Genomic DNA, 127,919 nt, shown 5'->3' with positions numbered 1-127,919 from the left:
GATGAATTGAAATTCCTAGAGAACTTCCTGAAGGAGTTTCCGAAGTTGATAGTGATTAACGGTTCGGTTTTGAAGCAATCGCGAACATAACTGGCACATACAAAGTTGTCTAGTTGTTTAGAATGGATCACTAAAATCACTAAAACTGGAATGAACAGATAGGAATGAACAGATAGCGCCACCGGAGCCTGATGTGTTAGACGTACCCCGACTGTTGTCACTGTGTTACAGTCCATATACGATGGCGCTTTTGTTTTGATGCAACTAGTAGCGGAAACGTTTGGTTCAATGACCGATTATTAGAAGTTGTATGGAATGAGCTCACCTATTTTTCTGAAATACAGTAGACGTTCGGTCGGTGCAAATGGTTTAACTGCAATGCTTTTTAACTGCAAGTCCGGTAAGTGCAACAAATTTGCAGTTATCGCACCGCCAAATGTCAAAATGGTGCGCTAAGTTAGCCCAAATGACCAGTCGGATGAAGTTCACGTTTATTTAACGTCAGTTGATGATTTGTTGGGGCTGCAAAACGGTGAGTCGATAAGGAGAGCGTCCAATATAGCTCTGGTCCTCACAAGTTCCTACCTCATGCTTCCACGGGTCAAGCGATGACAAAGACCGCCAGCTAAGAGTTGTGTGCTTAGCTGGTAGTGCAGCCTGGGCACTGTTGTCCTTCTGACTTCAGCTAGATTGAGGAGGTACGATTCGAGCGTTTGTTCACCAAGGAGGTGCGGCTCAAACAGCGTCTGTTCTGGCATCCAGCGGCTGAGTAAGAAACGCTGCACCACGCCCAGCTAGATCCAAGGTGGTAGCCCCATCAGCGTGGTCGTCCCAGTGTTGGTTGGGACGTTAAACAGACCTGGCACGATGGCCCTCCGGCGAGACAGGAGTGTTGGCGTAGGCCCAATAAGCCACCCGTAAAAATCCCCATTGCGAATAACATAGGAGAAAATACGACTCGATACAATCGGCAAAGACCCACGCGACGAAATAAGGACTACGATTGGAAACTTGGAACATGGAATTGCAAGTCACTAGGTTTCGCAGGATGTGACAGGATAATCTACGACGAACTACATCCCCGCAACTTCGACATCGTGGCGTTGCAGGAACTTTGTTGGACTGGACAGAAAGTGTGGAAAAGCGGGCATCGAGCGGCTACCTTCTACCAAAGCTGTGGCACCACCAATGAACTGGGAACAGGTTTTATAGTGTTGGGCAAGATGCGACAACGTGTGATCGGGTGGCAGCCGATCAACGCAAGGATGTGCATGTTGAGAGTTAAGAGCCGTTTCTTCAACTACAGCATCATCAACGTCCACTGCCCACACGAAGGGAGACCTGATGACGAGAAAGAAGCGTTCTACGCGCAGTTAGAGCAAACATACGATGGTTGCTCGCCGCGTGACGTGAAAATCGTTGTCGGCGACATGAACGCGCAGGTAGGAAGGGAGGAAATGTACAGACCGGTAATCGGGCGAAACAGCCTGCACGCCGTATCGAATGATAACGGCCAGCGATGCGTAAACTTTGCAGCCTCCCGTGGTATGGTAGTCCGAAGCACCTTCTTCCCCCGCAAAGATATCCACAAAGCCACCTGGAGATCACCCGACCACCAAACAGAAAACCAAATCGACCACGTTCTAATCGACGGTAAATTCTTCTCAGATATAACCAACGTCCGCACATACCGCAGTGCGAATATAGATTCGGATCACTACTTAGTAGCTGTATGCATGCGCTCAAAACTTTCGACAGTTATCACCACGCGTCGAAGTCGAACGCCGCGGCTCAACATCGAGCAACTTCGTAACGTAGAAGTAGCTCAAGACTACGCGCAGCATGTAGCAGTGGCCCTACCAACGGAAGAGCAGCTTGGCGCAGCTACACTTGAAGATGGTTGGAGGGACATTTGATCTGCCATAGGTAGTACCTCGGCTACAGCACTAGGCTTCGCGACTCCGAATCACAGAAACGACTGGTACGACGGCGAATGTGAACAGTTGAAAAACGAGAAGAATGCAGCATGGGCGAGAATGCTGCAACACCGTACGAGAGCGAATGAGGCACGTTACAAACAGGCGCGGAACAGGCAGAACTCAGTCTTCCGGATGAAGAAGCGCCAGCAGGAAGAACGAGATCGCGAAGCGATGGAAGAGCTGTACCGCGCTAAGGACACACGAAAGTTCTACGAGAAGCTGAACCGCTCGCGCAGAGGCTTTGTGCCACAAGCCGACATGTGCCGAGATAATCACGGGAATATTCTCACGAGCGAGCGTGAGGTGGTCGAGAGGTGGCGGCAGCATTACGATGAGCACCTCAATGGCGACGTTGCAAGTACCGAAGGTGGCGTGGTAACAGATCTAGGAGTATGTGCACAGGACGAAAGACTTCCGGCCCCTGACCTTCAAGAGATTGAGGAGGAGGTTGGCCGGTTGAAAAACAACAAAGCCGCTGGAGCAGATCAACTACCAAGCGAGCTTCTAAAATACGGTGGAGAAGCACTGGTGAGAGCACTACACTGGGTCATTACCAAGATTTGGGAGGAGGAAGTATTACCGGAGGAATGGATGGAAGGTATCGTGTGTCCCATCTACAAAAAGGGCGGCAGCATTACGATGAGTACTTCAATGGCGATGTTGCAAGTACCGAAGGTGGCGTGGTAACAAATCTAGGAGTATGTGCACAGGACGAAAGACTTCCGGCCCCTGTCCTTCAAGAGATTGAGGAGGAGGTTGGCCGATTGAAAAACAACAAAGCCGCTGGAGCACATCAACTACCAAGCGAGCCTCTAACATACGGCTCTAGCACTCTAGCACTAGTGAGAGCACTACACTGGGTCATTACCAAGATTTGGGAGGAGGAACTATTACCGGAGCAATGGATGGAAGGTATCGTGTGTCCCATCTACAAAAAGGGCGACAAGTTGGATTACGGGAACTACAGCGCGATCACACTACTGAGCGTTGCCTACAAGATACTCTCTCAAATTTTATGCCGCCGTCTATCGCCGATTGCAAGAAAGTTCGTGGGGAAATATCAGGCTGGATTCATGGGTGAACGCGCTACAACGGACCAGATGTTCGCCATCCGCCAGGTGTTGCAGAAATGCCGCGAATACAACGTGCCCACACATCACTTGTTCATCGATTTCATATCGGCGTATGATACAATCGATCGAGAACAGCTATGGCAGATTATGCACGAATACGGATTCCCGGATAAACTGATACGGTTGATCAAGGCGACGATGGATCGAGTGATGTGCGTAGTTCGAGTATCAGGGACACTCTCGAGTCCCTTCGAATCTCGCAGAGGGTTACGGCAAGGTGATGGTCTTTCGTGCTTGCTGTTCAACATTGCTTTGGAGGGTGTAATTAGAAGAGCGTGGATAAACACGAGTGGGACGATTCTCACGAAGTCCGTTCAGCTGCTTGGTTTCGCCGATGATATTGATATTATTGCTCGTAAATTTGAGACGATGGCGGAAACGTACATCCGACTAAAGAGTGAAGCCAGGCGAATCGGATTAGTCATTAATGTGTCGAAGACAAAGTACATGATGGCAAAGGGCTCCAGGGAGGAATCACCGCGCCCGCCACCCCGAATTCATATCGACGGTAATGAAATCGAGGCGGTTGAAGAATTCGTGTACTTGGGCTCACTGGTGACCGACGACAACGACACCAGCAGAGAAATTCAGAGGCGCATTGTGGCAGGAAATCGTGCCTACTTTGGACTCCGCAGAACTCTACGATCGAATAAAGTTCGCCGTAACACGAAGTTAACCATCTACAAAACGTTGATTAGACCGGTCGTCCTCTATGGGCACGAAACATGGACCCTACGTGCAGAGGACCAACGCGCCCTTGGAGTTTTCGAACGGAAGGTGTTGCGTACCATCTACGGCGGAGTGCAGATGGAAGACGGGACTTGGAGAAGGCGAATGAACCACGAGCTGCATCAGCTGCTGAGAGAACCAACCATCGTCCATACCGCGAAAATCGGGAGGCTACGGTGGGCGGGTCACGTCATCAGGATGTCGGATAGCAACCCGACTAAAATGGTTCTCGAGAGTCATCCGACCGGTACAAGAAGACGTGGTGCGCAGCGAGCTAGGTGGGTCGACCAAGTGGAGGACGATCTGCGGACCCTACGCAGAGTGCGGAACTGGAGGCAAACTGCCATGGACCGAGTGGAATGGAGGCGGCTACTATGTACAGCAGAGGCCACCCCGGCCTTAGCCTGACCGGTAAAGGTAAGTATGATGATTTGTTGACAATGTCAGGCGTTGCAGTTATCGGATTTTCGTTCGCTAAGTGAAACGTAAACATGTTGCAGTTATCGAACGTCTACTGTAATTACTTGGACATCATTACTGGTTGACTCGAGACAGGCTTGGTGGGCTAGTGGCTACCCTGATAAAAATTTCCAATAAAATCACCATAAACTACCATTGAATAATGATAAATTTGACTATTCAACAACAAATTATATTGTGTACGTATTTTCCTGCTGAAAATGGTGTATTGGAACTACAATACGTGTACAATAAAATCAATGGCACTAGAGATTTCAATAATAAAAACACCATAAGTTGAATGGTAGTTGACTTGATTTTTTTTCCAGAAAATTTGGATTTTTTTATGGTAAAGATACATAACAACCCCCATTTTCTATTGTTAAAGTGACATTTACAATACATGCTATGGTGGAAAACCATAAGATCTGTTGTTACTCTATCGTTTTAAACAATTGAATTAATGGTAAGTACCATTCAATTCAGCGTGTTGTAACAATCCATTCTGTTGTATCTCTATGATCTTTTTTATCAGGGTACCGCTTCTGATTCGTATACAGAATATCCTGGGTCCCTGGCCCGTCCCTTTCCTCCTACTTTATATCTTTCTACAGTAGACGTTCGGTCGGTGCAAACGGTTTAACTGCAATGCTTTTAAACTGCAAGTCCGGTAAGTGCAACAATTTTGCAGTTATCGCACCGTCATCCGTCAAAATGGTGCACCATGTTAGCCCAAATGAACAGTCGGATGAAGTTCGCGTTCATTCTACGTCAGTTGATGGTTTGTTGACACTGTCAGGCGTTGCAGTTATCGGATTTTCGTTCGCTAAGTGAAACGTTAACATGTTGCAGTTATCGAACGTCTACAGTAGACGTTCGGTCGGTGCAAACGGTTTAACTGCAATGCTTTTTAACTGCAAGTCCGGTAAGTGCAACAAATTTGCAGTTATCGCACCGCTATCCGTCAAAACGGTGCGCCAAGTTAGCCCAAATGAACAGTCGAATGAATTTTGCGTTCATTTAACGTCAATTGATGGGTTGTTGACGTCTATCTGACGTTGCAGTTATCGAATTTTGTTCGCTAAGTGAAACGTAAACATGTTGCAGTTATCGAACGTCTACTGTACTGTATATACAGTAGACGTTCGATAACTGCAACATGTTTACGTTTCAGTTAGCCAACAAATTTCGATAACTGCAACGTCTGATAGGCGTCAACAACCCATCAATTGACAATAAATGAACGAAAAATTCATTCGATTGTTCATTTTGGCGCAACGTTTTGACGGATAGCGGTGCGATAACTGCAAATTTGTTGCACTTACCGGACTTGCAATTAAAAAGCATTACAGTTAAACTATTTGCACCGACCGAACGTCCACTGTACTTTCTCCTCCTCTCTACATATACAACTCATGTACAGTAGACGTTCGGTCGGTGCAAATGGTTTAACTGCAATGCTTTTTAACTGTAAGTCCGGTAAGTGCAACAAATTTGCAGTTATCGCACCGCTATCAGTCAAAACAGTGCGCCAAGTTAGCCCAAATGAACAGTCGAATGAATTTTACGTTCATTTACCGTCAATTGATGGATTGTTGACGGCTTTTTAACGTTGCAGTTATCGAATTTTGTTTGCTAAGTGGAACGTAAACATGTTGCAGTTATCGAATTTTGTTTGCTAAGTGGAACGTAAACATGTTGCAGTTATCGAACGTCTACTGTATATTCATAGCCATCGCTAGAACAGAAACGGGTTGAAAAATCCGTTTCCCTTCCTTCCAACGTTCACAGCACAGTGTCAATCTATCATATAACGCCTACGAGTTATGCAATCAAGCGAACTGTGCCGCATTACCTCCAGGGTAGTAATAAACACACTAACCTTCCGCCTTACGCCTGGCATCCACGCACCAATGTGTGAACCCGGTGCCAACAATATCCCACCAACACTCTGACATCCGCATGAATTTGTGCTAACGCAGAGGTATATTCGGTACATATATTACTGTGGATACAAATTATTGCAATCATCACTTCCTTCCTCTTCCCCACATTGACCTGCAACCTGACGTGGCAGGCGCCATTGTCGCCTAAAAAATAGAATATCACCAGTCATACACTGAAGATGCGTGCTAGTCCCCGGCATATACCTATCTCACTGGTTCCTTGTGTGAGTGTAGGTGGTCTGGTGATACTGGAGTAGCATCCATGAGTGGTCAATCAAGCTCAAGCTCATTATTTGCTTCCGCACACTCCCATGAAAGAAAAAATCTGCATCAGAAGAAGGCATTTTTGACGATATTATAAAGTGTGTAGAATGCTATACTAGACTAGCGGTAACGAATTCCGTGATTATCGCTGTTACATGCATAAAGGCGATTCGCTACCAGCACTCAATTCATTGCATATGCCTGTAAAACGAACCTATTCTAAGCTTGAGAAAGTTCTTTCGCTTCTATTACTAAGCAAGTTAAGTCAATGTTTAAATAATAGTTTATTTTTTATTTTAATTTTTTAATAATTATTACATATAGAAGATTTTTCATATCTTAAATAATTTATTATAATTATTTATCTGTGTGTTGTTTTTTTTTGCATTAATTATTAATAGTTAATTAATAATATTTTTAATTTTTTAAATGTATTTTTCCATTATCGACATTCATGTGTGTATTCTCTTTTCACCATCCATTCGTGCTTGCTTGCTGCTCTACTTATTTGCTCTTCTCCTTCAACTACCGCCTTTCGCAACAACGCTCTTTTGCTTTTTACTCTTGTGTTTCTGTGGCTACTGCTTCTTCTTCAACGCCTTCCGCCTCTTGCACTCACACTTGCTTATCTTGCTCTCGCTCTCTCTCTCATCGTCGCTTTTTTCTCTTCTTTTTTCGCGCTTTTACATCCGCTCTCACACAGTATGACACACAACCATACGCCCACCGCACACGCGCCTAAATGTTACTCAACGGCACACTCACACACGATCGATTTCCTATATTCATCAACTACTACTGAACTCTGTTTTACTGCGTGTGTGTGTGTGCTCTGTTTTTTCTAGGGTTCTTTTTATTTTTGTGTATGCGTTTCGCATGTTTTCGTTATTGGATTTGACTTCTCACTCTCTTTTTTCTCTATCTCTCTCTCTCTCTGTCAAGCAGCAGCGTTTGCGTGTGTGTGTGAGTGTCGTCATCCTTCTCGCCTCTTCGTTATCTCTTTATTGATTATTTGAATTTAACCACTAAACTTGATATTTCAACTGCTAATAATAAGCTTGGTATGTTTCCTTTCTTTAATGTCTGGATGAATATTTTTTTAAGATTTTCTTTGTTTTTCTTATTACGCTTTTTTCGTTTCCAGTTTCCTGGCTTGCAACTCACCACGAGTTTGTGAGTTTCGCCTCGTGCTTGTTTAGTAGTTTTTTCTTCTGTTTCTAGATTTTGAGCGCAATCTCCTATCAATGGATTTGTGTGTACGAATGTATGTGTGTGTGTGGATTATTTGCGAATGTGTTTGCATGTAGATGTGTGTTTGTTCGAGTGAATGTGTGTGTGAAGGGAGATGTGAAATCGCGAAAAAAGCGTTGACTTCAAGTTTCATCACGTTGGTTTGCTTTTATCGTCTGTTTACTTGTTTTCATTTCCTTAAGAAGTTAAGAAGAGATTACATCGCTTTTGTTTATTCAACCTATGCTTTTGACGATTTTTTGTTTTCTATTGATAGAGTTTACTATGTGTGTTTTAAGAGAAAAGAAAACACCGCTTTTTTGTTTTTTCTTAGTTCTCTCTTCCTGCGAGATATTACTTTTTTATCTAATTCTCAAGGATGTGTTAAGCTTCACCACACGTACACATATATAATCGCACTCGTTCTATCGCCTTCACACGCTCGCAGACACGCACACTACTAGCAAGATTTGAGTACCTCTCACTCACACGTAAGAAACGCACGCAGTTATATTTGGTTTCCCTATCAAGTTATTAAAAAAGAATTCCAATAAAATGCCGCTAGAGCCTTTTGGCGTTTTCTCTTCTGTCTCTCTTTCAACCTCTCTCTTTTTCACCCGTCAAAGGAAACAAAAGAGAATTCATTTTCGGCGCTTCGCAAGCTGAATGTGTTTGTGAGTGTTTAGTAATGCTCGTTCAACACGTTTGCATTTCCTCTCCCTCTCGTATTTCGAGAGAGAGGAATGTTACTTCCATTATTATTTTTAACTCAACCGGTTCCATCCCTAAACGATGAAATCCGATCTGCAAAAAAGTTCTCTCTCGCTCTCTCTCCAACTCTCATTCACTTCCTCCTAACCTCAGCTTCAATATGAGTGTTTTTATTGTTTTCCTTTTTTGCTCAGTAATTGTAATTCGTAATAATTCATAATGATAAAACAAACACTAATCGATATATGTACAAAAATAATAACGAAAGAAAGTTTCGATTTCTTTTCGCACGCGCATCTCACGCTTCCACATTATAACAGTGGGCGCCATTTTGTTGATTTGCTTCCTCTCTTTCGTTTTTTGATCGCGCGTGTGCATTGCTCTTTCTTCATCCCTGGCGGATTTTCGCTCTTTTTCTCTGAAACTTGTGTTGCTTTCTTTCGTTTCAATGGAATCAACAAACAACAAAACTTCCTATTCTCTCTTATTCACTCTCTCTGTGTCTCTTTCGTTCCCGAAAATGTACATGCACCTTTGTCTCTCTTATTACTCTTGTCAACTTTTTTTTTGCTTTTTTCTTTGTTTCTTCTTTTCTTTTCCTTTTATCCATGTTTGCTGTGGGGCTTTTTTCCACAATTTTGTTCGTTCGCTTCCACGCGATGCGTATGCTTCCAATCAAACGCAAACAAACAGTGATGTTACTAATGTTGAGTGAACCGCGACATCAATCGGTAATAAAGCTGAATTTGCGGAAAAAGAAGACTGTCGTCGTGTGGGTGGTTGAAATGATTGCAGATCGAAATTTCGGGCGGACACTTCAAGAGACATGAATGAAACCTTGTGTCATACAAAAGTGGTAAGGACGTGGCCGGTGTTGAATGGGCACACGCTCATCTTTCGAGCCACTAAACTAGCGATTCGATAAAAGTCTCCTATCGGGTCGAAGCAAATGTTTATGGTGATTGTGCTATGCCATTTTGGATCAGTGAAACACCTGTATGAAGGGCCAAAATGGTTGGAAAGCTCTATCACTTACGCGAAACATTTTGAATCAGTCGAGTTTTATAATATGAAATGGCTGTTTTAAATAACTATGAGATTTCCGTCTCGATAGGTAACATGAATTAAAAAAAAAACAACGTGGCATTTGGACGATCTCAGTTTCATTTGAGTTTTTGTGATTACAATGGACAACCCGCTTGGCTCACACCCACAGTTGATCAGCAGGAGTAAATCCATTTTATTTTGTATGGTGAAAAGCATCTAAACTTGAATTACTTGAAAGAGAAAGCTTTTACTGAAAAAATATTTGGTAGGCTTAATAGTAGTCACCATTGTGCACAACCACTACCAAATATTTTTTCGAATAATGTATTCCACTTCGATAAATTTGCCTTTAGATGCTATTCGCCATACAATATTTTTGCGATTTACTTTTAGCGATTTTTCGCGCATAGAAGCTAGCGATGCGGAGAGTAGGAAAACAGCCAATGCACATTGGTCCAGCAGAGTGTCATTTTGGTAAAAAATCGATAACTTTTTTTTGTGATGAGATATCAATGAGGTGTCTTCGGCAACTTTTTTATGCATTTCAAGATGCATCTTATGTAGGGGTCGTCCATATTTTAAGTTCATTTTTGCGAAATTTAAGACATGAAACTTTTTTCTGGTGCATTTTTTGAGGACAAAATTTTCTACAAAAATATAGCCCAAAGTATGCCAAAAAACTTTGCTGAACAAACTTATATTTAATTTTTCCATTTTCATTGAGTTTGGGAGCGGTTTTCATGGACGTCCCCTTAAAACCAGTTTTTGGCCCATAACTTTTTTGGGTGCGATTTTCAAAGCCTACTATGTTCTAGACAAATGTTTATGGGATGATTTTACAACTTTTTTTCGAAGACGACCATAAGCTATTTCGTCACTGCTGTGAGTTATGCGCATTTTTCGCTTGAAATATTGCTATTTTGTGATGCGTGTATCTCAAAATGGCGCAAACATTTTTTAAATCTTTAAAGGTGACACTATTCTACTAGTATTCAACTACATTTTAACGGGTTAAAACCTTGGGGATAATCTAATTTACCCATAATGAGATGCACTTGAAAAATGTGATTTTGCTGTGTTTGCAAGTGAAATTTCCTTGTCATAATGTAATGGCAACATTGCATGGCATGCTTTGATTACATTTAATGGCTAATACTATTCAACACATTGCAACAACATGAAAATACTTTATTATGGTGTTCAAATAACCAATTTCACCTCTATATTTACAAATCACAGGGGCAAAACAACATGAAAATGCCTTAATATGGCGTTCAAAAAATCAATCTTACATTAATATTCACAAATCACAGGAACAAAACTAGGCACCGTTTGAATACCCATGCAAATGCTTTAGTGTGACTCAATCGAAGTAGTCGCTCCTTTTATAGAAAAGGAATGAAACTCAAATGTCAGGAGAAGATTCAAACGTTGTCGACGGTTCATGCAGGATATACCAGTAAAATCGCAGTTCAAATCCGTTAACCTAGTGAAAACAAATCATTGATCGATTAAGGAAAGAAGTTTCCGGTATTGTTCAACAGAAATTTGAAGAACAACATGGATTCCCGTAAGTAGATTTTATTTTATTTGTTTTTCTCTTAACATTAGGAAAGGATAGTTTCAAAATGACTTCTCTTATCTGTTTTTTATTACAGATACATTTTTGTTCAAAGAACTAGCAAAACTTTTAATGCATGGAAAATCGAGGCAAGATATAATTAGATATATTGTTAAAAAAATGTCTCCTTGTGAAGTAAACGTTAGTCTGGTGAAAAGCAAAATTTCAAAATTTATATAGAAATTCAAAGAACTGTGGAAGAAAGCAACAGGCATCAATCAAGGTTCGAAAGTGCACATAAAAATTGGTTGAATGGCAAAATAGTTTTCTATACACCGAAAACGCCGAAAACTCCGAGAGGGCGCCCTAGAAAACCATTTACTGAAGCAAGCAAGAGGACAAGAAAAAATCACGTTCGAGAACTGTGCAAGCGGCATTCTGCGGATGAAATAATGCTCGCAGCTGCATCTAGTGTTCAATCAGCAGGTATGATTGGAATATAGTTTATCTCTGTAAAATACATACATGCAAATTACTTCTTTTAATATAGGAGTGGAGAATGTTAAACAAGTTATTGAAACTGTTGCGAAAATTTCGAGTTTTGCTGTTGATACAGATGTACCAAAACCTCGAAATTATATGCCGTACTCACCTGAAGAGGCTCTTGCATTTATATGCAGAAACGATTTTTCGAAGGCGCAATATAGTGATATTCGTCTTAGTACCCTAACAAATGGTGTCGATATGTATCCTCCGTATTATAAGATAATTGAAACTAAGAAGGAGTGTTATCCATCAGGTGAATTTAATAGTCAAAACTTATAAAATATTGAATTCTATATATTTTTTCAATGTTACAGAAATATCGATATCACCATCCGCTGCGGTAGTCCCATTGCAAAATTTAATTGATCATATAACAAAACGATTATTGAGCGTGAGCAGCGTTATAGCTCAACATGCTGAAACCCTTGCTTCCTCTACTGCCGTTCAGCTGCTGTATAAATGGGGCTGTGACGGAAGTGGTAATCATTCAAGGTATAAGCAAACTTTCCTGGACATACAAGAGAACGATGAAATACGGGAATACAGCGATGCAAATATTTTCATGTTTTCGTTGGTTCCTCTCCGGCTGATGGCTAGGAAAATTGAAACAGATTCGGAAGAAATTATCTGGGATAATACGCTGCCATCGTCAATATCTCTTTGCCGCCCAATAAAACTTCTATTTGCCAAGGAATCCACAGAACTAACGAAAAAGGAGGTCGAATTGATGAATAATCAAATCAGAAATCTGAATCCAACTCTTTGTCAGCTGGGAGACGTGAACGTTTCGGTCAAGCCAGTGATGATATTTTCAATGGTGGATACCAAAGTTGTGAACGACGTGACCGACACGTATTCACAGGCTTGTTATGTATGTGGACGATCTGGAAAGCGCCTTAATGACGCCAGGTCCAATGTTGATTCCGATGATCCAACAAAGTACAAGTTTGGTATGTCACCTTTACACGCTTACATGCGCAGTATGGAGTTGCTGCTGAAAATATCATTCAGGTATATATTTTATAACTACTACGCAAAACAGTTTGATAAATTTTCTAATTTCGATTTTAGGTTAGTTATGGAAAAACCAACCTGGCGCGTAAGCAAACAGAACACGAAAGTGAAAGAACGCGAGACAGAAATCTTAACGCAACTTAAGGAAGAACTAGGTTTGCGTATCAACGAGCCGAGGCCTGGAGGTGGCAACTCGAATGATGGAAACACGTCGCGCAAGTTTTTTCAAAACTGGGAGCTTGTTGCGAGGATAACAGGCCTTGATGATAATCTCTTGCAGCGTTTTTATACTATTTTGTGCGTCATCAACAGCAAAAGGGCTGCAAATATAGAAGCATTCCAAAAATATGCGGATGAAACGCACAAATTGTATGTACAACTTTATAAGTGGTATCCATTGTCACCAACCGTACATAAAATACTAGTGCATGGTGCTACTATTATGAAGCACCTGATTTTGCCGATTGGAATGTGCAGTGAAGAAGCACAGGAAACGCGCAACAAATGCCTGCGGAAGTATAGAGAGCGGCATGCGAGGAAGTTCAGTCGCATTGTTAATATTGAAGATGTGTTCAACCGTTTAATGTTAACCTCAGACCCTGTGATTTCTCTTTCAAACAGAGCACCGAAAGCAGAAAACGTAACGTATCCGGAAAGCGTAAAAAGCCTGCTGGTGGAGTAATAGAGCGATAGAAAAGAAATAGAACAATGTTCCAAATAGTAATACTGTAAATAATAAGATAATTAGACAGTAAGGTTATTAATTTAGATTTTTCATTAAGATAATATGAAATAAAACCAATAAGATGAATTAGGTTAATGTTAGTGATAACCTTTAATGAATCTTCACATTTATGCTTGAGAAAACATAAAGGAGTGCATCCAAGAATTTAGAACAGGGATGCAATAGAACATGATGATTTTAGGAGTTTTCGCCTCTATGATTTGTGATTCTTAAGTAAAGAGTCGTCTTTTTAGGAATCTATAATAGAGCGATTTGATGCTGTAGTGATTTGCTGAGTAGTAAGCTATACCATGTCATCAAAGCATGCCATGAAATGCTTCAATTGCATGGTTAAATAGAAATTTCTATTTAAAAGCTTCCAAAACCACTTTTTTTCAAGTGCATCTCATTATGGGTAAATTAGATTATCCCCAAGGTTTTAACCCGTTAAAATGTAGTTGAATACTAGTAGAATAGTGTCACCTTTAAAGATTTAAAAAATGTTTGCGCCATTTTGAGATACACGCATCACAAAATAGCAATATTTCAAGCGAAAAATGCGCATAACTCACAGCAGTGACGAAATAGCTTATGGTCGTCTTCGAGAAAAAGTTGTAAAATCATCCCATAAACATTTGTCTAGAACATAGTAGGCTTTGAAAATCGCACCCAAAAAAGTTATGGGCCAAAAACTGGTTTTAAGGGGACGTCCATAAAAACCACTCCCAAACTCAATGAAAATGGAAAAATTAAATATAAGTTTGTTCAGCAAAGTTTTTTGGCATACTTTGGGCTATATTTTTGTAGAAAATTTTGTCCTCAAAAAATGCACCAGAAAAAAGTTTCATGTCTTAAATTTCGCAAAAATGAACTTAAAATATGGACGACCCCTACATAAGATGCATCTTAAAATGCATAAAAAAGTTGCCGAAGACACTCCATTGATATTTTATCACAAAAAAAAGTTATTGATTTTTTACCAAAATGACACTCTCCTGGACCAATGTGCAATGTAGTTAATTCATTGCTGAATCACAATCACATTGTCTAAAGACATATGACCAAATTCCTGAAAAGAGCATCTCATGTTGAAAACAAAAGATATCGCCAAAAATGTACTATTCTATCATCGGCCATTTGTAATTCGACCAAGTATTGAATAGGACATTCATCTTCTGCTATTTTGGAGATTCTGCCTTTTGGAATTCCTCTTAAAGGCCGCAGCCCTGAAAAGGGCATCTCCCAAATAAGCAATTTCCGTATAAGCTTTCGTTTATTCGTCATTCGACAACATGTCATTCGGCCAAATGCCTTTCGTATTTGGGACATTCACCAATGGACCTCAAATATCACAAAACATGGAACGGTCTCACCAATCTGACTGGATGCAAGGGTCTAATATAGGTCGAGACTGACACTCACTGACGGTCTAAGTATGACAGAGCTTCAATCAGCGGACCAATTGGAAACTTTAAATCCGACGACCAACAACGATTGCCTATACTTGATGTTTTTGACATAGTCAACCTAGCCATGTGTGTCCAGCACTGGGTATTGGTCGATAAGACCGAAATCTTTAAGGTCGAAATCGTCCTTAAGCCTGCTAGATCTGCGATGTAAATTTGTACGTATTCGGTCCACTAAAAACAGTTCCAGTCCAATGATTTTGCTGCTAGCTTTTTCACATCAAACCCAGTTCCACCAAAACACAAGAGGTGCCATACCATTTGGTCGAACTTACGATAAGTCGAAAACTCATTTTATTTTGCTCAGTAAATACAAAATGTACAGAATATCTATATTTCTCTCCAAGCCAAAATAACAAAACATTCGATCTGCTTTCGTTTGCGTCCCATTCCGTTTTTTCGATTCGGAACGAAAAAAAAAGTTAAATAATCTTAAAAGAAAAAACAATCTGAAATTAAATCTCCTTAGAAACAACAACTGAACTCATCCAGTCCGAACATCATGCGCTAACTTTATCCTGTTCCGGGATATTGACGCCACCACCGCGCGCGTCTGCCTCCCAACAAAATCGATCGATTGCTTCTTTTTCCTCCTCTTTGTTTCAACATGCAAGCACAGCGAGCTTCCCTCTTTGTTTATCTTTGTCCAGATTCTGCTTGACTGACGCGCACACAGATTAGTATTTGATTCTGCAGTTTCCGAGTTTTGTTTTGTTACACATGATCTACTAGTTTTGTATGTGTATGTGTGTGTGTGTGTGTATTTTCGTAGCCTGCTTTCGCTATTGTGTGTATGTATTGGAACATCATTCATGAACGAGATTTGTTTGGTTTTTCGTATTTTTATACAGCGAACATTGACTTTTTTTTGTATGTGTTTTGAGGGATAAGTTTCCACACGCGCACGCACACACCGGTGAATGCGCAGGTATTTGTGAGGGGACCATCTATTGTTTTGTTTTGATATCACGCAGTTTTTAAGGGGGATTTCTTCTGCTAAGCACATCACATTTGCTTGTTTTTTTTTGTTATACTTACGTAGTACGAACATCTCAGATTGACCTTGTCTAAACGGAGTAGGCTTTGGGCACCCTGGGCGGGTGTCGCGGCCTACTTGGATGATTTGGATGACGTTGGCGGCGAAACGTTGTTGTTGTTGTTGTTGCTGATGATACTATTGATGAGTCTATGGTTATTGTTACTATTGGTCAGATTACCACAGGCAGCAGTAAACGTTGCTATCGCATTCGTCGTCACCGTCGTTGCGATCGTCGTCGTCGTTGCCGTCATCGGAGGAGCGATAGCCGTCGCAATCGTCACATTGTTGGCAACAGCGGCAAGCACAGTGCTGCCAACATTGTTGACGACAATGTGGCTATTGTTGTTGTTGTTGTTATTGTGGTTATTGTTAGCCCCAGCAGCGCTTTTCAACAAACTGCTGTTGAAAAACAGCTAAGACGAACTGGACTGGTTCATGTTGCCAAACATCCCCGTGGAAAAGGACGTCTGTTGTCCGGCCTGGTTGCCACCGCCGCCGGCCGATCCACCGGATCCGCCGCCACCGCCACCGGCACCACTGCCGGCACCGGCCTGGCCACTGACACCGCTGTTGCCACTGCCGTGCTGATTGCTGGAGGCGGCCGCCGCCGCCGATCGGTTGTGCTTGGAAACCGGCGGCTGCAGGTATTCGTGCTTGGCCAGCGCGAACACGTCCATCCGGTCCTCCTTGCGGTAGGCCAGGCAGCCCCGGATGAAGCTCTGGAATAGAAAGGAGAAAGAAAAAAAGACGAGAAGAACGTTAGCAGAAGAAACTAATAAGAGCTGCATGTGTTCGAGCAATGTCGCCAGTGTTTCACCTAGAAGCCAGTTACTTAAGTGTAGAATTTAGCTATAAGTTAAAATACACATTAATAAAAACAAAAAAAAAGAAGCCAGTTCAGGTTCGCCGGAAAACCATGTTCAAACATCTGTCATAGCTAATTTGTAGGACCCTGCAATGCTTTTCTTAACTGCATGTCCGGTAAGTACACTGAAAGGCGGCTTGCAGTAATGACAAGCATAAAAATGTTTTTAAATTTATCATGGCAAAGCATGATCATCGACCCACCAACGCTTCTAGTGTGCGATTTGTCTCTTCTCACATCAACCGGTTCGATAGCCGAGTGGTAGCGTGCGAGCCTGGTGATGTCAAGGTTCTTGGTTCGAATCCGGTTGCCAATAGAAACTTTTTTTTAATTGAAAATCGAGTCCATGAAAACATAATTCTGTTGAATTGAAACGAAACTCAGTCTGCACAAATTTAGTGGCGTTGTGTATTTAAATTGACCCTCAGAATAGTAATTTTTACCGCAAGCCACCGTTCAGGGTAGGTACAATACATTTTAAATTACAGTAGACGTTCGATAACTGCAACATGTTTCACTTAGCGAACAAAATTCGAACTTGTTGCACTTACCGGGCTTGCAGTTAAAAAGCATTGCAGTTAAACCGTTTGCACCGACCGAACGTCTACTGTATAGTATTGCCATCCGACAAAATTGCGCGCCAAGTTAGCCCCATAAAAAGATGAACGAACTTCATGTTCATTCGTCAACCGATCGTAAACACATTAACATGTTGCAGCGATCGAACGTCTACTGTAACGATAAAAATCTAGCAATTTAGAATAAAAAGCGGAGTAATCCGTAACACAAACCGACGGGTACAGTGCAGGCAGTACTTATGCAGAGGTTACCATTTCCATCAGAGCACCGTTCTCTCGGGTTTTCTTGGAAATCTATCTTAAATTGATTCGAAAAATTTTCTAGGGATCTCTCCTGATATTCTATCAAAGATTACTGTTTGAATTCACACCAGGATTCCGACGTGAATTCATCTCTGGATTTTTCTCAGATTTCATTCAGATATTCTTCTGGGATTTGTCTCTCACTTCCTCTGGGAATTACTCTTACGCATTTTCCTGGTATTTACCCAAGGTTCACTTCGGAGTTTTCTCCTGAGATCCGCGCAGGATGCCATCCGAAACCTCCTAGATTTCTACAAACATTTCTATCAAAACTCATCTAAAGTTTCCTGCTGTAATTACCTTAACTCTTATGTGGCCGACAGGGTACCCAGCGCCCATTTGAAGATCACGGTGTAGAAAAAAGCAAAAAAAAAAAAATGTCGGACACATAATGGTTAAGCATTCCTCAGGGAAAATCCCGATCGAGATTCTCTCATTCCTGAGTGACATAGAAGTCCAAAGATAGGCTCAAAATAAAAGTGTATCCATAAAAATCCTAGGAAAAAGGCCAAGAGAAATTCCGTGAAAAATTCCAAAGTAACGCGACAGTCCGAAAGGACTGTTGAATTGTTCGATCCAACTTCTCGGCCCCTGCATCAACCCGTAAAACTATTTTATCAATCGACACATCAGCTCCGGAATCGTACTCAGAAGTCCCTCAGGTTAACGCATGTAGATATCATCTTTCAAAACGTCGTTGAAAGATGCAGATTTCACGTCCGTCACATTACGTCACATGATACTTCTCTTGATTCGTCTCTGCTAGTAATACTCGAACCGTCGTAGGATGTTTTGTTAAAATCGAATCCTTTCCTCTATCAACTCTTTTGCTACGAGACGATTGACACGATTTACATTTCCGCATTCATTGCGCTTGCTCTTGAACACCCACTTGTTGTCGATAAGGTTCCTTCCGAGAGGCTTCGGCGCCAACTCCCAGGTATCATTTTTTCCTAATGGATTCAGCTCGCTGTCGATGGAATCTTCAGAGAACGCCCAATCACTACGTTCTCTCAATCTAGCTATAGGGTGCGGGCACCGGTTTTGGCCAGTCTAAGGGAAATCATTTTTATAAAAATAACGAATAATCCAATGAAAACTACCAATGTGTTAAATGAAAGGATTCGATCTATACTTTATTAGAAAAATGCAGAAAGCAAGCTAATACTTAATTTTTGTATTAAAAGTGGCACTGGCCAAAATAGAAGCATTGCCGCAGTTTTGGCCATATTCTCAGCTTTGGTTTCTATTTTGGCCAATCACGTGTATTTCTTATGGGAGTGGCCAAATTAGAAGCACCCTGGCCAAAATAGATATATGAGAGCTGATTTTTTAAGGACAATTATTTTTTTCTTCAAGCTTTTAATCAAAACGTATGGTTTTCACAGCTGTAATCATCATATTATATTAGAATCTACTAGTAAAAAATAAATTCATGCCGATTTAGATTGTAACTGGCTGAATACCGCACTATGGCCAAAACTCCGGGCTGGCCAAAACTGAAGCTTCTACCCTAGTTGATGCTAGGCTGTCCCTACGTACTCCTCTGCTTTTTTTAAGTGCATACAACATCACAGAATCATCAATCGTTGTGTATTCTACTTAAACATTGCTTGAAGTCTTCGGATCTAGCTTGTCTCACTTTTCTTTAGGCACCCTTGTACACGCCACTGGTCCAATAATTTGCATCTTGTCTACGCTTGGTTTTCGGCCGTACCAAATATCATTCGAAGTCTTCTTTCTTTTCTTGAGTCGGCGACGTCAGACTTCCATTTAACGTGTATGTACTGCCCCCATTCGCACAACAGTCCCATGTGAATAGGAAACCCAGCAAACATGGGACTGTTATGCGAATAGGGGCAGTGTAGCAGTCTGTATGTACAGCTGCGTACCACATTAATGTTGATAATCCGGTATCTTGACCGCGCCTTTTCCGACAGAGTACGATACATTATTTCTGCTACTCTATTCTGTTGATGACTGTACTACCCCCATTCGCACAACAGTCCCATGTGAATAGGAAATCCAGCAAACATGGGACTGTTATGCGAATAGGGGCAGTGTACGGCACAGTAAACTCCGTTTGAACTCCTTCAACCCGTCAAAAATCACGGAACGATTTGCTCATGTAGTCTCCGCCGTAGTAGCATATGAGCTCGTCAACTTTCATATCGAAAAATGCTGTCATGGTATAGGCATGGTAACGTTGAAGCATCTCCTGATCTCCATCTTTGAACTCCAGCAAGTAAACTGCGGATAGGTGTCTAAAATCATCAATGAATATCCGTTGATATTACCTTGGCAAGTTCGAGGTACCCAATAGAATGTCGAATGCTGAAAAGAAGGGTCCTGACTAGTTGACTGCTTCAGCGTCGAGTCAGTGGCTTCCGGCGACTCCGGAGCTGCTCGACACGTTGAACATCACGTCTTCAATCTTTTCGATGATTTTACCGTGAACCCTTTGACAATGATACCGGCGCAGCGGCAGCTCGCTGAAGCTCAAGGCACGTTCGTATGTTGCGCCCAAGAACGACTTCGGAGACCGACTTCTGATTTAGGAGAGCCCGGTTGGGTGTGTTTCGGTACGTCAGAGGGAAGATAGCCAGTGCTGTGCAGGAAATTCGAGAGGGGAGAGGTTCTACCCCCGCTCTGATTTTTTTCACGGCCCACTTGAAAGTGTTCACGAATCGTTCCGCTTGGCCATTCGATTGTGGGTGAGCAGGCACGTATTTGATGTCGAAGTCGTATAGCAGCATATGGAGGGCGAAGCGTTGAATGTGATGAAACTTCGCAACGACGAGAAAGATGGACAAACCTTTACGATCTGGTTGACTGTAGTCTTGCTCCACTTTCGTGAGTGCCCTAGAAGCGTGTTGGGCGACCTTGACTTGAAGAAGCGTCGGCAGAAACGATGATCTTCCGCTTTGGCTCGTAGTGTGGGAGAAGCAGATCGGAGGAGAGGATTCACTTGACCTGCTCGAATGCTTGGTGGTACTCCGGAGTCCACTTGAACTTCATGTCTGCTTTGATGAGTATGTCGAGGGTATCGTAAGGAATCGTAGCTGGCGTATGTTGGGGACGAATTTGCTTTAGTTGATGGCCCCCAGGAAGGACCGTACTCAGTATACGTCGATTGGATGCAAAAGCTTGATGATCATATTGCACTTTGTCCTCTCGAATTGGGAAGCCGAACTCTTGCATTTGCTTCAAGACGGCCCACAGGTTGCGATCATTCTCTTCTTCTGTTTTATCGTCGATGATGACGTCATCGAGATAGGAGCCGGAAGTACACTCCAGACCGACCAGCATTGTGTCAATGAGCTGTTGGAAAGCACCTGGTATTACCTTTACTCCCAATAGTTGTAGGAATAGAGGCTAGGATGCGTGTTGATCGTGAGTAACTTGCGGCGTTCTTCGTCGACTTCCACTTGTAAGAAAACATCGGACAAATCGATTAAGCTCAAGATCGTACAGCTAGAAAACTTAGCGAAGATATCGTCCGGAAGTGGATGCTCATTCTACGAATGGAGTGACGTGAGAGAAGTGTAAATCAAACGGAGAATCACCTATTCGAGTCGAGATTTCCCACCTCGATACCTCGATACGCCTCCGACTTTTGTCACGTCACTTCATTCGCAGAATGAGCACAGATATCAAGTTTCTTCCATCGGTCTGTGTATGCCTCCGGACGCTCCAAGCAGAAGATGGGTCAAGCGTTTTTTTGAAACTCAAACTTTACTTAGGTTTTCATCAGGCTCCAGAGGCACGTTTTCCTCTATTTGGGACATTTGTGCCATTGGTTTTACTGCACAAACCGAGCTGGTCGCTGAAAACCTCGTGACTGGAGTGTAGCGGTAGACGTGGGAGAGCCTGACACGTGCCAACAAAAGGTGTCCATGGGAACTGTCCAGTGGTGATGTCGGAAGCGGTGTCGAGTTGCAGTCGAATGTCCGTTCCTGAAAGGCCAACGGAGGGACACGAAAAGACGTCGTTGTTGCAGTATGGCACGCTGCACACGTCGACGATCATTACCTTGCTGGAAACATCTGGTTTCCGGGACTTGGCCATCTCACAAATATCCCTGATGATGTCCGAATTGGCCATAATCGGAGCACAAGTGATTGCCGGAAACTGCAGTCCCGGGTGTAATGAAGCGCACCACAAGGCCAGCACGGGGTATTTGACCTCCTTCCGGTGTCGCTGGAAGGACGCTTCGCGTCTTCGTCACGCTTGCTGAACCGCTTTTCACCAGATTTGCGAACTGCATGAAGTCACCGATTCGATCAGCGCGCTGTCATGCTTCAGGTTGAAAAGCCGCTGACACTTATCGGAGAGTAGTTGCTCTAGGGTGACGTCGTTGTTGTCCTCAATCTTGGTTAAGAATAGAGTTCCTAATACAACGTCATTCTCCGACTTTGGGCCGCAGTCACTTGACAAATGCTCCTCGTTGAGCTTCCAAGCTCAAAATCAACGCATGGTTGCATCGCGCATGCCAATAGTGCTACTCTCCATACAAATTTCTAAATCCTTATATGGACTAAAAGTCTACGAGGGGTGAGGAGGGTGTGATATGGCCAAGAATGAGTCTACATAGTTTATTGATAGCGCCTGATGAACTTGCGGCAAACAATACAAGAGGAACTTCCAGAAAAATTTCGGGAAGAACTATGGAAGAAATCTTAAGAGAGAATCATACGAGAGAAAATCCGGGACATATCCTCGGGATGAATCCTAGGAAAAATCCCCGAGAGGTACTCTATTATAAATACAGAAATGAACACTGCGAGGAATCCCGGAGAACCTCTAAAAGAAATCTCGGTAGGAACTCAGGGAGATCCTACAAAATTTCGAGAAATCTCCGGTAGAAATCATGTCAAAACTTCTATGTAAAACGATCCCTAATATACTGCCCATAACCGCATAACAGTAACATTCGACAAAAGTAGGCATTCAAGAAAATGGAACTTAAAGATGCAACTTTCAATAGTATGGGAATGAATCGAAATTATGAAAATTCCCCATAAATTCGTAATCAATAGTTTAGCAATAAAATTTTGCACAGCACTTCTTATATGCTAGACGAATTGGCAGAAAATAAATCGGACCAGAGTATGTTTGATGACACGCTCTAAATCCAGTCTATTTTCCCAGTGTGACTGTTATGCGGTTACATTGGTCAATGAGACAAAATGACTTGGTATTTTTTTCATAAATCCTAGAACAAACTTGAAATTTTTATTCAGGTAGTCGAAAGTACTTGTGATTTGATGGTAATCCCCGATCTTAACTCAATATCAGGAAAATATGCAAATGTTACATATATGCAGTTATGGGCAGTATAGATCCTGCAGAAATCATGGAGGAAATCCTACAAAAGTCTCTTCAAAGCTCCAATTCTTTGCCGAATAAGAATATCCGAACAGAAATTCCGTGAAAAACTCGGGTAAAAATCCCAGAAAAACTCCTGCAGAAATTCCGAACGGTATTCAGGAACTCGAAAGGAACTCCAGCAGAAATCATGGGGGAACCTGTATGTAGGGTGGGGCGGGGCAAGATGGGTCGCGGGGCAAGATGGGTCAGTGCCATTTTCGGGCGCATTACTCATGTTTTGATTATGTTAATAATTTTGTTAGAAGACCAGCATGAATATACAAAAGTTTGGGGCATTGATTGAAAAATTATTCACTCTCATTGGAAATAAAAAATAAAATGGTTTTTTGCCATTTTTCTTACGCGATACATTCCATATATTCTCCATATAAACGGCCGCGGGGCAAGATGGGTCACCTTCAATTTTGAACGTATTTTTGGAGCATTCGAAAGTTATTTATTTTTTATTACAAGACTATCTCATAAATGACTTCAATCAAGCGGAATGAACGCTCAAAATTATAACATAAAATTATGATAATTTTTTAGTAAAAACATCGATTTTCAAGTCGCCTCAGGACCACTCAAATCGTAAAGTTTTTTATATTCCAAATAAATTTAAAAAATGTTTACTAGTAGCTCTTGTTTACTCAGTATGGATATGGAGCATATTTGAATGCGGAACAAATCTTATATTTTAACGTTTTTCGTTGAGAAAATGTTAATTACTTAAAAGGTGACCCATCTTGCCCCGCACTTTTTTCACGGCACAAAATCGATCATTTTTGAAAACTGCTTGTTTAACATCATATTTTGTATTTAATGAACTTTTTATCGACTTTTAGCATAGCTAACTAGTGTATTAAAGAGTAGCGGACGAATGCAAACCAATCCGATTTGTATTTACGTAGTTATGGTGATCCATCCTTATGCGACCCATCTTGCCCCGCCCCACCCTACAATCCTTACAGTGGAGTCCCAGAGAACCTCTAACATAAGTGCCGGGACGAGCTCAGGAAAATCTCTAGAGAAACTCCAGGGGAAATCATGGCCGAACCTCAACAATCCCGAATGTAGATCCTCCCGAAATCATGGGAGAAATCCAAAAAAAACATCTATTGAAAGTCCAGAAGGAGCTGTGGGAAAAAACTTAAGAGGAACTCTGGGAGCATTTTCGGAGAAACCTCTGGAACCTAGAAGGAGCTCCAAAAGGAGCAGAAATAACAGAAGAACCTCAGGGAGAAATCCAGCAAAATTGGGAGGGATCCCGGGAAGAGTTTAGGAGAGCATCCAGATAGGAATCCGGGAAGAATTCAAGATGGAATACTATAAAAATCCAGAAAGGAGCGAACAGATTCTTGCGACACTTCCTGGAGAGAATTTCAAGAGCAATTTTAGAAAAGATAGAGTTCCAAAGAAAACATTCTTGGAGAGGAATTTGAATTAATTTGGAACTCCAAGATTCGTCAGTTTCCATGTGACATTTGCAGCACTTTTGTAGAAACGTCACCCTTCTGGACGTCCCCTTATTGCAAGAAACAGAAATCTACTTGATCTCTTGAACTGATTCCTTCCCATCTCATGAGCTAATCCTTCTTTTGCTGTTACTCTGTGCAGATGGACACGAGTTGAAAGCTGAAAGCGAGATTCCGATAAACGACCTAATGTGGTAATCCAGTTACCACCTTTGACTCACGTCCATCTGATTCCACAGAGAACGTGGAATCGAAACACAGTGGATCGTTAGGTGTTTGTCGAAATCCACCTTCCATCTTTTAGTGCACGTCCATCTATCATAAATCCCTTCTCTTTATCCCTAAATACTTGGCATTTTCCCGGATAAAAACCCATCGGCGATTTCGATACTCACCTTCGCTTCATTCGAGACGGTCGGTTTGTTGGCGAACTGCACCTCCGTCGCCTTCAGGATGGTGTTCTCCTCGAGGATCGTTGCCTGCGATTGGTTGTGCCCGAACGGCTTCTTGCCGTACAGACACTGGTAGAATATCACCCCGACGCTCCACACGTCCACCTTGGAGGAAATCTTCGGCGGATTCTTACCGACGACGAAACACTCGGGCGGCAAATACCTGCGAAAGTCGAGGGAGCGGAGAATCACGTGAGGAAAAGAGAGAGAGAAAGATAATACGTGGATTAGTATGGTTACGATCGTTTGGGGAAGGTACCACATCTTCTGTGTGTTGGTATGTGGAAACTCGTCCGTGGCCGTGCAGGTTTTTGAGAACCCACCCAGGAGGACGAGGTTGGAACGAAAATCTTCATTTTCGGTTCCGGGTTGCTCACCAATAAGTTCCAGCACCTTGTGACGTTAGATCCATACCGTGGTCCGGATTGTAGTTCTCTTCGTCCATTACCTTGGACAGACCGAAGTCGGTAATTTTGATCTCACCGCACACGTTGCCCTCCGTCAGCAGGATGTTGCCCGGCTTCAGGTCGTAATGGATGATCGGGGGTTTGATTTCGTTTAGGTATTTTAGCGCCGATACCACCTTTGAGGGGAGAGAGAGAGAGTGAGGGGAAAGAGCGTGTCAGTGTGAAGATCCATGGACCGATGGTGGTCGACTGCACTTACCTGCATGATGATCGATCGAGCCTCCTTCTCCGGTATCGTCTTGTGCTGCTTCAGATAGAAATCCAAATCATGCCCATCACAGTATTCCAGCACGGTGCAGAATGAGTTGGCATCGATCTCAAACACATCGTACAGTTTGACCACCCGGGGATGGTCGAGCGCCTTGTGAATGTTATACTCCCGCAGCGCATGCCTGTTAAGGGGGATGGAGAAAAGGTTTTGTCGCGGATTTAGATTGGTTTTATGGTTATAAATCGCGATTCGTCACACGACGAAACAACTCACTTAATATAGTTAGCTTTCTTATCTTCCTTCCAGTCTTTGTTCAGTTGATGCACCTTGCAGGCCACGTATCGCTGCTCCTTCAGATCGAACGCCTTGTGCACCTCGGAGAAGCCACCCTTGCCCAGGAGCATCAGCAGTAGATACCGATCGTTCAGCACGGGATGATTGTTGAAACGTGACTGGAAAACAGAGAATCGATTAGAACACAACTTTCAAATGGATAACAACTCATCCGCATACCTGATCTTCGTTGTGTATCCGCTTCAGCTCCCGGATGTGCAGGTTCCGTTCCCGTTCGAGCTTCTCCATCTCCAGCTGCAGGTCGGCGTCCTCCTTCTTGAGGGCGTTTTGCCGCAGCTTCAGTATCTCGTCGCACTCGTAGTACTCCTGGATGGTGAAGGTGGTATTGCTGCTGACCACCGGATCCGGCTTTAGGAACGTGTTGTCGTTGCCATTGTGCAGCGACGAGGCCAGCTGGGTGCTGGCGGAACCGCTGGAAACCCCCGAACTGGCCGCCACCGAAGACGACGTGCTGGAGTTGTTCCGCTTCCGACTGCTCTCACTGTTCGTCGGCCGTTTCTTCATGAGCAACTTTTTCTGGCGATCGATCTCCTCCCGCTCGGCAGTGATCTCCTCCTGGCGTCTGTGGGGTGATGAAGGGGAGAAACAAAGGTTACATTCATGCCGAACAGTAGTATGGATGGATAAATTTCGCTAAGGATCGTCTTGGCTTTTCAAACAAGGAAGCTGGAGGTTGTAATTCGTAAGTTAAATTCACACCGAACAGCAATATGATGTCATTGCTTAACTAGGAATACTGTTATTGATTCACATTGTACAGCAGTATGAACGAATTTCACATCTCGAACATAATAAAACTTGACTTTGCCTGGAAACTGGTAGGGATTCCCGAAAAAGCATTCCCACGAAAAGTTCAAGAAAACCTCAAGACGATCATTGCAAGAAACTGTAGAGATCACAAAGAAAAAAAGCTTGGAAAAGTCTTCTGAAAGAAATCGCGATAAGAACTCCATGGGAGGTATCAGCCAAAGCTTCTGCAGAATTCCCAAAAAAGGAACTCCGAACGAAAATCCGGAAACAATCTTGGGAGACCAAGATTAGTCCTGAAAACCCTGACCCTGAGCATCTTCGAGAGAAATCTCCGGTGAAACTAAAAGAAAAATACCGCGAGAACATTCCAGAAATAGTCTGAGAAATTCCAGGAGAATCTAAGGAAAAAAGCTCACGGAAATCTCTTGTAGAATGTAGAAATTACAGGAGGAACTAGGAAAGAAATCCTTTGAGGGATTCTGAGAGCAATACAGGGGGAACTTTTGGAACAAATCCCTAGAGGAACTTCAGCAGAAAATTTGGTGAAAGCTTCTGAAGAAATCCTGGGAGGAATTGTAGGAATTCCAGGAATAACTCCTGTAGAAACTTTGTAAGAAATCCAGGGAAGAAGTCCTGGGGAAATTCACTCCGATAGCAATACCGAATCGTGGAAAAATGCCGATTGAAATTCAGAAGAACCTGCAAAAGGAATTAAAAAAAAAATACTAAGAAAGATGCAAAAGGAATCTTGTGAGATATTTTGGAAGGCATACCAAGAAGCATCCATAAAGTTCCAGAAAAAAAACCCTGACAAAATTTCTGGGGGAAATCCTATGGAGGATTTTTTTGGATGGATTTGAATTTCCATCCGCATCCACACGGAATTTACAGCATCTTATCGTCGGCTTGCTGGAAGGAAATATCAGTTTGACATAGAAAACTTCCTCTAGTTCCTCTAGCACAGTTATCCAGATTGATTGTATCCAGAAATGTAATATTTCTCAAAACAAAAAGTTTGAAGAATTATTATAATACATGGGAGAGACGAACCAGCCAAGGGCTGAAAGTCTCTCAAATAAAGATAAATCAATCAATCAATATAATACATGTTATATAATCACATTATCATCAACTTCATGGTATGATCAAACTCGTTATGTTCTTAAAATACAGAATCCTATGACGGTTTTGTACCTCATGTTCCCACTGTTCACTGTACGATTCGACTCGAAATTTATCCATGACATTCATACTGAACACCGGTATGGTTACGATTCTATTGCTTATACCTAATAGGATACTCACTTTGCCAGCTCCTGAAATGCGTAACCGTCGGTCCAGTTCTCCTGGAAGGTGGCCCCGACCCGCTGCGTCACGAACTGCCCGAGCCGTAGCCGGTTCTGCATGCACTTCTGTCGCGCCTCCTTCTTCTCGATGTTGCTCTTCTGCTTCAGCAGCTTCTTGACCACGTCGATGCACTTGTTGATGTGGCTCTTGTGCTGCTCGATCACCTTCTGGTGCGCGCTGATTTGGCATTTCTGCTCGTCGGACAACCGGGACAGTTCGTCGGCCCGGGTCCGCGAGGCTTCGTAGTCGCTGTCCCGCTCGGCGATGTCCGCCAGCGTTAGATCCGTCTGGGTCTGGGCGGACACCATGAGGGGCGCCGGCGGCGTCGGCGGTTGCTGCTGCTGCTGCGACTGTATCAGGGGGGAGGATTGAGCTAACGATTGGGCGTTCGGTAGACTGCTGTGACTACTGCTGTTGGTGCTAGTGTTGGTACCATTGTTGGCATGATTTAACGACGCTAGACTATTGATGGCTAGTGAAGAGTTCTGGGTCCCCAGGACAGATGGCGACTGTGTCGCCGCCTGCTGTGTCGACTGTTGCTGTTGCTGCTGCTGGGCAGCGCCTACTACTACTACTGGGGGAGGCAGGGGAGGTGGAGGTGGCTGAGAATCTCGCTCTCGATGTGGTTGCTGCTGCTGCTGCTGTTGTTGTTGTTGCTGGGAGTTTGGAACGACTACGCCGCCACCAGCGGAAACGGAAACAGATGAGGATGAGTTTAGTAACGCCGACGTGGTGCCGGATACTGACGATGGAGGAACTAGTGTGGAAGATGCGGCACTGGCGCGCTGGGATCGCACGTAGATATCCTGCGCCGCGACAGCCGCGCTGGTAAGATTACCACTGGAGGTGACCACAGAACCGAGCTGTGGCTGAGGACTAGGTGGATACATTGGATACTGACCATGCTGCTGCTGGGGACTGGGACTTTTGGCGGAAAGTTGTGGGCTTGGCCCTTGACTTACTACGCCGCTGCCAGCGCCGCCAGGCGGCTGTGCCTGCGGGCCAGAATTGCTTATTGCTCCTAGGGGACCACCAACGGCGGCTCCGGTACCGGCCGGATGCGACCGGTGCTGACAGTTCACCGGATGCTTGGAAAAGTAGTCATTAATTTTCTTATCACCTAATTGTGGTATCGACAAACGCGGACCCTTAACACTATCCCTATCACGACCTCCCCCCACTCCGCCTCCTCCTCCGCCGGGGCCCCCGTTATCATCCGGTGCTTTCCGTTTCCGTTTCCGATCCGACGGCGTCCGGGGAATTTTCTCCGGCGTCGGGGTATTGATTATAGTATCTAGCTCCTTATCACTATGCGACGACCCGGTGCTCATATTCGAGTCCTGCTGGTCCTTGTTGTTGTTGGTGTAGTGTGACTGTTGTTGCGCCTGCTGCAGGCTAGTGAGCGTACCGATTTGGGGCGGTGGTGCGCCCAATCCACCGGCTAGGGTTCCTTGCGGAGGTGGCGGTGGCGGCGGCTGCTGCTGCTGCTGATGATTGCTGTAGTGCTGCTGGGGTTGCGGCACCTGGTGTTGCTGCTGCTGTTGTTGCTGCTGCTGCGGGTGCTGCTGTAGATGATGCGAATGGAGATGATTTTGGCCGACTTGTTGTACTATGGTTGTCTGTGGTGCCATCTGCAATTGAGTACCGGCAGACATCTGAAAGGAGGGAAAGAGGAAAGATACTGTTAATTCGATTCTGATAGAAACAAACATTATATTATAATAAAGTATAAAAGTGTTAAATATTACTTTTTTATGTTCCATGAGATTTTATGAACATTACTTTTCCGTGTAGGCGAAACCTGGCTTAATAAGAACCTTACAAATGCAGAATTACCGTTATCGTGATTCCCATTTCGTTAGTCTTCGCAAAGTTAAACCTTTAGAATCCAGAAGTGTTGTAACAGCGTATTCCCGATCACCAAGGACGCTCAGGCGTCCCCACAAGTTGTTCAGCAAACATTTGTCCTGTTCAATGAAGTAGGTTAAACATGATCGAAGTTTATGCATATTGCTCTTACCCATTTGTTGACAAATTTTGTAGAACATATGAATGCAGCAACTTCGAGCATGTTGAACCTACTTCATTGAACAGAACAGAACTGTTATTATTAGCACTATTATTTATTGCTTTACATATTATTTTACATGAAATTACATGTTTTTCGATCATGTCACATCTTGAGCGAGCCTGAAATCGTCAGAGAAGCGACACGATGGCACCCTAGTTCGATTTCGATACACATTCGGAGAGGATTTGGTTCACCAACCGTACAATTTTTATCCGAAACTTGGATAGTCATATGAAAATGGTTCACCGACCATATAAGTCGAACAACCTTGTTTTCTAGCGATTGATAACAAAAATTTCAAACGGGTTATTCTGTGTGGTGATGGTCAAGCCTGACATATCAAGAATGAACGTCAACGTCACGAGTATAATGATCAAGGAATAGGTTACGCTATCGATGAATATTCTGAAAATACCAGTAATTTCTGATATTTACACTTGTTCGTTTGCCTCAATTCAATATTTTTAATCGCCTCTTTATTCACGTCAAATTTGACGTTTTTCTCCTTCGATGGCACACCGCGTATATTCTCCTGTAATTTTTCCTCATCACAACACGTACGTTCCTACACACGCAACTTTACTACTACTAAAATACCACTGAACCTCCCGTCGCTTCGCAAGAGTATTGCGACTTTACCCGAAAAAATGATTCCTAACCTTTTTCGCATCCTCCTCACACGACGACGATAGGAAAATTATTTTTTTGTTCCACTACTTTTTTGGAGTCCACTTTTCACTTGGAACGGCAAAGATATGGGGCACCTGCACTACACACCCCGGAGGAAGGGGCCAACGGAGCAGCTAGCAGAGTGATCCTAGTTCCTTCCGATTCCGAACCGCACACTACTGTCTGTCACGGAAGGACGAAGAAATAAGACTACAGGATGAATGTGTATTTACAAAATGGCGATTGACACAACTATCAACAAGGCGACGCAACAAATTGGTGTTGTTTTTGTTTTTGCGATTCACGTGTGCGACAAATACAATCAATTAGGGATGCCTAGATTTCATGCGCAATTTATTGATTCGATCAATAACAGTAGTGGTTAATCAACATTCGATTTGAGTGTGTCCTATCAGCATTAGGAATCACAGCGAACATACGACCTGTTTAAATCGAACGCCAGATGTGGGTCACTATTTAGCCCAGTGGATCGCCAATTAGGAGACGGACTCCCTGAGCAAGGTTGCGACCATTCATTTGCAAAGATTTACATTCATTTGCTATTATCTCAGTTCAGAAGCATGCTATCGAAAAACAATGTATGGGTGAATTTAACCTTGTAATTTTATCTGAAAGTTTGCCGAATAACATTGGGGTCGCACACGCATACCAAAGTCGTGAGCGAGCTGTGAAGGCAACTCTCCACAGCATGAATGTAATTTATATTCACCGCGTGGAGAGTTGCCTTCACAGCTCGCTCATGACTTTGGTATACGTTTGCGACCCCAATGTTATTCGGCAAACTTTCAGATAAAATTACAAGGGTAAAATCATCCATACATTGTTTTTCGATAGCATGCTTCTGAACTGAGATAATAGCAAATGAATGTAAATCTTTGCAAATGAATGGTCGCAACCTTGTCCCTGAGCATAGTGTATCCACAAACAAACAGACGTAACACTCCGAAAATTCTCATCGTACACTGCAGTGTACGGAATGCCAATGCAGAACCCGTAGCTTCCGGGAAGGTAAGCCCAGCTCCCTGGGTTAGTGGGTTGGTGTCAGGCCCTGCGAGCCAGCCGTAAAAAAGACTAGCACCGGAAAATCAACAAGAGAAGAATGCGAACCGATACCAATGGCGACGACCACAGCGACGAAAAGGGACTTGCGATTGGAAGCTCGGTACGTGGAACTGCAGATCTCTCAACTTCATCGGGAGCACCCGCATACTCGCCGATATACTGAAGGACCGCGGGTTCGGAATCGTAGCGCTGCAGGAGGTGTGTTGGACAGGATCTATGGTGCGAACGTTTAGAGGTAATCATACCATCTACCAGAGTTGCGGCAACACACGTGAGCTGGGAACAGCTTTTATAGTGATGGGCGACATGCAGAGGCGCGTGATCGGTTGGTGGCCGATCGACGAAAGAATGTGCAGGTTGAGAATCAAGGGCCGATTCTTCAACATTAGCATAATAAACGTGCACAGCCCTCACTCCGGAAGCACTGATGATGACAAAGACGCATTTTACGCGCAGCTCGAACGCGAGTACGACCGCTGCCCAAACCACGACGTCAAGATCATCATAGGGGATCTAAACGCTCAGGTAGGCCAGGAGGAGGAATTCAGACCGACGATTGGAAAGTTCAGCGCCCACCAGCTGACGAACGAAAATGGCCTACGCCTCATCGATTTCGCCGCCTCCAAGAACATGGCCATTCGTAGCACCTTCTTCCAGCACAGCCTCCCGTATCGTTACACCTGGAGATCACCACAACAAACGGAATCGCAAATCGACCACGTTCTGATTGATGGACGGCACTTCTCCGACATTATCGACGTCAGGACCTATCGTGGCGCTAATATCGACTCCGATCACTACCTGGTGATGGTTAAACTGCGCCCAAAACTCTCCGTTATTAACAACGTACATTACCGGCGGCCGCCCCGGTACGATCTAGAGCGACTGAAGCAACCGGATGTCGCCACCGCATACGCGCAGAATCTCGAGGCAGCGTTGCCGGACGAGGGTGTGCTCGATGTGGCCCCTCTAGAGGACTGCTGGAGTACAGTGAAAGCAGCCATCAACAACGCAGCTGAGAGCACTATCGGGTACGTAGAACGGAGTCGACGAAACGATTGGTTCGACGAGGAGTGCAGAGCGGTTCTGGAGGAGAAGGATGCAGCGCGAGCGGTAATGCTGCAGCATGGAACCCGACAGAATGTGGAGCGATACAGACAGAAGCGGAAGCAGCAGACCCGTCTCTTCCGGGAGAAAAAGCGCCGCCTGGAAGAAGCGGAGTGCGAGGAAATGGAACTGCTGTGCCGTTCACAGGAAACACGCAAGTTCTACCAGAAGCTCAACGCATCCCGCAAAGGCTACGTGCCGCAAGCCGAAATATGCAGGGATAAGGAAGGGAGCCTCCTGACGGACAAACGTGAGGTGATCGAAAGGTGGAAGCAGCACTTCGACGAGCACCTGAATGGCGAAGAGAATGTAGGCACGGAGGACCAAGGCAGCGGAGGAAATGACTATGTTGGTGCAGCAGAGGACGGGAACGAACCAACTCCCACGCTGAGGGAAGTTAAGGATGCCATCCACCAGCTCAAAAACAACAAAGCGGCTGGTAAGGACGGTATCGCAGCAGAACTCATCAAGATGGGCCCGGAAAAGTTGGCCACCTGTCTGCACCAGTTAGTAGTCAAGATCTGGGAAACCGAACAGCTACCGGAGGAGTGGAAGGAAGGGATAATCTGTCCCATCCACAAGAAAGGCGACAAGTTAATGTGTGAGAACTTTCGAGCGATCACCGTTTTGAATGCCGCCTACAAAGTGCTATCCCAGATCATCTTCCGTCGTCTTTCACCTAAAGTAAATGAGTTCGTGGGAAGTTACCAAGCCGGTTTCATCGACGGCCGGTCGACAACGGACCAGATCTTCACCGTACGGCAAATCCTCCAGAAATGCCGTGAATACCAGGTCCCAACGCATCACCTGTTCATCGACTTCAAAGCGGCATACGACAGTATCGACCGCACAGAGCTATGGAAAATTATGGACGAGAACAGCTTTCCCGGGAAGCTGACTAGACTGATAAGAGCAACGATGGATGGTGTGCAGAACAGCGTAAGGATTTCGGGTGAACTATCCAGTTCATTTGAATCTCGACGGGGACTACGACAAGGTGATGGACTTTCCTGCCTACTATTCAACATTGCCCTGGAAGGTGTTATGCGACGAGCCGGGCTCAACAGCCGGGGTACGATCTTCACGAAATCCAGCCAATTTGTCTGTTTTGCGGATGACATGGATATTATTGCCAGAACATTTGGAACGGTGGCAGAACAGTACACCCGCCTGAAACGTGAAGCAGCAAAGGTCGGACTGGTGGTGAATGCGGCTAAGACAAAGTACATGCTGGTAGGTGGGACTGAGCGAGACAGGACAAGCCTTGGCAGCAATGTTACGATAGACGGGGATACTTTCGAGGTGGTAGAAGAATTCGTCTACCTCGGTTCCTTGCTAACGGCTGACAATAACGTGAGCCGTGAAATACGAAGGCGCATCATCAGTGGAAGTCGTGCCTACTATGGGCTCCAGAAGAAACTGCGGTCAAAAAAGATTCACCCCCGCACCAAATGTACCATGTACAAGACGTTAATAAGACCGGTGGTTCTCTACGGACACGAGACATGGACGATGCTCGAGGAGGACCTGCAAGCACTCGGAGTTTTCGAGCGACGGGTGCTAAGGACGATCTTCGGCGGTGTGCAGGAGAACGGTGTGTGGCGGAGAAGGATGAACCACGAGCTCGCTGCACTTTACGGCGAACACAGTATCCAGAAAGTGGCCAAAGCTGGAAGGATACGGTGGGCAGGGCATGTTGCAAGAATGCCGGACAACAACCCTGCAAAGTTGGTGTTTGCTAACCATCCGGTTGGTACAAGAAGGCGTGGAGCGCAGAGAGCACGATGGACGGACCAGGTGGAGCGTGATCTGGCGAGTGTTGGGCGTGACCGAGGATGGAGAGCTGCAGCTGCAAATCGAGTATTATGGCGGCAAATTGTTGATTCAGTATTATCATGAATTTGATGTGAACTAAATAAATGAAAATGACACTGCAGTGTATCTGTGCACTGATTTAACGATCCATTCGAAAAATTGATAGTTAGCCAACTGTCCACCCGTGGCGCTCGCTTCGTTTTTCTTCGACTTTGATGTTTGCTCACTACCGTCACCTAGTTGATGGTTGGCCAAACTCATTCCTTTTAGCATTGGGCGAATATGTTTCCATGACTATCGTTTCAATCGAAAACTGTTCGAAGTGTTCCGTCTGTTTGTCTGTGGTGTATCGTTGTGCTTGCCTCACAATATAGAAATTTTTGCAATGGTAGGCAAAGGAAGCCCTTCAATTAATAACTGTGAAAGTTCTCAAAGAACACTAACTTGAAGAGACGCAGGCCAAGTTCCAGTGGGAACGTAGAGCCATAAAAAAGAAAAAGAAAGACAGTAAAATATAAAAGTAGCAAAAATGGCCGACTTACTCTGAAGTTTTTTAACAGATGATCAATAATTTGTCAAATAACTGGATTTTCAGTATTGTCGTCGCGGTTGAAACCCGAAGTTTCCCCACACCCGACAATCGAATTTTTTTCAAAATCCATACCTGAAACCTACCGTCGGACGTAGTGCGCTGGACAGCGGACCTGGCCGTCTATCCAGCGCACTGTGCCCGAAATTCGTCCGACACACGGTTTAGGAGACACATCGATTTTCGCGTGTCAAAAATTCCGATTTTCAACTGCACGAACAATATTGGAAACAGAAATGACAGATTAGTACGATCTTCAAGCTATTTCAATGGATTATTGAAGCCTACTTTTCCGCTACTCACCGCATCAAAACAAAAGCGCCACCGTATATGGACGGTAACACAGTGACAGCAGTCGAGTTACGTCAAACACACAAGGCTACGGTGGCGCTATCTGTTCATTTCATAGCGGTCGTTTTAGTTATTTTAGTGATCCATTGAAAAATTACATTTCAATTTTTTTATAACTCGAGTCTACCTGCAGTAGCCGTACACCCCTAGGCTCAACTAAGTTGCACATTCTGACAGACAACACAACACGTATGTCGCGTACACATGTGTAGTCGAAAAGTGTTGTACACAAACACGACTCAACCGCATGTAGTACACAGAGCAAGCTAGTGTTAGTGATTCCACGAGAGCATGTTGCACGCTATCCAACACTTTGATGCGCAGCACGCATCAGGCACCCACCCTGATGATGGAAAACGTAAACAAACCACCCGGTGGCAGAGAGCCGACGCAGTCATGATCGTCACGATTGTTGCCGATGATGGTGATGACGATGATGTCTCAAACGAATGTATCGCCCTAGAAGTCGGTGTGCTGTGCGACGCTGGGACAGATGTGTTTTGTTGCATTCGTGTGATTACGACACTTTCATCACAAACGCAATGTCACTTACTGCTTGGCGGAATAATTTATTAGAGGTTTTATGAGGGGATACTTTTGTTGTGTTTATAGTGTGTTACAGGACTGTTGGATGCGTTGGAAGAGGCTAAAGCCTGGAACACAAAGCGTCCGTTCCGTCGAGGTTTGCGTTTTTTTTGACAGTTTTCCCATGGGAAATGTGTCAAACTACTGTCACGCACACGCAAACGTATGCATTGTGTGGGGCACTTAAGAACTTAAGGTTTTAAGAGTGTTTTTTTTCCATTCAGATGTTATGTAATGTAATAGTGAATCTGTTAATCAATAACAACCGTGACGAATATTGATTCTCGCCATATCAAATGAAGTGACAAAATGACACTTTGACCACGAATTGACATTTTTTGTGTCATGATAATCATTCATGGCTGTGCAACGATGAACCAAAATGCAGGGATGGTATCAACTATTTTTAAACAAACTGAGTATCACCAGATTCAAATGAACTAAATTAAGAATTAGATTCGTTCGGAGTTTGAATTTAAAAGTTCCATCAGGTTTGCCATCACAACGATTGTTTCGGTTGACTGGATTACACCTATTGCAAATTAGAACATGCTAATTAAATCTAAGTTAAACTGTTAATTATAGCTTGAACGTATTATGTATTCAGATGGGTAATTATTACATAGTCCACATATACGACGTACTTCAGTCGTTCTGATTCGCACAAACGTTTCAACACATTGCGAGAGAATCATCTATCAAGGTCATTTATTGTTTATGTCGGATAATAGAGCCACCGAGACATAGTAGGTATGTAGGGAGTATACGTTTGTTGATCATGGCGTCATTTGCATTCGCTATAGATATTCTAAAGAACATGCTCGTAGAGTCGCAGTGAATGTAAAGGCGACCAAAACATCTCACATTATATAGTTTTGTGTTACTTGGCAATTGATATAAAGAATTCGACTATGATTTTTCAAAAGAGCCAAACTGACCTGATCGATTTCTCTTCGTCGAATCTCTTGTTCGCTAAAAAATAATCAAAACAAACTAAGTCATCACTTGTTGATGGCGCAAGAGACAACCGTGTCTAACGGATCTGAACCAAAACATCTTTGGGAAACTTAATATGGTTACTTTCTGTTATAACACAAAGAGAGGATCGACGAAGAAAAATCGATAATGTCAGTTAGGCTCTAATGAACAATCATTGTCGAATTGATGAATGCTTGCGTGATATCATCTGCCGAACAACGTGAAGTCACATGTCAAATCAATCGCTATCGGGTAAAAACCGGGAAGAGCTGAAAGAGGTTTGGAAAGGGGTTACAAAAATTAGCTTAGATCGTTGATAAATTATAATTCAAGGGGCGTCATTTATGTAAATACCATTTGCAACCAAAATTACTTTAAGGTTTCATATTGGCTCTTGAAAACAACCATCTGACAAAAAACGAAATAATCAAAACCTGGTAGCAATTGTGTCTTGTTGTCCAAAATGGAAAAAATCTAAAATCAGCTGAGCGTTTTGCAAGATAAGATGCAGACATTAATTGCCTTGCGGCCTTCCATCGCTTATCATCGAAAGACGAAGGCTTGTTTGTGCGATTGTAGTAGTAGTTTCCCGTGACGCACTCTGAATCTGTCGAAATGGTCGGCATCAACCACAATGTGTACCAGTTTCCATCGATTCCTGTTGCCAGCTCGAACAAATAAATATCTCGCAATCACACTTCCTGCTGGAAATGCTGCGGTGCGAATGTGAACTCACACGAAATATGTAGAAGAGGATAACACTTGAGAAGCACCTTTCGGCTTTCTCAAAGGTAGAGTTTGTAGGTACTGAACGTTGGCTACTCGATCGATTACGGAAATATGTATTCAAGACTTGAACAAGTTAATCTTGCTACAGAAATGAATGTTGCAGATTTTTCCTATATTTATATAATATTTCGACACTGATTTTCCATTAGAGCCTAACTGTCATTTTCGATTTCTCTTCATCGGTCCTTTCTTTGTGTTATTACAGAATGTGTAGTGATTAAAAAAAAAATGGTTAAAATACGAAGGAGACGCTATATCTTGCTATACAAATATAGAGTTTGTTTTTATCAAGTCATTAGCGAAAGAGAGAATCGACGAAGAGAAATCTATCAAGTCAGTTAGGCTCTAATGAAAAATCATTGTCGATTTGTCAAATTATGTAATGTAAGTTTATTTCGAATTGGAGTAATTGGACAGATATTGATTCTTGCAGATTATACCTTGCCACTTGACATCGGTTTCGGAGAGCCCTTCTAAGGACCATTGTCAAAAATTTAAACGAAACGTGTAACAATTGCCAAGAACTTTCACTACGCAATAATACAGAATTCGTTCCAAAATTTCCTTGACGATTTATCACGAAATACTATTTATCCAGGATCATCTCAGAGCACAATCCTGTAGAACTGCCAATTGACATATTCCCGGAAGAATCCTGGTAAGAATTCTTGAAGGTATTTTTATGAAAGCTTATCAATGGAGTAAAACCCTCGAGGTATTCCTGTAAAATTCCTTAAGGGAATCCCAGGAAAAAATCATGAAGAATATCCTGGAGAATTTCTGGAGCACTCAAATAACGGAATGCTTGAATTCACATGAAAGAATTTCTGGACGATTCGCAGGAATGTATTCAAAAAGAAATATCTGGAATTTAAGAAGGAATTCCTAGAGAAATTCCTGGTACATTCGTTAGAAAAATTCGGACAGGAATCCCTAGGAGAATTCCGAAAGAGTCTTCCCTGGGTGAATTCCTAAAGGATTCCCTGGAGAAATGTCTGGAAGAAGGATTATAACAATTTCTGATGGAATTCCTGGATGGAATTGCTGGAATGCCTGACGAAACTGCCAAAGGGGTTCTCGAAGGAATCCCTATAACATGTTCAGGCAATTTCTAGGAGGAATTCCAAGAGAAATTTCTAGAGAAATCCCTACAAAAACTCCGAAGGAGCTCCCTGGTGAAATTCCTAGAAGCATCCTAGGATAAGTCCTAAAAAAATCCATGGATAAACCTTTAAGGCATTCCCGGGGGAATTTCTGAAGGAACTCCTTGACAAATTTTTGGAAGAATCCCCGAAGGAAATTCTAAAGAAACACCCTCAAAATATTCCTGCAAAACTCCTAGAGTCTCTGGAGGAGTTCCTGAATAAATCCATGGATAACTGCTTGAAGAATTTCTTGAAGAAAAAAAAAATAATTTCAGAGGTATATAGGGGAAATTGTGTATTTTCGGCAGTTTTGTTCTCTTCGTCAAAGGGGGGGGGGGGGTGTTTGAAAGCTGTTGAACTCAGAGTTGGCCTCAAATCTTTTCCAATCAAGCTGAATTAAGTGGCCAAGTTTCAGGAAATTTGGTCGACCAAAACCCCTCAAGACTAAGAGAACAAACCTGCCTATAATACCCATCGTCACCCTATTTCTAAATGAATCGCAGGATACATTTTTGAATTGAATTTGAAGGAATTTTTGAATTAAATTCCAGGCGAAATCCCAGGAGGAATCTCTAAAGAAATTCTTGGATGAAATTCTGGAGAAATTTCAGAAGAAATAGCTTGAGGAATTCCTGAATGAATTGCTGGTGGAATCCATGAAAGGATTCCTGAAAGAATTCCAGGAGGAATCCCTGGATAAATTCCTGGAGGGATTGGATAAATTGCTGGATGAATTCGCGTAGGACTTCCTAAAGGAATCCCTGAAGTAACTCCTGGAAGAATACTTGTAAGAAATCTGATATAATCCATGGATAAATTCCTAGAACAATCCCTGTAAGAATTCCTAGAAGAACCCCTGTATGAATCGCTGGAGGAATCCGTAGAGGAATTAAGGGAGGAATCCCTGGAAAAAATCTGCAGAAAACCCTTTAGGATTTCCTGGATGAATTCCTAAAAGAATTTCTGGAACAATCGTTGGAGGAATTCCTGAAGGAATTCATGGAAAAATATCTGAAAAAATTGCAGGAGAAACCCCCGGAATAAATTCCTGGAGACATTTATATTGAAATCCATGAAAAAAAAACCCTGAAGGAACTCCTGCAGGACTTCCTAGAAGAGTTCTTGGATGAATGTAGAAATTCCCAAAGGAATGCATGTATGAATTGCTGAAGGAATTCCTGTAGGAGCGCCAGAAGGAATTCTTAAAGGAATCCCTTGAGAAATCCGTGGAGGAATTCTTGGAGGAATCCCTGGAAGAACTCCTGGAGAAACCCCTGGAAGAATTCCTTTAGGAAGCCCTGGATGAATTCCTGGACAAAATTATGTAGGAATCCCTGAAGTAAATTGTTGAGGAATTCCTGGAGGAATGCATGGAGGAATCACTGAAAGAATGACTGGTGGAATTCCTAGAGGAATTCCTATGAAATTTCTAGAGGAATTCCTATGAAATTTCTAGAATAATTCATGGAATAATCCCTGCATAAATTTCCCGATGATGCCCCGGAGGAATTATAGGAGGGATCCATGGAGAAATCCCTGGAGAAATTCCTGAAGAAACCCCAGGGGCAAACCCGGAAGCAATCCCAAGATAAATTCATAAGGTAATCGCTAAACAATTCCTGGATGAATTCCTAGATATGCCCCTGAAAGAATTCCAGGAGGAATTCCTAAAGGAATACCAAGAAGAGTTTCTGGAGCAATGCTTGGAGGAATTTTTAAAGTAATCAATGGAGTTGTTTGTGAAAGAATCCCAGAAGGAATTTCCGAATGAGTCCCTGGAAGAATACCTGAAAGAACCCCTGGAGGATTTTTTGTTGGATTTCCTGACGAAACCGCTAGAGGAATCCCAGAAGCAATCCTATGAGGAATTTCTTAGGAAATCCCAGGAGAGCTTTCAAAACGAATTCTGGGAAGAATTTCTGTAAGAATCCTTAGAAAAAAAAACTTCTGGGCGAATTATTGAATGAATCCTTGGGTGGACTTTTAAAGGATTTTTAATACAAAATTTTGAAGGAATTCCTGGATTCCTGGATGAAATAATCTATGGTAAAATTTTCTAAAATAATTTGGAAGAAATTTACGCCGAAATACTTCGAATACTTCCAGATAAAATTTTTTGAGCAATCTCTAGCGAAATTCTTGAAGGGATATATGGAGAAGAAATCTCTGAAGGAACACTTTCAGAAATACTTCAAAGGATCTCTGGCGAAATTTCTTCGGGAATCACTGGAAAAATTTCTGAAGGAATCCTCGAAAAAAGCACTTCATGGTGTTGAGGCTCGAATAAAAAAAATGAGCTCCACCACAACTACTTCGCGAAATCCACCAGAAAACCCTCAAAAAGCTTTACCATATCCATCATACAACATCGAAAATGGTCATAAGTGCTTGAACTAGAGCATGCTTGAGCTTTATTGCTACTTCAAGAGCGCCAGCAACGCTGACACAAAGAACCAGTATTGCTGCTTGCTTTCAAAGATGGGTTTTTGATGCATTTCAGGTATCACATTATCTCTTGTGCCGACATAATTTTCGTAAACTCTACATTGCACAAACATTTTTCACGAGAAGAAACGCACAATCCTGAATAACTGGCTACACAGCAACGACTTTAAAGATTGTAGTAGTTCGTGAGGTACCTCCTTTGTAATTTGCTACAGGTTGTTCGCTTTGATTAAACTCTCTCATGTTCATAAGATTCCCATCGCAATCTGAGAATCCTTAGTAGAATTTAGTTATTCAGGCCACAGTTCCACATATTCAGCTGAAATTTTCTAGCTTGTTAGTCAAGGACGATAACTATAGGAACCTCTGTCACAAGGTTGAAATCCCTGGATATCGTTTTCTAATGCTACAAGTTACCTTTGCAACGTTGAAACCCCTGCGAAGAGCTCTCGGCTTCTCAAAGTGCCACCTCAAAACGTCTGCCGTGTTCATATGTTTCGTGTCACAAATCCCGTCTGAATTTCCAGCGTTTTGTCCCATCTTTAACACTCGACTGCAAAGATTTTCATTACCGCTTGAGATTTCCGCCACACCATGAAGAATTTGGTTGTGGTTTTGTGCTGTCTTCATATTTCGTTGAAATTCTTTCATCATATTTGCACTTCTACAGTAACTTCAAGGTTTCCACCAACACTTCGCCGACTTTCTGCCGCATTTGCGAAACTTCCATTGCAGATTTGTGTCATAACTGTTGTGCTTCAGGCTGCTCCAACCTGGAGGTTCCCAACCGAACACAGCCCGTTTTTCTTCGCATCCCTATCTAGAGGTTACTCCTGTTGCATTTCAGAAGATCCGTTTGTACTCTTCAAGTTTGAGACTTTTGCCAAAAGCTGAAAGTGTTTGATGTATTCTTAGTTCTGAATTAAGAAATTTCAATCCAAACAACAATCTGGCATTAACTTTATTTCTAAAATCTTTTAAAAACACCACTGAACTAATCTGTTTGGCTTTGGTTTAACGTCGGTTATAGAGATTTCTTCAACGTAGCTTCCGTCATCAACACAATCACATTCCGGTTTTGTTAGTATCAAAAGTGCAGTCGTTTAAAACAATCCATTATTTTATGTTGAAACTACCAAATCTCTGTTTGTTCTAACAAACTGTCAAACATTTCTATACATAAAAATATTTGTATTATCAAACAGTGGAACAGTTCAGTTTAAACTAGAAATTAGTTTGTAGCTATAGTAAACCTTGTAGTAAACTGAAAACTCGGTTGATTTGAGCTTGAATTTAATTGTGTTTACAATTTATTTCTCTGCGTGTTCCTTGACCTGACAAATCTGTTGCTTGAGATGTCACATCATCCAAATATCTGGCTTCAAATCAAATAACGACCGCACAATCGACCAGTCGCCATTTTCAAAGCGTTCGAACCGTAACGTATACACGCAACTACATAAATCGATTGCCCCGACCTAATCAAGATTGTTGGTTAAGCCTACGCACGCACGTAGCCCTCCTCCATAAGTCAGCCATATTTGCGTTCGACAACAACGTCGTCAACGACCGCAACAACCGCCGACGGCTAAAAATAGACAATACTTCTTCGTCTTCTTCGCGTAGCTTGCAAGCGCACCCGGGTATCTCTACGGTCCCTCCAATCAATGTAGTCTATGCGCACTCCGTACGATTAAACGTACTTATTTCTACGATTTTCTCTTCAATAAACCGAAGCACCGCACCGCAGTAACGCATCAAGTCGGCTCTTCTAACAAATTCCTCCACATCATCGATCACTAGTAAAGCATTCGCCGCCACCACGAGACGCATCTTCCCCGTTGCCAAGCGAGTGGCAGCCCTGCAAAACAACCAAGAGCAGAGCTCAGCAGTTCGCCCAAACAAGAACAAGCGCCAGGGTAGGGTTCAGGTTCGATTAAAACACTCGAAAAACTCGCGAAGAAAGCCGCCCATCTCACGCATGCATGCCGATATGGAGGTAAACAGAGCCGTAAGCCGTCAACCCCGTCCCGAGCTCTGCGCGGACTGCGGCGGAGAGCCGATCGCTATCTTGAAATTCGCTAATTTGTTTGACCGGCGACAGACCGAGAGCCACGGTCGCAACCGCCGCCACTGCCGAGGGGTATTCAATCAAAACAAAAGCGCAGCCACTACTAGAGAGAGTAGCACAGCAGCGGCGCGCGAGAGGCGCGAGGAGCAGCTAGCGCGTGTGAAACGAATCCACGAGCAAAGAGGAATCCGAGAAAATGAGAAAAAACGGGAAAATACCTCTACGGGTCTCGGAATGGCGTGGCGAGATGAAGGGAGAGGAAGGACACGGGGTGGCGGCGACGAGGGGTAACGCCCCTAGGGTACACCCGCCTGCCTGCCTCAGCACAAGAGAGCGCAGTCAGTCAGTGGTGGGTAGTGTAACAACATGTTGGTATTGCTGTTGTTGTTGTTGTTTTTGTTGGCACCGGCTGACTCGACTGGTCGCCGCGCCGCACCCGGAGAGGAGTAAACAGAGCAGACGACCAGACCGAACCGGACCAGACGGCGGAATGCCGATACCGAGACCTTTAATTCATAAAAATCGCTTCCTGGGCGTGTGTGGTGGTGCACGGTTGCTGCCGCAACGGGTGAGTAACTCACCAGCAGCACCAATACTAGCGCGAGCACTTCTCTGGGTTAATGTGCAGCAGCCGCGAATAGTGGGCACAAAGAGCACAGAGGAAGAGTGCGCTCGACAGGCAACGAGTGCGCTGCATTTTTGGCACATAGATAAGGTGCGCGCACACGAGTGGGCTCTCAGGAGAATTGGCACACGGATGCGTGTGGTGACGCGCGGTGAGATCCGCAGAGTGAGAGAAAGAGCGAGAGTGAGAATGCGCTCGCGCACGTGTGAGCGTGCCACCGCGCGCGGAGTGCAGTTCATTGATGTGATAAATAGCACTGACTGGCAGCAATGGCACAAGTGCGCGCGGAAGAGTGTTTGTGTGAACTCTGGGCAACTTTGCGTGCACTCACACCAGCATCGCGCGCGAAGGCGCTCTCGTCTCGCTCTCGTAGATTGGCGAATTAGTGATGTAAGCATACACAGCAGGACAGACACAGACGGGCAATGACGACGGCGGGCGAGAACTTTTGTTTTCCTTTTTGACAGACAGCTGAATAATATGTTTGAACCAGTTTCGCTGTACGGCGACGGCGACCACGAATGAAAAGCGCTTGATAACTTCCGATTGCGGCCATATTTAGATAATCGGGTGTGAAATGACGTTGCACAAGACTAAAATTAGTCGGGTCGGGGAATAATTTTTGGTGCGATTTTTCTCGGGGTTTTGACGTGTTTCAAAACGGGAATCAATGCGAAATTTTCCGTTTAGTAATTCAGACTCATGATTTTTCTGAGAAATATTAAAATTCTGATACCAAATCTGCTGAAATCGCAGCCCTTCCGCGTAGTCGATAATGACGGCCGGAGGGGCTAACTTGGCAGAGGAATTCTTATCAGTAGACAACCGAAGTAAATTCATCGCAAACGAATTGAACATCTGCTGCAAAATTAACACCACTGACAATTAGGGAAACGGAATCATCTCGACAGGGCTTCTATTTTGGGAACTTTTCTGCTACAACTTAGCAAATTCTTAATCAATAGATGCAATATTTGGAACGCGATGGGATTCGTATAGTATCTAGTCGTGTACGAAACTGCAAGTCAATTTGTTTGGAATTGACTGAGTTATAGCGAAGAAGTTTCCAAAATACCAGCCACTGCCCAAGTAGCTCGGTACCCTATAAACGATTGCTGAGATATAGCACTTAGGTTCAATCGCCTATTGCTAACTAAAGAGCTAACATGACAATAGTTTGAAAGAACTGACGATTCTGAGGCTTCTCAAACATGTTAATTCACCTCATCGCGAAGTCGCGATACCTCATGAACAATAAGAATACAGTTGACGTTCGATTTACTGCAACATCAGACAGGCGTCAACAACCCACCAGTTGACGTAAAATAATCGTGAACTTCATTTGGCTATTCATTTGGGCTAACATGGCGCATATTCTTTTAATGTTTGACGATGCGATAACTGCAAATTTGTTGCACTAACCGGACTTGTAGTTCAACTGTTTGTACTGACCGAACGTCTACTGTATTTCGAATTAAATTCCTTGTGGCAGTCATGACCGATCGTGAAAACTGGGATATTGCGGTTGATAATGTCTGTCAGAAGGGCTAACTTGGAGCTGAATTCGTGTACAGATATTGACGTCCGAGACTATTTCGATGTCATTCTCACATACAACGATTACGACAACAATTGTTGTGCCAAGTAAGCTTCTTAGTATAAGGATGATCCCGCTATATGACCTACGTGATTTGTGAACGGCCTTTTCTGATTATGCAGGATTTTCAATGCATTCGCATGTGTACAGAAGCTATTCTAAATAATTGGAATAAAAAATGTTTTGGCTACTGGAATATCATTTTTATACATATTGAATGTAGTTTTATGGAATAGTCTTGATGCCAAAGGTCAAATTTGTCATGCAATTTGAGAAATTACATTTTTAGAATAGAGAATCAATATTTCTCTAAACAATGATCCATGGGGATAAACATCGACCAATTGTAACGAACTTTAGAGCTCTTTTCTCACACTTTTGCATAAATAGCCTTGAGCAAGAATTTTTCGGCTACATGAATCAAAAATGGACAAAAAATGCGTATACAGTAAACGTTCGATAGCTACAACATGTTAACGTTTCACTTAGCGAACACAATTCGATAACGTCTGACAGGCGTCAACAACCCATAATCATGATTCGGGTATTCATTTGGGCTAACATGGCGCACTCCTTTGACGTTTGACGATGCGATAACTGGAAAACAGATTTGTTTCACGTACAGGACTTGCAGATGAAAATTATTGCAGACCAAACGTCTATTACGTTTTGCAAGATGATGTCACGAATGAACGTTCACTCGTCCTCTTCGTTCTCACACGAAATTTGACAGTTTCCGGTGGTTTGTTTTGAGAAAAAATTGAGGTTAAGTTTCCATGCAAAACTGAATTGTACTTCGATAGTAAATTCGCTGCAAAGTTAGCCTTTCTGGCAGTCCTGAACGATTGTGAAAACTGGGATAGTGTGATCTATGTCCACTTTTCTGCGGTCGATAATGACTGTCAAAAGGGCTAACTTGGAACTGAATTCATTGCCAGATGTTGACGTCCGAGACGATCTCGACGTCATCCTTTCATATAACGAGTACGACAACGATTTTTGTGCCAAGTTAGCTCTTTCGCCAGTTATTACCAGTCGTATTTTTTCTTATCTTCGTTTGAAGATAATTCCGCTCCATGGGCTCCAGCTGACTAAAAATGTCCCTATATTATAGTGGTTTTGAGTAACCTTTGTTTATCCTGTGGCAACACGTCCCATGCGCCATATGAGCTCAAAATGCACACATTAACCACTAGAAATTCTCATTTCCGGACAAAACTTTTCACTTTTTCAACCAAGCTTCCGTATCCTTCAATCCGTCAGTTTTTTTTCCGAGTCACCCCTTGACACGCCCTTGCAATTCTACGCCGAGAGTAACCCACCGCACAGTCGAAAAGAAAGCCCAAGGTCCACTTTAATTCCGTTTCCCAGCACATGAAAACCAGCAACGGGCGCGACTGTACAAAAACTTCTTCCCATCCAGAGCCGAGCCAATGTCCCGTTCGATTTCAATAAAGTGCTGGCTGCTGATTCTGCTCTGGCATTGCCTTGCCGTTCGTTCGGTCGTTCGTTTGTTCTGTCGTCCCGTCATCCAACTATTCTCACCCTTCTTCGCCTCCCTTTCCCACTCTCTTCGAGCCTAGAACGAACGCTGCTGCTGTTCTGGTGCCGTGTAGCAAGCAGGTCGTTCATTCTCGTTCGTTCGGTCGGTCGCTCTCGACTCTCACGAGATTACGACGGCGGCAACGTCGAGGACTGTGACTAGTGACTGTCACGACTTCTGCCGACGACCGTATCAATCGCCGCGTGCGCTCTCGTTTTTCGGGCACTGCCTGCCTGCCTGCCTTTCGCCTGTTCTGGCGTTCCGAGTTTGATTACCAAGAAACAAATATACAATTTATATACATATATTTTATATTCATACGTATTCAGCGAACGGAGAGACTCTTTGCCTGTTTGCTTTTTTTCCTACACTGCTTCTGCCGCTGCTGCTTCATGAAAATCCAAATATGGCCGACGTTGATTTTCTTAAAGGCGAACTGGCGACGGGCGATGAATGATTTTTTATCCGAATTTTTTGAATGTTGATTTTTTTTGTTGGATTGTGCGTTAATTGTAGCACTTTTTATAATGTAAATAACTAGAAAAATATATAATTACCAACACTATCACAAATCATCGTTCACATGGGGACCTCGGGGCAGCCGATTTTCACAGTAATTTAATATTTTCCGTATATCTTCTTCGGGTCGCACACACCACCATACGAGTCCGTCACTGGAACGGGCCGCACTGTACCGATATCGGGATCTGATGGCCAACTGGTCACTTCCGGTACCATTCCGGACCCGAAAAACCGACTTCACCGTTCTTCACGCGGATATTTTCCAGCCTGCGGTGGAAATTATTTCCGTTTCTCACTAAATCAAAAATTCCAATATGGCGACACACCACCAACCAGAGGCCAATATAATGAATTGTACAAAATACAACACACAACACACAAGTAGTACACTCTACACGGCGGAGCACCACGGGCGAAAATGTATAAGAGGATGAAACACACAAGAGTGGAATAATAAAAGTGGAGAAGCGAAAAAATATACAACCAGAGGCGCGCGACAAACGACTACACGAAGGGATTATATTGTAGGTATAGTTCACAAGAACGTTCGCCCTCTCTCAGTCGAACAAAACGAACACCACGAGCGGAACCGACCCGACGAGAATAAGCGCTCACCGACGACTATATGGGTGAGTGCGCGCATCCACACACGGAGCCCCGTCGTCATCCTAAAAACATTAGCAACTCCAATGAACGGGAAAACACAAACGCATGAACGAAAATGAGAAAGAGCTCACCATACGGACACGGGCCAGCTAGAAGAAGGGAAAGAATTATTAACAACCTCGCGCGCGTACGCAAACATTAAAATATACGACGACGGGGCCCATACAAAAGTTCGGAATTCGGAAGATAAAGAAACACATCAAAGAGAACGACACACAACAGAGTGCCTTCGATTGAACCAGCCTGGAGCTGCGAGAGAGCCGCTCTCGCAATCATTCACCGCGCGGAGAAGAACGAGGCAGCAGCCAGCAGCGTGCGAGAACCGGTTCCGAGACCGAAGAAACCTACCAAGCACAAGAGGAAGAAGCCACACTAGCAACAACCGTCCAAAACGAAACACACAGAAAAAAAAATGGCAAATCAAATTTACATTCCGTCGCGGACTGTCTGTTATCAGTCATGCACTCACCGACCGACCGCGCCGTGCATGGGCGCGAGAGAGACAGAGAGCGAGAACGAATCCGAGTCTCTGGATCTGCTGCGGCTCGCTCTCAATTTTCACCGATTCCCTTTTGTGCGATCGTTCGCCGTGTCGTGCCTGGCATACCTCTGCTCATCATCCGTCTATCGGGCCCATTGAGCGACCACGATGAGGATGTCGTCATCGCCGTCGGGTGGAAACCGGATCGGATCAGATCAGCGTGCTGTGCGCGCAGCAGCACGCGAGCAGTACTGCCGCCGCCGACTGTTTCGGACCATATGATCGGTGCGCTTGTGTGCGTGTGCGAACGGACACGGCGGAGCGGTGGTGGTGCTTTATCAGTGCCACAGCAGCGGAGCGTTTGTTTACACTCTCTCAGCGCGTCCGCCCGTAGCGGTGTACCCCGCTTGACTGCGACGGGGACTGATAATATGGTTATTTTACACGGGAAAAGGAAACATGTTTTTTGCCTTTTCGGTAGGCCAGCGTTTACTGAAAGGCTACATGTTCACTGAACAGTTTGGAGGGGAATGCTCTTATCGTGAAGTAATTTCCACCATGATTCCTCTCCGTGCTTGAGTTTTTTCGAATTCATCTGATACGTGACTACAAAGCAAAACAAAAACCATCACGACCTTAAGTTTGCGATGATATCCATCATAAACTGACGTTTTGTGCTTCATTGTTCCTGAAAAGCAGAACAGCTAGGCGAAAAAAAAGAATTTCAAACCAGAACGCTGAATGCAGCTTCGTGAATCAGAGATGAGTACGCTTGTTCGCGAATAAAGAAGTGCTGAAATGATTATTTATGCAATTCAGTATCATAATTTATGTTTTATATTACTCATTTCGGTATCTGGTAACTGAAATGAGTTGCATAATAAAAAATAGTTGCAAAATGTTCATTTTGCAGCTCATTTCAGTTGCATTATGAACATTATGCAACCCAAATGAGTTGTATAAGAAAGAAGTCATTGCATAAACTTTTGTATGTTACTCGTTGCAAAACTCGATTTTTTAGCATTCTTCGTATTTATCCAACTTGGCAAGCCTCGTTGAATAAATGTACCGATTAGTGCTGAAAAAATCAACCTTTTGCAACTCGTTACATTACAGTAGACGTTCGGTCGGTGCAAACGGTTAAACTGCAATGCTTTTTAACTGCATGTCCAGCAAATGCAACAAATTTGCAGTAATCGAACCGCTATTTCGGTGCCCCATGTTAGTCCAAATGAACAGTGGAATGAACTTTGCGTTCATTGAACGTCAATTGATGGGTTGTTGACGCCTATCTGACGTTGCAGTTATCGAATTTTGTTCGCTAACTGAAACGTAAACATGTTGCAGTTATCGAACGTCTACCGTAATAATTATTTTAAACGCACGAGAAAGACACCATCATCGCTAGGTGGATCAATACGGGTTATTTGAATTGTTCTCTCTCTTGGCTTCGGGATCCCTCTCTCTTCTGAATCGAACCTGCACAGATGAAACCCCACAAGCTGAACGATGAGAGGCGGGCGCGGAGGCGACGTGCGGCGGGGTAAACTCTCATCGCCTGCTGCGCTCGTAACACACTGTGCTTGTGCATGGTGGTTATAAATAGACTGCGGCTTGTAATGAAAACATTTTAGAATTAAATCACGCGAGAGTGAGAGCGCCGAGCGCCGGCAGCGGCGGTCGCCCAGTTTATGACTCCGTCTCGCTCTCGCTCTTGAGAAGCCGCGGAGAAACAACAACCGAACCGAAAAGCAAGTACTAGTAGGTACTAGAGCGAAGGACTGAAGTGGATTCGGATGCGACCCGCAAGGGACTTGGTTTGACTTGGAATGCAGCATCAGAAACATCTTGACGCCCTGCTCTCACACACAGACAGGCCACTGTGTGACTCTCCTCGATTGTAGCAGGAGCATCAGGAAGCGAAATGTGAAAAGGAGTAACGACGAGCGAAAAAAGCAAAAAAAAAACGAGGCAAAGATTGATGACGAACCGGCGCGAGCGAGCGCGGGTGCGACCTTGATGTCCCTGATCGTCAAGGTGGGGTTCGGATTATGAGGTTATGGTTCGTTACTCGATTGCGGCGCGGTGTCACGTTCGGATTGTTCCGTGGGGACTTCCGGAAAGTGAAACAGAGAAAGGTTGATGGAGAATTCACCTAGCAGTGGCAATGTTTTTAGCTTTCAGTACCAAAGGGAAGGAATGTAAGAGCGACAATCGTATTTTTAACATAAATAAAATTGAACGAGCTCACCAATCGATAATCGATTTCTGGCATTGGACCAAATAATTGATGGGATGTTGGGACACATTATAAAAATATCTAAAACGGAATGAGCGAGCGTCATGCACCGCTCGAAGCTAGAAGTGTCGTCGATACAGTAGGATAATTCTCAAGTAAAATTGCTTGAAGAATCGAATAAAATGGTTTGAGCCACGATATTTCTCAACTGAGGTATTGCCCATACCACTCCGAATTCATATGTATTGTTGATTGGAGAGAAAGGTGATCGGTAATGTAGAAACATAAGTAAGTCAAACAGTTCGGAGAATCGAATACAGTAGACGTTCGGTAACTGCAACATGTTTACGTTTCACTTAGTGAACAAAATTCGATGACTGCAACGTCAGATAGACGTCAACAACCCATCAATTGACGTTAAATGAACGCAAAATTCATTCGACTGTTCATTTGGGCTAACTTGGCGCACCGTTTTGGCGGTTAGCGGTGCGATAACTGCAAATTTGTTGCACTTACCGGACTTGCAGTTAAAAAGCATTGCAGTTAAACCGTTTGCACCGACCGAACGTCTGCTGTACTTAACTTGGTGCACCGCAAGGCTCTCAGATCTAAGAATTGCCTATTTAACTGCAAGTTCGGTAAGTGCAACAAATTTGCAGTTATCGCACCCCGACGAAATGTCAGAACGGTGCGCCATGTTAGCCCAAATGAACAGTTGGATGAAATTCACCGTGAATCCGATTACTGTCACGCCTGATAGCGTCAACAAACCATCAACTGACGTTAAATGAACGTGAATTATTCACGTTCATTTAACGTCAGTTGATGGTTTGTTGACGCTATCAGGCGTGACAGTAATCGGATTTTCGTTAGCTAAGTGAAACGTAAACATGTTGCAGTTATCGAACGTCTACTGTATTTAGTTCGTTTTACCTTACCCCACCCTTTTCCATATTTTTTGATGACAGTTCTTTATTTTTCTATTACAATAAACGTTCGATAACAGCAACATGTCTAATTGTTCACGATTTATGTAAAAACTATTCAGCACGACCGGCTTAAAGTTGAGCTGTCAAAAGAAATGAAGTCGAAAAGAACAGTTTCCGCCACAAAACTTCGAGTATGACTCACTTGAAGTCATATAACCAACAGCATATTCGTTAACAGCACATTACATGTCCCGTTTGCTAAATTTCCGTCCTGGCAACGCCATATAAATTCCCTTAGCTCGTAGGAAGCACGATTAACGTCATCGTCGTCTTCCTCCTTCCTTATCGCTGCCTTACTCCCCACCAAGTGCCACTTGCTCTTTCGGTCGGACCAGTGACACAAACAAGGCGACAGTGATGAAGGTAGGCGATATTGTAGGTAGATAGGCTCCTCAGGCTCGGACGGAATGTTGTTAACAAGCCGCATCGTTGCGAAGAATAAAAAGAAAACCCCAAACCCAAGACTGATGATAACGGGAGCGCAAACAAAGATGGCGTCCGTTGGTCGTCTTCGTCCAGTCTACCACCACACTTCCATCGCCTCCTCGGATTGGATGGTTGCAATTGCGAATTGCGACTTGCGAGCGACCAGCGACCGCAAACAGTATAGTTTCTTCATTATTTATAATCGTTTCTTCGGTTGTTTACTGGTTGCTCGCCCCGAGAGTTTGATTCAATTACGAAATCGGCGGTTCTTTACTGTAGTAGTGGTTGAGCGGTTAGATGGTGCCTTTTTTCGCCGTCGCCGCCACACCACCCGTTTCAGAATGCGTTGTGCAGCGCTGATTAGCACCCTTCTGTCATAAGAGCCAAGAGCTGAGAAAATCAGCAATGCAACACTGTAATGTAGGGTAGAATGGGGAATGGATATGGTGGCGATATGATCGTTTCAAGCTCGAGCTTTAACCGAGCTGGCTCGGATTCGGTTTAGAAAAAAAGACATACGTAACATCTGCTACTGAAACTGGAACGAAGTAGGGTTCTGATCTAATTCCCGTCATACCAAGCAGCGACCAATAATGAACGTGTTTATTCTTGCAGCCTATCTTTTTGTTGAAACCTTGCAGCCTACATCTTTTTGTTAAAACCTAATGAGTCATTGGCAAAAATAAGTTGGAATATCTTTAATTATTCGCTATTTTCCATCTGATATGACGGGAATTAGCGCATATGACGAAATGAATTTCTACCCTATCCGCATATTACAAGGTTTTACAGATTTAACTCCATAAAACTGTCGCTATCTTGAGTTTTGAGTCAGCATTTTGGATTTAAGGCCGCCATCTTGCATATTCTGCCTAAAATTCCATAGTAAAACCGCCATTTTGGACCGCCATCTTGCATTTCGAACTGTCATTGCACGGTTTCATAGCACAGACACCATCTTTAATTTTGATCCGTCATTTTGGATTTTGAGCCGCCATCTTGAATATTCTGGTCGCCATTTTTTAACTTCGGACATCTTCCCGCCCCATGCAGCATGGTTTTGAAGCCTAAAACTCCTCGAAACAGCCACCATCTTGAATTGATGGCCGCCATCTCGAACTGTGAGCGGCTACTTTGGCTTTTGGGTCGCCATCTCTTAATTTTGTGTCGACATCGTGGATTTTTTCCAAAATTCGTTAACCATACTGAAGGTTACAAAATGCGGCGCAATTTTATGTTTCGATGGAGAAGCTCCTGGAAAAAAAAATGTTCTGGAAGAAGTTGCTGATGCTGAAGCAATCACTGGAAGAATTTCTTACGGATTCTTTGTAGGAATAGCTGAAAGAATACATAAGAAAATTTAAGAAGTAATGCTTGGTGGTGTTCCTGAAGGTTCACTGATAGGACTTCCTGAATCATTGGAGTAATTCCTAAAAAAATGGATTTTGTAAGAATCCATGGGGATATTTCTGGAAGAATTTGTAGGAATTCCTGGAAATATTATTGAAGGAACTCCTGAAATTTCTTCAAGAATCCTTAGATAAATTCTTGAATGATTTTTTTGACGATTTTCTGATGAAATCCTTGGAGGGATTCCCAGAGAAAAATCCTGGTGGAATTCGTGCAGAAATCCATCTCATTTCCAAACGAATTCTGGGATCGATTCGGGAACAAACTCTTGCAAGAATTCCTAAAGGATTCATTGGGAGTATTAGCCGGAAAAAAACGCAGATGAATTCCTGATAAAATCGTTGTAGGAATTCCTGAAGGCACCCTTGGAAAAAAAAAACTCTGGAAGTATTCTTTGAAGGAATTCCTGAAAGAAACCTTGCAGGAATTACCTACGAAATCTTTGGGGAGCGTTTTAAGTATGAATCTTCGACGGGAATTCTTCCTGAAGAAATCTTTGGAGGACTTTCTGGAGCAATCCTTGAAGAAATGTCTGAAGAAATCCTTGCACGAATTGTTCATAGAACTGAAGCCATAATTTCTGAAGGCGTAACTCCAGCAGGGGGGAGGGGACTCTTCAAGAAACACTTAATAGATTGCCAGGAGGATCATCTACCAGTGAGAGTTCAAGCAGAAACCGTAGAGGAAGCTCCAGCTGCGTGTCAATAGAGCTTTATCATGGTTTTATCAAACCTTTTAAGTTTAATACACTCCAAGGAAACGGTAATAACAACAGCTGTAGGCTAAGACAAAACTTAAATTGTTACTTGGGTTCATGCAGAAGTTTCGGACTTGGAAGATTCCACTGATTTAGTAACAATTTCAAGACCAATTATAAAGAAATGACCTCAATAAATCCCAGATTATTTTATTTTGGTTTTATGATGGTTCTATTGGCCTGCTTGAATCTAATACACACAAAAGAGATGCCATAAAAATCTCATAAAGTTTTCTTCGAAGGCTATGAAAGCTCTTTCCTTTGAAGCTTTGGGTTTCTTCCCTTTTGTGGTTCTCTCGAGCAGCTTTGGATATGAATTCCTTCTGTAACATAGAAGGTTTCTATTTAAAAAATAGAGACGAACTTCTTTATGAGCACTTCCACAGTTATTATCTGACAGCTTCCTATGCCAATGATCATTTTGCATGGCAGGCACAACGATCCTTTTAACCTTCCCAACATGCTTGAAAGGCACACCACGATGGCGCAGTGCACGTTCAGGGAGCCTATCTGGGTCATATTGACCCCAACACCCTACTAGGGTTAAGCTTCATAGGTTTAAAAATCTTTCTAAAGTTTTCGTGTTTACCGATTTTTGAACGGCTCTCCGGTACTCGAATTTTCAAATTATCTCAGGCTAAACATTTCAATAGGCCCTATCTGCGATTGAGAGGCTCTCTTTGTTCACTTTCTCTTTCAATTATTGCAATGTAATGGCACACTATTCAACTATTTTTGCAGTACAAATCAAAAGACGATTGTTTGACCATCGTTCAATACAGGCAGACATTCATAATACAAACAAACAGCTGAGATATTAACGAAAGAGAGAGAAACCAAAGAGAGCCTCTCTTCTGCAGATAGGACCTTCAGACATGTTTGGTCTGATCTATTACAGATACAGGTTAGATTCTCATTTTGAAATTTCACGAACGTTTCACAAGGGTTTCGACTGAGTTCCAGGGGGGCATTTCAGAGGAGTTTCAATCTGTTTAAGGTGGCTTCAGACAGTTTCGGACGGACTTACGGGAATTTCAGGGGGTTTCAAGGCGTTCCAGAGTTTGCGGTGTCAGGGAGTTCGAGAGATGTTTCCGGAGGTTTACGGGAAAGTCTAGAGGCGGATACAAAGATTCTTCGGATTGTCGGGGGGGGGGGGGGGGTCTTTCAGAGGGGTTTCGAGCCGTTTTAGAGGAGGTCAGGCATTCTGATGCTTTTTGGGATGCTTTCCAGGAGGTTTCAAGACGATTCAGGTGGCTTCTGTGGGGTTTTCAGGACTTTCAGTGGGCTTCCAAGTAGACTTTAAGGGGGTTTCAAGAAGGGGTGTCAAGGCGTTTCAAAATATGTTAGGGTGTTTCAGGTGGTTGCAGGGAACTTTAAGAAGGTTTCTGGAGATTTAAGGATGCTTTCAACGCGGTTTCAGGGATGTTTCAGAAGGGTTCCAATGCGTTCCAAGACGTTTCAGAAGGTTTGAGCGATTTTCTGAGAAGTTGCATGGGATTATGTGGTGCTGTCCAGGAAGTTCGCAACATTTAATAAAAATCAATAGAACTTTGAGTCGTTAATTATTATCCGTATTCACCGTGATTCAAGCACTTCGGACCAGTTGTGTGTGGGCTCAATCAGTTGAGATTTATCATGGTTTTGATAACTTGCGTCATGTAGAAGTTCCATAATATGTTTCTGGTTTGGAAACGAATTCAAGAGTGGTAATTTTAGAAACCTCAGCACAATGCCATTAAACCTAAATAAACTTATTTTGGTTTTACGAAGGTTCTAACGATCTACTTGAATCTCTTAGATACGATAAAAGCTACTTTAATGATGAGCCTTCTCCAAAAGCCTCGAAAGTTCCACCCTTGAAAGTGTTGGATTTTTTCTGTGTGTTGAAAACTGTCATCTAATCCGAAAGAGAGATGGAATTGTGACCAAAGGGAGTGTTCATGGTGAGGACTCGGATTCGTTTTGGCTTTCAATCCCTCAGAATTTCAACCTATTCTGTTGCTTCGTAGGTTAATGCGCTGGTCTAGCGAAAACGAAGTCGTTGGTTCAAATTCCACCACCAGAATGCGAATTCTACTTAGAAGGAAATTATGAGTTTGGCTGAATCAGATGGTTCAGAAGGCATTCTGCAGAATCTTTAGAAGTCTTCCTCCGAAAACTTCGGAAGGAATCCACCACTACAGTAGCTACTGTAGACTTCTGCCGTATGCTCCTTTCAAAAGGCTTCTTGCAAAAACTTCGGAAAAGCCTCACCTATCAGTTGCTGAAAATGTCTCATGGAAATATTGAATGATATCCAGCAGTAGAATGTTGGACTTTCAAGAGAAACCTATTAAGACTTTTTCTGAGAAATATTCGGAAGGATTACAGTCATCCTCCAAAATTTTCAGAAGTCTCCCTTCGAAAGCTTCGATAGAAGTAGCTTCCAAAGACTTGCATCAGAAGATCTTTTTACAAGTTTTCGTTCGAAAACTTGGGAAGGCCTCACAAATCAGTGGCTACCTTCCTTACTGCTTTCTCAAGTTGTTTACAAAGCTTCTTGGCCAGTGGCTTCGCGAGGATATATAAACGAGCTGTCAGTGTCGAGAAGCCGATGGGTATAGTTGTGTTACTCCTTAATTTTTGAATCCATGTTTAAGAAAATAAAGTTTTGTCTTCCCAAATCTTAAGGTCAGCAGTGGAGGAGAACGCGTCTCTGTAGCCGATCTACTGAAGTGGGTTATATAAGGTTATTCAAATGATGGATTCCGAGCAATGATGTAAAGTCCATTTAATCTTCACGATGTTCTGAGGGCCTTCATAAAAACATTATATTTTATGGTTGTTTTGCGGCCCTCTTTAAATCTGTTTGTCCTCAAAAGGTTACTAGGTTATTATTTTGCTAGTTAGATCACATCCCATTCCCGTGAGGGCAACCTTCCAGGGTTTGCATCGAAAGTCGACTAACCTCAATTTGGAACTGCGAACATTTAGGTAATGGCGCACTATTGCACACGTCGACAAAGTCCAAACTCGGCGGCGGCGGCGTCTGACGGCGATAGTAGTCCAACACAAAGAGGAAAACTAGGCTAGGTTAGCGATTTCCAATCCTATCCATCAACCAGTAGTAGGGTATACCATCGACGATGACAACGACGACGGTTGGTCGGTCGGTACCCGATGATGTTTGAGAGAAAGAGATGAATCAGCTTTCTACTCTTGGGTATGAGCTAGTCCCCCCTCCACCGGAGGTCCCCCTGCCTAGCCCCGATTCGTTGGGGAATGTTCGATTCGAACCTACGACGATGGCCGGCCATGATGCTACACATTTTTGCATTCGATTTCGTAACAGAGATTTCCTACCACCCACCAACACCAGCGCTGACTGTGCGCGTGCTTCAATTCTCGCTTAGATTTTCGGAAGGACGTATCGGGCAGGGAGAGTCTGGTTCCTCAATAACTGAGGTCCAGTTGGAATTTCTGGGAATCATTTCCTAATATGCTAGTTGGGGTTCCACAGTAATTTAAATACACTCTCGCTTATCGTTAGGCCCTTTTCAAAAGTGATGCGAGAATTCATTAATTCGGTGACAAACCTTTAGCTTGAAATTTGTTCCACATTAGAGGTGTTGTTCCATCGTATTAGGGTTGCCAAATCAAGGCTTTACATCGCAGAGGTTAGGTAAAAGATGGTTTCCCAAGCGTGCTTCGCTTCTGACTGGAACCGGAAGAATCGATGGCACAACGACTCGACGACGACTAGTCTAAAGGCGGAAGTGAAGTGTACCCCGTGTCTAGGTCTAGGACGGACGGGAAGCGGCAGCTCGGAAGCTCGAGGAGAGAGCGCTCGCCGTTCGGTAGATACGTTTTGTACATATATAAAAACGGTGCAAAGTGGAAGACAGATTGAGGCTCTTCTATATCTTTCTGGGTACACCACCTCCGCCTCCACCCAGCACCAGCTTTTCCTGTCGCTTCTTCTCCACCTCGCTGCTCATGCCATGGAGGTTTTTGTTGGTCTTGTTTCATACGCTGATGATGGCCGCGTCCGCGTCGAGTCGAACCAGCAAAATTATATACATTTTAACAGCAGCAGCAGTACCACCAGTCAGTGTTTGCTGCTCCGTGCTACACTTTAATACCCCTCGGCGGCGCAGTCAGCAGCAGTCAGGGTAGTGTACACACTCAGAAAACGTCAGTCAGTAAGTTAGCCAGCCGGCCCTGCCCTACTGCACCTCACTCTCGCTCACTCGACTACTGAACGCACTCTCGCAAATAGCGTGTATTTATTTTTATATAGCCATGAATAAGTGGCACAAAAACGGCGAAAAAAAAGAAATTCAGACAATTAATTTTCAAACTCGGTACACTCATCCATTCGGACTCGCCGTCCGTGAGCGAACACTTCTATCGAAGTTGTCAATGCCGACCCCAATTGAAGAAGTCCAATAAAATTACTACACGTTGTACCTTTGCAAAACAGTTTTTTTATGGAAACTATACAAAAATGATAAAACTACAATACAACTTATAGTTATGTACCATATGATTGTGAATCAGCATTTTCAGTTTAAAATTTGTTTGAGAATCTCCAAGAACTTTCTTGAGTGTGAGTCAAAAGATCTACAAACGTAATCAATCTGGAACTGGAACGCCTTGAAGCTCTTTTGGAATACATAGTCTGAAACGCCCAGAACATGCTTTGAACGTGAGACGTGAGAGCCTGTAAAGTGTGCTAAACCCATCTGAAACGTTTTTGACTGTATCTGAAACCTCGTTGAACCTCTCGTAATATTCACCTGAGAGCCTGTGAAGTCCCCTTCTGAAACCTCCCTTAAACCTTCTGAAACACCTTGAAACGTCTCTGAAACCTTCCTGAAACCTCCATGACGCTCACCTGAGAGTGAGAGCCTTTGAAGCCCCCTGAAACCACTCTGAAATCACCTGTAATACGCCGAAACTCCAACAAACAATTTTGCCGTACAAGAGTAGAACAAATCACAGCAAACTTTAACTAAGCTAGTTCTGTTTCTTGGTACGCCTTTAAAACTCCCCTCAAACCCACGTGTAGCTCATCAGAGAGCCAGTGAAAGTCCCTAAAACTTTTCTGAAACGCCCTGATCCGCATTGATACAGTAGGAAACGCCTTTGAAACCATCCGAAACCCCGTGAAGCACACCTGATAGCATGCCTCCTAAAACACATCTTAAACCTTCTAAAACGCCCTGAAACGCCACTGAACCCCATTTGAAGCCAATGAAGCCCCCTAACAACCTTCAGATATCTCCTCAAATGTCCTGAAATGCCTTGGGTGCTATTTGAGCGTTGAGCAGATCAACTACCAAGCGAGCTTCTAAAATACGGTGGAGAAGCACACGTGAGACCACCACACTTGGTCATTACCAAGATTAAGGAGGAGGAAGTATTACTGGAGGAATGGATGGAAGGTATAGTGTGTCCCATCTACAAAAAGGGAGACAAGTTGGATTGCGGGAACTACCGTGCGATCACACTACTGAGCGCTGCCTACAAGATACTCTCTCAAATTTTATGCCGCCGTCTATCACCGATTGCAAGAGAGTTCGTGGGGCAATATCAGGCTGGATTTATGGGTGAACGCGCTACAACGGACCAGATGTTCGCCATCCGCCAGGTGTTGCAGAAATGCCGCGAATACAACGTGCCCACACATCACTTGTTAATCGATTGCAAATCGGCGAATGATACAATCGATCGAGAAAAGCTATGGCAGATTATGCACGAATACGGATTCCCGGATAAACTGGTACGAAACGATTGATCAAGGCGAAGATGGATCGAGTGATGTGCGTAGTTCGAGTATCAGGGACACTCTCGAGTCCCTTCGAATCTCGCAGAGGGTTACGGCAAGGTGATGGTCTTTCGAGCTTGTTGTTCAACATTGCATTAGAGGGTGTAATAAGGAGATTAGACAGGTAGTCATCTATGGGCACGAAACATGGACCCTACGTGCAGAGGACCAACGCGCCCTTGGAGTTTTCGAACGGAAGGTGTTGCCATCTACGGCGGAGTGCAGATGGAAGACGGGGCTTGGAGAAGGCAAATGAATCACGAACTGTATGACCTGCTGAGAGAACCAATCATCGACACCGCGAAAATTGGAGGCTACGATGGGTGGGTCACGTCATCAGGATGTCGGATAGCAACCCAACTAAAATGGTTCTCGAGAGTCATCCGACCGGTACAAGAAGACGTGGTGTGCAGCGAGCTAGGTGGGTCGACCAAATGGAGGACGACTTGCGGACCCTACGCAGAGTGCGGAACTGGAGACAAACAGCCATGGACCGGCAATCGGTAAGGTAAGTAAGGTATAATAAGCCCAGTGAATTGGGCAAACGAGTACAAAATTTTGTAAAAAAATACCTATGATCTCAGAGATAAACAAATCATTCGTTTATTGAGTTTGGTAATACAGGTCGGATTCGATTATCCGGAGTCAGGTTCTGATGGTTCTCAAACATATATCTGGGGAACGAAATGCTCTATAAAACTGAAATTTTGACATTTTCTCAAGCCAACTTTAATTAGTGTTCAGTCAAAATTGCAGCTTTTTACATCATTTCGTTTGCGAGATAATGTAAAGCGCCAGAACCCGACTCCGGATAATCGAGTCCGACCTGTAGAACGATTCAATCTTATCGTTTAACTGTAAGTTGATACAAAACATATATCAACATGACATAAATCGAACACTGGGCAAAATGACACACGCGATCCTAAGTAGAAAGTGTCAGTGAAGCATGAAGCTGACAAAGCGTAGTGCTAATCTTGCACGACGTTAAAACGATCAAATGTTAGCGTTTAACTATCAGATGACACAAATCCAAACATAAACCAAACTTTTCTCGACTACGATTCGTTTGAAACTCCTACCCCTACGGCTCAGCTCATCCAGCGACCCCCCGTGTCGATCGTCGCGAATCTCACGGTACGGCACTGTACTGTGTACGTTAAGGACTGCTCGAAACCTGCCGAAAAGCCTTAGAAACAGCTAGGCAAAGCAACGAAAACAAGCATCGTAAAAAAAGTCCATTTTCCATGGTAGCAGGCTGTGCGTGTTGCGGTCAGGTCACTGCCGCTACCGCGCAGTCCGCGTGAGGGCATTGAGCATCGAAAAAACCGGTTCCATGCGCTCCCCGCGCGTTTCCGGACCCCTCGTTCATTCGTTCGTTCATTTTATTAGTGAGTTGTTCGTCACCGCGACTGACTGCGCTGTGCTGATTCGAACCTTTTTTTTTATTTGCCTTCTTTCAATTTCAACATTATCATCATCATCATCACTGTGCGATCGCTTCATTCTTCGCACATTTTTAATCATGTGTAATGAAATATGCTCCGATAAATAGGTGTGTGCAGCGCAAAACGAGGAAAATATCAGCGCGATGCTTGGCGCGATGTGACGGTGTTATAACAACAACAACAACAACAACACTACCAGAGCAGAGGTACTGGTAGCGTAGCGCGAGGGGCTACCCGATCGCTTTCTAATGGAGAGCGAAATCAGTGCCACCAAACAAAGCACAAATGAAGACGCCTCCTTCCTATCATCGCTAGCTAGGCAGGGAGAAATTAGCAATCGTAGCAGCTCGATGGGCCTTTTCATTTGACGTCTTAAATCAGCTGATTGTTCGGGCGTTTGACAGTTCTTCTATGACGATGACACGTTCTTGTTAGCAGCTGTTGTTCAAGCTTTGTAAACAAATGCATGCACGGATCTGTCACATGAAAAGGCCTATTGCGCGAAGAATGAGTTCAATGAACATCAGCCGATGATTGAGGAGACGGCAGGGCTAAACTTATCGCTTTTGATCGTGCAAATGTCAAAAAGAGGCACAGAAAGAAGTTTTCCATTTTATGTTCACGTGATATGTTTTTGTTGATCAGTTCAGCGGTTTTGTGCCATTCTGACAGTTGGTAGTCTTCGGAGCTACTTCCAGTGAACTTATCAGAATGAAAAATACGCGGACTCGAACACACAAGTATGGCGCCCAAAGGCTGAATGATTCATAGTACTGACTGACCGTGATCAGTTGATGAAATATAATCATGTGATGAAAAGCGATAAGTGTATCCCATTTACAGTGTATAGCAATTGTTTTCTTTGTCTCGTGCGTGTACCACACAGATGACGACATCCGGCGACGCGACAGACGAAAGACAATCCTGAAGAAGGCAGAGTGCGCAATAAGAAGTAGTAGCGATCCAATATTAGCGCCTGCAGGTTTCAGCGACAAATTGAGGGGTGAGTCGGTGCGAGAAAATGTTCGCAAAACAAAAACAAAAATTGCGACGTACCTACATACACGACAAATGCAAAATAATCACACGGCGTCGTATGGTCATGCGTTTGATTAGACTGCTATAAATGACAGTTGGAATGAACAATGTGAGAGACGATTCGTTATATAAACGTCAACCATAACAACAAGAAGATGGTCTTCTCATGCTTCGAGTTTAGACACTGAGGAGATATTTGAAGTGTCAGCAAAGGTGCACGTAAAATTCTTCTTTAATGGCATTGAGTCAACATTGGGAAATTTATCGATGTTAGTCACAGCCTTGACAAATAAACGATAACTTTGCAATTTCGACTAATTGGACCCTCTCGAAACGGTCAACAAACTAGGAAAAATGTAAATCATAGAGCAAATTTTACCAGCTTATCAGTTCAAGCAGCAACGCTACTGATAACGACATAGTACACAGCTGTTTACGCTAGATCATATTTCAACTTTCATTCCGCCAGCCCACAGTGGTCCAGATTTGAAAATATTTGGCGAAAATAGTCAAACCGTACACTTAGAAAAAACACCGACTTCGGCAATGTTTTACCGAAATCTCAACCGTTAAGTATGTTTTACAGGAAACATTCGATAAAGTTAGCAACTTTTACCGAACTTCGTTAGAGTTCGACAGTTAAACGATAATATTTTACCGAAAAATGGTTATTTTTTACAGACTTTCGTTAAAAACTTGTTACCGAACGCTCATCAGTTGAGATTCCGGTAAAAATTACCGAACGTGACTAGCTGTGCACTGATCTGTCGCAGAGTTCCTGATTTCCACTTTGCATCTTCACTCACAGTGGAAACCACTCAGCAAAGAATGGTTGTGTGCTTGCTTGTTAGCGACGACAGTAAACATCGGCGAACGATCGGAGTAAGCCACAATCGGAAAGTATTCACCTCCCTCATTCGCATCGCAAGTGATCAACCGGCGATGCGATTCGTGAGTGACCATTCTTCGCAATTTACCATTATTCGTTCATTCGCATCCGATCCCAACTCCGAACGAACAGCAACGAGTAACAATGCGAAGCGAACAGCGCATCGCATCACAATGGTGATGACGTTGCGCGTTCGTTCCGGACAGCCTGTTGGCTGCATCTTTCCCGACTCGCTTCAGCAGCAATAAGAATGAATATGAATGGAAAGAGGCGAACATATGGTTTATTGGAACATTGCTGTTTAGACCAGAATCTCCCATTTATGGTATATTATAATGTCTATCGTTTTCTTGGCGAAATTCTAACAAAGCCATTGATTTTCATACATTTTCACTTCCAAAGATATAATCATGATGTTAATGTTTTGGAACCTTTGAGCAGTTGGAGCCTTTCTTAACCAACTCTGTATACTTAAAAGAGAATTTGAGCGAAAAATCCCTACGGGGAGGGAAAAGCATCGACTTTTTTGACATTTTGAGGAAACAGCATGAAAATTTACTGGGCCAAGGACTTTCAATGCCAATTTTGATAGAATTTTATTATTTTTCCACAAACATTATGGTATTTTCAATAGGTAGAAAGTACTGTAACTGAGTCTTCAGTTAACCTTGTGGTAAAGGCTACGGATCGCCAATCCGGAGACGGTGGGTTCAATTCCGCGTTGGTCGGAAACTTTTCTCGACTTCCAGGGCTTAGTGTATCATTGTCCTTGCCTCACAATATACAAATTCATGCAATGGCAGGCAAAGGAAACCCTTCAATTAATAACTGTGGAAGTGTTCAAAAGAACACTAAGTTGAAGATAAGGCAGGCCAAGTTCCAGTAGGGACGTAGAGGCGCAAAGAAGAAGAAGGAGAAGAAGAACAGTGCTGGATACAAAATGAATGTTTTTGAAATTCTGTAAAAGCAAATCAAAGTTCTTGACTTTACAAATAAAAGTCTGATGTCAGGGTAGGTAAATGTCGAAAAAAAAGTCATTGGTTTTTTTCGCTGCCCCTGGTAAGAAACGTTCATCGACGACATCGTTATTTTTCCCAAACGAATTAGTTCTATTAAAGGTTTAGTTTATGCTCAAGAACGGCAATTTGAAAATTGTAGAACTAAAAAAGTCATGACATTTTTTTCTTCGTAACATTTCCGTGACATTTTCCAACCCTGTCTGATAAACATAATCCAATGAAAGACATTTTCATAAATTGAGTTTCCGTCAACATTTCTAATAGCGGAACCACTGTACAGCAGTTGGATTTGCACTGAGAGAGTGCCATTTTAATGAATTTATTCTACTCGTGACATGACCGAACCGCAAGTTTGCGTCTCGTCGAGACTCGCGTCGCGTCGGTTGGAAAGCAATGATATCTAAATGTGTCGTAATTATCGAGTAACGGCGACCGGCGACGGCCACTAGCTCGCCGGGCCGGACAACCGATCTGACGACGAAGACGACGACGGGCATTCAATCGATTCACATAACAAGACGTTTGGTTTGAGAGAGCGAAGAGGGTGACACCTTGATGGCGCGGCGCGTCTGAAAAGGGTCGAAAGTATGAAACAGGGTGTGCAATAGGGCGATGTTTGCGCGAGTATTCGAAGTAAGGAATTTATTCCACGAGTATCTTTTCAAAGGGACCTATGTACCAATGAAAAATTCTCATCTTTCTTTGAACTAGATTTCGTTCAGAACTGAGCCCCATCGTCAGGAAGGAAACCCTTCAATTGTTACATGCGCCCTTTTCAAAAATCAGACGAGAGTTAATTTCAATATGGCTGCTGCAAGCAGCAGCAACAGCAATTGCCTAACCTTCGAGTGTCGGTCGGTCGACTCTCTTCGCCTCGACGAATGTACCGGCCTCAACTTGAATGGAAAATTTTAGCATTTGGTCGGTCGTCCAGCTGAGAATCGACCTCGCCACGTACGTAGCCGTGTGGAGCAACTGATACTGAATCTGAATCCGATTCCGAACTGAACGGACTGGGACTAGGAGCGAAAAACAAATAAACTTTTTCCTACTTGCGCCCTCTTGCGCGCCTATGAATTGCTATGAATGCGCAACGATGACGATGGTGATGACGATGATGTCGTTTACTGGTTGTTTTTCGCTTTTCCTCCTCTTTGTACGTGTGCAACACTTACTTACACGAACGGCGATTCAATGTTCGCATTTTTTTAATTATAAATGAAAAGCGGAAGCAAGGAAAAATATCTGAATGTAAGGTGTCGTGGTGCGAAACCCTCGAAACTAACATAAGTAGGAGAGGTTGGGGTACTGACTCTCTGGCTACTGACCGACCAGAGCTGCGTAATATCAGTCATGTCAGTTGACTACCAACGACACTATCGCTGTAGGCCGATCACTATCAAAACGATAATGACAGGCTTGACATTTCCCCGCACTCTTGATTATTATCATTGCAACTCATCTGATATTTTGGTGATTTTCTCCAAAACTTGAACTTTCCAATGCCTGATATGCAATACCAGTTATTTTGTACTACATTTTCAAATATTGTTCTAGCGGAATTCTAAATCAAACTTAAGGATAACCCATCTGTGATATTCACACACCATCACAGTCAGCCCGCAGTTCTGATGGAAAAAGAAATGTGTCAGTGACTGTCGTGGATCGCAATCGCCCAATTGAAATCAGCGATTTTTTGCCTACACTTGATGGTGACAGTGCACAACTCTGGTTTCGACTGGGTGACAAACGAAACTGTACAGTGAAAATCCACAGTACTGTTATGCTAACTTTTTGGAATGAACAAACGATCTGACCTCTGCCTTAAGTTGCGTTGACAATTAATCGATAAGATGATCGATTATATCGATTAGCTGTTAAACGATACAAGCAAGACTTCATATCGTTTAGCACATACAAAAAATCGAGACAGTGCTAAAGGCAAACGAACTGAACTCTGCTGAACAACAATTGAACGATAAGATTTATGATCGATCTTATCGTTCAGCTGTCAAACGAAGTAAAATAGACAAACAAGAAACTAGACGTCAAATATTTCAATACAATAACTGAAAATCGACCTTTATTGTGACGAGCAGAGACGTTCGCAAAAAGCTTGTTGGCAAATGTTTGACTTTTTGAAAGTGCCAATTGGCAGAAAAAAACACACGGTTCTTATCGTTTCGTTTAGTTGTCAGTCATTGCTGGGGTGGTACACAAATTATGTCACGCAAAAATCGACCTTTTTCAACCCCCTCCCCCCTATGTCACAGTTTTTGTATGGGACCTCAATATTTTTTGTAAGGGTCGTCACGTTCTGCAAAACCCCCCTCCCCCCTAAAAGCGTGACGTAATTTGTGTATGACCCCAACTTCTCAGACATATGTAGATCCAACACGAAGGTAAATAAGACAGATGAAATCTTTGAAAACGGTAAAAAAAACATTTGTTAAATCTCGCGAAACATTTGAAAACGACCAATTTACATATTGCTAACAAACTCTGGCAGAACGTGTTACAAGTTTTATTTTTGTGTTACGTGTTCTTTTTCAACCTGTTACTATTTCCCTATGCCTATGTGAAATACACATTTTTAGTGCTCTAGAGTAATAGAGCATCTTGAGATAACATCTGCCTCTTATTGTCTTATTGATGGCCTACATTCAGGTCGATTCGGGCACTGATATTGACTAGAAGACTTTCCTAACAGAGACATCAAAGTGTAGACGTCTCATATTAAAGTTTGATTCAAGACGCCCCTTAGGATTAGATATTCCTAGACAAAACTCAAGCTATGAAAGCAACTAATGCTGCGAACAAAAAGGGAACCTGCCAGAGAAAATACGATTACAGGATTGACTGATGGACCAATAACATTAAGGAAACCTCGCCATCCTGTGATTCAGAAATTGGTATCCACTGTGTTGTGTATCCTAATTTATTACGCATTTGTAAGGTTCCACTAGAACTTGTTATATTCTAATACAGTGGGGACCCGATTTTGTCAGCCCCCGATTTTGTCTACCCCCGATTTAGTCTACCCCCGATTTAGTCAGCTTTTTGACCCGATTTTGTCAGCCTTTTTTGAAGTAAAAAAATAAATTTGTATTTCATTTAGAATATCAATTTTATAATTATTATCATGCAGTTGATGTCTTTAGGCGTCATAGAAAAATTACGAAATGTACAAAACTCGTGTAATTTTTGAAAACGGCCAAACTTGTTTTGCAAATTAACACATTGAGGCAATTTTAGCACCCACGCCAATGTTTTGAACCAATATTGTTTAAAATTGCTAAAAGATTCCAGCTCTCTCTATTCTTGGTGTAACGTTCCAACTGGTACACAGCCTGCTCCTCAGCTTAAGTATTTTATGAGAACTTTTACAATTTTTAGCTGAGATCCCCCACAGCCAATGTTTATTTTGCATTTGTACATATATCGAGTGGTAGTCATGAAGATATTTTGTACACAAGGTAGTTAAGTAAATGTCGATTGTGAAATGGATTCTGAGCTAACTGGGAATAAAACTTCTCACCTTCAGCATGGTTTTGGAGATTGCACGTGCACTTACCACATCGGCTATATGGGCTTGAAGACTATTCTTCTGAATATCTTCAGGAACAGAACAAACAATAAACGCTGCCTGTTGTTGTGATTACAAGTCAATCCATTTACTTCTTTCCAGCATCTCTGGGATTCCTCTAGGTTTACTTGTTTGGATTGATCCAGATAGACTAACATTTGGCGCAACAACTATTTCGAATTTTTGCTTCTCCCTTCCTTCTGAGCACATGGCCCATTTTTCATGTAATCTCTGACCAGTAACAGATAGAGCAGACTCCCCTCTATCTGATAGCGGGATATGTTTGCATAAATAAATTGAAATACACCTAGACGGAGTGGAAGAAGTTGAGACATGCAATGGTTGTTTCGCCCTTTTTTACATGTTGGTCTAGATTTATTATGAGATTTGTATTGTAGATTCCCTTCAAAAATTGCTGTCAAAATTGTATTCATTAGAAATTCTTAGAAATTCTTAGAAATTTTTTTCATCAAAAAATTCTTGCTGCGATTCCTTCAAGAGCTTTTGCGTGGTTTCTTGTAACAATTTTTGCTGGTATTTCTCCAAGAATTCCGCCGGAAGTTTTTAAAGGAATTCTTCCGGGAATTTTTTAACAATTCATTAAGGTGTGTCTCTTTAAGATTTTTTCAGGCATTCCTCCTGTGATTTCTCCAGATGTTTTCTTGAGACTTGTTCTGGAACTCCTGCTAGGATTCCTCCAAAAGTTTTGCTTGTATTCTAACAGCATTTTTTTTTCAAAAATTTTCTACATTAACTCCTCCTACAGTTATGTATCTAGGGGTATCTCCAAGGATTTCTCCAAGAATTCCTCCTTCATTTGCTACGTGGATTTATTCAGGGATTTTCCTAGAGATTCTTTCAAGACATCCTGCTGGCATTTCTCCATTCATATCTGTTTGGATAGTCCAGACACTTCTGCTGGAGTTCCTCCAAGAAATTTTCTGGATATGTCTATAAGAACCTTTTCAGATATTTCCCTACGAATTGTTCATGCATTCTCCGATGATACCCCCAGGTTGACGAACTCCTGTTGAGATTCCTTCAGAAATTCTTCACTAGTGATGTATTGTATTCAGAGTATTCTGTAGATACTTCTAAAATAATTCCTATATGAATTACTGCGTGCATTAGTCCATGAATAAATCTACGGAAGGCACAAATTTTCCAAATGGAAGATAACGTGCCCCTGGAGCCAACCTAGTGATGAATAAATCTAGCGAATTTCCTAGGTATTTTTTCAAGAATTCCTCTTAGGGTTCCTTCAGGGATCCTTCTAAGAATTTGGTAAAATGTTCCTCTATTAATGCTTTCAGTTATTACTCTTACAAGAATTCCTCTAGAGTTTTCACTATGATTCCTCTATTAGATTTCCCAATTGGGCAATTGGCCCTCTATGGATTTCCCGGAGGTCCCGCTTGAGATTTTTCCTGGGTTACCTCTTGGTATTTCTTTACGAAAATCCCTTGGAATTGCTTCTGAAATTCCTTTTGAAAATTATGTTGGAAATTCTTCTGCAATTCATTTCTGATATGGTTTGTCCTTAAACTGCTCCTGATATTTCCCCAGTACTTTTTTGCAGGAATTCCTCCATGGATTTCTCAAGGAGATTTCTTCAAAGATTGTAATGATTTTTCAGAAAATGCTAAAGAAATACCTCTAGAGATTTCTACGGAGATTGCAGTAAGGATTCTTTCAGAAACTACTTAAGGTATTTATCCGGAGCTCCTGTAAAGGTTTTTGCAGAAACTACTGACGGGATCCCTTCCGGAATGTCTTGAGGGTAACGTTTCGTATATGCTCGGGTAGTTTCTATAAAAATTTCCCCGAACATTTCTTCAAAGATTTCAAAGAGCCTAATCTTTGGAAATTAAAGTGAAAAGGCAGCGGAAACGTAGCCATTTCGGACAGTTTGAATGTCCATACTTGTCAATCAGATGTTGGTTCATTTTCATTCGTTGACAGCTAAAGTTAGATGTTATGATTTAAACTGCGCTAACCAGTGTCAACTGTCTTCTATAGACCACAATTGCTATAAGCTAGGAGAAGGCTGTGTTCCAGTAGGGATGTTATGACAAGAAGGAAGAGAAATTTAAGATTTAATAGTTCTGCTTTAAAAAAGCACTGAATGTTAACTTTGCCAAATACCATTCATTTATGAGCTTTTAACACCTTTCCGATTTTTTTTACCACAAAAGGTTCGTTCAAATATTACGTAACGCAAAATTTGGCAATTTTATACCCTTTCCGCTATCCCTCCACCGCGTAACTATTTTTGAAAGAGAAATTTTAAAATTTTGTATGAAGCGTAACACAGTGCTGGACCCCCCTCCCCTCATTGGCGTTACGTAATACTTGAACGAACCCAAAGCAGACCCTCCACACCTATCTCCGTCTCTGACGTGCTCAGAACAACTTTTCATGAATAAAATAATGATTTAAAAAAATGTCCCGATTTTGTCAGGTACCCGATTTTGTCAGCCCAAAATACTACCAGGGGCTGACAAAATCGGGTCCTTACTGTATATATTTGTAGTGCTTCATTATATTTTCGTAATAAATGCCTCGGTGTTTTGTCAAGTTCTGTTCTTATGACACTTCACTTCAATGAGCACGGATATTAACGCATCAACGCCTTGTCATTTCCTACCTTTCAAATGGTGTAACAAGTGTGAACAATACGTACCTAAAACGAGAAAAAAAGAGAAAAGACATGATTAGTAACATACCATCAAAGAATAAAAATAGAAAGAGTGTTCTCTCTTGTCTTTTTCTATGTCAACGTCAAGCGACAAGACAAGTGGCGCTCTCTAAGCGTTTTAAGGTGGGAGCTCTATGTAACAGTGTTCGTGATTTGTCATAAGAGAAGATGGTGTGCGTATGTTTTGGTATCCGCATACAATCAGTAACGCACACTACCGCATGAAGGTTGAACTTTTATCCACAGATAGCGCTGCGGTAGTGTCCCCCCGAGCATCAGCGGAGTGGGCTTTCTTGATGAACTGGGTACATTACGGATCAGGGTATCTTATCTACACTGATCAGTGTCAGTGCGGACAGTCAGTGGACGAACAGACGTAGAAATATCGATGACTCGTAAAACAAACCTTTGGGTGATTCAAAACATCAAGTTTTCTGTGAATTTTATACACTCTTCACTGAAGTCAAGATTTCTAAAACTCACGGACGGAAATTCACACAGAAAATGGTAATTTTTTTTCCATAAAATCCGTAACGTTTCTCATCTATGCATACTCGTGACATTTTATGATGCATCTCCGATGTATTGCAAGCATCATTACTAAAAAGAAATGATCATTTTTATCATTTTCCAGGATTTTTCAAATAAATAGTAGTGTATGCGTGGACTATTCTAAACTATCGTCTTTGGACTTTCGACTGTTTCTGGACCCACATTTGAAGATAGTCTAAGTCCTAAGTTTTTTGATAAAAATGCTGATCAGAGCTTGAGGGTATGCCTCTCTCACAAGCCAAAACCAAACCTTTGAGGAGTAACGTAACAAAAAGGCATCAATCGATAGCGTAAAGTCTCCCTCACAGTAGTGAAAACGCCATCTTTGAAACGTCGAAAGCAGTTGTTGGGGAAAAAGAACGCAAACATATCTAATATGAATTCCCAGGGGCCTTCAACTATGTATACGCGGCGGCGACAGCACAAAAAGAAGAACACTAGTTCTTTCCATCAGCAGTAGCAGCTGAAGCCAGCGCACCGAGAAGGGAAATTTAGGTCAACCTCGGTATCACATCCATCCATCAATCTCCATCTATCGTTTCGCCCATCGTCTGGCTCAAAAGTTTGGTATACAGCGAGTTCCGAGTGTCTCTAGATCAAATTAACATTGCAAGCATTGAAAACAAAACCAAAAAGAAAGGTATTAGGTTTTATGACGGTAGTCAAAACCTTTACAAGACTAATTGGCTATCAAAATGTTACGCAAAATACGCAAGACTATTTAGCAAGACCAGGCTGAGGGGGCCGGTCCAGGAACTTTTTGCAATGAAAATTTCTTTGGCTTCCTTCGGCACAGAGTATCTTCATGTCTGCCACACGATATACCCATGCAAAAGGGTCACTGGCAGAGAAGGCTCTCAATGGATACCTGTGGATTGGAAGTGCTCATATAACACTAAGCTAAGGGGCTGTTCATAAACCACGTAGACCAAATTTTGGCTATCTCAGACCCCCCCTCCCCCCTAGTAGACTTTCGTCCATACAAAAATTTTGAAATTTGTATGAAGCGTAGACTTTGGCCAGACCCCCCCTCCCCCCAAAAAGTCTACGTGGTTTATGAATGGTCCCTAAGAAGTAGACTGCGTCCCTATTGGAATGTTACACCTAGAAGAAGAAGAGAAAGAAGTGCAAGTAACATTTTAGGTTAAATAGAGTCAAGAAGATTTTTAACTATCATAAATCCAAAATATAATCATTTCGGTTTTATTACGGTACTTAGAGCCTCCTTAAAACTAATCGGTCTTGAATTTGTTGCTTGCGCATTTTTTGACGAGTCTCTAAGAAAGAAACTTGAAAGTCTCTAGAAACATTTTAATTATTTTTTCTTTGCGGATATCAAGATAAAAAATGGGTTTAAAAACGAACTTAAAACCGCGATAAAACCAAGATTTTTTCTTGAGAGTGGCATTAGATATGAGAAAGTAATAATTGAGACTACATTTCATATGTATCTCTATCTTGGAGTTGAACCCAGTACAATGTAACTCTATGTCCCAGCGATTTGAATTACCACCTTTTCCCTTTCAACAATTCTGTCCTGCAAGCGGTGAGTAACTGTCTCGGGATAGGCAGGCACCCACCCGGTGGTGACTTATTTCCTTTTCATTCGACTCTTCATTTACGTAATGGAAAATTCCATAAAATTAGATAATTATTCCTACTCGCTACACATTCACAAGCGGCTCGATCTTCTCGAGCTGCATTGCATGAGGGTGGTAGCGGGCTGCGTTGGCCATGAGGGACAACGAAACGCTGTGGAAGAAAGCTGCTGGCCCGGCCTTAGGAGAAGGAGAACAGTCGTGAGCAACCGACGAGTACTTTCGTTCGGTCCACCGCCAGTCAGTCAGTCACCAACCAACTTTAAATGGTCACGGTTGGGGTGTGGAAAATGCATAGAAGAACACTGATCTGGCTGCGAGTTGAGCTGAACCCGTTCGATGAGAAGGATGTAACATCTTCAGTTGTCATAATCGGTCAATGTTTTTTTTATTTTATCAACAATATCATTTTATACTCATTTAACAGATAAAATGTTTAAATCAAACATATATATTTTTGAAATGATATGAACTAAATATTTAGTTTCACAATACTTCTAGGGAAGCCCCTTGTTCCGTCTTCAAGAATATACATGAAACGGGCACATAGAAAGATGACTATTTGCAAGTATTTGCAAGTGAATGTTCCCATCCCCTGGCTAAGACCTTTCCAGAACACCCATGGTAATGCCAATTGCCAATAGATTTTCTACGATTTTGCATTCCATTTCTGATCGGGGTTCTGGCGAAAATTCTATACCTAGAAGAAGTGGCACCCACAAGTTTAAAGTCACCAACCGGTCGAGCATTTGGGTGGCTTGCTTGCTGGCTGGCCGGCTGGCTGGATATGAGATATCTGTGTGTATCTTTTTCACAAGAGAGCACTGGCTGACTATTCGGTTATTTTTCTGGTGTTTATATACAAGAGAAGGAAAACTGTTTGCTGGTAAGTGGCAGTGTTTGGGGTGCGGAGGTGCACGAGAGGAGCAATGTGTGTTGTGTATTATGTACGTACGTACACGGTCGATTCGATACATAATGATGGGCCGTCGAGGTGTAGGGTATCCGATTGGAAAATGAGCCAAAACTGGAAACCAATTTTGATATTGTCAGTTTTGTTTATTGTAGGTCAATTGGGTAATAGTTTCTAAAAAAAAAACTACCATGAAAAAATGTGTACAGTATGTGAAATTTTCACCACTTATTATGACTTACTTGAAGAACTTACAGTCAAATTTTCAGACGTAGATTTAGGCGGAATTTTCAACACAAGTTTTATGATATTCTATGGTAAAATTCCGAGTGGCATACATGGAAAATATCTAAGAAAATCCTTGGAAAACTGCCTGTATGAAACTCTGAAGGAATTTGTTAAAATATCTGATGAAATTTCCGAGTTAGCTTTCTTTTGATTTCTGAAATTAATTACCAGTGGAATTCGTGAGAGTGAGTTTTAGTGATATTTCTACAAGCTCGGGAGGAATTTCTAGTGGAACAGTTCGAAAGTAGTTTGGAGAGTATTTTGGGAAGAATGGTTTGCAGAATTGTTAGATATTTTTCACGATAAACTTTCGGTGGAAAATCCTAACAGTTTCATTTGTGGTCATTTCTGTCGTATCTCTTAAAAGATTTTTTGGCCAGAAGAAGTGGGAATGACATTTCTTGAAGAGTACCAAACGTTTTTTTTTTATACACGCCATTTCTAGTTTATACTTTGATAAAGAAAGAAAACGCTTTTACGATTTTCCCAGCGGAATATCTGTACAATAACAGTTTAAGCGTGGTTTCAGTGACGAGGAATTCCTAGTCAGATTCCCATACAAAAGTTTGTTAGACATTTGCTGGGAACAGGGATGGAAACGCTCACTTGCAAAAAGTTACATTCACTTGCTGTTAACTCGCTTCAAAAACTTCTCATCAAAATACAAAGCATGAGTCTTTTCCGTATTAGTTTTTTTCCAGAGCTGCATTACTTTTAGTACTGTAAAGTTTTCAGCTGCGAAATCAGCTGAAGTCCCGTAAAATGCGAACGAAGATAAAACTCACGTTGTACTGTAACAAGACTCTGATTCTTCCGGTCGCTTTATACGGCCATGAATCGTGGACATTGAGAGAAGTCGATCGGAGAGCCTTTGGAGCCCTCGAAGGTAAAGTTCTGCAAACAATTCTGGCGGTGCACTGGAGTTTCAGAGAAGTTCCATAGGAGTTTGAAGGCGATTCAGGGAGTTTTGGAGGGTTTCGCAGGAGTTTGTGAGGATTTAGGAGGATTTCAAGGGGCTGACAAGGGAACTTTAGGAATGCATCCGCGGTTTAAAGCGTTTCAAGGCATAACAGGTAGTTTTGGAGGGGTTGCAGAGATTTTAGAGGGACTGTCAAGGGAATTTCACGATGGTTTCAAAGGGGTTTCAAGCCATTTCAGTGAATTTCAGGGGGTTTTGAAGTGGTTTCGGGAGTGTAAGTGATTTTCAGGGAGCCTTAAAGTGAGTTACAGAGGGCACCCAAGCTCTCGGCGAGGATTTCAACAAGGAGTTGAAAGTGGTTTTAGGGCAATTCCGAACGAGTTTCTGGGGGCTTCATGGGGTTTCTAGAACCTTTCAGGGAATATAAGAGGGATTTCAAGGCATTTGAAGGCATTTCAGGTAACTTCAGGGCGGTCTGGGAGTGCATTCCGAAGATTTCAGGAAGTTTTCAAGGGAGTTCCAGCGATGTTTAAGGTTTCAAGCTGTTTAAATGCGCTTTGTGTGGTTTCACATGGATTTAGAAGATATTTCCGGAGTTTTCAAGAGATTTCAGGGTATTTAGGGAGTTTTCAAGAGTGTTTCAGGAGAGTTTTGAGGCGTTCCAAGGTTTTTGGGTGGTTTAAGGATGTTTTGGAGAGGTTTCTGAGGTTTTGCGGGCGAAGGTTAAACGGAGCATTATGTAGCATTATGTTCCAAATTGGTTTCTAGGCGTTTCAGGAAGAAGAAAATGGCCTTAAGTTCCCCAACTGCTCTGATTATAATTAACTTCTATTTAGGTAACATGCGAGGGCGTAGCGTATAGAAATGTCAATTGACGTATTCCCGAAAAGATCTTTAGAAGCATTTTTGAAGGTATCTTCGTGAAAGCCCTGAAAAACTATCACTGAAGGAAAACCTGGGATGCCATGACTCTTTTGTGAGAATACCTGATTAAATCCCTGAGTTAACTTCTGAAGAAACTGCTAGAGGGATTCCTGACAGAATGAATTTTTGTTGAGAACCTGGGATGAATTTCTCAAGAAATTACTTGAGGAATTCCTGAAGCAATCGTTGGAAGAACTCCCTGGAGCAATCCCTGGAAGAATTTTTCAGATAAATCCCTGAAGAAATGCATACAGGAATGCCTGGAGGAAATTCTCGGAATCCCTGGAGGAATTCCCGGAAGAATTCCCGTAGAAATCCCTCGAGAAATTTCTGAAAGTATATCAGGAGGAACTTCTGGATGAATTCTGGGAGAAGAGAAATTCTTACTTACTGGGAGGAATCCCTCGAGAAATTTATGAAGAAAACTCTTGAGCAATTCCTAGAGGAATTGCTATAGAAATTTCTGAAGGAATCCTTGGAGGAATTGCTGGAGAAATTTTTGGAGAAATTCGTGGAAGAATTTTTGGAGTAATCCTTGCAAAATCTCAAGAGAGAATCCTGGAGCAATCCCTGGAAGAACTCCTGAAGGAATCCCTGGAGGAATTCCTGAATAAATCTCCAGAGGAATTCTAAAAGGAATTCCTGGAAAAAAATCTGAAAAAAAAAATCCCTTGATAAATTCCAGGTGCATTTCCTGGACGAATCCTTGGAGGAATTCCTGAAAAAATCTTCGTAAGATTTCCTAGAGGAATCCTTGGAGGAATTCGTGGAGAAATCCCTGGAGGCACTGGCGTAGCCACGGGGGGGTTTTAGGGTTAAAACCCCCCCCCAGAGCCAAAAATTTTGGAACAAATTTTCGGTATAAAGTGCTTTGCGACGAAAAAATTTTTCGGCTGCGCCGCTATTTTCACACTGCGAATACAATTGCTCATTACTGTTTACAAAATGTAAGGCAAATCAAAAAAGATATCATTGACCGTTGAAAACCCCTCCCAGAGTCAATTTCTGGCTACGCCACTGCCTGGAGGAATTCATGAAGTAGTTCATGGAGGAATCTCTAGAGGAATGCATAGAGGAATTTCTGAAAAATTCAAGAAGTATTATTGAAGAAATTCCGGGAAGAACTTTTGAAGGAATCCCTAGAGGATTTCCCGGAGGAATTGCTGACATAATTTCTGAAGGATTTCCTGGATCAATTCCTAGAAGAATTCCTTAATAAAATCCAAGGGTAATTCCTGGATGAATTCTTGGAAAAATCTCCAGAGGAATTCTGGCAGGAATCCCTTGAGAAAATTCTGAAAGAAATCCCCTGATAAATATCAGTAGGATTTCGTGGAAGAATCCAAGGAGGTATTCCTGAAGGATTTCCTAGAGGAATCTTCGAAGGATTTTCTGGAGGAATCCCTGGGGAAATCCCTAAAGAAATCCCTGGAGAAATTCGTGGAGAAATCCCTGGAGGAATTCCTGAAGTAATTCCACGAGGAATTTTTGGAGAAATGCCTGGAGGAATCTCTGAAAAAAATCCTGAAGGTATTCCTGAAGAAATTCCTGGAAGAATTTCTGAAGGAATCCCTAGAGAATTTCCCGGAGAAATTCCTGGAGGAATTGCTGACATAGTTTCTGAAGGATGTCCAGAATCAATACCTGGAGGAATTCTTTAAAAATCCTAGGGTAATACCTGAAAAAAATCCTGGATAAAATCTTGGAGGAATTCCTGTAGGTATTCCTGTGGGAATTTCTAGAAGAATCCCTGAAGGAATTCCTGCAGGAATAACTAGACAAATTCTGGGAGAAATCACTGGAGAAATTAAAAAAAAAAATCTTGAGAAATTCCTGGAAGAATTCATGGAGGATTCTGGAGAAATCCTCGGAATAGGGGGAATCCTTGGATAAATTCGTGGAGAAATCCCTGAAGCAGTTTCTGGAGATATTCTTGGGGGCATTCCTGGAGGAATCTCTGCAGAAGCTCCTGGTGGAAAATCTGGAAGAACACCTGGAAGGATCCCTGAAAAATACCAGAAGGTATTCCTAGAGAAAATCGTGGAAAAATTTCTTTAGGAATCTCTGACGGATTTTCTGGAGAAATTCCTGGATTTCTGGACCTCTGAGGAACTCCTGAAGGAATTCGAGAAGGAGTTCCTGAAGCAATTCCTAGATAAATATCTGGAAGAATTCCAGAAAGAATCGTTGAAAGAACTCCAGAAGGAATCTGCAAGAATCTAAGAAGGAATTCCAGAATAAATTCCTGGAAGACTTCCCAGAAGAATTGCTGGTGAAATTCTTGGAGGAATCGTTGAAATAGTTCCTGAAGAAATCTTTGGAGAAATTCCTAATGGAATCCCAGAAGAAATTCATTTGGGAATCTCTGGAAAAATCCTTTGAGGAATTCCTGGAAAAATTCCTGTAGAAATTCCCCAGGGGAAGAAAGCCAGGAAGAATCCCTACAGGAATGCCTGGAGGAAGTGCTGAAGGAATGCATGGAGGAAATCCTGGAGGAATCTCTAGAGGAACTCCTTCCAATTTTTGCTGAAAATAGCAAACACCGGGTTCTCAAGGTTTCCTATATAGATAAAAAAATTCCCTACGAAAGTCGAAGGCGTTCATCCAAGAGGTCGCGAGGAACAGTACAATATTTTACTGTAACAGACAACAAATGAGGGAATTACTATGGGGGGTCGCGAAAACTACGCCAGCTTGCAAAAGGGGGTCGCGCGACCTGAAAGTTTGGGAACCTATGTTCTAGGGTTGTGAGAGAGTCTTTGAAAGTGTGGACAAATATGACCACAGTAGACCGAATATACCTCTGCGCCTGCACAAATTAATGCGGATGTCGGAGTGTTGGTGGGATATGGTTCACACATTGGTGCGTGGATGCCAGGCCAAAAGTGAAAGATTAGTGTGGATATAATGCGGCACAGTTCGCTTGATTGGATAGCTCATAGGCGTTATATGATGGATTGACACTGTGCTGTGAAAGTTAGAAGGAAGGGAAACGACTTTTTCAACTCGTTTCTGTTCTAGTGATGACTATGAACATGTGAATATACATGAGTTGTATATGTTGAGGAGGGAGAAAGAATAGAGAAAGATACAAGATAGGAGGAACGGGACGGGACAGGGATTGAACCCAGGACCTTCTGCATACAAATCAGAAGCGGTAGCCACTAGACCACCAAGCCCGTCACCTTCGCCGACTTGCGGAATGTGGAAAAAGCGCAGTGAAGTCAACGGAAGATCATTCGGAAAGATTCAATATAAAAGTGTGTACATGTAATGAAACACACGGAATGGAGGCTGTTTGTGTGTTGTGTCACACTCGAAACTCGCGCATTGGCATTATAGCTAAAGTTATGGATGGGCAAGCGAGTGTCCGAATGCGGTACGGTCAAATGACACTCGGCGGCTCAACCAGCTGTAGATGTAGGTAAGGAACTGGAACACCCTGTTTCGATCCGATCGGAAATGGGCGCGAGCGAGAGTCAACGAGGTGCGGTAGGTGGAGATGGGGACGGACGTGCAAGGCGGGAATTCGAGGGTGGGAGATGTGACTAAAGAGGCGAATAAAAGATGGCAGCTCTCGTCGCACTAGCAGCCAGCCAGCTCACACAGAGCTCATATTGTAGCACACGGTGGAGGCGGCCATGCGATAGACACGGATGACGGTAATGGTGGCTGGATGGAAAGCGACACATGAGCAGCAGTCGCTTAGTATCAGCAGCCAACGGCTAGAAAACGCGAAACAATGAATTCGATCCTCCGGCGGTAATTGTGATGAACAGTTGGGTCTCCTATGAAGTGCTGACACTTACTTTACACCCCCTAGAGTTTCTTAGCTGTTTTGGGCCGAATCGGACTGAATTTTTGGGCGTGGTGCTGATAAAACTAAATAGGCGTATGTACCTTATAAAGTGTCTATTACGACATTCATAGATATTCAATGTTTTTGCACTCCCGAGCAGAGTGCTAGACAGCATTCTATTGGAGACCGAACTGCAGATACCCAGTTAGGTCGTGGGCTGAGGCGTGGTGCTGAATTTGCGTAGTAAAACTACTAGGCCCGAAACGAAGGCACGTGATAGCGTGCAGCAACTAACTGCAGTTACAGCAGTTAGGTACAGAGTATTCTCGATGCGACTCGAAGCTTATTGTATATTTGTGGTCAATTTTGAATCTATAATGCGATATGACGTTCATCACCCATAGCAACTGGTCATAGATGACATGTACCTACTCTAATGGATCGGATAGAGTAACTTTCCGAATGCACAGAGAAAAGCTATACCACCTTCCCGATTGAATGGCACCACTGTGGAGCGCAACTTCAATTACGCCAAATGGATTCATTTTTTTACAGTTATCGCCCAACCTTGGTCAGCAGCGGTACGGTGCGGTATTGCTTGGTCCAAGATTCAAACTATTGCAACTCTTGTGGCACCCGGAGAGAAAAATGTTGGATGGAAAGCAATGGCAGCGTAATGCAGCGGCGTCGAATAGCTCGTCTCTACGGAGTGAGTGTGTGATTCGACTGAGCAGCCCCTTCTTCACACCACCATAAACCAACCGACACCACGATGATGATGATGATGATGATGGTGATGATGATGGCGGAAACTAAAAATAATTCGAAGGTTATTCGCCTTTTGTCTCTTTTCGGAAGGCCTCCGCACTTTTGGCGATTGCCCCCACCTCGAACAGTGCTGCACACATCTTCTGAACGCAACGTGACCGTCGTGGTCGTTGTCATCACCACCAGCACCCAGTAGCTCGCGAATGATTTCATGGCATCTAAACTGTGTCTAGCAGTGAATTCAAACATCGAAAAATGATGGAAACACTTCACCGATTGTATAAATTTAGAACACTAGCATTTCACTTTCACGACGAAATGCATTGCTTCGGATCATGGGTCTGCCAAACAAACAACATTTACTTTTTAAAGTTGGCGTAATTAGTGTGCGACAGAATCGAAAAAAAAATGAGTTGATTAGCTGAACACTTGTATCTGGTTTAACCCTTCGGACCTGACACCAGAACACGGAAGGCGCTGTCCATAAACTACGTAGGATCATCTTGAACCCCTCTTTCCCCCTCCATTTTTGACCATACAAAATATATGAAATTTGTACGGAGCAAAGGTCAGAATACCCACTCTTTTCCTCCAGAAATTCCGAAAATTTTCCCCTGGAAATTCCCAAGAATTTTCCCCGGAAGTTCCCAATAATTTCCCCGGAAATTCCGAAGAATTGCTATTGGAAATTGCGAAGAATTTCTCCCGGAAACTCCCAAGAATTTCGTAAGGAAATTCCAAACAATTTCGCCCGGAAATTCCCAAGAATTTCCCCCGAAATTCCGGAGAATTTCCCTCAGAAATTCCGGAGAATTTCCCCCGGAAATTCCGGAGAATTTCCCCCGGAAATTCCAGAGAATTTCCCCCGGAAATTCCGGAGAATTTCCCCCGGAAATTCCGGAGAGCTTCCCCAGGAGATTCCAACGAATTTTCCCCGGAAATTCCAACAAATTTCCCCCGGAAATTCCGAAGAATTTCCCCCGGAAATTCCGAAGAATTTCCCCCGGAAATTCCGAAGAATTTCCCCCGGAAATTCCGAAGAATTTCCCCCGGAAATTCCGAAGAATTTCCCCCGGAAATTCCGAAGAATTTCCCCAGGAAATTCCGAAGAATTTCCCCCGAAATTCCGAAGAATTTCCCCCGGAAATTCCGAAGAATTTCCCCCGGAAATTCCGAAGAATTTCCCCCGGAAATTCCGAAGAATTTCCCCCGGAAATTCCGAAGAATTTCCCCCGGAAATTCCGAAGAATTTCCCCCGGAAATTCCGAAGAATTTCCCCCGGAAATTCCGAAGAATTTCCCCCGGAAATTCCGAAGAATTTCCCCCGGAAATTCCGAAGAATTTCCCCCGGAAATTCCGAAGAATTTCCCCCGGAAATTCCGAAGAATTTCCCCAGGAAATTCCGAAGAATTTCCCCAGGAAATTCCGAAGAATTTCCCCGGAAATTCCAACAAATTTCCCCCGGAAATTCCGAAGAATTTCCCCCGGAAATTCCGAAGAATTTCCCCCGGAAATTCCGAAGAATTTCCCCCGGAAATTCCGAAGAATTTCCCCCGGAAATTCCGAAGAATTTCCCCCGGAAATTCCGAAGAATTTCCCCCGGAAATTCCGAAGAATTTCCCCCGGAAATTCCGAAGAATTTCCCCCGGAAATTCCGAAGAATTTCCCTCGGAAATTACGAAGAATTTCCCAAGAATTTCTACCGAAAATTTCCAAGAATTTCCCTCGGAAATTTCCAAGAATTTCCCAAGAATTTCTCTCGGAAATTCCTAAGAATTTCCCCCGGAAATTCCAGAGAATTATTCCCGGAAATTCCCAATAATTTCCCTAGGTAATTCCGAAGAATTTCTCCCGGAAATTACGAAGAATTTCTCAAGAATTTCTCCCGGAAATAACGAAGAATTTCCCAAGAATTTCTCCCGGAATTTCCAAGAAATTCCCCCGGAAATTCCCAAGAATTTCTCCCGGAAATTCCCAAGAATTTTCCTCGGAAGTTTCAAAGAATTTTCCTAGGTAATTCCAAAGAATTTCCCCCGAAAATTCCCAAGACTTTCCCCCCGAAAATTCCCAAGACTTTCCCCCCGAAAATTCCCAAGACTTTCCCCCCGAAAATTCCCAAGACTTTCCCACCGAAAATTCCCAAGAATTTCCCCCGGGAATTCTCAAGAATTTCCCCCGGAAATTCCCAAGAATTTCCCCCGGAAATTCCCAAGAATTTCCCCCGGAAATTCCCAAGAAATTCCCCCGGAAATTCCCAAGAATTTCCCCCGGAAATTCCCAAGAATTTCCCCCGGAAATTCACAAGAATTTCCACCGGAAATTCACAAGAATTCCCCCCGGAAATTCCCAAGATTTTCCCCCGGAAATTCCCAAGAATTTCCGGGGGAAATTCTCCAGAATTTCCGGGGGAAATTCTCCGGAATTTCCGGGGGAAATTCTCCGGAATTTCCGGGGGAAATTCTCCGGAATTTCCGGGGGAAATTCTCCGGAATTTCCGGGGGAAATTCTCCGGAATTTCCGGGGGAAATTCTCCGGAATTTCCGGGGGAAATTCTCCGGAATTTCCGGGGGAAATTCTCCGGAATTTCCGGGGGAAATTCTCCGGAATTTCCGGGGGAAATTCTCCGGAATTTCCGGGGGAAATTCTCCGGAATTTCCGGGGGAAATTCTCCGGAATTTCCGGGGGAAATTCTCCGGAATTTCCGGGGGAAATTCTCCGGAATTTCCGGGGGAAATTCTCCGGAATTTCCGGGGGAAATTCTCCGGAATTTCCGGGGGAAATTCTCCGGAATTTCCGGGGGAAATTCTCCGGAATTTCCGGAGGAAATTCTCCGGAATTTCCGGGGGAAATTCTCCGGAATTTCCGGGGGAAATTCTCCGGAATTTCCGGGGGAAATTCTCCGGAATTTCCGGGGGAAATTCTCCGGAATTTCCGGGGGAAATTCTCCGGAATTTCCGGGGGAAATTCTCCGGAATTTCCGGGGGAAATTCTCCGGAATTTTCGGGGGAAATTCTTCGGAATTTCCGGGGGAAATTCTTCGGAATTTCCGGGGGAAATTCTTCGGAATTTCCGGGGGAAATTCTTCGGAATTTCCGGGGGAAATTCTTCGGAATTTCCGGGGGAAATTCTTCGGAATTTCCGGGGGAAATTCTTCGGAATTTCCGGGGGAAATTCTTCGGAATTTCCGGGGGAAATTCTTCGGAATTTCCGGGGGAAATTCTTCGGAATTTCCGGGGGAAATTCTTCGGAATTTCCGGGGGAAATTCTTCGGAATTTCCGGGGGAAATTCTTCGGAATTTCCGGGGGAAATTCTCCGGAATTTCCGGGGGAAATTCTCCGGAATTTCCGGGGGAAATTCTCCGGAATTTCCGGGGGAAATTCTCCGGAATTTCCGGGGGAAATTCTCCGGAATTTCCGGGGGAAATTCTCCGGAATTTCCGGGGGAAATTCTCCGGAATTTCCGGGGGAAATTCTCCGGAATTTCCGGGGGAAATTCTCCGGAATTTCCGGGGGAAATTCTCCGGAATTTCCGGGGGAAATTCTCCGGAATTTCCGGGGGAAATTCTCCGGAATTTCCGGGGGAAATTCTCCGGAATTTCCGGGGGAAATTCTCCGGAATTTCCGGGGGAAATTCTCCGGAATTTCCGGGGGAAATTCTCCGGAATTTCCGGGGGAAATTCTCCGGAATTTCCGGGGGAAATTCTCCGGAATTTCCGGGGGAAATTCTCCGGAATTTCCGGGGGAAATTCTCCGGAATTTCCGGGGGAAATTCTCCGGAATTTCCGGGGGAAATTCTCCGGAATTTCCGGGGGAAATTCTCCGGAATTTCCGGGGGAAATTCTCCGGAATTTCCGGGGGAAATTCTCCGGAATTTCCGGGGGAAATTCTCCGGAATTTCCGGGGGAAATTCTCCGGAATTTCCGGGGGAAATTCTCCGGAATTTCCGGGGGAAATTCTCCGGAATTTCCGGGGGAAATTCTCCGGAATTTCCGGGGGAAATTCTCCGGAATTTCCGGGGGAAATTCTCCGGAATTTCCGGGGGAAATTCTCCGGAATTTCCGGGGGAAATTCTCCGGAATTTCCGGGGGAAATTCTCCGGAATTTCCGGGGGAAATTCTCCGGAATTTCCGGGGGAAATTCTCCGGAATTTCCGGGGGAAATTCTCCGGAATTTCCGGGGGAAATTCTCCGGAATTTCCAGGGGAAATTCTCCGGAATTTCCGGGGGAAATTCTCCGGAATTTCCGGGGGAAATTCTCCGGAATTTCCGGGGGAAATTCTCCGGAATTTCCGGGGGAAATTCTCCGGAATTTCCGGGGGAAATTCTCCGGAATTTCCGGGGGAAATTCTCCGGAATTTCCGGGGGAAATTCTCCGGAATTTCCGGGGGAAATTGTCCGGAATTTCCGGGGGAAATTGTCCGGAATTTCCGGGGGAAATTGTCCGGAATTTCCGGGGGAAATTCTCCGGAATTTCCGGGGGAAATTCTCCGGAATTTCCGGGGGAAATTCTCCGGAATTTCCGGGGGAAATTCTCCGGAATTTCCGGGGGAAATTCTCCGGAATTTCCGGGGGAAATTCTCCGGAATTTCCGGGGGAAATTCTCCGGAATTTCCGGGGGAAATTCTCCGGAATTTTTGGGGGAAATTCTCCGGAATATCCGGGGGCGATTCTCCGGAATTTCCGGGGGCGATTCTCCGGAATTTCCAAAGGAAATTCTTCGGAATGTACAAGGGAAATTCTCCGGAATTTCCAAAGGAAATTCTTCGGAATGTACAAGGGAAGTTCTCCGGAATTTTCAGAGAAAATTCTCAGGAAATTCCGAGGGAAATTCTTCGGAATTTCCGAGGGAAATTCTCCGGAATTTCCGGGGGAAATTCTCCGGAATTTCCGGGGGAAATTCTCCGGAATTTCCGGGGGAAATTCTCCGGAATTTCCGGGGGAAATTCTCCGGAATTTCCGGGGGAAATTCTCCGGAATTTCCGGGGGAAATTCTCCGGAATTTCCGGGGGAAATTCTCCGGAATTTCCGGGGGAAATTCTCCGGAATTTCCGGGGGAAATTCTCCGGAATTTCCGGGGGAAATTCTCCGGAATTTCCGAGGGAAATTCTCCGGAATTCCCGGGGGAAATTCTCCGGAATTTCCGGGGGAAATTCTCCGGAATTTCCGGGGGAAATTCTCCGGAATTTCCGGGGGAAATTCTCCGGAATTTCCGAGGGAAATTCTCCGGAATTTCCGGGGGAAATTCTCCGGAATTTCCGGGGGAAATTCTCCGGAATTTCCGGGGGAAATTCTCCGGAATTTCCGGGGGAAATTCTCCGGAATTTCCGGGGGAAATTCTCCGGAATTTCCGGGGGAAATTCTCCGGAATTTCCGGGGGAAATTCTCCGGAATTTCCGGGGGAAATTCTCCGGAATTTCCGGGGGAAATTCTCCGGAATTTCCGGGGGAAATTCTCCGGAATTTCCGGGGGAAATTCTCCGGAATTTCCGGGGGAAATTCTCCGGAATTTCCGGGGGAAATTCTCCGGAATTTCCGGGGGAAATTCTCCGGAATTTCCGGGGGAAATTCTCCGGAATTTCCGGGGGAAATTCTCCGGAATTTCCGGGGGAAATTCTCCGGAATTTCCGGGGGAAATTCTCCGGAATTTCCGGGGGAAATTCTCCGGAATTTCCGGGGGAAATTCTCCGGAATTTCCGGGGGAAATTCTCCGGAATTTCCGGGGGAAATTCTCCGGAATTTCCGGGGGAAATTCTCCGGAATTTCCGGGGGAAATTCTCCGGAATTTCCGGGGGAAATTCTCCGGAATTTCCGGGGGAAATTCTCCGGAATTTCCGGGGGAAATTCTCCGGAATTTCCGGGGGAAATTCTCCGGAATTTCCGGGGGAAATTCTCCGGAATTTCCGGGGGAAATTCTCCGGAGTTTCCGGGGGAAATTCGCCGGAATTTCCGGGGGAAATTCGCCGGAATTTCCGGGGGAAATTCGCCGGAATTTCCGGGGGAAATTCGCCGGAATTTCCGGGGGAAATTCTCCGGAATTTCCGGGGGAAATTCTCCGGAATTTCCGGGGGAAATTCTCCGAAATTTCCGGGGGAAATTCTCCGGAATTTCCGGGGGAAATTCTCCGGAATTTCCGGGGGAAATTCTCCGGAATTTCTCTTCCAAGGGAAATCCTCCGGAATTTCCGGGGGAAATTCTCCGGAATTTCTCTTCCAAGGGAAATTCACCGCAATATCCAAAGGAAATACCCCGGAGTTTCCAAGGAAAATTCTCCGGAATATAGATTCATTAAAAAAAACTGCTTTGGTACAAACCGTAAGCAATCGATCCTTATTGGCGTACATCATGCACAAAAAATGGAAAGTTTTTTCTACCTAGAACATGACGATGACCTTCCGTAACGGTCTACCGGTTTTGACCTACAAAACCACCCTAACAAATCGTTTCGACCACAGCTTCGATGGGCCCTGCCGTAGTAGTTCACATTCTAACCTCAGTCTAGAGGAGCAAATCAACGCAAGCTTCGCAAAGGCAGCAGGTAGATCGGTAGATGCTTCAGGTGAACGACTACTGAAGAGCACGATCGCTGAAGTGCTACCAACTTGATTGAATCTACGCTAAAAAAAAACAAAACCGCAACGCTCGCTACAATCAAGCGACCACAAAGTGGAAATAAAACAAAGAAAAGACTACCGTGTCTGGTCAAGTGGGCCTCCCTAATGCACGCACTAGAGATGTTCACGGAGCGATGCTGGACGTGAGATGCAAATTGAACTTCATGAACCCTGGTTTCATCGTGGGTGCTGATAACACACCACAACTCGGAGTCGGTAGGCAGGTGAATCGGATTTCATCGTCATTTGACGACGGCGACGACGATGAAGACGATGTGGGATTATTTTCACCGAAAATATACTCAAGAAAACAGGCACAGGTGGTGCCAACCGTGCGGCATAAAAACGAGTCAGAATGATGGCCAATTGCGTGTGCGGTCGTCGGTGGTGACGACGGTACGTAAGGTACGTACATACGTACTGACGACGGTCGCCCAAAGTGAAGCAAACGAACGAACGAAACCGAGCAAGTAGGGGTATGCGGTATGTGTGAGATTTTTACGAAGCGATACGGAACGAAACGATATGCGAAAAATCTGAGGTTTCCGGCGATACAGCGAAACAGAATTGAAAATGTTTCGTTAGTTCTTTGTAGATTGCTGTCCATAGTTTCTTAGAACTTTCCATGCCTTCAATGAAAAGTTCTGAGTAGTTGAATTCCTCGGAATTCCGTTTCAACACGTAATATTGGTGAGATTATTCGCGACATTCGCGTAATCGCGCATACCCTCACGAGTACGTGCAAGCAATTTTTGCATAAAGTAATCGCAACTACCGACGACCGACCGTTCGACCGAACCGAATCGTAGTAGGTAGACGATAGATGGATGGATGCTTTGCTTCGCACATCCGTTTCGTTCCGTCCCAGCGTCGTCTCGTCAGTGCGAAGAATCTGCAAAACGAACAAGAGGAGCAAAGAGCACGCAGTGATGAAGATGAGCTGTGATCTCGCGCAAGTTGCGAGCTCTCTCTTGCTTGGATTTTGCTCTCTCTCCTCATCGTTCGTTCGTTCGTTCGCCGCGTGTTCGTCCGTCTGTCCGTCTCCTCATGGCCTACTCAGTTTTCTTTTGATATGAACGGGATTCGGTGGCGCGGTCGGAAGCGAGGGGTAACTCGATTGTGTACTTACATAGATGTAATAGGAAGAGCTCAACATGATATCCAAGTTTTTCTTCTGCTGCTGCTGTTGCTGTTGTTGTTGTTGTTGTTGTTGGGATTCGGGTAATAGCTGTTGCTGTTGTTGCTTTTGCTTCTTCTTTGGTGGCGGCTTATTCTTCATTGAGTGTGCCGTTTTTCTTGCCACTGTGCGTGTTTTTCGTTTTCCCCCGAGGGGGTGCCCGATATCGGCGATTTCTACCGCGGTCTCGTTCCCGGGTACACCAGTGTACCCGAGAGCACCGAGCGGAAGAATTCTGCTTCCTTAGTGCTTCCGAAGGCCACTGCCGAATTGTCGAATTCTAGGAGGACTTCCTCCCCGGGAATCCTCCTGCGGTGGCGACGGCTGCTGACTGCGGTTCTTCAGCAGCCGGTGCGAGTAGTTCGACGGCAGAAGGTTCTGCTGAGGCATGACACTGAAGGCTGGGCATAAACTTTTCCACGAAGTTGCGAACAAAGACACTAGTGCTGTTCGTAGATTTCTCTACTGCTGTTGCACTTTTCGGTCACGTCGCGCACTCCACTCTCACTCCGTCGCACTTCGCGTTTGTGGGAGTACTGCTCTGCTTGTTTACGTCCCTGGACCAGTATTGGTGCGCGCACAAGCCCCGTAGTGCACTGGGAACGGTTTTATGAATACAAAATAACAGCAATAATAACAATCACAACAGCAAGAAAAAAACAACTATGTGCATTTGATATTACTCTCTTTCCCCCGAACGTTGTACACGTTTCGCCACTCTCGTTTTACTCAACACACCACTTGCTTCTTCTTCTTCTTCCACTACTCTGTCGAACACTCGTTCGCCTTCTCTTCCTCCTTCTCCACTTCTGTTGGGTTTGCTTGGCAGTATTCTTCACCCGACCCCGCTCCGATCGTCCCCGACTCCACTTATTCTTCTTAAACAATATTAATTTCTGCTATGTTGCCAATATAACCTCCGCTACACTTCACCACGGCCACTACTAGCGCGAGTAGCGCACACATATTTTTCCATTTTCTGCTTTTTAACTGCTTCTACTTTTTTTCCTCGTCACCTTTGATTTGCTTCGTTTCCCTCTTCTTGTTCTTCTCTAGCCCACTCACCCTTATTGCACTAAAAACGGTGGTGGTGACCCATCGATCGGTCGGCAAGGCAGTTGAAAATTATACCAAACACTACGCTCGGTCGTGACATGCACTCTCCTCTTCCACCTCTTCCTCTTCGAGTTACGCAGCGCCTGGCATTCACCACTATTTGACAGCTACTGCAAAACCTTCACTGAGCTACCTAATCTACACCAACTGGTAGCCACTTTGCACTTCGCGGTTATAAATTTCACTACAAGGAATGTATCGGATGCTCAGCTCGGTAAGCTGAATTCCTCAAACTATCCTCCAACACTCCTGGCAGTTAGCACAAATCGATTGGGTGTATCCCTTATTCTATTTTCTTTGTCATGCACGCACACCGACGGGTCGGTGCTGTCGCCACTTGTCTTCCACCCGAGGCACCCGAGCAGATTGTGTCACATCTGATTCTTCACCACCGTTACTGCTGCACTGCACTGCACTGTACTGCACTATCTCTCCTTCGGCGTTCTTACACTCTTGCTCCGACCGACGACACAGTTCACGGCTCGCGGGGCGGCGACTACTTTGCACCGTCCGTCCGAGATGTTGTGATCCGCTAACGGGTACAGCTAAAATGAGCTGAAAAATTCAACCTTACTTTCCCCCGGACGATTCTCTCAACGACGGATGGATTTCTGCTGTGCTTGCTGCTTGCTTGCTTGCTACGGCTGCTGCGAGACTTGGACTTGGGTCCCACACACATTCCTCGCGTCACCGGCCACCACCATAGCCGGGGCCGACTCCTATGCTGTTGCTGCCGCAACTCTTCCTTCTTCGCCACGAGCAGCGTGTGCGCCTACTATACTCTAATTCGTGTACATATCTCTCACTTTTCCCACCCCTGCCACGGTTCTGCGTCCTCCGTTGCTCCGTTGCACCTCACCGCAGCGCACACATTATCCGGATCCGGAGGAGGAAAATCAATAAACCGAACCTAATTTGTACACGAACCTCCGAATGCACTTCACCTCGTTATTTCGCCTGACACACCGGATTTCGGTTCCACAGTCGAACTGCTGCGTACCTAGCAGCGATCTATTGTCGCCTGTTCACGACGCAACTGCGTTGCGTAGATAGTCATCGGTTCTTGATCTTCCTCTCGCACCGTGTTCTTCTTCTAACCCTTTTCTTCTGAGCTAACACAATTGTTGCAGGATCCGCACGGACAAAACACAACAATCCGACTACCGAGACGAGCGCCGTCGACGTATTTGCCAAACTAATAGCCCGACGATGGTTATTCTTCTGCGCCAGCCAACAGGCGGAGTGAGTGAACCCCGGCCGTCCGACCGTCGACGGCAGCTGTCTTGCTTACTTGCGTTTCCTCACGTCCTCCACTCTCTAGAGCCCACATCCCTCTCAGGCCCTCGCTACCGTCCCCTGGTCCACAGACACAGACCGACCCAGCGAAACAACACCGGGTAAACTCAAACTCTAACAAGCGTTCGATTCGAAGGAGTGAATGGAACATGAAACAACCGCACGCCGGGACAGGGTGACGACTGTCATTTGAGTGCCTGCCTTATTCCAGCTCACGGAGAAGGCCCAAAAAAAGAAAGAAGAAACACGTAGTCTCTGTTGTAGATATACACCAAACTCCGGCGTAGAGCTCCCTCATCCCTCCGTGTACGATATCATATGCACAAAAATGTTTCAGCCGATTTGCTTTACAAACTTGATTCTCCGTATCCCTTGTGCTGAGAGAGCGCGCAATGTGGGTGACTGCGGTGAGCGACCGCGCACATTCTGCGAAAGAAGAAACACACAGAGAGGGAGCGAGAGCTCCCGCGAGAGTCGGAGTCGGTCGCTCCCCGTACCCAAGTCACGGCAAATGCGAACAGCCAAACAAAAGGGAAAATGTTATTTTATTGGAAGCTAATTCATAAGTGATACGGAATCCGTTTTCCTCGACCGCTCGCTTCGCTCGCTCGTCGCGGGTGAGACACTATAGGGATCTGCTAGATAGGATCACTCACCGACGAACGAACGAACAAACGAAGCAAGAGACACAGAAAAAGCATCGCGCGATTGAATAAACCAACCTACTGAGTGAGATTGAGTGTCATGACTTTTTGTGTTCGCGCGATAATATCATTTTGGGTTGAATGGTGGTCGCTCGGTCGGTCGTTCGCTATCATGCTGATGATTGTGTTATTGCTGTTATTATTGATGTTGTTGTTGTCGTTTTTTTTGCCTTCTTTATGTGGGAAGGGGGATTTAACGTCATTATTGTTATTGATATTGCTGCTGCTGTTCGACGACCAGATCAGTCAGTAGTGTGAGCACGGAAAATTGAGTGTGGGTCGATTGCCGCCTTCGAGGCATTGGAAAATTTGTACCGCGCTGCAACCGCCTCCTCACTCACCAACCACACCTGACCACACAGGTCTGGATCCACCTAGCCCTAGACGTTTTGTGTAGGTTGTAGGTAGCTCACGAGTCTTCTCCATTCCATCTAGGCACAGGCACCGCCATCGTGGCCGTGATTAGTAAAATGACGAACGATAAGCAGAGACACGGGTTTTGCCGATGGAAAGTTTTCGAGGCGTTTGCTCTAGTCAAACAAAGAAAGCTAGATTTCACTTACATATACAAACGCATGTCCTTACGCCTTGCCATGAATGCACGTGAAATCAATTGGAACGAATGGAAGAAGGTAACGAAGGAACGAGGGATTATTCTTGGAAGGATCCTGAACGGCGATCGTTCATCATCGTAACGTGATCGTAATTCATACAACGATGCTTTCTTCCGCTAGGAAAATACCTATACTTTATGGTTTTGAAATGTAGGACATCTGGTAGGATCTCGAAACAGCTGAGACAGCTGGATGTAATTCAAGTGGAACATATGAGCAATCCATCTAGCGGGGTGAGAGTCTTCTCTAGTGAATTCTTGAAGGATTTGCTGGAGGTATGTCTAAGATCGCTTCTAGCATGTAAGTAAGTCACAGTGACTGTGAAAGTGTCACAGGATATATTCCTGAAAGAATCTCAGAACGAGTTTCTGAAGAAATTACTTTGCAGGAGCTATTCTTGAAAGAATTCCAAAATAAATCTGTGGATGAACTCCGTAAAGATTTCTTGGAGATGATTGTCCTGGCTCCAGTATCCCTCTAAAATTGTCTTAAAGCATTCCAATACAAATCGATGGAGGAATTCCTCTAGAAATTTCAAGTATGTAATTCTAAAGTTCTTCAGGTAGTCCTGGAAAAATTCTTTGGTGAATCCCTGGAAAAGATGATGGACGGATTTTTGAAGTTTCCATCCGAACCCCTGAATAAATTTTTGAAAAGATTCCGAGAAGAATTTCTAAAAAAAAGCACTATGTAAAGGAAATTCTGAAGCAATCTCGGAAAAAACTCCAGGAGCAATCCATGAAGGAATTCCTGGAGTAATCCCTGGAGCAACTCCTAGAAGAATCACTGGAGGAACTTCTGGACAAATTCCTAGTGGAGTCCCTGGAGACATTTCTGGAAGAATTTTTGCAAGTATACCTGGAAGAGTTCCTGGAGGAATCGTTGAGAGGAATTCTCTCAGGAATCTCTGGAGGAATTTCTGAAGGAATAATTGGAGGATTTCCTGAAGGCATCCTTGGAGAGAAATTCGTGGACGAATGCCTGAAGCAATCCCTGGATAAATTCCTAGATGAATTCCTAGTGGAGTCTGCAGAGGACTTCTGGAAGGGATCTCTGGTAGATTTCTCGGAGCAACCCCTATATCAATTCCTAGACTAATCTCTGGAGGAATTCCTGGATGAAACCGCGGAGAAATTCTTGCAGGACTACCTGAAGGAGACCCTGGAGAAATTCCTGGAGGAATTCCAGGAAAAAAACATCAAGGACTCGTTGGAGCAATTCCTGGATGAATTCCTGGTGCAAGCCCTTGAAGAAATCCTGAAGGAATCCCTGGACGAATTTCTGAAAGACTCCCTAGAGGAAATCTGGGAGGAATCCCTGGAGAAATTTCCAAGAAACCTCTTGAGGAATTCCTCGTGGAATCCTTAGAGAAATTTCTGAAGAAATTATTGGAAGAATTCCTGGGGAATTTTTGGAAAAATCCCTGTAGGAATTTCTGGAGGAGTCCCTGAAGGAATTTTTGGAGGATCCTCAGGAGGAATGCTTGGAGGAACTTCTGGACAAATTCTTGGAGAAATCCCTAGCGGAAGTCTTGGAGATATTCGATAGAACTTTCCCTAGAGGAATCCCTGAATGAATTCCAGGAGAAATGTGTAGAGGAATTCTGTGAGGAATGCCTGGATAAATTTCTGAAGAAATTGCTAGATAAAATCCAAGAGGAATTCCCAAAAGAATTCCAGGAGAAATTATTGAAGGAATCATCGGAGAAATATCAGGAAGAAACCTATGAGAAATCCCTGGAGAAATTTTTGAAGAAATTCATAGAGGAACTCCCAGAAAAATTTCTGGAGGAATCTGTGAAGGAGACATCCTTGGATAAATTCCTGGAGGGAATTCTGAAAGAATTCCCGGAGAAATTCTTGGAATAATTCCTGAATAAGCTCCGTAGAGGATTTCCTGGCGAAATTTCTGGAGGTATTGCCTTAGGAATTGAAGGAATTCCTGGGGAGTCCCTGAATGAAATCCTGGAGGAATGCCTGAAGGACTCCCTTTAGAAATACTTGGATGAGCTCCTGGAGCTATTCCTGAAGGAATTCCTGGAGGGACACCTGGAGGAATTCCGGAAGACATGCCTGTAGGAATTCTCTAAGAAATTTCTTGAGAAATCTCTAAAGTTCCTGGAGGAATCCCTGCATAAATTCCATGAGAAGTCCCTGGAGGAATGCCTGGAAGAATTCCTTGAAGAACCACTGGAGCACTTTCAGGAGGAATCCCTGGAGGAATTCCTGAAAGAATTCCCGGCGGAATACCTGTAGGAATCTCTGGAGGAATTCCTAGAGGAATCGCTAGAGGAATTCCTAGAATACCCGGACGAATCCCTGTAAGAATTGTTGAGGAATCCCTGCAGGAATTCCCAGAGGAGTCCCGGAAGAATTCCTGGAGAAATTTCTAGAATAATCCCTTGTGGAGCGGACCTGGTGTCATGGTTAGAACACTTGACTATCACGCCGAGGACCTGGGATCGAATCCCACTCCCGACAAACTCGCAAAAATGTGATTTCTTTCTTCGGAAGGGAAGTAAAGCGTGGGTCCCGAGATGAACTAGCCTAGGGCTAAAAATCTCGTTAATACAGATAAAAAAATAAACCCTTCAGTAGTTATTGGAAGAATCCCAGGAAGAATTCCTGAAAAAAATCAAGGATCAACTTCTGATGGAATTCTAGGAGGAGTTTCTGAAGAAATGCCAGGAGGAAGTACTGAAGAAATCGTTCAAATTCCTGAGGAAATCCTGAAGGAATCCTAAAAAGAGTACGTAGAGGAACTCTTAAAGGAATCCCTGTAGCAGTTCCTGAAGGAATCTCTGAAGGAGTTCTTGAAGAAACCCCAGGAGGAATCTTGGAAGCAATCCCAAAAGGAATTTCGTAAGGGAATCTCTAAACAGTTCCCGGAGGAAGTCTTTGATTAATTCCTGGAGGAGTTCCCGAAAAAAACTCCAGGAAAAAATCCTGAAGGAATCCTAAGAAGTGTTCTTGGAGGCATTTGTAAAGCCTGGCAGTTGCTCCTGAAAGGATCACAGAAGGATTTCGCCGGTGAGTCCCTGGAGGAATTTTCGGAAGACTTTGAGAAGAAACTCCATGATGAACCCCCGAAGCGATACCCATGGGGATTCCTTAGGGAATCCCAGGAGAGCTTTCTTAGCGAATTCCAGAGGCGACCATCTGCACCGGCAGGTAGTACCCGTGCGCCAGCTAGGGATTTCCCAAATCCGATCGGAACGAATAGCCCAAACGTGTACCAGACGGCGTGACCCTTTTCAACCCGACAGTTTTAAATTTGAACAAAATTGTGTAACTTGTTGATTAGCGTATCGAGCCCTGAAGATGGTCCAATAGCCGGACCGAAACGTCGGCGATGATAAACAATTAATTAACGCAATTTATCAGACTGCAAGCCGAAATTCTCTAGGAAAAATCAACAGTCATCCAGTCGAATCCTATAATCAAAACATATAGTTAACGAAATTAGAAACAAATCTAAATAAGTCATTTTGATTCCTCAAAACTGCAATGCCGATTTAAATATTTACATATCGAACGCCCATGTCTCTTAAAAGTCATCTCAAGTCAGCTAGCCAGATATCTGGGTTTTGCAAACTAAGCATTATTTGGGGCAACACTTTGAGCGGCATGATGGAACCATGCCGAGCGCGCTAAGTGTTATTGTTACGTAAAGATCGGATGTAAATGTATAGTAGCTACAATGTGCACAGCTTTTAGCGAACCATTCCATTACAATACCCTTTATTGTAGCTGACACACTGTATGGTGCAGGAATGATTTTCACCTAACACCCTATGGTTAGTTTTTATCCGGGTACACACTGATACAATTGGAGATGATGAAGAGAGACTTGTTATTGGAAGCTACACTGGAGTACATGGAACTGCGAATCTCTTAATTTTATCGGGAGCACCCGCATATTTGCCGATATACAGAAGGGCCGCAGGTTCGGCATTGTTAAGCTGCGGGAGGTGTGTTGTGCGGGATAAAAGTTTAGAGATAATCATACAATCTACAGAGCTGCGGCAACAGCTTTTCTAGTGATGTGCGATATTCAGAGGTGCGTGATCGGTTGGTGACCGATCAATGAAAAAATACATGTTGAGGATCAAGGGTTGGTTCTTCAGCTTCAGCATAATCAACGTGCACAGCCTACATTCCGGCAGCACTGGATATACAAGGACGTATTCTACGCGCAGATCGAACGCAAGTACCAGAGCTGCCTAAAACACGACGTCAAGATCATCATAGAAGACACAATGTTCAAGTTAGTTGGTCAGGAGGCGGCAGTTACACCGACAATTGAAAACTTCACCAGCTGACACACGAGAACGACTGATTGAAATCACCGGCTCGTCCAGCACAACCTCCCTTATCCGGTACACATGCAGACCAGCACAGCAGACGGAATCCCAAATCAACCACGTACTGATTAACGAACGGTACTTCTCCGACATCATCGACATCAGGATCTGTGCTGGCGCCAACATCAACTCTGACCAGTTGCTGGTCAACATACGGTACCGACGGCCGCCTGTATAATCGGGAAGCAACAGGATGTTTTCACCGCATACGCGCAGAATCTCGAGGCAACGTTGCCGGACGAGGGCGAGCTCAATCAAGCCCCTCTGGAGGACTGCTGTAGTACGATTAAAGCAGCCAGCCATCAACAACGCAGTTAAGATCAACATTGGGCACGATGAGTGTGGAGAGATTTTTGAAGAGAAGAACGCAACTAGGGCGGTTATGCTGCAGCATGGGACTCGGCAGAACGTGGAATGAATAAAAGAACGCGGAAACTGCAGACCCGCCTCTTCCGGTAGAAAAAAAAGTCTCCTGGAAAAAGCGGAGTGTGAACCAATGGGACTGCTGTGCCGTTCACAAGAAAAACGGAAGTTTCAACGGACGGACGTGAGATGATCGAAAAGTGTAAGCAGAACTACGACGAACACCTTAATGGTGCGGAGAGCGTTGACATGCAGGACTAAGGCAACAGGAGAAATGGCTACGTCAGTACAGTAGGGATCAACAACGAGTCAACTCCCACATCCCAGGATCCTATCCAGCCAGTATCTCAAGACAAATAAGTCAGCTGGAAAGGATGGTATTGACGCTGAACTCATTAAGATGGGCCCGAACAGCTCCAGGAGGAGTGGAAGAAGCGGTACCCCAGCCCCATCTACGAGAAAGGTGACAACTTGGAGTGTGAGAACTTCCGAGCGATCACAATTCTGAATGCCGCCTAGAAAGTGATATTCCAGATCATCTTCCGTCGTCATTCAACCAAAGTAAATGAGTTCGTGGGAAGTAACCAAGGTGGCCTCGACAACGGGCCAGATAACGGACCAGATCTTCACCGTGCGGCAAATCCTCCAAATACCGCCGCGAATACGAGGTCCCAAAGCATTTGGAACAGTGGCGAAACTCCGTGTGGGACGTGAAGCAGCAAAGGATGGACTGATGGTGAACGCGCGCGTCAAAAACAAGGCAAGCCTAGACAGCAGTGTTACGAGAGACGGGAACACTTTCGGGGTGGTGGAGCACTTCGTCTAATTTGAATCCTTATTGATGGCAGACAACTACGTTAGCCTTGAGCTGCCTTGAGTTACGAAGGCGCATCATCAGTGAAAGTCGGACTATGGGCTCCCAAAGAAACTGAGGTCTAAAAAGATTTACCCTCGCATTGAATGTACCATGTACAAGACGCTGATAAGACCGTTGGTTCTCTACGGGCACCTGGATTCAGCTTGAGGAGGACAAGCACTCGAAGTGTTCGAGCGTCGGGTGCTCAACAATCTTTGGTGGTGTGCTGAAGGACAGTGTTCTTTTTTTCCTTCTAAACCATAGGGGGATAAATCTGCTCAACAGACACCCTAACAGGAAGGTTAGGGTAGTGTGGGGTTAAGGCCGTCTTCTACAACACTAGTAAAAGCCAGAACTACTCTCTCCTCGACCCAATAAACACATTCCTATGGTCACCAAACCCTACGTCTCTCCGGAACCACCAAGAAGGTATTGCTTCGGAGAGGGGCTAGTGCATATCGCACCCACAAGGTTAGCTGCGTAGCCTAGCAGCAACGAACATCGATAGCTCGCTCTGGAGAGTCCATCACGGTAACATGCTGGCGCTTAGCCATTTTTTCGAGTGGTCCTCACCACTCCCTTTGTCCTCGGAAGGCGGGCAGGGTCAACCCCGCCCGCGCCCAACTGCTTTGCAGACATCAAGAACTGATGCCCACGTGCAACCCGATCTGACCTGCTGAAAGCAAGGGTATCACTACTCTTCAGGCCCTATCAGCTGCACCAGAAGGTTGTTGACAGAAGTGCCTCGACCCTTGCCGGGGACCCCTTACCAACCGCGGGCTCGGATCCAACCCAGTAGACCGACGCCACGACAGCACCGCTACCGGGACTTCCTCTCTGCGGCCACTTAATCGCTGTAAAGGTCGATCTCGACCGCAGGGCACCGGTATGACCAACGAAGCCGACTTCGAACCCCTGGACCACCTCTTGTACTGCATCTGGACTAGCCATTCTCCGAGTCCACGCGCCACCTCCTCTGTAGCTCCCAGACGATATGGGTAATAGCCGTTGGCAAGCATGCGAAAACGCGGGCACACGAACAAAACGTGTTCCGCCAATTCCTCTAAACCATTTCACACTGGGCATTCGGGAGAATCCGCATGTCCGAAACGGTGTAGGTACTGTCGGAAGCAACCATGACCTGTAAGGACCTGTGTCAGGTGGAATGTAACTTCCCCATGGCGCCTATTAATCCAACTATCTACCCTCGGTATCAACCTATGGATCACCTTCCTTTGGTGGAACTGTCCCACGCGCGCTGCCATTTGACCATAGAGGCTATCCTGGCAGTCCGGCGTATGCCTCTTGTGCCGCGCATTTCGAAGCACTCCATGTCCTTACTGATAAAAATGCTGATAGGCACCATACCATTAATGACGCAGAGAGCATCGTGTGACACGGTACGGTACGCGCTCGCAATCCTCAGGCACATAAGCCTGTAAGTACTTTCCAGCTTCCGTCGGTAGCATTCAGTACGCAGCGCGGTGCCCCACGCCGGGACAGTGTGTGGCGGCGAAATGGACCACGAGCTCGCTGCACTTTACGCCGATCCGATCCTAGGCATGTGGAAGGTGGCGAAGGCTAGAAGGTTATCATGGGCAGGGAATAATGTGAGATAACCTGACAACAACCCTGCAAAGCTGGTGTTCGCAAAAGATCCGGATGGTACAAGAAGACCTGGAGCCACAGCTGTAAAGGCGTGGGTGTTCAGTATGACCATGCTGAGGGTAACGGATTCGATTCCCGAATGGTCCAGGAACATTTCGTAAAAGTACACAGATCGAAAAACGAGTGTAACATTCTGTGACATATCGTCGGTTTCCTGCAATAGGGGCACAACTCAAAATTTGTTATTTCTGAGATTTTGATGGCAAATGATGAAAAACTATGTAAACTATCTGTTCGTGCTAGTGGCTGGACTAGCAGGTTCTTTAGGGGCGACATTTCATAAGACGAATGAGACACATATGAACACTTCACATTTTATTTAGGTACATGTCTCGTGATACAAATTAATCTACGTTGTGTTTATAACTGAACTGAGATGATGTGGTAGAACAATGGACAGTTGCACTCGTATAGCTACAATGGGCTCAGCTCCGGTAGATAACGGCGAAGGCGACAGTGTTGTCCAAACACTATCATTTCACAAAGACCCGTTCCGAAATTCGTTGAGAAACGCGAGATTTGGGCATTTTCACCAATTTTCCGTAATAAAGGCACAACTCAAAATCAATCAACTTTTTCAATAGTCGTTGAAAAATAGTAATCCGAAATTCATGAAACAGATAGTCCTTCAGTCCCTTCCCATGATACAACAATCAAAATTCGATAACTTTTGTCAAATGATGAGAGAAATAAGTGAACTTGCAGGAGGTGCTTCAAGATTGCCAATTTTCAAACGCTCATACAGAAAATTCACATTTTTTGAGTTGTGCCCCTATTGCAGGAAACCGACGATATGTGTACATAATTGGAGCGTGGGGAATCACAGATAATGTAAAAGTCATATACAATGTAAATATAATGTAAAAGTCATGAAATATCATGTAAACTTCCATTATATGTCATGCAATTCAGTATTCAGTGTTTACATGACAAATAACACAAATTTACATGATATATCATGTAAACCATCACAACACTAAGTTTACATGACGTGTTAATCTCATTATTTTTATCTGTGTTATTTCCTTATCTTCTTTGGGTATAGAGTATCTTCGTGCCTGCCACACGATAAACACAAGCAAAAATGGTCATTGGCAGTTCTCAGTTAATAACTATAGAAGTGCTCATAGAACACTGAGTTGAGAAGCAGACTTTGTCCGTCCCAGTGGCGACGTTACGTCAAGAAGAATAATACGAAGAATATGTATGCATGTAGTTTTATAACTAAGCCGTAGAACGATGCATATATGCATCCTAAATGTGTTTTATAGTTCATTCATGTGGTGATCAACTACGTTATTCGAATTCCGCGTCGAGTTCGTACCGCGCGTCGCCGTTGAGACTGCGAGAAAATAAAAACGCTAGCTTTTGCTGGATTACCCTGCGATGTTAAACACTGTGGTGGTAGTAACGACCCAGTCCGCGATGGTGAGCTTGTTCCATATTATTTAAAAATTAACACAATTATGCGACTTAAGGTCCCATCAGACGTGACAAATATTCGGCCAAACAAGCCCGTTAAACGATCAACACAACGTGAATCATATTCAATGGCAAATATTTGACATAATGACAAACAGTTCTCATTCAAAAATGGTAATTGGGATAAAAAATAGTTTAAGTGGGGGCCAAAAATGTTCATCGTGGGAGATTTAAGTTATTTGACATGATTAGGAACTAAAAAGTTATATGAATCTTTGGGATCTTTGGACAACTGGATATTCCATCCGGAAAACAGCTAAGAATTAAGTATAAGAGTATGCTGGTTACCTGAGGAGAAGACGATGATTTCGGAGAGATCGAAAGAAATAAAGGGGTCACAGGAAAGAAGCTGTGGATTCTAGCAGTAAGCTAGCAGTAATTGTAGGATAGGACTGAGGAGGACAAAAAGCTGGAGTTCTTAAGGGCAAGTTGTCTGCGATGTGAAAAAAACTGGCAATTCTTCATGTCGGGAGTCATTAAAGGAGTGTTGAACTCTTGGCACAAGATAACAATTCTAGGAATTCCTATAAATATACCTTTAAGAAGCCCCCAAACATGTCGAATAATTTTTCCCCCAGTGACTGACAGTTGACACTGAGGAAGACTGTAAGTGGTAGTCGAAGTACGCATACGTGTCAAACAAAGGACATTCGACAGTTGGCGATGATAAAGGAAGACCTGAGCGAATATCAGATAGCCAAATGTCAGCTTGGCAGGCATCGCATTCAATATGGACATAAAAGTTCTGTGACGTCAACGTTTTGATGAAATTTGCGCGATGATTTGCTAAATATGTATTTGGAATAAGAGTTAGATTTCAGTAATGATCTGTGAGTAATGATCATGAAAAATATTAATACCTGTTGTTATAATTTGAAGTGTTTTGAAGTGTTACTATGCCAATACAATAAATATTCTTGTTGTTCGTGTACATACCTGTAAAAGAGAAAAGAAAAATAATCGCAGTTAGTATTGATTATTTGATATTGATATTTAATAATTATTAAATTGATTAAAGGATAACAAACAAATTCTGTTGTACTTAGCACTTTCACTATAAATTATTTCATGAAATAAATGTTGAGCCTTTCCGAGTAACTCGAGGAAACAACTGCAAGGCTTTCCAAATTAACCAAGAAAGGTTTTCCACAGCTACAGGAGAAATTATTCTAAGCTGCTCGAGGAAGATTTTTCACAACTCTACAGAAGCATTTCCTAGCTTCATGAGAAAGCCATTTCTCAGCTTCATGAGAAAGGTTTTTCAATCTTCCCGGAGAAGCCTATTCAAGCTTCACAGATAAGCCTTTGCATTATTCGTGGCTAAACCTTACCAAACTTCATGATAAAGGCTTTCCAAAATTCCCAAAAGGAAGTCTTTCCACGCTCTTCTGGAAATCCATTCCAAACTTCCTAAGGATCCTTTTTTAAAAATCCAAAGAGAAGGTTTCCCAAATATCTTGAGGAAGGCTTACCAAGCTTCCCGGGGAGAAGACTGCAGAGCTTCACGAGGCAAAGCTTCCTGAGGAGGCTTTTTCAAGGAAGTCTTTCCAAGCTTCCCGAAAAAGCCTTTCCAAGCTTCCTGGATAAGCCTTTGCAAATTTTTCGAGATAGTTTTGACAAGCTTCCCAGGGAAGCCTTTGAAAGCTTCCCGGGGAAGCATCTCCAAGGTTGCCTTTGCAAGCTTCCCGAGGAAACCTTCGCAAGCTTCCCGAGGAAGCCTTCGCAAGCTTCCCGAGGAAGCCTTCGCAAGCTTCCCGAGGAAGCCTTCGCAAGCTTCCCGAGGAAGCCTTCGCAAGCTTCCCGAGGAAGCCTTCGCAAGCTTCCCGAGGAAGCCTTCACAAGCTTCCCGAGGAAGCCTTCGCAAGCTTCCCGAGGAAGCCTTCGCAAGCTTCCCGAGGAAGCCTTCGCAAGCTTCCCGAGGAAGCCTTCGCAAGCTTCCCGAGGAAGCCTTCGCAAGCTTCCCGAGGAAGCCTTCGCAAGCTTCCCGAGGAAGCCTTCGCAAGCTTCCCGAGGAAGCCTTCGCAAGCTTCCCGAGGAAGCCTTCGCAAGCTTCCCGAGGAAGCCTTCGCAAGCTTCCTGAGGAAGCTTTTCAAGCTTGCCGAAGAAGCGTTTTCAAGCTTCTCGAGGAAGCCTTTCCAAGCCTTCTGAGAAACGCTTTCCCAATTTTCTGGAGAAGCTTTCCAAACTCCTCGTTAAAGCCTGTTCAAGCCCTCTGGGAAGCCATCCCGTGCTACCCGAGGAAGGCATTTCAAACTTCCTCGGGAAGTTCATGGTCCAAGCGTTTTGGAGAACCATTTCAAAGTTTTCTGGTGGAGCCTTTACAAGCTTCCTGGTGGAAAATATTCAAGTTTATTGAAGGAGCTTTTCGAAGCTTTTCGGGAAATCCTTTCCAAGCTTTTCGGGGAAGCCTTTCCAAGCTACCTGAGGAAGTTTTTTCAAGCTTCCCGGCCAAGTTTTTCCTAGCTCCTTGAGGAAGCCAAGCTCTTCGGGGAAGACTTTCCAAGTTTCTCGTATGGAAGCCTTTTCTGAGGAAGTCTTTCAAAGCTTCCGCATGAAGGCATATCAAGCATAATCTTTTCTATAATTCAAATAACAGGATGTTTGTCCGGCTCAGGCGTCAGGAGACATGACGAAACAGAGGAATGGTTGTGTTTTCTTCTTTGATTGGAAAAATTAACAAGTACCATCGATTGTACTGAAATAAGAGATACCAAATTAGATTGTAAAATTTTCTGATTGCTTCAGTATAACTTCAGTATGCAATAATTAAATATCTGAACAGCACATTAGACAAGATTACATTTTTTATTGAAATAAACTTTAATTAGAAATTTCGAAACTCTGACAGCCATTTGCACGGCTTTTACTTGCACACCGAGTGATGAAGGTGATTGCAACCCCCACCCCACCGGTTCGGCTCGCCTTCGGTCGCTTTTTCAGTGAGTGAGTAGTTTAATGACAAGAGTTGCGGCAATGTTGCCGCACTTGAGCATCAATCTAACTAACCCACCACCAACGACATCGACAACGCTGACTGACGACAATCAGTTTGTTAGTCACTATAGACTAGAGGTATACAGCTCACACTAGTAGTTGCAGAGTTTAGGGGCCTCCGAAAGCGACCATCTAGCCAGCTCTAGCGCAACACCTTTTGATGGTCGGTTCCGTTCATTTCTGCGTCTTTTTCCTTCGGTGGTTTTCTTCTTCATTTGCGTGTCGGTCGATTCTGGCCGGGCGCACTATATAACAAACATGTATACACCTCTCGATATGCAGCAAAGCAACACACCTTGGGAAAGAAAAAAGTTGCTGAAAGCGCAGAGTCAGTTCAAGGGGGACCCCGAAATGATGAAAATTGCAGATACAACAGCAGCAGTCAGTAGTCGGTGGCAGGCAGCGCAAATTTTGCCACACTTCCATTTCCCTTTCTCATTTTGCTCCAGTGCCAGTTTCCAGGCTAAAAAATTTCGATCGTCTTCTTCTCTTTTTTCCCTGGATTCGCGCGCTCTCTCTCTCTCTGTTTCTCCCGGTGTGGTATAATAACGTTCAAGTTCGTTTCGCTTCTTCAAATCTTCCTTCTATTATTGTGGCATTATTTTCTGTTATCGTTGGCGGCACTGTATGCGCCTGTTTTCGCCTTACGTCAACATATTTTCTCATTTTTTTATTTATTACATATGCGCGCGCGAAGGAGTTTTAATAACACACCGAACACGGGGGTGCACAGTAAAAAAACTTGTTGAAGATCGCCAAATTTGTCAACTTGGTGAAATGACAGAGAGTAATGAAGCGTGGCTCCCACTCCGAGGACCTGTGTTCGAATCTCAGGAGGGGTACGGGTTGGTATTATGTGAGGACTTTTTTACTGTGTCCCGAACCGGCAGTGATGTTCACCGCATTTCTCTGCTCCTCTGACTGGTTCCCATTTCCCTCTTGTTTCGATTTCTCAGTTCATCGGTGTGTCGTTGGTTGCTTTGCTGCGCTGGTTGGTGGTGACTGACGACACGATTATAAGGAGGAATGGAACGATGGATTTTTTTCTCTTTTCGGAGACACGGGGAAGGCGAGAGATCCGCGGGGACGAGGTACGCGGTACGGGGTACGAGATGGAGATGGTATAAAGGATTTTATGGGTTACCCTGTGTGTGTCTTTCGAGCGATGAGGTTTTTTTCGTTTGCGATGGCAGCCAGTGATAGCCACAGCAAAGCTTTTTGTGCAAAATCTCCGAATAGTTAGATTGATGGAGTTTCATCGATTTACACTGTTCAGAACTGACCATTTCAATGATGCTAAATGATGGATGTATGTTAAGGTCAAACGTGGATCGCCACTCCGGCACCTCAAGGATTTTAAGAAAACTTCTAGAGATTTTATCTAGAAGGTGCACCGTTTACTAAACATTTCACTAAAAGTTTCCATTGATATTATTTAAAGTTTTCTGTGTCTTTCTCTCAACATGTTTCTAAAAAAATCAAAAGTTTTTGTATATGGATTTTTTTTAATTTTAGAAACTTTTCTGTAAGTTGCTTCCCCAGGAAGCTTGCAAAGGCTTCCCCCGGGAAGCTTGCAAAGGCTTCCCCCGGGAAGCTTGCAAAGGCTCCCCCCGGGAAGCTTGCAAAGGCTTCCCCCGGGAAGCTTGCAAAGGCTTCCCCCGGGAAGCTTGCAAAGGCTTCCCCCGGGAAGCTTGCAAAGGCTTCCCCCGGGAAGCTTGCAAAGGCTTCCCCCGGGAAGCTTGCAAAGGCTTCCCCCGGGAAGCTTGCAAAGGCTTCCCCCGGGAAGCTTGCAAAGGCTTCCCCCGGGAAGCTTGCAAAGGCTTCCCCCGGGAAGCTTGCAAAGGCTTCCCCCGGGAAGCTTGCAAAGGCTTCCCCCGGGAAGCTTGCAAAGGCTTCCCCCGGGAAGCCTGCAAAGGCTTCCCCCGGGAAGCCTGCAAAGGCTTCCCCCGGGAAGCTTGCAAAGGCTTCCCCCGGGAAGCTTGCAAAGGCTTCCCCCGGGAAGCTTGCAAAGGCTTCCCCCGGGAAGCTTGCAAAGGCTTCCCCCGGGAAGCTTGCAAAGGCTTCCCCCGGGAAGCTTGCAAAGGCTTCCCCCGGGAAGCTTGCAAAGGCTTCCCCCGGGAAGCTTGCAAAGGCTTCCCCCGGGAAGCTTGCAAAGGCTTCCCCCGGGAAGCTTGCAAAGGCTTCCCCCGGGAAGCTTGCAAAGGCTTCCCCCGGGAAGCTTGCAAAGGCTTCCCCCGGGAAGCTTGCAAAGGCTTCCCCCGGGAAGCTTGCAAAGGCTTCCCCCGGGAAGCTTGCAAAGGCTTCCTCCGGGAAGCTTGCAAAGGCTTCCTCCGGGAAGCTTGCAAAGGCTTCCTCCGGGAAGCTTGCAAAGGCTTCCTCCGGGAAGCTTGCAAAGGCTTCCTCCGGGAAGCTTGCAAAGGCTTCCTCCGGGAAGCTTGCAAAGGCTTCCTCCGGGAAGCTTGCAAAGGCTTCCTCCGGGAAGCTTGCAAAGGCTTCCTCCGGGAAGCTTGCAAAGGCTTCCTCCGGGAAGCTTGCAAAGGCTTCCTCCGGGAAGCTTGCAAAGGCTTCCTCCGGGAAGCTTGCAAAGGCTTCCTCCGGGAAGCTTGCAAAGGCTTCCTCCGGGAAGCTTGCAAAGGCTTCCTCCGGGAAGCTTGCAAAGGCTTCCTCCGGGAAGCTTGCAAAGGCTTCCTCCGGGAAGCTTGCAAAGGCTTCCTCCGGGAAGCTTGCAAAGGCTTCCTCCGGGAAGCTTGCAAAGGCTTCCTCCGGGAAGCTTGCAAAGGCTTCCTCCGGGAAGCTTGCAAAGGCTTCCTCCGGGAAGCTTGCAAAGGCTTCCTCCGGGAAGCTTGCAAAGGCTTCCTCCGGGAAGCTTGCAAAGGCTTCCTCCGGGAAGCTTGCAAAGGCTTCCTCCGGGAAGCTTGCAAAGGCTTCCTCCGGGAAGCTTGCAAAGGCTTCCTCCGGGAAGCTTGCAAAGGCTTCCTCCGGGAAGCTTGCAAAGGCTTCCTCCGGGAAGCTTGCAAAGGCTTCCTCCGGGAAGCTTGCAAAGGCTTCCTCCGGGAAGCTTGCAAAGGCTTCCTCCGGGAAGCTTGCAAAGGCTTCCTCCGGGAAGCTTGCAAAGGCTTCCTCCGGGAAGCTTGCAAAGGCTTCCTCCGGGAAGCTTGCAAAGGCTTCCTCCGGGAAGCTTGCAAAGGCTTCCTCCGGGAAGCTTGCAAAGGCTTCCTCCGGGAAGCTTGCAAAGGCTTCCTCCGGGAAGCTTGCAAAGGCTTCCTCCGGGAAGCTTGCAAAGGCTTCCTCCGGGAAGCTTGCAAAGGCTTCCTCCGGGAAGCTTGCAAAGGCTTCCTCCGGGAAGCTTGCAAAGGCTTTCTCCGGGAAGCTTGCAAAGGCTTCCTCCGGGAAGCTTGCAAAGGCTTCCTCCGGGAAGCTTGCAAAGGCTTCCTCCGGGAAGCTTGCAAAGGCTTCCTCCGGGAAGCTTGCAAAGGCTTCCTCCGGGAAGCTTGCAAAGGCTTCCTCCGGGAAGCTTGCAAAGGCTTCCTCCGGGAAGCTTGCAAAGGCTTCCTCCGGGAAGCTTGCAAAGGCTTCCTCCGGGAAGCTTGCAAAGGCTTCCTCCGGGAAGCTTGCAAAGGCTTCCTCCGGGAAGCTTGCAAAGGCTTCCTCCGGGAAGCTTGCAAAGGCTTCCTCCGGGAAGCTTGCAAAGGCTTCCTCCGGGAAGCTTGCAAAGGCTTCCTCCGGGAAGCTTGCAAAGGCTTCCTCCGGGAAGCTTGCAAAGGCTTCCTCCGGGAAGCTTGCAAAGGCTTCCTCCGGGAAGCTTGCAAAGGCTTCCTCCGGGAAGCTTGCAAAGGCTTCCTCCGGGAAGCTTGCAAAGGCTTCCTCCGGGAAGCTTGCAAAGGCTTCCTCCGGGAAGCTTGCAAAGGCTTCCTCCGGGAAGCTTGCAAAGGCTTCCTCCGGGAAGCTTGCAAAGGCTTCCTCCGGGAAGCTTGCAAAGGCTTCCTCCGGGAAGCTTGCAAAGGCTTCCTCCGGGAAGCTTGCAAAGGCTTCCTCCGGGAAGCTTGCAAAGGCTTCCTCCGGGAAGCTTGCAAAGGCTTCCTCCGGGAAGCTTGCAAAGGCTTCCTCCGGGAAGCTTGCAAAGGCTTCCTCCGGGAAGCTTGCAAAGGCTTCCTCCGGGAAGCTTGCAAAGGCTTCCTCCGGGAAGCTTGCAAAGGCTTCCTCCGGGAAGCTTGCAAAGGCTTCCTCCGGGAAGCTTGCAAAGGCTTCCTCCGGGAAGCTTGCAAAGGCTTCCTCCGGGAAGCTTGCAAAGGCTTCCTCCGGGAAGCTTGCAAAGGCTTCCTCCGGGAAGCTTGCAAAGGCTTCCTCCGGGAAGCTTGCAAAGGCTTCCTCCGGGAAGCTTGCAAAGGCTTCCTCCGGGAAGCTTGCAAAGGCTTCCTCGGGAAGCTTGCAAAGGCTTCCTCGGGAAGCTTGCAAAGGCTTCCTCGGGAAGCTTGCAAAGGCTTCCTCGGGAAGCTTGCAAAGGCTTCCTCGGGAAGCTTGCAAAGGCTTCCTCGGGAAGCTTGCAAAGGCTTCCTCGGGAAGCTTGCAAAGGCTTCCTCGGGAAGCTTGCAAAGGCTTCCTCGGGAAGCTTGCAAAGGCTTCCTCGGGAAGCTTGCAAAGGCTTCCTCGGGAAGCTTGCAAAGGCTTCCTCGGGAAGCTTGCAAAGGCTTCCTCGGGAAGCTTGCAAAGGCTTCCTCGGGAAGCTTGCAAAGGCTTCCTCGGGAAGCTTGCAAAGGCTTCCTCGGGAAGCTTGCAAAGGCTTCCTCGGGAAGCTTGCAAAGGCTTCCTCGGGAAGCTTGCAAAGGCTTCCTCGGGAAGCTTGCAAAGGCTTCCTCTGGAAGCTTGCAAAGGCTTCCTCGGGAAGCTTGCAAAGGCTTCCTCGGGAAGCTTGCAAAGGCTTCCTCGGGAAGCTTGCAAAGGCTTCCTCGGGAAGCTTGCAAAGGCTTCCTCGGGAAGCTTGCAAAGGCTTCCTCGGGAAGCTTGCAAAGGCTTCCTCGGGAAGCTTGCAAAGGCTTCCTCGGGAAGCTTGCAAAGGCTTCCTCGGGAAGCTTGCAAAGGCTTCCTCGGGAAGCTTGGAAAGGCTTCCTCGGGAAGCTTGGAAAGGCTTCCTCGGGAAGCTTGGAAAGGCTTCCTCGGGAAGCTTGCAAAGGCTTTCTCGGGAAGCTTGCAAAGGCTTTCTCGGGAAGCTTGCAAAGGCTTCCTCGGGAAGCTTGCAAAGGCTTCCTCGGGAAGCTTGCAAAGGCTTCCTCGGGAAGCTTGCAAAGGCTTCCTCGGGAAGCTTGCAAAGGCTTCCTCGGGAAGCTTGCAAAGGCTTCCTCGGGAAGCTTGCAAAGGCTTCCTCGGGAAGCTTGCAAAGGCTTCCTCGGGAAGCTTGCAAAGGCTTCCTCGGGAAGCTTGCAAAGGCTTCCTCGGGAAGCTTGCAAAGGCTTCCTCGGGAAGCTTGCAAAGGCTTCCTCGGGAAGCTTGCAAAGGCTTCCTCGGGAAGCTTGCAAAGGCTTCCTCGGGAAGCTTGCAAAGGCTTCCTCGGGAAGCTTGCAAAGGCTTCCTCGGGAAGCTTGCAAAGGCTTCCTCGGGAAGCTTGCAAAGGCTTCCTCGGGAAGCTTGGAAAGGCTTCCTCGGGAAGCTTGGAAAGGCTTCCTCGGGAAGCTTGGAAAGGCTTCCTCGGGAAGCTTGCAAAGGCTTTCTCGGGAAGCTTGCAAAGGCTTTCTCGGGAAGCTTGCAAAGGCTTTCTCGGGAAGCTTGCAAAGGCTTTCTCGGGAAGCTTGCAAAGGCTTCCTCGGGAAGCTTGCAAAGGCTTCCTCGGGAAGCTTGCAAAGGCTTCCTCGGGAAGCTTGCAAAGGCTTCCTCGGGAAGCTTGCAAAGGCTTCCTCGGGAAGCTTGCAAAGGCTTCCTCGGGAAGCTTGCAAAGGCTTCCTCGGGAAGCTTGCAAAGGCTTCCTCGGGAAGCTTGCAAAGGCTTCCTCGGGAAGCTTGCAAAGGCTTCCTCGGGAAGCTTGCAAAGGCTTCCTCGGGAAGCTTGCAAAGGCTTCCTCGGGAAGCTTGCAAAGGCTTCCTCGGGAAGCTTGCAAAGGCTTCCTCGGGAAGCTTGCAAAGGCTTCCTCGGGAAGCTTGCAAAGGCTTCCTCGGGAAGCTTGCAAAGGCTTCCTCGGGAAGCTTGCAAAGGCTTCCTCGGGAAGCTTGCAAAGGCTTCCTCGGGAAGCTTGCAAAGGCTTCCTCGGGAAGCTTGCAAAGGCTTCCTCGGGAAGCTTGCAAAGGCTTCCTCGGGAAGCTTGCAAAGGCTTCCTCGGGAAGCTTGCAAAGGCTTCCTCGGGAAGCTTGCAAAGGCTTCCTCGGGAAGCTTGCAAAGGCTTCCTCGGGAAGCTTGCAAAGGCTTCCTCGGGAAGCTTGCAAAGGCTTCCTCGGGAAGCTTGCAAAGGCTTCCTCGGGAAGCTTGCAAAGGCTTCCTCGGGAAGCTTGCAAAGGCTTCCTCGGGAAGCTTGCAAAGGCTTCCTCGGGAAGCTTGCAAAGGCTTCCTCGGGAAGCTTGCAAAGGCTTCCTCGGGAAGCTTGCAAAGGCTTCCTCGGGAAGCTTGCAAAGGCTTCCTCGGGAAGCTTGCAAAGGCTTCCTCGGGAAGCTTGCAAAGGCTTCCTCGGGAAGCTTGCAAAGGCTTCCTCGGGAAGCTTGCAAAGGCTTCCTCGGGAAGCTTGCAAAGGCTTCCTCGGGAAGCTTGCAAAGGCTTCCTCGGGAAGCTTGCAAAGGCTTCCTCGGGAAGCTTGCAAAGGCTTCCTCGGGAAGCTTGCAAAGGCTTCCTCGGGAAGCTTGCAAAGGCTTCCTCGGGAAGCTTGCAAAGGCTTCCTCGGGAAGCTTGCAAAGGCTTCCTCGGGAAGCTTGCAAAGGCTTCCTCGGGAAGCTTGCAAAGGCTTCCTCGGGAAGCTTGCAAAGGCTTCCTCGGGAAGCTTGCAAAGGCTTCCTCGGGAAGCTTGCAAAGGCTTCCTCGGGAAGCTTGCAAAGGCTTCCTCGGGAAGCTTGCAAAGGCTTCCTCGGGAAGCTTGCAAAGGCTTCCTCGGGAAGCTTGCAAAGGCTTCCTCGGGAAGCTTGCAAAGGCTTCCTCGGGAAGCTTGCAAAGGCTTCCTCGGGAAGCTTGCAAAGGCTTCCTCGGGAAGCTTGCAAAGGCTTCCTCGGGAAGCTTGCAAAGGCTTCCTCGGGAAGCTTGCAAAGGCTTCCTCGGGAAGCTTGCAAAGGCTTCCTCGGGAAGCTTGCAAAGGCTTCCTCGGGAAGCTTGCAAAGGCTTCCTCGGGAAGCTTGCAAAGGCTTCCTCGGGAAGCTTGCAAAGGCTTCCTCGGGAAGCTTGCAAAGGCTTCCTCGGGAAGCTTGCAAAGGCTTCCTCGGGAAGCTTGCAAAGGCTTCCTCGGGAAGCTTGCAAAGGCTTCCTCGGGAAGCTTGCAAAGGCTTCCTCGGGAAGCTTGCAAAGGCTTCCTCGGGAAGCTTGCAAAGGCTTCCTCGGGAAGCTTGCAAAGGCTTCCTCGGGAAGCTTGCAAAGGCTTCCTCGGGAAGCTTGCAAAGGCTTCCTCGGGAAGCTTGCAAAGGCTTCCTCGGGAAGCTTGGAAAGGCTTCCTCGGGAAGCTTGGAAAGGCTTCCTCGGGAAGCTTGGAAAGGCGTCCTCGGGAAGTTTGGAAAGGCTTCCTCGGGAAGCTTGGAAAGGCTTCCTCGGGAAGCTTGGAAAGGCTTTCTCGGGAAGCTTGGAAAGGCTTCCTCGGGAAGCTTGGAAAGGCTTCCTCGGGAAGCTTGGAAAGGCTTCCTCGGGAAGCTTGGAAAGGCTTCCTCGGGAAGCTTGGAAAGGCTTCCTCGGGAAGCTTGGAAAGGCTTCCTCGGGAAGCTTGGAAAGGCTTCCTCGGGAAGCTTGGAAAGGCTTCCTCGGGAAGCTTGGAAAGGCTTCCTCGGTAAGCTTGGAAAGGCTTCCTCGGGAAGCTTGGAAAGGCTTCCTCGGGAAGCTTGGAAAGGCTTCCTCGGGAAGCTTGGAAAGGCTTCCTCGGGAAGCTTGGAAAGGCTTCCTCGGGAAGCTTGGAAAGGCTTCCTCGGGAAGCTTGGAAAGGCTTCCTCGGGAAGCTTGGAAAGGCTTCCTCGGGAAGCTTGGAAAGGCTTCCTCGGGAAGCTTGGAAAGGCTTCCTCGGGAAGCTTGGAAAGGCTTCCTCGGGAAGCTTGGAAAGGCTTCCTCGGGAAGCTTGGAAAGGCTTCCTCGGGAAGCTTGGAAAGGCTTCCTCGGGAAGCTTGGAAAGGCTTCCTCGGGAAGCTTGGAAAGGCTTCCTCGGGAAGCTTGGAAAGGCTTCCTCGGGAAGCTTGGAAAGGCTTCCTCGGGAAGCTTGGAAAGGCTTCCTCGGGAAGCTTGGAAAGGCTTCCTCGGGAAGCTTGGAAAGGCTTCCTCGCGAAGCTTGGAAAGGCTTCCTCGGGAAGCTTCGAAAGGCTTCCTCGGGAAGCTTGGAAAGGCTTCCCTTGAAAGCTTAGAAAGGCTACTTCGGGAAGCTTGGACTGGTTTCTTCGGGAAACTTGAAAAGTCTTCAGGAGGAACTATATGTCCAGCACACTCTAGTCTGCCCGATTAGATCATTAGACCTTACAATAAATTTTCGACCTTATTGTACAAATCGAGTCAAAAGAATCCATACCACAAACTTGATTTATTCAATGCAGCCAACTTTCCAGAGTAGGTACATAACCGAAATCTAGAAATTGTACACCAGAGAAAATCGATTCTGGATTCCGTGTTCGACTCGCCCACGCGTCGGGTTTTCTCCTCTTTGTCTTTAAAATAGAAACCACCTACCAACTCAGCTAGCAGCGGAAGGCATCGGAAATGATTTCTAACCTACAAAATAGCAACGGGTCGTCGGTCGTCGTCGCCACAAATGGTGAAATCGATGACGATGGCTGTTGTTGTTGCTAGGGACGGCGAGATGAGATGAGATCGGTTGGACGGATGATGATGATGATGATGCTTTCCATAGGTGATGCTGATGTCGATGACGATGATGGTACTACCTTCGACATTCCAGAGTGGAGGTTCGCCATTGCTCGTTTCGTGCATTTCCTTCCCCTCGCCCGGATTTCCAAACTCACTGCCCCGTTCATCATAGTGCTGATTGCGTCGAAGTTGCAGCTCTCCAGAGATCCACCGACTGCCTCTTTTGGCGAGAAGCGTATGAAAATAAATAGATGATGAGCCACCCAAAGTGAACGTGCTGCCGCGTGACGTTCTTCAGGTACTCGGTTTTCTGTGTGTGTGGTGGTAGTCAGCTCGCCCTAGGTATGACGGTGGTGGGTGATGGTTGTTGTTGGTACACAATAAGCTAAAATAGTCTCCTGCGCTGCCCCATCAATGAACTTTCGTGACCAAGAGCCAGCAAGTAGCAGCTGGGGTTCAGCAAATACGCTTATCACCATCGCCGCCACCAGCACTCCGAAGCGGCTCAGTCATAACCGTCAGTGTTCGAGTTGTGAGTCTCTTGCTCTGTGTGTGCAACTCTGTTGGGTGGTACTTTGATTTGGGTCATAACGCGCTCTTGTTCCATCCGTCGTCGTCATGCAACAATTCTAATTTTATTATATATTCGATTCTGCATGGGAAGCACGGTCCCAATTATAAATAAGCTGTTCGGACGATTTCCGTCCGAAAATAGCAACGCTTCCGAGTAAGGGGGGAACTTTCGTCTGCCGAAAGTTGAGCCCTCGGAAAATTGCAACCTCGCCATTTTGATGCAGAAAACCTCCCTTTCGTTTCGTATAGTAACAGGTTTACCCAAAAGTTTTCCGCAAGTGGCAAAGCACAGCTCCCCGGAGACTTTTTCGCGCACACGAACACACACACACGTACATACACACACCCTCCGAGATGGGGCTAAACTCTAATAAAACGAATCGAAACTTTGAACAATGGGGACGAAGGCACACAGAGCTGCCAACAACGAACCGGCGAAAAATGAAATAGATCTGCCTAAATGATATCGGTGAGGTTTTCTTACATGAAATTGAAATAAACTAGTGTTGGTCGTTCATTTGAGCTACATCTATTGATAATTAGCATGGATTATAGAAAGAAACATGATGGAAAAATCGTGAATTCTCGGCTAGATCTAAAATTCATCAATTTTAAGTTTAGATGGAACGAGCTCACCAAATTCAACGCTTTCTATGTACCGAAGGGGAAATTAGTTATTAATCTTGATTGAGATTGACTATTTTAATCTAAAAAAAAACTTCTTCGAGTAGGGTATTGGTTCCCTTATTAAGCATGTGGCTCCCATTTTCATCCTACGAAAAACAAAGTATTGAAGCGTTGTTTGTTTTGTTTCTTATTTTTGTATTTTTTTGTTAGAAGTGAGCACGCATGAAAACAAAAAGAACGAAATCAATCGGTGCCGTAATCGCTTGTTTTCGAATAGGATGAATTTGGGAGCGTGAGATTACTGATGGAACACATACCCTACCAGAGGATCTCTATCAATCAAATTATACAGCCTTTCAGCACTTCGGGTGGTTTTTTTGGAAATGCATAGTGAAGAGCAAGAAAAAAAAACTAGTTTCTACTGGTATGTACCGCTGCTCACTCGCTGACTTCGCTGCTTCGACGACCACGGTGTGTGTTCGTTGTTCGCCGGCGTATGAAATGCAGCAGCTCATCGAATACACGCTAACGCCGCTCAGCACTAAAGTGCATAATTTCCAGACTACACCAAAAATGTGTAACCCTTGCACATTTACAAAATCAGCTCCAGTGTCCGAAAAATTGTTAAAATCGCAAAAAATGTTGTACGCCAATCTAGGTAGGATTACTAGTGACCTTGGAAAACAAAAAGAAATCAACATTTCGCATCTAGAAGAGTGTACGAGCTGTTTTTTGAGAATGTGTAACTGCTACACATTTTTGTGTGGTCTGGAAATTATGCAATTATGAGTAGGTCTTACACATTTTAGTGCTGAGCAGTTTTAGCGTGTACATACCTACTTTGCAAAATAGTGCACCGCGCATTTGTCGCACCCCGACGACGCGCTACCACTCTTCAAATCTTCACTGCACCAACCAGTCCACAGTCGGTTTGTGCAGTTTAGTAGTGTGCAGCAAGTGGATCAAACTCTGTAAAGGTTTCTCCAGTGCTGGATGTATACTGGATGGATACAATAAAAATAAATACAAATATAATCAGACTATGATCTAATGCAAACCCAAACCTACAATAATTTAGATTCCAGATTTAGAATTCAGATTTGGTATAAATTACATTTATACCAAATTAAAATCTAACTAAAATTCGTACATCATCATATTGCGGAAATTCCACCTGCTTAGACTCCTGCGCAAAAATTAGTTGCGTGGATTTTTCTTGCGTGGGCCCACAGATATAAAACCAGACCGCATCCTGATGAATATTTTACGCTGTGTTGTTAGGTACATATTTGGTGATAGTTTTGCATTGTAAACAAACATTTATAACGGACCTACACTGAAAACGAGCTTAATCATTTATTTGCGTCGTAATCTAAATCTTCACAACGGGCAATATCAATCCAATTTTTATTAACCATATACAGACAACCTTAAATAATGGTCCATTTTGGATATCTGGGATACATTTGGACCCCAAATGTGAACTTCTATATCTCATAGTCCTGACTTTTTAGAAGATCGATGTCTTCATCAAAGTTGCTGGGTAGGACAAGTACTTACAGATGATGGAGCGTATAATTCGCAATTTCACACATAGGTGGCGGTAGTGAGCATGTAGGTATTAAGCTTGATCACATATATATCAAGAAGTGGACAGTTTGATTGAAAATTTCAAACAAAGATGGCGCTACTGAGCGTGCATATTTTATGTCTCATGTATCTCAGGATTCTACGGAAAAGTTGTTGTGTAGGCCAACCCAACAAACATTATTGCTGCCCAAAAGATGAAGCCGCTCCTAAGCTTGATTTTGAATATTTTGGCAGAATAAGCTGTTATTCAGCTGTCATTGTTACTTAGGAAGTACTTCCAGATGATGGGTCGTTTAATTCGGAACGCCACACATAGATGGCGCTAGTGAGAATACAAATATATTCCATGTATCAGGATTCCGATCACTAAAAAATTGAGTTTTCGGCAAAGTTATCAAGGATTTCCAAATGTTGGGCTGTTCAATTCGGAACTTCACAAATAAGTGGCGCTAGTGAGTTTGAGCATCTACAGTTGTTGATTTGTCAATCAAGTAAAACGGTCAACTATTTGTATGCTCTCTCTCGACCTACCAAACAACTTTACCGAAGACATTGTCTCTGTATGTAACCAAGATCTCTGGTTTTGTGAAATGTAAAATTAATGTGATTAGTAACGCCAGATAACAAATGTTTGTCCTAGAACAAAATTTAATTCAAAATCTGTGTAAAAATTGCAGAAAGCAAATACGTTGCTCACTTCTTCCATCTATACAACCAATTGCTATACAATACAACTAATTGCTATCTAACAGTAATTATGTGCGTTTGTCAATTGCAATCATGTATTGTGTATGCGACCGTTGCGCCATCTCTAAATGGTTGCTAGTCAGGTTTCCTTATTGAAATGACGGTTGAAAGGGTTTACACACATTTCGTATGTTAGCATGAACGTCTGTTATCTGTGGTAACGCCATATTTGTGTAGAGTTCCGAATGTAATGGTCAATCATTTGTAAGTTCTCTGTGTACCAAACAGCTTTGCCGAAAATACCATACATATTTCCAAATGATCAGAATAATGAGATAAATCTATCTATCTATATCTATATCATATATATATATATATATATATATATCTATATATATAAAAATAAATTTCCGTCTGTCTGTCTGTCTGTCTGTCTGTCTGTCTGTCTGTCTGTCTGTCTGTCTGTCTGTCTGTCTGTCTGTCTGACCGCTATGCATTCGGAAACTACTGATCCGATCGGCGTGAAACTTTGTATGAGGGTACTTTTGGGGCCGGGGAAGGTTCTTAGCTTGGTGTGAGACCTCCCAGGTCTCTGGAACGGGGTGCTCCCATACAAATGAATTTGCGGGGCACTTCCCTTCGGAGCTGCCACAAACACGTTAAAAGTGATCTAGAGTGCCGTGTTTAGAAAACGTTTCTCGGCAATTGACAATAAACCCTCTTCCGACTTTGAGTCTCTGAAAGTTCCTATAATTTGTGCAAGAACGGGTGTTTAAGCTAAGCAAACCTGACATTTATATTGGTTTTGGATGGTATATGAATAATAGTTGTTAGTGAACTTTCAGTTCCATAAGAAAGAATGGCCATAGAACCAAGTTTCCACCGAAAACAGGCAGCCGATTTGGGAGTTACGTGGGGAAGTGAATCGAGAAGCCCGGTATTAGACCATACAGTTTGCTCTGGTGCTCCCCTAAACCAAAGCCGATGGAAATAATGCAGGTAAATGCACAATGATGAAATTTGAAACGTTGCTCAAAATTTTGATGCACTGCAAAATCATATCAGTTCTTCGCAATATGTGGTATGCGGAAAAATTAACTCTTTGCATACACCTACCTCCCGCTTGACACCCACCTCAATTTCTGTGTTGTCTTTCGACCGATTCAGTTGGTTTTTAGAATAGAATTAGCTTATGTCGCAACTACACCCAAAAATATATCAATCGTGTGTAAGGCAGCTGAGAAATTGCGGTAGACGTAAAGTGGGAGGCATTGTGTATAACGTATTCCGACTGTAGTTCAACTCCGAATGTCGAAACACTTGGTGGGATTGTAGTTAGTCCATTTTCGCCATAAGGGAGACTACTTTTATGATAGGGTGTTAAAAATTAATGTTGTTTAAAACTTTTTTTTTTTCTAAAGTTTAACTTTTGAACCAATTGGCCGTTTTTTGGTTTCTGTTTTTCGTTTGAAAGATATTGATATTGTAGTTTTCAGGATTCCTCCTGGAAATTATCTAGAGAATCTTCAAAGCATTCATCCAGAAATTCCTATAGCGATTTCTCAAGGTTTTTTTTTTCTGGGATTTCCACCCCTACAAAAATACCTCCGAGAGTTGCACCAGCAGTTCCTCTATAGGATTTTTTCAAGGAGTTCAGGTATTCCTATAATAAATCCTCTATGGATGCTACCAAATAAAAACTTCTCAAGAAGTTCCTTCAGAAATTCCACCCTTTTTCCCAGAAGGATTTCTACAAGGATCAATACAGGGAATCCTCCAGGAATTCATCAAAAGATTCCTTCAGAAAATCCTCTATAGATCACTCCAGGCAATCCTCTAGGAATTCCTCCAAGGTTTTCTTCAGGAATTACTCTAAATATTCCTTCAGGCCTTCAGGTATTTCTTCATGGATTCCTCCAGGATTTTTTTCAGGGATTTCACCAGAAATTTCATCAGGGGTTCCTCAAAAAAAAAAAAAAAAATCAGAGATTTCTCCAGGAATTTCTCTAGGGATTCCACCGGGAATTTCTTCAGGAAATTATCTAGGGACTCTTTCGGAGATTTCGCCAGAGATTGCTCCATGAAATCCTTCAGGGAATCTCGCAAGGAAACCTCCCATATTCATCCAGTATTCATAAAGGAATTTATCTGGAGATTTCTCAAGGAATTTTCCAAGGGTTTTTTCCATGAATTTCTATATGGTTTCTCTGGGAATATCGAAGCGATTTCTTCGTGATATTCGTCCAGGAGTTCCTCCAGGGATTTATCCCGCAATTTCTCCCGATATTCCTACAAGAAATCCTTTTGAGATTCATTCAAGGCTTCCTCCAGGAATTTCTGCAAAAGTTCCTAGAGTAATTCTTGGAAGAATCTCTGGAGAAATCCTTACAGTTCTTCGTGAAGGTTTATCTGGAGGAATATCTGATGGAATCTGTGGATGATTTCCTGGATAAATCCCCGGAGAAATTAATGGAGTGTTGGAAGAAATCTAAGGAAGAATTTCTGTAGTAATTTGTGGAAAAAAACAGCACGAATCCCCGGAGGCATGCCTGGAGAAATAACTGGAGGAATCCCCAGTAATTAATGGAGGAATTCATCGATTAATCCCTAAAGAATCCCTGACAAAGACTCATAAGAATTCGTGAAGGAATATAAAAAATCGAGGATCAATCTCAGAGAAATTCCTAGAAGAATCTCTATAAGAATTCTTGAAGAAAGCATGGAGGTATTCCTAGAGGAATCCTTGGAGAACATTCTGGAGTTTTTTTAGATTTTCTTTAGGATCCCTGCAGTTATTCTTGGAGAAATTCATGGAGAAGTCTCCGGAGCAATTCCTCAAAAAAAATTAGGAGGTATACATGGAAGCATCCCTAGAGAAACATATAACGGAACTCCCGGTGGAGTCCTGGAATGAGTTCTTGGATGATTCCTTGGAAAATTCTCAGGAGATATTAATTCTTGGAGCAATAAAAAAGGGCAATACAAGGTTTGCCGGGTCAGCTAGTATATATATATAAATGAATTTCTGTTTGTCTGTCTGACCGTTATGCATTTGGAAACTACTGAACCGATCGGTATGAAATTATGTATGTGGGTATTTTTGGGGCAGGGGAAGGTTCTTAGCTTGGCGTGAGACCTCTCCGGTTTCTGGAACAGGGAGCTCCCATACAGATGACTTCGTCCCTATAGAGCTGTATGTCAAAAAACACAGTAGGCAGAGGCAGTACGACGTTTTCCGGGACAGCTAATGAATTTCTGTCTGTCTGTCTGTCTGACCCTTATGGATTCAAAAACTACTGGACCGATCGACGTGAAATTTTGTATATGAGTGCCTTTAGGACGGGGGAAGGTTCTTAATTCGGTGTGAGACCCCTCTGGTCTCTGGAAAGCGGGGCTCCCATACAGATAAAGTTGCGGGGGATTTCTCTAGGGAGCAGTATGACGAAAAACAGTACGCAGGCAGTACGACATTTGCCGGGACAGCTAATGGGGTATAAAGTATTCATGCTCACTGGCGCCACCAACTTTGCTCAAGACACCGTCAGAATTCCGAGATATATGAAATATGAAATGTGCATACTCAGTAGCGCCACCTATGTGCGGAGTTCTATCAAATTTTACATCATCTGTAATTTCTTGACCATCAAACAACTTTGTCGAACACACAGTGTTTCCATGTGATCAGGCTCCTTAGATATATGAGACATAAGATTTGCATGCTCACTACTGCCACCTATGTATGGAGTTTCAAATCAAATGACCCATCATTTATAAGTACTTGACCTACACAACAACTTTCTCGAAGGCCATATCTTTCTAAGTAATAGGGATCCTGTGATTTAGGACATACCAAATTTACATGCCAACTAGTACCACCTAGTGGTGGAATTTCAAATCATACGATCTACTATCTATAAGCGCTTAATTTACTGAGCAATTTTCCCGAATTTCCTGTGAATTTTTAAAAGAGTTCATGTGAAAATGCTGGAGAAATTTCTGAAAAAATACCGACATGAAGTCTTGGGGTAATTGCGAGAAAAATCTGAGAAAAAAGTTCCAACACGAATCTCTAGAAGAACTACGGAAGGAATACCTGGAAGAACCCAGGAAGAATTCCTGGAGAAATTCAATAAGAATTGCATGAGAAATACCTATCATAAATATGAGAATTCCGGGAGGAATCCTTAAAAGAACTTCAGAAGAAGTCATTGGAAGAAAATCGAGACCCATCGGAAATTTTCCGAATGACATTTTTGGAAAGAAACCCTGGAAATAGCCTGGAAAAACTCCTAGGTAAATCACTGGTGGAATTCCAGTTAATATCTCTCGAAGAACTCGGAGGGAATCTTCGAGAGAACTCTGAAATAAATCTATGGAATAATTCTAACTTGAGACGAACATCAGAAAAAAAAATCCTTGGAAGAATTTCGGAAGGAATCCGAAAAAAAAACTCTAAAAATTCCGATAATTTCTGAAAAATCAAAGAAGAATCCTTGAGAAAACCCAAGAAGATATAATTTCTAGAACTCAGTGAAAAATGGTTAAGAGATATCAGGGACAAATATAAGGAAAGAATTCCTAGGAAATCTTTGAAATATTTTCAAAAAAATATTGCCTGATCGTATTTCCTAGAGGGAATGCTCTACGAAATACTTTCAGGCATTTTTTTGAAAATATTTCAGGAAAAAATCCGGAATGAGTCTCTAGTAATTTTCCGGGAGAAATCTGTAATGAACTCCAAGTAGAATCTTCGGAATGCAATTTGGAAGGAAGCCCTAAAAGAATTGCGGAAGATATCACGTAAAGGATTTCCGGAAGAATCTGCGAAGAAGTTACCAAAGGAAACTCTCCAGGAGAAAATCCTGCAAAAATCCAGGAAGAATCCCTTTAAGAATTGCGGAATACATTTTTGGAAGAGGGTTTTTCTTCAGAGATGAACCAGCCAAGAACTGTGCTGAAAATTTCTTTAATAAAGATAATGATAACAATGACATTTTTGGGAGAATTTCGAAAGAAATTTTAGGTCAGAATTCCAGAAAGAATCTATTGAAGATTTCCGAGGGAAACACCAGGAATAGTCCCGGTTAGCAATTCTGGATGAATTATGGAGGAAATATCTGGAATAATTCCGGGAGAAATCTTTAGAAGAATCCTGGTTGAATTCTGGGGAAATTGCTGAAAAATTCTGGGAATTTCAGGAAAAACCCCATGAAGAAATTCTGTGATTCCTGTTATAATTCGGTGAAGAAACCCCAGAAGAGGAAAGCAAATACTAGTAAATAGCACCAGCAGAAACCTTTGGAATCGGAGGAAGAACTTCTAGAAAAATTCCTGAAAGAATTCCAAAAGAAGTTTCTCTAAGAATTCCGGGAAGGATCGAGTGGAACCCCTTGGATTTGGACTTCCTGAAAAAATAAGTAAATAAACTCTTGAAGGAATCTGTAATGGAAGGAATTTCAGTAATAGTATTTCAGGAAATTTTTGAGCGATTTGTTTCACCAATTCCAGAAAGGATTTCAGAAAGAATTCTCCGAAAGAAAGTTTGGAGGAAATCATGAAAAAACCTTGGGAGAAATTCCATAAGCATTCCTTGGCACAAGAGTTCAGCTTATTGGATTATTCCCAACAGGGGTGGAAAAAAATCCTTGGAGTTTGTTTCCATTGGCCAGATTGTTTCACCGTCGCTACCGCAACTTTATTGGACTATAAAATACGTTCGTATGCTCACTTTCTTCGCCGGGGTCATATATGACCCCTCCTGCCCCAGCGTTGTGCAGAAGTTTTTGGAAACCCCTTAGAGTTTCCTTGACAGAAAAAAACTGGAGAAATTTTTGAAGGAAATCTTAGAGAATTTCTGAGAAAATCCTTGGAGCAGTCACCGAATGATTGCTTGGGGAAATTCCTGAGGCAACTACATGGCATAACAGACCATTTGTATACCAGTGGAAGCCCATGGGAGAGGCGTTTCAAGACATCTCAATGCGTTTCTACTTCTTTCAGGGGGTTTCAGAGGCGTTTTAGGAGGCTTTAAAGCTCTCAAGTGAACTTCATGTGGATTTCAGAAACGTTTTAAAGCGTTTCATTGCGTTTTAAGAGGGTGTTTCAGGGCGTTTTAAGAGGGCTAAGGAGGTTCATAAGCTAGTTTCACAGAAGTTTCACGGGGGTTTGAAAGCGTTTCAAGGTATTTCAGGGCGTTTCAGAGTGATTTTAGGGGCTTCAGAGGCTCTCAGATGAGTTTCACTGAGGTTACATGAGGAATTTCTGAGGTGTTTCAAAGCGTTTCAAGTCGTTTCGATGCGTTTCATGACGTTTCTTAGGTGTTTTGGGGACTTATGACCCTCTCGAATGTGTTTCACGGAGGTTTATGGGGACTTTCAGAAGCGTTCTAGGGTAAAAGCTCCCTTAGTGGAGGTAGTACCAATAGTGGTGGTAGTGGCAATTTAGCACTTTTTCGACCAAAAAGCTTGCAAATGACATTTTTAATAGATGCATCATACCTAATTCATAATATTTATTCGGTTTTGTATTCAGGATTTGCCGAAAAACCTATTTTAAACAATTATTTTCCTTATTTTTTTTGCTCCTTTGCACCTATAGTGGTGGTAGTGTTCCTATAGTGGTGGGTTCCATAAGAATTCAATGGGATGCGCCACTATAGGAACCAATGTTAAATTTTACCTCCATAATAGGAACCGTGTATGTACCTATAGTTGGTGCAAGTGATTTACTAGTAAAAACTGAAATAAACAATGGTTTTTACATTTTTCCTAGCAAATTTAAGTAAAAAACTACCGATTAACGTTTTCAGACTTTTTATTTTGTGGTATTATCAATTTTATTCAATTATTTTACTACAAGGAGCTACTAATAGCACCACTATTGGTACATTTACCCTATAGCGTTTCAAGGCGTTTTAACACGTTTCAGGGTATTTGAGGAGGTTTCGAAGCGGTTCAGAGGCTGAATTTCACGGATGTTTCATGGGGTTTTCGGAGGCGTTTCAAAGCATAACAAGGCGTGTCAATGCGTGTCAGGAGGTTTCAGGGAGGTTTTAGGGAGCTTCCGAGGCTCGCAGGTGAAATTTACGGAGGTTTCACGAGGGGTATGAACCCCTCGTTTTAAAACATTTCAAGGCGTTTCAGTGGAATTTCACAGATGTATCATGGTATCAGAGGGGACTTCAGAGGCTCTCAGTTTAATTCCACGGAAGTTTCATGGGGATTTCAGAGGCGTTCTAAAGCGTTTCAATGCGTTTCAGGAGGTTTCAGTTTTCGGGGATTCAGAGGCTGTCAGGTGAATTTCACGGAGATTTCATGGCGAATAAAGATGCGTTTCAAAACCTTTCAAGGCGTTTCAGGGCGTTTCATGAGATTTCTTAGAGAGGGGGGCTATAGTTGCTTCAGAGACCCGCAGCTGAATTTTACGGGGTTTCATAAAGGTTTCAGAGGCGTTTCAGTAGGTTTAATAGGGGTTTTAGGAGGATTCAGTGGCTTTAAGGTGAATTGCACAGAGATTTCATCGAGGTTCAAATGGTTCAAGGGGTCAAGTAGATCCGATGACCTAAACTCCAGGAAGCTCTCGGATACTCTTATACAATCATAGAACTTAAGATTTGATAGAGCATAGACGACAGAGGCTGTGTGAGTATGTACCTCAGTTATAAAACTCTTAGAGACAACCAAATACATTGGTAGATCCGATGACCTAAACTCCAAAGAGTTCTTGGAGGTCCTCAAATAAAAAAATAAGCTCACCTCTTGACAGGACATAGTTGCATAGGCGATAATGCAGGTATGCATTTTATTCATTATGCTCCAATAGATCATTGATTTCGCTAGTAGCTCAGTTGGCATAAACTCCAAGAAGTTCTCGGATACTATTAAATCTTAAACCCCTCGACACGCCGTAAACGCTTCTTAACTCTGAGCTCTGCTGTTTCCCCGTGACTCTACTTGGCACAAATAATACTGGACTAGTTGGGAATCACTCTTTTCAGGGCGCTGTTTGAACCCATTGTGATACGCTTCTGCGTTAGTGCCCTCTTCTAGCAATTCGGAAAAAGAGTGGTCTTTGTTCTTCAGTGCCTCCAACAACTCCACGGAAGCGTGTAGCTACAACAGCAAAGTGGAGAATTTTGGGCCGACTTAAACGGCGCTTGAAAGGTGGGACCTTGGTGGTGGTTCGCAGACGTTTTGTGTGGACGTCGGTGCCGCTAGTGATGCAGACTTTGAAGTTGCGAGAGGTTCCAGTACAAAAACAGATGATTCGTATACTCTTGAGATGGCAGTGCACAACTTCTGTGAGCAGTGACAGCGGGACAAGTGTTGATTTTGTCGAACCCGATACTACTCCAGAAGCTCGTGGACAAACTTCCAGTGAGTCTCAAGTTGAGAAACGGCAGTTTCCAGTGGCTGACCTTCGCGTATTCAACCAATACGTGGTCACCTTGATGTCAGCGGCTGCAGAAGTCACACTCACGTTGGACCCGAAATAAGCAAAACCGAAAAGGGAAGAGAAGCAGAAAGGTTTCGTCAACGCTTGTGCTACACCATCGAGTGCTGTGGTGTCTTTGAAGCCGAATGTGGAGTATGGTCGGTCACCTGTCTGGTTTGTGGAGATCCGGATCTACGAGTGAAAGAGTGTGTAAAGTTTACATGAAGGTGGATTCCGATGGCCGTTGGAAAACTATCCGTGAACATTTAGTATACCGGATCTACCTGGAATCGTGGTAAGAAGCCATGTTGATCGGCAGCTCGTTGTGAAGAGTAAGGCTGCCAAAGGCGCCTTCTTCCACTTCTGCACAGTGACTCGCAAACTTCGTCGACCTTGACCAAGTCGGCGGCGACGCAAGGAAGCGAGAGAGTACCACAAAACACCCCAAAGCTCGACGTTGTGCCGCATGTTACTAGTGTGCATTTTCAGTGTTCAGCAAGGGTAGGAGCATATAAATACTAGCTCTCATCGATGAAGGATCGCCACGCTTGTGGAGAAAGGCATAGCGGACGCTTTGGAGGCTGAAGAATAAACGGTGCAATATCAGTCGAGAAGAGGAAGGTTCGCGCCAAGTGGAAGCAGAGATTTCTTGAATTGACGGGGGCAAGCGGTACCCGCAGAAGGATGTCAAACCCGTAGAATCCCTCGCATTGCCGGTAAAGGCGTTGCGCTACAACGAGCGTGCTAACCGATTTGAACACCTACAAAAGCTGTCGGTCACGGTTCACTCATTGGAGCGAAGAACACTCGTATCATTGTTGAGTGGCAAATACGTGAAGGTCGCGTAGGAAAACCGATCGCGGCGAAGACTCGTCTCGGATAGGCTGTCTACGGATCAATTTCAAATGGAACGAATTTTGACGATTCTGATAACAGTCTGCATGAAATACTGAAGCAATACTTGTATGTGTTTCGATGGATTGAAGTCCAGAAACGGACAAAGACAAACCGGTTAGGGCACTACTCTAGAAGGCAACAAAGCGAGTTGGAGGCGGATTTGAGATTGGGCTTCTGTGACGCTACGACCATGTAGAGTTCCACGATAACTACGCCTTGGTGACGCATCGGTTACGCTGCTAGGAGAAGCGCTTCATTGCGGATTCAGCCTTGTTCGAGAATGTCTGTCCAGCGAAATAGACGTGAAAGCAACAACCGTCGAGGCAGGCCGTGCTACGTTTAATACCTTACGGTGGAGCATAATTAGGTCTCTCCATTCGATGACTTCTCTAAACTCGAAAGGTTTAGGTGAACAGTCGTTCATACATCGCTTCGCAAACAACTGCCGCCAGAAATCACATTACAATAACGAAGAACTCAACAAAGCTGAAAACGCACGGTGTCGACTGTATTTATAGCAAGTTGAATACCAGGAAGATATTACACAGCTTCAGAAAGCGAAGGAAGGACAGAAGCTGCAACAGAATCGATCTACACGTTGTAGCCGATCATCTACGAATGTGGCGTAGCCTGAATGGGCACCAGAACCGTTGGAGCAATCTTCGTACCGTTTGACACCAAGTTCCCAATGGTTCTCCCAAAAGCTTGTCGCTGAGTGGAATCTGACGTCTGCAGCGTAAGATCTCTATAGCCAAACCGTTTGTGTTCGCAGTAGGTCGGCTCTAGAGGCTCGTTCTCATGCAACGGTACAAATTATCTGGGTGCAAGACACGAGTTACAGTAGCAGATCAAAGAGATGAATCAGGAATTGTCAGCTGTTTTCATCAACGCAGTCACCAAGTCTTAGGTCGATCAAGGTTCTATCGACAACGAGAAATCCCGATGATCAAGACGGAAGAAGTAGTTAATTTCAGACCACAACAACTACTACACATTTTTTTGTGCTGTGCTGTAGGGCTAGGGAGTGGCTCAATCTCCGATGGCTATTCCAGATCATCCAGAGTCTCTAAGGACGAACTGGCGACTGGTGAATCAAATCTGGTATCGTTGGGTGCGAAAGTACCTCCTGAGCAGAACTTCAAAATGCATCCGATGCGTTCCAACATTCAGTGTGTGAGTGCTGGGGATTTTCCATTTTAGGCGAGAATGGCGTCTGCTACATCAATCTGCAATCACTTGCCCACGGTAGACCGTTGAGTCCTTTGCGACTCCACAAGTTCACGCTGGTATGTCGGAGTTTTTTGAGGAATTTGTGCGTGGCAGAGGGTTCACGTTGGACCGAGGTTCGTGCTGGTCGTAAGGTGATGGATTGTTTGTTGAATGCTGGTTGCATAACAGTGACCTACCTTGATACCTTGTTGGCTACAAAGTAACTTTACTCCAATGCCGAGCGTATAGTAGAGCTCCATCTTCGTCGGTCTTGGGCGATGTTCCTCCAGTTTCCCCGAACGTGTAGGGATCGTAGATCTTCTTCAACCGCGTGCAGCCAGCGAGTTCGCGGCCGCCCACGAAGTCGCCTACCTCTACCGGGTTCTCTGCTGAATATTGTTTTCGCTATTCTTTCTTCCGACATTCGCACTACGTGTCCAGCCCACTGAAGTCTGCCGTATTTTATACGTTTCACAATATTC

The 127,919-nt window shown here is 44.3% G+C and overlaps 1 protein-coding gene across 4 annotated transcripts; it reads right to left on the bottom strand.

Moving 5' to 3' along the window:
• Positions 1–7,431: 7,431 nt before the first annotated feature.
• LOC109422130 (serine/threonine-protein kinase tousled-like 2) lies at positions 7,432–91,603 on the bottom strand. Of its 4 annotated transcripts, none has more exons than XM_019696764.3 (8): positions 88,960–91,603; positions 27,979–29,675; positions 26,083–26,485; positions 25,843–26,021; positions 25,558–25,750; positions 25,269–25,474; positions 24,835–25,054; positions 7,432–16,567 (listed from the first exon to the last, which is right to left on the bottom strand). In XM_019696764.3, the coding sequence occupies exons 1-8, from the start codon at positions 89,107–89,109 to the stop codon at positions 16,262–16,264; spliced, it is 3,354 nt and encodes a 1,117-aa protein (XP_019552309.3). In that variant the 5' UTR covers positions 89,110–91,603; the 3' UTR covers positions 7,432–16,261. The 4 variants fall into 4 exon arrangements, with proteins under 4 accessions (XP_019552309.3, XP_019552312.3, XP_019552308.3 ...); XM_019696767.3 differs by lacking the exon at positions 88,960–91,603 and adding an exon at positions 48,041–49,000; XM_019696763.3 differs by lacking the exon at positions 88,960–91,603 and adding an exon at positions 42,065–42,202.
• Between the last annotated feature and the right edge of the window lie 36,316 nt (positions 91,604–127,919).

Source organism: Aedes albopictus, chromosome 1, assembly GCF_035046485.1.
Source record: "Aedes albopictus strain Foshan chromosome 1, AalbF5, whole genome shotgun sequence".
Lineage (NCBI taxonomy): Eukaryota > Metazoa > Arthropoda > Insecta > Diptera > Culicidae > Aedes > Aedes albopictus.
Note: the sequence above shows the minus strand (reverse complement) of the source record. Positions and strands in the feature narration are given on the sequence as shown.

Coding starts and splice junctions, on each gene's coding strand:
- LOC109422130 (XM_019696764.3), bottom strand. CDS start 89,109: ATGAAGAATAAGCCGCCACCAAAGAAGAAGCAAAAGCAACAACAGCAA. Junction 25,475..25,557: donor CTCGATCGATCATCATGCAG/GTAAGTGCAGTC, acceptor CTCCCCTCAAAG/GTGGTATCGGCGCTAAAATA. Junction 16,568..24,834: donor CCGTCTCGAATGAAGCGAAG/GTGAGTATCGAA, acceptor TTTCTATTCCAG/AGCTTCATCCGGGGCTGCCT.